A 140701-nucleotide genomic window follows, 5' to 3' on the forward strand; every position below is an offset into this window, starting at 1 on the left:
TCCCCTGCGGCGTGATGGAGGCTGGACCAGCCCATCACATCTGGGCCACGAGACGGCACGCCTGGCTTGGCGGCTTCGCTCTCCACCTTCCTCTCTGATTTTGTCGGGTTTCCTTATTCCTGCTCTTCTCCCCGACTTCCTCCGCTCGCCCTTCCATCTTCCTCCCCCCGCCAGCCCGGAGGGACCCTTGCAAACCCCTCTCCGTTTGCCCGTTCTCCATCTAATCAAGCATGAAAAGCGACTGGGACCTTTTCTTCAGCTCCTCCGACCACCTGCAAGCACAGGCGCCTACGGCTGGCAGCGCCTCCTCGCGCTCTGCTTTCTGCACGTCCTTTTACAGCAGTGGAGGCAGCGAGCTTCGCCTCCCGAAAGCTTGGGCTGTATCTACGTCAACTCGGGGAAGTCTATGAAGTGCCAACCTAGCCTGCCGTCTCTCATAGCCGTTCTTAGCTGGATGTTTCCTAACAGGGGTTGAGAAATTCTGCTTTTCAGGATCAGATTCGCAGCTCCCTCCACCCAAAGAAAGGCAGGCAGGCCCCTGCCCTGCCCTTTTCACTCCAGATGCCCTGGGAGTCTAATCCAAGCCACAACTCGCAGTCTGCTGGGTCCCACTCCCAACCCCTCCGGTTCCTCCCGAGCCTACAGGGAGATGACGCCCCTGCCTCGTCTTCCTCCCTTGCCCTCAATCCACTACCTCTGCACACCGAGACGTGCATCAAGCCTGGTCCAGAGCTGCCTTGGCTGGTTTGTTGTTTGTCAGAGCTGCCTGATTAACAGGCCAGGCGCTCTATAAGCAAATGTGGCTCCTTTCCAGCATGAGGCTTGTGGGCAAACTTCCCCTCCTGCCTGCGGTGTCGGCGTGCGTTTCGTCGCAGGAAAATAACCCACCATTGCTCTCCGCAAGCAAGGTGCAGGGTCCGGCTCAAGGGCCCAGGCCAGAGCTCCTTGCCAGCTTTGCATTCAGCTCTCGGTGCCAAAACCCAGCATCTTTGCTGTTTTCCCTGACATGCGTGTGCTCCTGACAGGATGGGGAGCAGGTGGGCAACGGTCCCATCCATCCTGGCTTTCCTCAGGGGCCTCCTCCACAAAAGATACCCAGATGGAGCGGGGGTGAAGGAGGCAAACCAGCCCTGATGGGGGCTTCCTGGCGCTGCCTGTCTGAGCCCAGCCTTCTGCATGCAGCTGCAAGACCCAGTGTGCCTCCTGCCCCATCCACGCCTGTGCCATCCCCGCTCCGACTCCGCACCCATGCCCTGGCCCCAGCTGCCAGGGCCCCACTCAGGGTGCCCCGAAACGCCACGTTTCTCCTTCCTTCCATTCCCCTGCGTGTTTCACCCCCTCTGCCCTGGATCCCAGCTGCCCCATGCTCCGGGGTGCAGTGCATCTGAATGCAGATGGGTGCCTGGCCCAGTCTCCAGGGATCCCAGGGGGATTGCAGCCCTTGGAGAAGGGGGATACAGTGTGTCTGAATGCAGATGGGTGCCTGGACCAGGCTCCAGGCATCCCAGGGGGTGGAAACCCTGGGAAAATGGGGTTACACAGTGGGTCCCCCGATGGCCCTGAATGCAAATCGGTGCCTGGCCCAGGCTCCAGGCATCCCCTTGGAGAGGGGACACAGCGGGTCTGAACACAGATGGGTGCCTGGACCAGGCTCCAGGCATCCCAGGGGGGTGGAAATGGAGGAGGAGGTTGCAGTGCATCTCCTGATAGTCCTGAATACAGATGGGCGCCCGGACCAAGCTCCAGGCATCCTAGGGGGTGGAAACCCTGGGAAAAGGGGGGCACACAGCAGGTCTCCCGATGGCCCTGAATGCAAATCGGTGCCCAGACCAGACTCCAGGCACCCGGGGGGTGGAAACCCTGGGAAAAGGGGGGCACACAGCGGGTTTCCCAATGGCCCTGATGCAAATGGGTGCCCGGACCAGACTCCGGGCATCCCGGGGGGGTGGCAGCCCTTGGAGACGGGGCACAGCGGGTCTGAATGCAGATGGGTGCCTGGCCCAGGCTCCGGGCATCCCGGGGGGGTGGAAACCCTTGGAGGAGGAGGATGCGGTGGGTCTCCCGATGGCCCTGAACGCCCATGGGTGCCTGGCCCAGCTGGGGGGTGCATCCCTTGGAGAAGGGGGTGCCCTCACCTGCAAGCCCTTGGAGAGCGGGCAGAAGAGCACCAGGTGCACCAGCCGGCGGAGCCTCCTCATGCTGCGGGCAGGGCCGGGCTGGGGGCCGGCGGGGCCGGGCAGGCTGCATGGGAGCGCGGCTCAAGCCCAGCCGAGCATCCTCCCCGCTGCAGCCGGGCTCTGCGGCTCCTGCCCGCCGCCTGCGAGAGCTGCAGTTAAAGGGGAGGCTGGCAGGAGGAGGGCGCTTTGTGACAGCCGATGGGAAAGCGGGGAGGATGGGGAGGGGGGCAGGATGCGCTGCAAAGCCACCCCTGATGCAGGCTGCAAAGGCACCCCAGGGCAGAGCAAGCCAGCCCGGCTCTCCGCCTCCCCTGTCCGAGCATCTCTTCGCTGGGGGGAGGTTTCGGATGCCCCCATAGGACGCGGCCCCTCTTTGTCGTTCCTTGTCCCTTTCTGTCGGAAAGGCTTTGGTACCCGGGTAGCAAACTCCTGGGCGAGGGGCGCAGAGCTGGAAGGCGGTGGGTTTCCTCCAACTTAAAACTCGTAGCTATAACGAGAAACTAGGAAACCACCGGGCAGCGGTGGCCTTGGGGTTGTTGGGCAAGGGAGGCATTTGGGTTTTGACGACCTATAAGCAAGTCGGATATTTTCCATTTCAAATTCGCCTTGAAACTGCAAGGGAAGTCTCTTCATGCAATCTCGATCCTACCAGTATTCGGTGTTGTTCTTTTTATCTGTATAAAGTGCGGGGCCCCGGGCGGTCGCCCGGTTTGCCCTCCCCTGAAGCCGCCTGCTGCATGGGGGAAGAGGGGCTGGGGGCCGCGGGGAGCCGGGCAGGAGGAAAGCGAGCCGGGTGGGTGCAACCCCCAGAGCCGGAAAATAGGAGAGAGGGGCCTTAAGGCCTGCAGCTTGGAGAGCTGAGAAGGGATCAGGTAGATAGAAGGAGCCATGGAGGCATAGTTTCATAAATATTAGGGGCAAGTGACTCGGTCAGCATGGCCTGGATAGAAATGCTGCGGTCGCGGCCAGGCGGTTGGGTTTAAACCGTGGGTGGAGGAGGAATTGAAGAGGGTGCAAGCGCGCCAATGCAGCCCCCCTGATCTGCCCCGACTGCAGCCTCTACCCCAATGGGCCTGTCCCATCAGACGATCCCAATGCATTCAGCATGCCGCGGGGTTTCAACACCGACTCATAACGAGCAATGAATCAGCACCCCCACAACTTCCAGGGACAGGGTTTTCATACCAGGGACCCGGAGAAGGTGCTCAGTTCTGCCAGGTCCCCTTGGTTTTATGCTCCCGGACACGGAGCGTCTCATCACATCATCCTTTCAGGCTCCAGGCGAAGGGAAAATGTCTCCTTATCTTGTGAATTTGGAAGGGCTGTGCCAGCAGCATCAGGGGTCCGCTCTACTACAGCAGGGTGCAGAGGCCTCAGGGAAGGCCACGGCCCCACGGCGTTAGGTGCTGAGCAGACGGGCAGAAAGTGGCTAACCTGGCACCAAAGCCTCCGCTGCGGAAACGGGCAAAGCAGAGCACGGAGGAAGGGAAGTTTGCAAAGGCACGTGTGAGGCCTGTATTCATTGCACAGGAAACCTTCGTTACCAACAGCGCTGCAGGTCGTTACTTCCCCGTGAGCCCTCTCCTCCCTTGTTCTTATGTCCTCTCCTTCGCAGGGCGGCTTTTTTTACTTTTGCACTTCACTCCAAGTGGGCTGGGAGCCCCTTCCTTTGTCTCCAAGGGGCTTCTCGCCCCGGTCAGTCTCCAGTTCCCAGGCACTAGCACAAAGCTGCTGCTGTTCCGGCTCCTAACGCTGTGACACCAGCTTAAATGCACATAGACAGACAGACAGACCGATATCTATCTATCTATCTAGCTATCTATCTCCCAGCACAGATGTATAATAATCAAATTCTATTGTTGGTATTATTACTATGTATATATTCCAAATAGCAACATGTATGTACCAAAAAGTACATATATCATATAGCTATGCATATGTGCTGGAATATAGATAGACAAACAGACATGCATATATATAAATATATATATATATGGAAGTCCTACCAGGGTTTACCTCTATGCATACCTCTGCATGTATGTATATGTTTGTACATAAAATACAAACACACACACACACATATATCTCTCAGCAAATGAAGCTCCCCCTTTCACTGGGCTTCTTTGATATTACCAACAACCCCGTGCCTGCTGCACGGGGGTAAACCCGGGCAGGACTTCCATTACATTTGCATATGGGGTTTTAAATGGCCAGCTAGCAATATAGCTTTAATAAAAGGCCTGGATTAACACCCAGCTACTGGGGCGGGGGCTCTAATTTACACTGCTCTCTACAGTGCATTGCATCTCTGGAGCTTGCTCGTCTTATTTTTAGTTGTAATTAGCCCTGTAGAAGGAGCCCCTCCCCTCCAATGCTTTGTTAAAGGGAGAATTTTCTTTATTTTTTTTTTTTATGGAAAACACTGAGGGGAGGAGGGGATGTTCAGAGGCACATTCAGCAACACCCAGGATCAGCAGGGAAAGCACAAAGCATCCCCGGGAACAGGAATTCCTCTGAACAAAACCCGGGATCAATAGAGAGGCCGTGCAGCCTGGCCTATGTCTCTGGAGTGCAGATGGTTGGAAGGATTTACCCGAAGTTGGCGTGGGGCCGGGAGCGGACTCCCTGGCAGGGCAGGGCAGGGCAGGGCAGTGATGTGAGGCAGCAGATCAGCTTGCTCCTTCACTGAAGCCGTGTTCTTCCTCCAGTGTGGGCCCAACCCCGATGTTTCCCAGGAAACCGGTCCTCCACCACTGCCTCCCCATCCCACAGTGCTGGGAATATCTTCATGCAGAGATTTCCCCACCCCTACTTTAGGACCGGACTTTGCCCAGGTCTTTAGATTCACAAGGGATCTCTAATTGAGTCTTACAGTGCCCCCCACCACTAGCTGAAGTGAGAGCAAAGGGTACTCAGCACCACTTGCAAGGCCCTGAGCACCTTGCAGGACTTGTCCTTGTTGTTGGGCCCAAGTCCTGAAGTCCTGGCTTGCACCTGGATGCTGGAAACCTCGAACATCCGTGGGGTTCAGCCCTGGGTTGTGAACTGAGTTGCACCTTGGTCCCGGGTTCAAACTCCACGCTGCACCATCTTTCAGGGGTGCTGGCATCCCGGTGACCTCCCTTCACAGTTATCAATCAGGAATCGGGCCCTGGGAGGGAAGATGGACCTGAGAGCGTTCTGTCAGTAAAAGTCCAGGGGAGACGAGGTGTGTGTGGACACGGGGCAGCTGCCCTGGCACAAAGGCAGGTAGCGCCAGCACCAGTCTGGCATTACAGGCAAGTGAAACCAAAGGGTGCAGCTTGTTCCTGTGGCTCGTGAGAAACCTCTGTCTGGGGTACGCACCCTCTGGGCTGTCCTCGTCTCTCCCCCGCCTGCCCACACGTGCTGTCCTTCTACCTGCCTGCTATTGCATTCTTCAACCGAACGCATCCGTCTCCCGCTCCCCCCGGCACAGGCTGGGGCTGTGAAGGCAGGAGTCAATCACATTACCTGGCAGTCATTCATCATTTCCCTTGCAATCTGAGGATCGTTATCGTCACGCTCGCCAGAGCCCTCACCATCTCTGGGAACCAGCAAGCAGCTTGTGTGCCATTACCCACGTTCTCTCGAGGTTTCTGTGTCGTGAACTGCAAGCACAACGTTCCTGCTCCTGTTTCCCCATCACCTCTGCCTTGACACCCCACAGCCAGAGTCCTTGTAATACCCTGGTGGTAATCTCTGCTTTGTAGTGATAGGGAACTCATTCAACTGCTTTGCAAAAGCCATCTTGGCTGTGCTTTGTAAGTGCTGGGCCCAGGTGAGCTAAGAAAACCCTTTCACAAAGCAAGCAAGGGGCACAGCCTTTCCATTCTAGCAACCTGTGTTTTGGAGGAGGGAGCTTGGCAGATACGTGACTCTTGATCTCTTGCTCTTGCACCTCATGCTCTCTATTAAGTCTTAGCAGTTTACTGCACAAGAAAGACTTTTAAAGCGTAGGGAAATCCCGCTCGTGCAAACAGACATGCAGTTGCAGCACACGGGGGCAAACATCGTGGCGTGTACATGAGCCCAGAAACTCTCCAGCTCCCCTGGCTGGAGAAGGGGGGTTGCATTTCAAAAGGCTGCTGGCTGGAAGAAATCAAATCCTCTTAAGGGGCCTGGTGACTCAAGGAGCAGGATGTGGATCACCACGTTTGGGAGGAGTCTGCCATCCCCACTGTGGCCATGGAATATGCATGGAATATCGGCCTGGCCAGAGCGTCTCATTAGGGATGAGCAGACCTTCTCCAGCAGCAATATGCCAAGTAATTAAGTGTTTAGTATTGATTGTTAAGACGCCTAAAGAGCAGTTATCATGGAATGATTAATTAATCCAATCAGGAGAGGAATAAAAATTCTGCAGGTGTGATTATCTCTTAGACCCAGCGAGCAAAGGGAGAGGAATATCTCTGGCTCTCTCTCCCTCCAGCTGCCATGCTGAGCACGTGCGGCATGGCGGGGGGGACGAGCCCGGTCACTGGATCAGGAGGGGCTGTTTTGCTCTCACTGCTCCCCTGAAATCTGTAGAAGCAGATGAGACCTTTGCACTGGGGCAAATGAGCTCAGGAGTGTAATGCAGGCTGTATGGATGCCCGTGCAATGGAAGTATATTTAATAAAGGTGTGGGACCCCACTATCACATCTGACGGGTCTGGCAGTTATAAGAAGTCATGCACCATAGAGAAGTACCAGTATCCAGAGAGCAGAATAATGCAATTGGGGTGACTGCGAAGGTATAAGCTGTGAGAGGGGCAGTACCTGCGCTGGCAGCTGACTCCTCACCCCCCTGATCCATGCCTGGCAAAGCCTCATAGTCACCCCAATTGCAGGTATGTCTAGCAACAGAGCGTCCCGGATCCTTCATGGGCAACAGGAACGGTGTGTCTCTATGTCCAGACATAAGCACCAGCCTATCTCCAGCAGGAGCCAGCACCACCTCCTCAGAGGAAGGTGATTGAAACCCATCGGGCAGCCGAGGAGAGACAGTGTCAGCTCCGGAGGTCTCATCCTAGCCCCAAGAGCTAGAGAGTGGGTCAGATCAGCAGCATGAGGTTGCGTTTCACTCCAGCTCGGGCAGATCCACACGCTCCACGGGGTCGCTCAGCCATTGCCAGCTGAAGCAGAGGCAGAAGGTCTGTGCTCTCCATCCATAGCCTGACCTGGGAGTTACTTGGTGCTCAGGCCTTGCCCCAGCTCCTCTGTACGAGGGAAGGTTTCACCACTAGTAAAAGTTTTCTCTGCAGTCCTGTGTTGGAAACCCATTTGCACATCTGCCAGCCTGAACTCACAAGGCTGGTGGAACAGATGCTTGCAGCTGACTAGGGCGGGACACTGAATTAGGTGCTTTAGAGAGAAGGAAACAAGCAATTTAGCAACAAAACATCAGCATCTTTGAGAGACCCAAAGCAGCTGCCATTGATCTTCACGGCAGGAATCTTCTGCTCAACCCCTTTGATTAACTTCTTTCAGTTTCCCTCTTGTAACTTAGACCAGGCAAGCCCCGACGATCTCTGATAAACCGGCTTCCTGGAGAACCGCTGCCCTGCGGTTGCTTTTGAGTCATTCAGTGGCTTTCACGGCACGTCCTGGGAAACCATTTCACGCCTCCTGGCCCAGGGTCCTGTCACGTACTCAGGCCACGTGCGACTCGGCGCACGTGTGCTCAAACACTTCTTACAAATTACCCAGATGGCACTCGAAATAAATGTGGGCCAATGGACACGTGTTTTAATCTGACCCAAGCAGGAGGAGGAGAGCAAAGAAAGCTTTGGATGAGTTATATGGGTTTGAAGAGCTGTTGAGATCAAGTGTACTCCCGTTCCATGTACAGAAGTTATTGAGTAGCAGTGCGAAGATATCTGTCTCTTTCTGACACGTACATGCCGATAGTTTAATAAATAGCCTTTATAAGAGTATAATAAATAGCTCTTGTTTATGAGCGATGCTTCTGCCTCCTCCATCATTTGACAAAACATGTCATATCCCTTTGATGCCAGGCCATTTCCCCCGACATGGACCTGGGTGAGTAGGAGGGGTGATAGCACATCCCGTCCATGGCTCAGGGAGCTCGGTATCCCCTCCCCAGCACTGCCCAGGACCACGTGTTTGCATGCCGAGAGCCTGGACCGGCTGTGCTCTCCATCCCTCTGCACTCACTACAGCCAACGATGACTGTGCTAGGGTCACTACAGCCCAACCCGATTGCCGGGGCTTTTCCTAGCAGCAGCTAGGCATGGCAAGAACCCATCCAGCTCCCCACGGCCTCTGCCTATCACCCGGCGTCATTCCCTATCATGACTGCAGGGAGTTTATTTGCCCAGAGACTCGATGGGAAAAGCCACGAGCCGCCCCCCACAGAAATCGGACGCCCCGAGGGAAGGGAGCCCGATGCAGAGCCACCAGCAACACAGGGGGACCGATTCTGCTCCGTGCTGCCCTGGCCTCTAGTTGGAGCCAGGTCCCTAATATCCGGGCTGACGGGTGTAAATGAGAGCAGGATGCAGGTCCAGCCTCTGCTGCAGTCCCCATGGAAACTGCTCAGCCAAACCGGAGAGCAACGCAGTGCCCTTTGGCCCTTTGCCCATGGCAATCTCACCGCTATGGAGCCACGCGGTACTCAGCCCCCATCCTGACCAGCCTGCAGTCCGTTCCAGGGAGCACTAGGGACCTGATCCTGCAAGGCACTGATTGCTCCCGGCCTGGCCTGCACACACTGAACGCTAATGGTGCTGGAGTTATGCAGATGCTCTCACGTGTGCACAAGGAGCGAGCTCACCACACAGTCCGGGCTTGACTGACCGGCTGGACAGAAGTGCCTGAACCCTACTAGGAGCTCCCTGGGCCCTCGGCTGTCTTCTCTTGGATGCTGCTCCACAAAAGGTGGAGCTGAGCCCCAGGAGCTCTGTGCTATGCAGATGGGTCCCCTGGTGCGGCTAACCAGCTGGCAAGGCCATGCCCAACTGCAGAGGATCTGGAGCGTTTCCCAGCTCAGTGCATCAAGCCATCCTTTCTGCAGGCTGGGAGATCCCCTTGAGTCTTCACAGCTCCTCAAACCAGCCACTTTCCTTCCCAGGACTGGATGCAGGGTTTGTACAGGAGCCAGCTGCTCCACTGCATGGTGATGGGATGGCACAGGGTACATCCCCAGGGTGGGGGGCATCTAGGCTGTGCCATGCCTGCCGTTTCATAGAGACCATGTGTGCTACTGCAGAGGAAAGAGGGACCTGGGTCTAATCCTTGCTCTGCTGAGTGACCAAGCTAATTGCTTCCTCTGCCTGGGCTTCCTTGTCCCGTCTCTGACCCGACTGCCTTTGCAAAGAAGGGGCAGGACCGCTCCAGATGTCCAGGCCCAGGCCTGCACGGGCAGAACAGGGCAGGTCCAGTGCAACAGAGGTCCCGGGCTGCAGTCAGCTCTGCTGATCGAGTGCCTGACCTGAGCGCAGGTTTAAAACGATGATCCCTAGGGCATTAGCAAGGCACGAGGCAGAGTCCTAACCTCTGCTGTCTCCCTAGCCCTGGAAAGCAAATTGCCTCTTGTTTCTGGTCAGGGCCTAGGCCAGGAAAGGGTCAGTCTGCAATAAGTAGGGCCAAGATATAAGGGCTTTGCCCTGTGGCCCCCAGAAGGCTTGATTTATTCCCATAAAGCAGGTCCTAGCCACATCCTAGCAGCTCCTGGCAAGGTGGGACAGCCCCCCACGATCCCTATCCCCAGCTCTGGGCTTCACTTTGGAGAGGACAGGCCTGAGCTTAGTGTTATTTTCTGTGCGTCCTTTCAGTGTTTGAGGCAGATCATCCGCACTTCCTGCATCTAATTCACAGCTGGCTGTGCCCGATGCCATCAGCTGTCTCTGACTGCTCAACAGGGCTGATGTTGCTGGGTGCAGCAGTTATAATTAGAAATGCTAATCGGCTCTCATTTTCATAGCGTGACAGTCCCTCCACCCCTGGTGCAACCCCCCCCACACACACCTGGCCTCCCCTCCCCGCCCCATGCAATCCCACTAGCTATTTTTGAGGCTGGGCTGAATTAGTGGGTGCCAAGAGGTTTGCAATTCAGGCTCTACTCGGTGCAAAACAGCAGCAGCAGCAGCCAAATGCCTCGGCTGTGTGGAGTCAGGGCAGCGAGGGCATCTCCAGCCCTCCCGCGCCCGGGCTCAGCCCAAGCAGGACACGCAAGCTGGGACCTGGTCATTTCAGAGCCAGGACCAAAGGGCTTGTCTGGGAGTGGAGGATCTTTCACTTCTCCCTCGCTCCTGAGGTCTTTTGCCCCTCACCTCCCTCCACTGAGACCCTGGTGCTGCTTGCTGCCCTCTTGCTGCTGCCCCACAAGGCTCGTGGAGGGGCCAGCAATGACTCCATTGAAAGGCAAGGATTCAGTGCTATTCAGCTGAATCCAGTGTCCCTGTCTCATCTGCCCATTCCTCTTCCACAATGAACACAAGATAAACCAGGGCTGCTTTGCTATGGATCAAACAGGATTAAACTCCTGCTGTTTAGCTTCACTGGCTGGACAGTGACACCCAGCAGATCCGTTCCTCCTTCTCTTTTAAACCAGTCCGGTTCCTCCTCCTGTGCGCGCACTGCCCCATGCTGATGGAAACGGGCCGCTCAACTCTCCCATTCCCTCCAACACCTGCCGTCCAGGTGAGCAAAGCTCCTGGGGAACTCACGTGAAACGGGGCAGAGAGCGTCTGCTAAAAACAGAGGACAGCAAAATCAGCAAACCTTTCCCTTCTGCATCCTCGCCCAGCAGGGCTTGCTCTTCTGTGGCACTCCTTTGCTTTCCTGTTTAAAGAGAGATCGAAAAGCCCGGAGCAGAATCTGCCATGGTTGGGAATGGCTTCAACAAGGTGTTTTGGTTGACCCAATAAACCCCTTAATTCAAGAAGTTTAGGGGCTGGAAGGGACCTTGTGAGATCATCGGGTCCAGCCCCCCTGCTCTGGGCAGGAAAGACTGCTGGGGTCAAATAACCCCAGCAAGGTGTACGTCCAGTCTCCTTTTGAACATCTCCAGGGAAGGTGCCTGCACCACCCCTAATATGTGCTGTTTTGCAGCTGGGCCACAGACCTGCTAGGGATGCAGGGGGACTTTAGCAAGTGCGTGAGATGTACAAAGAATGATGGAGCAGAAGGGAAATACCTTCTGCACCCCCTCTGCGCCCAAAAGCTTTGGCAGCTGGTTTGCAGGGGATGACGGGGTGCAGCGGTGCATGCAGCCTCGTGGGTACCGGCGCTCTCTCCCTGCCACCTCCGCTTCCATCACTTCTCTTTAAGCAAGAATCAGCCGTCAGGGACCACCCTGCCACTTGGCTTCTGCTTGGGTGATCCTCGCCAGGGCAGATCCCAAGCCCAACGTGGTGCAATGCAATGCCCAGCGTCCACCTGAGCTCCAGCAGCTCCCCGAGCAGACAGCCCATCAGTAAGCCAGAGGCTTGCCAGGACACAGAGCTCAAAGGGTCGGGCGCTGCCCAAACTGCCTGCCGAGCCAGGGCTCAGCTGCGGACGGCGGGGCAGAGGCTGGGGAGGACGGCAGCTGGGAACAGCCAGCCCGGCTAGAAAAGGAGAGCTGCTTTCATTAGGATTTCTGTCATGCACCAGCCACAGGCTCTTCCCGGCAGAGGCCAGAGGGAAGAAAAGAGGGAGGTTGCACAGAGGCGCCTGGCACAACCCGGGAATGAGAAAGCAGCTCCTTGAGCTGGTTCAGCCAGTTAATTAGTTATTAATCTTTCCTGTTTGCCCTGGGAGATGCCGGCTGCCTTTGCTTCCCCCCACCCCATCACCCCCTCTCCCAGCCCCTGCCTAGTGCTCACTCCCAACACAAAGAGGCCTAGGCCTGCTCCAGAGAGAGAGCGCGCCGGCCAAAGCTGTGTTTGTTCGCTGCGTGGGGTATTGACATCCGTTTCTCGCGGGGCTCCTGGCTCAGAAGTCGGGCTTGGGCAATGCCATCTCTGCCTTGGAAACAAGGGCCGTGGGACTGGGAGGCCACGTTTTGCTCAGAAAAATGTTGCACGCACAGATCTAAGCCTACAGAGCAGCTGCGTGTGCATGTGCACACACACACACACATACACTCGCAGAGTGCAACCCAAGACCTGCTCCGCAGTATGCATGCACACCGATATACTCCATGCCACACACACGCAGCGATGACATGCACAAAGCCAATGAGCAGAGACCCGGTGCCGTGCATACATACAACCATTGTGCATGCACACACGCAACTATAAGGAGCTCCTGTGCGTGCACAGACAAATGCAGGCACTTGCACACAGCTAGTGACCAGAGAGGTGCTTTACAGAGGCCCCAAAAGAGAATGGACACATTTTTGGAGGAAAGGGGCATTGGTAGCTATTGAACACAGGAGTTGGGGACCTGGCCTCTGAATCAGACCTTAAATGCTGGAGGCTGCAAGTGGGAGAGGAAGAGTGGGGGGAAAAACCCTGGACAGATGCTGCCCATGCTGCCTTTCATCATCAGTTCTCTGCCCCTGTGTGACACAGGATGCTGGGCTAGAAGGACCTAGGACTGACCCAGTACATGGCAATTCTTATGTAGGCACACGCAGAACTAGATGCTCACAGGCAGTATATAGATGCACACAGTCAACCATGACGGGTCTGTATGCAGAGTTGGATGCACAACTACAACCGATGTCCACAGCTATACACACACTTATACACACATGGCTACTGCCCACATGTGCCTACAAAGCTATACGTGCATCAGCCAGTCAGCCCGTTGCTCCTGGGTTGTCCCTTCCCTAGCACACGGGCGTAGATTTATTGGCATTTGTCCCATGTATATGATGCATTTGTGCACGACTGTGCACACTGACCCACGTGTCTTCCCCCGGTGATGGAGGAGCAGAGGCTGCTTGCAGCTCCATCGCTGGTCCCGGGAGCGAGATGGAAAGCACTGAGATGCCTTATGCCTGTGAAGCGCTGCTGTCTCCCTGGCAGTCAGAGAGGAGCCCTGAGCAATGACTTGCTCTGACAATAAAGTGATTTCTCCTGGACGGCACGAGGCAGCGCAATGAATAGCTTACAATATCATTACAATGAAGCTGCAGAGGCATGGAGGCAGGAAATGAAATCTGAGACTGAGCGCCAGTTCTCCGCGCGTCTGCACAACCCATGAAAGATCACCGCTCCGGGAAGGGCTGGTCTACTGGGAAAAAACACACGCGGCTCACGGGGTTGTGAATGCCCGTCTTCATCTCCCCAGTGCTTCTCCTCTATTGACTCGACGTGGCAGGCAGAGAGCTGCATTTGGAGGGCTGAGCATGCAGAAGGGACTGCTCATTGCATCTCGTTCTTTTCTTTCCAGATTGCCAAGGGCCTAGATCGATGGGTCTCGCTCCTCAGAGCCTCGTGATCACGATAACAATTCTCATTTGATGCCTACAGTTAACTGGCAATGCAAGGAAAGGTTGGCGGATAACATCCCCTTCCATGGGAGGCCTGGGAAGAGCTGTCAGCTCAGAGGAGGAAACGCCAAATGTGTCTCTTATCTGCCGTGGGTCTATGGTTTTTAGTCCCAATCCCCCAAGTCATGTGGCTTTCATCACGCTAACTGCTCCCGATGGCTCTTGGCAGGGAAGCAGGGAGAGATGATGATGAGTAGGACGTAAGAGAAGGGGAAGCTGCTTCTGTGCCTCATGTTTCTCATTCCCTCCGCCAAGAGCGGCTGCACTGAGTTGTCGGGGCTGCCTGGAAGCGACGTCCTGGCTCAGGAGGGTTGGTTTGCCAGGCGGTGCTGGGATGAGGCTAGAAACTGGCCCTGAAACACTGATGTGTGGTCTCATGGCTGTATGCACACATGTGAACACGTGTGCATGCACACATGCACTCAACCATCTGGGGCATGCAATCTCCCCCCCCCCACACACACACACACACAAGCCTGCACTGGTGCTTACAAATGCACAGCCACCCATGCACAAAGGGCACGAGCACGCACAGCCTGGGAAAGCTACCACCCCAGCCAGGCTCTGGCTTGCATTCTCCCTGCATCTCCCATGCCAGGCACAGCGGGGTAAGCCATCTCCTCCGTTGGTCCCGGCAGCTCTGCCGCAGCACAAGACTGCAGGGATCCACCGGAGACAGGCAGGCGACTGCGCCGTAGCAGTATGCTTCCCTCCCAGCTCAGAAACCTCTTGTCCTCTGAGCCCTGTCTTTCCCCTGCCCCGGGAGCCACTGCATCTGGCCAGGAGCACATGGGGTGGATATCAAAGCTCTTCAAAGGTGCCAATAGAGAAGCCAAAGCAGAGGAGAGGACCCTAATGGGTTGATTTTTTTTTTTAATTGCATAGAATTGAATGGACAGGATTGGGCTTTGCCATCCTGTGAGCAGCGGGGGCTCACATGCATGCAGCCGCCTCCATCACACAAGCGAGATCCTGTCATCTGCAGCTCTTTTGTGTTCCCTCCGGCTCTCTCCAGCTCCCTTTGATTCGGTGACAATCGCTGGTCTCAGCAGGACACCCTGCCACCTTAGGCATTAAAGAGATGCGTGACAGCAAGTCGTGCTGACGGTCTTGCAAGCGGCCCATCTGCACGAGGGATACGGGGCGGGGGGACGGAAGCTCCCAGCGCTCAGATAAAGGCCAGAGTTAATCACCCAGAGTGTTGGCAGGGCAGATTCTCCATTATTTTACTCCCACGACAAGGCAGGGTGGAATAAGAGGGGTTTCAAGCCAGCTCTGGGCTTTCCATACTCTGGAGCTATGTCAAGGCCCTGGTGTGACATAGAGCAGCCTCAGCATCTCCTGTCTGCAGTGCCTTCCCCTTCTTGGTGCCCCTGCTGCACGTTACATACATCACGCAATGAACAGGTGAAGCGTGCAATACATTTAGACTGGCCACACTTGCAAAGTAACGCTCACATCACACACACGACTAGGCAGCTATAAGAAGAGCCAACCAGCTACCAAGTTTGTGCTTGAAAATGTACGACACCTCTATAGCTGGTTTCTACCCAGCTTTCATTTGAACACGTGGCCAGGCCCTGAGTGTCGCACACCAGCTCAAGGCCATTCACGCCGTGTCCAAGGTCTTAGGAGGATGCTCACGTTTGGGTGACAAAGTCTGCAGGCATATGTTGAATATCGTGCCAGAGGGTTTATAACATGAAGGGTTGGTGGGAGCCACAGTCAGCAGGAGCCAGCGTGTGCGTTCACAGCTGGTCTCTGGCCCTGGGGAAAGCAACTGGCCGCCTCGTCTCACTCTTAGTCCCCTAATACTACAGTTTCCAGAGGAAGGGAAACAGAAGGGCATGTAGCCAGCAAGCGAATTGAAAGGGGTTTTGGTCGCAAAGCAGCCTGCATGTATTTGCTGGACTTCCCTTCCTCTCTCATTGAGACTCTTGGCTTGATGGCTCAGGAATCTCATTGTGGAAGGGCTGTGAGCACACTGAGCTCCTCACCTCTCCAAGTGCTTTACAAAGGAAGGTGATACTCATTAGCCCCATTTTACAGGTAGGAAAATAGAGGCACAAACAGGTGATGCAGCCTCTCCACTGCCAGGAATATGTAGCAACCATTCTCCAAAGAGCAGCATGAGCAGAGCCCCCGTTTCATGGATTCGGGGCCTTCGTGCGGTGGCACTGACGTCATGTTATTTGCTGGAGGCTTCCCGCTTTTCCTCTGACACAGCCACGGGCAAGCCCCAGCACAAGCGAGGCGAGTCCCAGCTGAGACTTGACCGGCGGGTAATCGGAGGATACCGTTCCTCGGGCACTGCGGAGCAAGGTGAGAGTTATTCTCCGCCACGGATGCACACGGTGGAACCGCATCTGAACGCCGGGAGGAGAGTTTGGATCTGGAGCCCGAGTCGGCAGCTGGCCAGCTAGCCCGAGGCAGGGGCAGAAAGTGCCTCGAGGTCCAAGCACAGCTGCCGGCGGATTGGGACACCTCCGGGGACGAGCACGGGTTAAAATCAGTTGTAACTAATTGAATTTCCCCAGCGCCACAGTTCAGGTTCCTCAATCCATAAGAGAAAGGTTCCAAGCTTTTAGAAACTAATGAGAGTTTGACCCCATCTCTGAAGACACACGGGAAGTTTTCCAATACTGTCGATCGGCTTAAAAGGCCCCTTACTGTTTACGTATCGCATCAAGTCGGCGATGCGTGTTAGTCCTGGTGAAAGACTCGAGGGCAGGCTTGGTTTCTCCCCTGAAAGAAGGAGACGGGTCCCAGCAAGATGCGGATGGAGCACCCCGCAGATGGCTGTCCAGGAGAGCTGACCTGGGAGCTCCTTCCTCTGCATTGCTCGCTAACGCCGCTCCATTGATTCTCTCAGGCAGGGAGCAGCTACACAATATTTTAGCTGGAGTCATTAATAGGAATCAATCAATGAGAAGCAAAATAGAGTGAGAGAGGCTGTTTGTTTGGCCCAAGGCATCTTCTCCACGTGTGTCGCGGCTGAGCGCATGTCCTGTGCTGCCTTGGCTTTGGCATCACAACAAGCCGGCGGCTAGGAAGCAGGGCATGAAGACATCCCATCCAACACAGCCCAGCCCCTAAAAGACAAGGAATGAAACAAGATTCAATTTTTAGGCTCATCAAACTTGATGCTAAAACACCCACTCGCTCAGCACTCACATCTGGAGCCAGTCTTTCTAAAGAGGTCCCGTCCCAGTCTGACTCAGAATGGGGCAGGTTTTGCCGAGCAGCCCCGCAGCTAATGGCTCCACCGAGACATTCAAGGGCAGGTTTTCATGGAGCTGTTTGAGAAGGCGGCCGTGCTTCGGTCCCCGAATGGGAGCTGTGACCTTGGGAGAACTGTGATCTCCTCTGCCCCTGTGTAAACCCAGGGTCGCTCCAGGGAAATAAGTGGAATAACTCCAGACTGAGACCAGTGCAAACGAGGTTGTATTTACCTGCGGGAGGGCTCCCGGGAGCCAGGCCTGATTTATCCCTTGATCCTTCTGATATGAAATTGCTTTTCTAAGGGAGAGGGAATGCCTTTGCAAGGGGAGCATGATGTGTGTGTGCAGTGCCAATGAGTTCAGGCTTGCTCCTGCCTCCCCTTCTCTCACCTGCAAAATCACCGGTGCCTCCTGGCTGCTGTCTCATTAGACCTAATCCACTTCAGTATCGGCCAGCTGGGGATTATGCCTAGCTCCCGCCTTTAATTCTGCAATCTTTGCTATAGAAGAGGATCTGTTTTTTGCAAAGGAACCTATCTTCACGGGGATCCCTACCAGGCGGAGAGGCCTGTGTGACCAGTGCTCTTCTCTCTAACCACCTGCTGAGCAGATTTTGTCCCTGGCTGCTCTCCCCCCCAGCCCAGCCTTAAGGACCACCAGGTGCTTTCTTCATCCAGCCCAGTGCCCTGCTCAAGGCAGGGTCATCCCTGCCCAAACCAGCCCAGACATGGGTCGGTCGAAGCTGCATCCGTAACCGTGCAGCGATGGAGCCGCCCCAGCCTCTCCGTAAGCCGTGCCAGCGCTGAACCACCTCTTGGTTGGAAACCTCTTCCTGAGACACAACCTCAGTCCCTTTTGCTGCAATGTTAATCCCATTCCTTTCTGTCCTGCCCCCAGAGAAGTTTGTCTCTATCTGTTTCATTGCAACCCTTTGGGATTTGGAGACCCAAATCCATCCTCCCTTCTGTCTTCTCTCCTCCTGACTAAATACTCCCAGGTCGTCTAGCCTTTCCTTCTACAGCTTTAAACTACTTTCCTGCCTCTCCTCTGGACTCTCTCCAATTTCCTCAAGCCGGGCTCCCCAAACTGTGCCCAAGTGCGGCCTCACCAGTGCTGAATGGAGTGGAAGAATGGCTTTCTTTACACAAGTCAGTGTTATTAATGCTATGTGCTTTTAATAGCACATACCTGTGCTATTAATACTCACGCTTATAAACACACACATACCGGCACCACAGCTTGTTCACTGCCTGCTGTCTTCTCCTTACCCTGAAGACAGTGAGGGTGGATCTGGGGAGGGAGGTCTAGACTGGACTTTCCTTAGATGGGCAGCTTGGCCTGCTCTGGAGGATTGCAGAAGATGCTCCTTTGAACCTTGCCTAGGTCAACAGTGAGCACGTCTACATGTTCATTAATGCACCTTAGATACCGTGCGTTTAGTTTAGTACTGGCTTAATAAAGTACTAATTAAAGGTGTAGCACCTAGAGTTACCGTACAGTAGCGCCGGCACACTCTTATTTAGTGATGCTTACTGCGCATTCGCCTAATAACACGGCGCAGTAGGCTGTTAGCGCGGTTTGGGCCTTGACATGCTATGGCACCGTGTAATGCGCAGTAAGCGTCTCATGTAGACGCTCCCAGGGAGTAAAAGCTGCTGCCGTTGAATTTCTCCACAGGGGTTTGCATGACATGAAGTCTTGCTCTCAGATCTGTCACCAGGTGCCTGGAGTATAAGGGATGTATATCAAGGAGCACTGCCTTTCGGCGCTCTTTTTGGCAGCCTTAGAAGCTAAACTGGGAGACAGAGTAAGTTAGTCCTTTGCCCCAAGATAACTCTCCTAGGCAAGCTGGCCATCCAAGGTCCATCGAGGCTCCAGGGCCAGGGATCCAGCACCTTTCTTTGGCATGGAAGAAATGAGAAATGGCTGATGTGATCTCATTTGCATTAGAAATAAGGAAAAACCAAATCCTGTTGCAAAAGGGAGAAAGCTTCCAGCACGGCTGCCTCGAGAGCCGGCTGTAGCTAGGCAGATTTCTGTTTCAGAGTCGGCTGGATCCAGCTCAGGGCTTTTATCAGTTTACTCAGAGGGTTATTCAGTGCCGCTGATGCAGTGTCTCTTAGAGGTTCAGCGCGTGGGGATTTCCAGTCTCAGGCTGTACGTAGGAGGCAAGCTCAGATTTTGGGAGGCCAGTTATTTTTCATGAAAAGATGAGATCAGACAGTCCCTGACCCAGGCACGCAGCAGGCTAAGCTGGGAAATGGCTTCAGAGAGTATTTAGATACCAAATCACAAGCATAACAGCTTGGCTAATGGCCGGCGGGGCCCTGATTCTGCAAACACCGACCCACGTGCTTCAGCCGATACAACTGGGCTTTCCACTGAACTTGATGGCACTCCTTGCTCAGCTGAAGGTAGCCTTGGTTCAGCACTGTTTGAGCACAAATCCTCACATATTGGGCTGGATTGAAGTAACGCAGTGGGATTAAGTATCTTGGCAGAGGGCTCTGGGGTAGAGATGAAACAGGCTCAGATGCACGGACGAAGCCGTCCATAGGACTGGAGCTTGCTAAGATGCATTTGCCAAATGTCTTAGGAGCTTCGAGAGCTGTGATTAGCAGGAATGTGCTAATTGTTCCTTCCGCAGGAACAGCTTGCCCTGGGCTAATTAGCTCTGCAAACAAATAGCCGTGTGTCCGGGATACTCTGCTGCCGCCACGAAAAGCAGGAGTGGGTGAGGAGAGGGCAGCTTGACGTGTGCCCTCCAGGTAGGACCGAATGCCGCCTGCAGGAAGGGGGATGCTGAGAGATGCAAGAGGAGGAGGAAACACGCCACGAACCCCAGGACAGCGCAGCCAGCCACAGATTTGATTGCACAGGCCTGCGTGTATTGATGGTGGGCTAGCAAACAGAGCAAGAGGCCAAGCCTGAATTCTCCCCCAGGCTCTGCCCCGACAACTCTGTGCCGCTCTGCACCTCAGTTTCCCCATCCGTCCCCTGAAGACGGTGCTTTCCTAGGCTCCTCTGTGCCACCTTTCATGAATCCATGCAACGCTGCCAGGATGAAAGGTGTTATAAAAATACACAGTGTTATAGCAGTTGGACAAGGGAAGAGCCTCCCATTTACAGACTGACCAGCTGCATCCAGTGCCAGTCACAGTCATTTCCCCTCGGGCAGCCAGTTCTCCTCCTCCTGTCTTGGGAAAACATCTGCCAGGTGGGTTGGAGCAGTTCGACCACCTGAAGCCTTTTTTTTTCCCAACCTGACTCTGACACCTAGCTGCGTCCGAGCAGGGGTGGATTCTCCGTATGCATCTTGGCCTCCGTCTGGAGGCCAGGCCCTTTCCAAGTGCATAGTCTGTTCTCAAGAGAGTAGGCTTGAGTTCCTGCAGAAAGCCCTGCTGTATTCAGGGTGCCAAAACTATTGCAATATATGTAAGCCAGTCCAAATTTTACCTTTGCCATCCTCCACCTTGCTGTTTCTGTCCTCAGCGCTCTCGGGCAGGTGTCGCCCTGGACGTAGCACAGTTTCAAAGTCTGGATGCACCATTTTTCTGGCAGTTAAGGAGAGACATGCATTTGATCCCGTTATACTAGCACGACCCTTCCTATGCACGCACTAGTGCTGGAAAAAAGGTGCCTCGCACCAATAAAACTATGTGGGAGGAAGCTATTCTAGGATAGCTCCATCCCTACTTGTGATGCGGTATGAATAAAACTACCCTTGTATTAATTGCATGCTACCAAAAGCAGGAGGAAGGCTGAGCTGTCAGGAGTTTCTGAGCTCTTCTCTGACAACGCTGGGGCAGAAACTCTGCCGGTCATGTCTTGCTCCTTTTATTTTTAAGGCCATGTAAATGGTTGCTATTTTCAACACCGTTCCCTTGGCAGGAGACTATGTGAGGCAGGTCACTGGGTTGGAGTCAACAAAGGCATGGCTGGAAGCCCACCTTCAGCACTGAAAAATTCCCCCAGTCTACATCGCTACATGCCCAGGCCCTGATCTATGCAATTTTAGCTTTTTTCATGCCATGGCAGGGAAGAAACCTTCCTTCGATGGCCATGCTCAAGAAACAAGGTACTTAAAAATCACAGCAATTACATGCAAAGCTATCTAGCTAGCTAGTTATTCCCATCCTAAGCTGCTCTGAAGTCAGTGGAGACGATTTGGGTGTCGGGGTCTCCCCCAAGGAAGCAGCATCTAGGATTTGGCAGCAGCACCCACACACCAAGGCCCACTGTGCAGACAGAATAGGAAGTCGGTCCTGTCTCTAGGACCAGTGTGGGGCTGGCGAGGTATAGGCATTGCCCAAATTGCAGGGGTCTGTGCATCTAACACAACTCAAAGGCACTTTGGAAAGACACTTAAATATTTACATTGCAATTTTAAAGCACACTGTACACTTTTGCTGAAAGCACATACATGTGCATATGTTTAGCTTAGCAATCTCAAACTTTTTAGTCCAGACCCGCCCCCCAGCCCCTTCAGAAAACAGTAGGTCTTAGCTTTCTCTCATTTTTTCAGTTTCTTCTCAGTTTTTGTGTTGCAAAGAACTCACAACGAGCACAACAGACAGGCCAGGATGTTTTTGCCGCTCTGGATTCCTGTTGGCAAATTCAGGGTCGATCTTGTGACTCGCGTGTAGGTGTTTGCACACTTATCAGTGCTAATATTGCACAGCATGCTGCATCACCCTTCAGAGGATCTCATATCATGCCCCCGCGGTTGAGACTCACAAGTTTAACTGAATTTCACCCAAGGGGAGAGGCAGGGAAAGGCCTGTCTCTACTCTGCACAGGGGCAGCTGTAGGACTCTGTTCCTCTTCGTTTCATCCCGGCTCAGCAGCAGTTGCAGTAACAGGGATTGTGAAGCAAACCCCACATGCTTGAGGATCATGGTTATAGGTTCGAGAGCAGTTATTAAACTGGAATTAATCCCTGAGCTGTCACACGCAGGCAACTATTGCACGCGCATCTTTGTGCAAGAACTCAGCACAGCAACTCCACTTACTGAGGCCCATGCTCCAGCTTCAAATTTGCCATCAGAAACAACCCCTTTTCTTTATTTAGAAGCTACAGACTACTATTAAGCTTCTTCCCTTGTGTTGCTCAGTCTAATCCATCAGCGGGCTTCAGGAGAAGGGAATGATAGTTAGAAGACACGCTAACATTTCATTATAAGTAAGCATGTGAAACACAATCATTGCTTGATACGGTATCTGCTGCTATCATTTTCTGTCAGTAACTCTTCCACCTTGGAATTTGAATTTTATTTGAATAATGGTTGTCAACCATTGCAAACAGAGCTCATTAACTAACCTGAGTCCCAAGGTGACAGATCGTTAGCAACTTTCTTATCACCACGTTGCCAAAACCGAACGTCACTATGACAGTGCAGAAGTGCTCCAGGTTGTCGCAGGTTGAACTGCACGGCGCGTACACATTTCTACAACCATTTGTGGTAGGGTGCAGAGTTCTTTATCAGGATAACCGGGAAGTCCAGTAAGTTGCAGACCAAAGGGATAATATAATACAGGATCTAGATCCTAATACAATAAGGCATCTTTGTGGCATGAGCAAAACTCGTGAGACCAGCTATGAGAGGTCATCGGATGGCGTAGATCTACAAACTAGAAGTAAGAGGAATAACAGCTATATTTGTCTCTCTGCCTCAGCATTAAAGCAGCTTAGTTATCAGGGCCTCTTTAGGAGAGATAGTAATAAGACGAACCAGCAGCCCCTTCTTTGATAAGTGCCATGTGGGAAAGGTCTGTTCTGTTGCTGAGTTCAGGGATGAATTTAGAGGCTGCTGCATCTGAAAAAGGAGGATTGAACTCAAACATCCACGTGGAGCCCACTTTCCCATTATCTGCTCTCAATTTACTAGCGACTTTTATGGCCCATGAGAACTGAGGGTGCTCAGCACCATACAGCATCAGGCCCTGACGCTGCAAATGTCTCTCACCAGCCCAGAGTGATTTGGGAATTTTACTGCTCTTTTCTGTGGCAAGCCAAAATGTTTCCATTAGTGTCCTCTGCAAAACCTATGGAAGCCAATGCAAAAGTCTGCAAAGCCTATGGAAGCCAATGCAAAACCTATGGAGACCAAACTCCCCTTGGTCCTACTGGACTTGCTTAGATGGAGCCCATAGTGTTTGCTGCTATGAAAACACCTGCTGACGATACAGGACCTGATTCTCATCTCTCTCATTTCTGTGCACAGCAGCAGTAACTCTACTGATGCCAAGAAAAGCACTGGGTCAAACCAGGGAAAGCAGAGTCCAGCTCGGGGGGTTGGCACACAGTTACCAGCACTGTGCCTGGTAACAAGTGTTTGCTTGTTAGGACTGTTTGCAAGGAAGGACTTCATTTCCTTTTTGGTCTGCTTGCACAGCTTAATAGATTGCAGTGTGCTGTTTATAGGCCATTGGGTGTGATCCCAACTCCCTGAAAACCCCTTTGGATAGTGCGGGCGCTCCACTTTTCAGACATCCCAGACTCCAGGACCAGACATCATATTGCAGAGGGATGGGGAAAAGATGTGAGGCAAACGGTCAGGTGATCTCTGAAAAATCGGGGCCTCGGGAGTTATGGTGCACAACATGTCCAAAGTGTATTACATCAGATACGTCCTGTTTGCTGTGAAGGTGTCCTCGTGCACGCTGCTGAGCTGCAGGGGTATCTCTCATCCGAGCTCCTAGAGGCTGGACACAGTCTCTGATGGTGCCTCAAAACCCAGCACAGTTTTAAATAAATGTATCTGAGTTGCTTGAGTAAGGAAGATAGGGAATAGAGCAAGAAGTGCTGGGCAGCCAACACTGCAGGTGACTGGCAGTCTCCTCTCATGCAACCATGGGGGGCTGGACTCGACGATCTCACGAGGTCCCTTCCACCCCCGTGTCAGTGTCAGTGTCAAAGTCAATGTCAGCCTCGATGTCTAATGTCTATGAAACCGTTCATCTCTTGGTCATGTTCTGACCAGTGAGTTGCAAAATAGTTTCCAAAGTGGGTTGTGATCCACTGAATCCTCTGCCTGGCCACATGGATCACTTCCTCCGTGCTGGCCGCTGTTAAATGTACGGTGACATTCAAGGTATCACCCCTGATGTCCGTTTCCAGGTTCCTCCAAAGATGAAAACGCCGCACGTGCTCTAAGCTACCAGGGCACGTGGAGCAGACTACTGTGGGGAGTCAGGGGGCACTTAGGGACCCTGAAGGTGTTGTACAGCAACAGCTCTGTATAGGGATGTGGGAGGCAACGAGGCTGGGGAGGGTGCAGTGCTCTGGTGAGGGAGGTCTGCATGTTGCCTCTAGATGGCATTATCGAACAGGATACGCTGGGAGCGAGAGCTTGGATGGAGAGACAACTCAGAGTGACTAAATATTGGGAAGGGTTCCTGCTTCTGAATGGCCTTTTCCCGTAGGGACAAGAAGCAGCCGATAGCTTGCAGCAAGCAGACTTGTGCATGCACGCCCGTGGGTAGGGCACTCCGCCGTGGAGACATCTCCTGTCTATTCGAGAGGAGCCCGCTCATCCGGAAGGCACCTGGGATGGGTTCAGAGGCTGTATCCAGGGAATATCCTCCCTTTTGCTCTTCCAATATGAGGTTGTAGTTGGGCGTGGACAAATTGCTGTGAAATGGGCACAGCGTCCAAGTGGATCACTGACACGTAGCAGCCACCTCCCAAGAGAGATACTTGGCCCTGCCTAGACCATGCTGCCATTGGTAAGAGAGCCAGAAAGTAACCAGTTAACAAGATCTTCACTGGGTCCAGTTGGTGGCTTGAGACTGGGCCAGTCCCTCTTGCTGGCTTTAGATGAGCCATTTATCTCGCCGCTCCAGGTCTCCACCTGTCAGCAAGGGAGGAAGGACTTCCCAGGTTAGGACTGCCCAGTGTATGTATCTATGGGTGACCCGGCACACTTGGGCCCCGGTGTCTGGTGCCCTCTTTATTGTCCCTTCATCCCCAGGTCCCGGTCATTGCCGTGGTGTAATCCTTGTTCTCCTCAATCGACGGCCAAAAGATTCACATCAGGTCTGGTGCTGCTGGCGTCTCTCCCCTACCGTTTAAATGCATTTGAATTGGTTGGAGGGGGTTGCCTTCTTCAACGCAGCCAGGTAAGTCCTCATGCGCGCACTGTTTCTCATCCTGTGGCTGAAGAACAGCTGATCTGAAGGAAGAAGGACATGGACCTGCTTTTTATCTCAACGTGACCCTCCTGCTCTAGTGTCTTTGCCAACCAGCTTGGTAAAAATGCAAGGCATCTGCAGCAGGGTTTGGCTATTTCAGGAGGGGCCTGCTTAGACATTTATAGCAAATTGCTGAACTACATCCACTGTAATTTTCATGTTAGATGTCACCCTAGCCACATCCTGTATTGCACAAGCCAAGTCCTCTCTCTTCTCCTCACCTTCCCTGCCACCATTGTAAAATCATATTAGATGAGGGTTGAAGGGACCTCAGGAGATCACCTAGTCCAACCCCTGCTCCAAGCAGGACCAGCCCCAACTACATCATCCCAGCCAGGGCTTTGTCAAGCTGGGCCTTAAAAACCTCCAAGGATGGAGACAAGTCCACAACCTCTCTAGGTAACCCATTTCAGTGCTTCACCACCCTCCCAGTGAGGAAGTTTTTGCTAATATGCATCCTTGGACGCCCAGGGGCTCCTGGGGATATATTAGGCAGCCTCGTGAAATTGGTTCAGGGAGCAGAGGACAGCATTTCTGCCTGTGAAGATCAGGCTGTGGAAATGGGCAGGCGGCGGGGCTCTCACTGCAAGGAGTTGCAATCTTTGAAGAAGGAAATGCAAGGCTCGGAAGGCAGATCCAGAAGGCCAGGGTTTAAATCACACTTTGACTCATGTGGAGGGTCTGCAAAAAATAATTGGGCTGCCCATCATGACGCCCTAATAGAATCGGGGATGCCCCTAGGTTATGATTTTCAAATCTTATAGGGGGGTCTCATCTCTTATGGGGTGGGTTAGCCCCACTGAGCCCCCCCATAATTCAAACCCTGCAGAAGACACATTTATATCATTGGACGTTGGCTGCCATGGGCAGGACATTGGCTGCTGTGGTTCCCCCATTTAATGTGTGGTAAGTTTGGGCGTTAACACAACACAGACCTAATGGTCATCATAGGTAGAGTTTCGATTATGGTCATCTGGGATGGTTTGGACAGGGCTGATCCGGCCTCAGGGGGCTGGACTAGATGTGACCTCTGGAGGTCCCTTCCAGCCCCACTTCTCTTTGTCTCTATAACCCTATAAGTGCCCATTATTTCCCAGCCCTACCCCCGCTCACTCCTATGTGATTTAGCATTGCAAGTGCTGTCTGTCACTATAAGGATAAAGGGTGATATAAAAACTATTATGGCAGGAGATAATGAATACAAATTCCTGCTGTATGCAGATAATGCACTCATATCTATCACAGCCAGAAAGATCAGTTCCTGCCCTCTTATCATAAATTAACCATTTTAGTGGTTTATCTGGTCATAAAATTAATTGGACTAAATCTGAGTTACCTGGACTAAATTATACCACGAAGAATATGGTTAGTAAATGGCAGTTTCAATGGCAATCAGAGCCCATAAGTCATTTGGGTATTAGGATTTCCAAGAATATTAAGGTTACCGTCTACCAACTCTTGGAGGAGAGTCTTGATATATTGCTGGATCTTAACAAACGGAGCAGTTTGATGATCCCCTTGCTGGGGGGAGGTGCTAATATTTTTAAAATAAATGCATTATTATTTATCGGAGTCAACGTAGCGTGCATTCATTCACCCGGCTTCCGGTCCGAGGGGTGGAGATGTTGGTAGCCGAGGTGGTTTTGCTTGGCTGCCAAGGACCCACGATCCGGTGCTCAAACACTAAGCCACAACTGGTAGTCACCAAATGAGGAAGGACTCCGAGGGGATAGGTAGGGACTCACAAGTGCTGTGGACAATTCAGCCACGTGCCAAGCCCTCAGTTAGTATGAGTCTGGAGACCAGCATTGTGTGAGGCCATCCATCTGAGGGGTGCATCTCAAAAGGCATCTGAACTGAAATCTCTTTTTTTGTAAGAAGAGCAGGCCAGTGGCTGCGTAATAGAGACAAGCCACCCAGGAGCAGTGGAGCTGTCCTAGCCCTCCAGCCTAGGCTCCAGCTCTGAAAGACCCTCACGTGCAGTGAAGGTGGGGGGCAGGTTACCTGACTTTGCTGAAGCGGATTATCATGTCTTGTGTTAATCTTGTTTTTGCCTACAGCAAAGGGGAAAGTGCCTCTGAGTGCAAGAAAGCAGCTGTCTGCGGTTCTGTTTCAGCTGCGTCCTGGAAATAGAGTATTAAATTAATCCTAGAAATCACAGAAAATGAGGAACCTCAGGAGGGCACATCTAGTCCAACCCCTGCTCAAAGCAGGACCAGCCCCAAGTACATCATCCCAGCCAAGGCTTGGTCTACCCAAGTCTTCAACACCTCCAAGGATGAAGAGTCCACCACCTCTCTAGGACCCTGTTCCAGTGCTTTACTACCCTCCTTGTGAAAAAGTTTTAGTGGTTGCTAATATCCAACCTCAACTTCCCTTGCTTCAACTTGAGCCCATTGCTCCTTGTCCTGTCATCTGCCCCCACTGAGGCCAGTCCAGCTCCATCCTCTTTGCAGCCCTCCTGCAGGGAGGTGAAGACTGCTATTCAATCCCCCTCGGTCTTCTCTTCAGCCTCTCCTAAGTCATGTGCCCCAGCCCCCAAACCATTTTTGTTGACCTCCACTGGGAGGGAATGCATATACGTTTTATAAAACCAATTAATAGCGTGTCTTTTTCTTCCGTGGGGTTGGAGCACCTCATCTCAGGCCACGCAGGAAGGGCTCTGGTGGCTAAATGAGGCAGAATAACCCCATGTCTTTGAACAGCCTGCTGTGTCCTGCAATGGTCTTGTTCATGGCTGAGCCATCCTGATTTCTGGCTGATCCAGCCCTACGGTATTCTGAAGTTTCACAACTCGCACGTTGCTGGCATGACACCTGCCTCAAGAATTCATGGCTGTGTGAATAAGCCAAGAGCAAAATGCCATAATTAGCCACCCTGTTATGCTCACAGTCCTCTAGATCCATGTGCTGACTCAGCTGGGTGTAGAGGGCAAAGAGACAGGATGCCAGAGGGGTTTTTCCTGCTGGGTTGAATGAATAACGCACAAGGAAGCAGGATGCTCTGTAGCTCTTAAACATTGGGAATATGACAGGTGCTTGCTTTCGGTACAGCCGGGGATGCCATGGGTTAAACATAATGCATTTATCCTCTTTCTCTAGGACAGGCCTAAGGAGGTCTGAGCAGAAAAGTCTCTCCTCTGCATTCAGAGGACAGTCAGCAACGGGGTGAAAACCACCTGGCAGTGGCAGCACACATCCGCATGTGCTTGTGCCCTCCTTTCGCCTCTAGCACAGCCGTTCTCAACCTTTTTAGACTCCACGTACCCTTTGCAAAACACCAGCTCTTACTTTTCGCTCGTTCTTTGACTACAGAAAAAAAAAGACAAAACAAGCAATTCTTCTGTTCAAACAGACCGCAGCAGGTCAGACTGTTCCCAGCACCAGGGATTGTGATTTGCAATCTCTGGGTTTATTGTGCGAGTCACGTGTAGGTGTTTGTACGCTGAGCGGCGTTCATATTGCATAGTGCCCTTAAAAGGCTCCTGCGGCTCTCCAGGTTGAGAATCACGGCTCTAAGAGAGTTGCATTGACTCCAGGGCTCCTCGCACTCACCTGGGATCCTCAGCTGGACACAGGTAGGACCTTGTGCTGAAAGGGGCTAGCACCCGAAATCCCCCTGGCAGGTGGTGGGGCCACATGCGGCAAGTGGAACAGGTCCGTGCACCTTGCTTTCCTCCTGTGCCCCGCCGTCCCCTGCAGCCAGGCAGGGGAGAGAGCAGAGGCCACTTGTCAACCCTCCCCATGCTGCTTTCTGCAGACACTTCAGGCCTCCTCTTCCTCCTCCTCTGTGTGCACCAAGGCTCAAGTGCCCCGTGATGTGGCTAGAAGCCAAAGGAAACCGCTAGCCTCCACCCCAGCAGGCTTCCTCCGGGCTCGGCCGTACACATGTGATGACTCTGAATCTCATGCTAAGATGGGGCCGACTCACAGAAGTTAAAATACAAAATACTGATGCTAACTGCATAGTGCAAGAGGATGCTAGTTCACAGCTAGGCCACCTAAGAAGAAATAATGAGGTATCCCTTCCAGCTTATCTTACTATATTCATGATGATTTCAAGCAGGCTTCTGGTTGTCTGGTATGTAACGGGGTGAAATGTCTATCCTTGATTAATTAGTATGGTAAATATTACCGTACTCTCCTTTCTTTTGCAATTAACTCATGCTGACGTGCAGGAAGAGCCATTCTCCATATGTGATAGGTGTCTCCTCCTGATTTACCTTGTTTTGCCTAGTGGTTCCCTCGATCCTCCAAGGACACTTGTGTTTTTCCTGGTTGTTAACCAGTTTCTTGATATGTTCCAAACTCAGTAGAAATGGATAACCTCTTGTCACCGAGGAAGGCAATTCATTCCAATTGGGACTTTCTGATAACCAGGAATCCTGGTTTTCTCTGATTTAAAAAAATCCCCAATTTCCAGTTAAAAAATAGTAATCTCAAATCCACATTTTTCCATATTAAAATGAAACATGCATATACATACACATACACATATTAGTGTTACATATGTGTATGTATATATGTGTGTGTGTGTTTATATATATAACTCATGCATATATATAGCAGTGTTTTGTTTTAACCATGGAAAAATGTGGATTTAAGGTTACTTTTCTTTAACCAAAAATTGGGGATTTTTTTTTTTTTTTAATTGGAGAAAACCAGAATCTCTGCTGATAACCAATAACGAGCAGTTTGATTAACAGGATTTTCCTATCAAGTACTGCTTGGGGCTCTCTTGATTTACACATTTACAAGACTGCTTTGAAGATGCTGGGCTAAGGGTATAAGAAAGCACTGAGACGGCTAACAGCACGTGCTTCAAGAGTGAGAAATCCCTCTGACACCAACTGCTGCTGCGCCCAGCTTCCTCGAGAAGTTGGGGAGAAACAGACCCCCTTTTCATTGCTGGTTTGGTGAGAAATCATCACCCTATAACTAATTACTGGACTTTGCTTTGGGCTTATTTGACTTTGAATACTTGGTATAAATAAAGCCTTTCTGTCACTCATCAAACGAGGTGTCGTGTCAATCCCGGAGACTAGTCTGAGGTTTTACTTGCTAGCAGTGTGTTCTTGCACCAGCTCCCAGGCACGAGGTACTGATGGGAGCTAACAGCACCAGCTGAACCAGGAACCGAGTGGGGCCTCCAAATGAGATGCTCTGGACCTGGGCTTTGGAGGGGCTCTTCACCCACAGCTCTCATTGACTGCCAAGGAGATTTGGGGTGCTAGTCTCTTTTCAGTACAGGCTCCTGCCTGTGTCCAGCTGAGTGCCCCAAATCAGCAGCCAGTCAGGACAGCATTGATCGTGGGCTTTGAGGCTAATTGCCATTATAAACCTATGCCTATGCAATCTCCTCCAAGCCCTTCTCTCATCATTTCTAGCATGTCAGGCACCAAGAAAACCCCTTGCTTCACACACAGCTTCATAATGCAGAAACCTGTGGGTAAATTGAAGGAGGATTTGCAGGCAATGCCCTGACATGCATGGGTAGCTGCTCTGTGGTTCCACGCTTGCATGGCACCTACAGGATTGAGCCCTGAGCCTTGATGAGGGCTCCTTTGTGCAAGGTGATGGTCAGTCATGCAGGCAGTGTCTTCAGGCTCAATCCTGCAATTGGCCACAGGCCCTGAATCCATGCAGAACACAACAGGGAGCTTGTGGATCCAGCTGCAGGCTTCGGGCCCCGGGGATACAAGATGCTATGCAAATGCAGAGCATGATAAGCTCCAAGTGGACTGAGGAAGAGCCTCTCTTATCCATAGCTCAGTAAAGATCGCACAACAGGAAGCTTCTGGACAATATCAGATGCTTGCAGGACAGCTTTACCTCTTAATTGCTGGTGGCCAGTCATATCCCCTCAAGCAGCCAGTTATCCTTTTGGAGTCTTGGAAAAATATTGACCAGGTGAATTTGGAGCAATGCAACCACCTCAGGCCTTCTTTTCACGGTCTGGCTTTGTCACCCAGTTGCTGCATTACCCACACTTAGCTTGGCCTTCGTAAGTCGGGCCCTTGGTGGCATGTCGCCATTTTAACAGAACAAGGAGCAATGGGCTTAAGTTGCAGCAGGGGAAGTTGAGGCTGGATATTAGGTAAAACTCTCTCACTAGGAAGGTGGTGAAGCACTGCAACAGGTTACACAGAGAGGTGGTGGACTATCCATCCTTGGAGGTTTTTAAGACCCAGGTAGACAAAGCCTTGGCTGCGGTGATGTAGTTGGGGATGGTCCTGCTTGGAGCAGGGGGTTGGACTAGATGCGACCTCCTGGGGTCCCTTCCCACCCTCCTTGTCTATGATTTCTGTGATTTCTAAAGCAGGAAGTTGTTGTCGCAAAAAGCCTTGCTGTATTCAGGGTGCCATAAACCGATGCAGCATGCGCCCATGGGTTCAAAATCCCACCGCCCCGCTTTGTCTCAGTAGGGATGACACACCACAGTACAATAACCCTGGAAAATACCTGCGTGCATAAACCGTCTGCTGCTGATTCTGCATTGTATTATCTGTGGTCGATACAGCATCCAAGGTGGGTAGGGTTTGGTCTGACACAACCACTGACCGTGTCCCAGTGAAGTTAAACGAAAGCCCAGTATGATGAGAGTCCCACTTCACAGAATCCATGTCCATGAGAATGAGGGGCTTGGCGGTGCCCAGCTGCAATTGCTGCTTCCTTTCAGCTAAAGCAAGCAGGGCAGGTGATAAGAATGAACCAGGCCCTTCATTCACCATCAAGCATAAAAACGCACCCATTTCTCAGCCACCACATTGTTGCTTTCCTCCCCCTCGTGCCCTCAGCACTCTCAGGCAGGTCTTCCCTGGACCCAGCACAGATCTAGTCTGGTTACACATCTTTTCTACCTCTGCCATGTAGGGTCGGGAGCTTTTATTGACGCTATTATATTAACCCAACCCATCCCATGGATGCATTTATACTGGGAAAGATGTGTCTCGTGCCAATAAAACTGTTTGCCTTCCTATGGAGAAGGACGTTATTCCAGCATAATGCCATCCCCTCTATGTGGCTAAGACTCCAGCTGTATTAGTTGTGTGCAGATCTGAACTCAGCAGCTGTCGGCTTTGGGAGCAAACGTAACCTTTGTAGTGCGGTACGTGGGCCACGGGAGAGGGCAGAGCGCCTGGCTGCTGAGCCGGAGGGTCCCTAAGGCACTTTGGATGGATAGAGGAAAGGAAAGCTTTCTGAAACCAACCTGCCTGGATCAGCTCTGGTGCGGGGAGAGTCCTGCGGTGGACCGACTGGTCTCGGGTTTTGTAGCTCCTGCCAGCAGCGGGAGGCAGGCTGAGCTGTCGGGAGTTTCTGAGCTCAGCGATGCTCGTCCGCGCTCTGACGCCGCCGAGGCAGAAGCACTGCTAGTCGCTTCCTGCTGCTTTTATTTTTAAGGCCACGTAACCAGCTGCTACTTTCAACACAGTGCCCTTGGCGGGAGGTGGCGCGAGGCAGGCCACGGGGTGGGAGCTGGCAGAGGCCCGGCAGCGAGTCAAGGGTAGATGCTCTGCGAGGCAGCGTGGAGCATAACGGGATCCTCTACATAGAAATAGCACAAGGCTGATAGCAGGGATGGGGGGAGGCAGTCCAGCCTTTCCCCTCTTTCTCAGCTCAGCTGTAGGTAGGATGCTTGACACAATACACCTTTGCCTCCACCATCCCAGAAGGGCTTTTCCACCCTCTCTTCCTAGGCTCATCCTCCCCTCTGCCTGCTTTGCTCACCTGCACGCAAGGTGTTTCCTCTCTCTCTTCTCGATGTGAGACCATTCATCAAGAAGAGCTTGCCGCTTGCTGCTTTCTCTCCTCCATGGGAGCTAATAAATCCAAGCTAAATAAATAGAAGTGAAGGGGAGAGTCGTGGTTTCACAATGAATCACGAGGCGAAATGGCAAAGCAGAGTCCTCCCAGAGCTGCCACCTCCACCCCCACGACCGGCCTGATTGAAGTCACAGGAAATTCCCCTGGCCTGCACCGCTCTTTACATGCCAAGGCCGTGTTTCTGTGTAACTGTCACTTCTCTCACACCGCAAGAATGAAGGAGCATTCATTTTCGATAGCCGTGCTCAAGGAAGGGGGAGAGAGAGACTGAACAATCACAGCAAATACAGTGCAAAGCTATCTAGCTAGCTAGTTATATTCATACTAAGCTGCACTGAATGGATGAAGACTGTGTGGGTACCAGGGACCCCTAAAAGGGAGCAGTATCCAGGATTTGGTAGTAGCGCCCATGCAGAATAGGGCCCAGCTGGATGTAGGCTTTGCCCGAATTACAGGGATCTGTGCATCTAGCACATCTCAAAGGCACTTTGGAATAAATCTAAGTCGTCCCATTGCAATTTTAAATATGCACAATACACCGAACCACCTAGAGAGTTCTGCTAAAAGCATGTAAGTGTGCATATATTTAGCTAAATCTCATTCAGACGAGGAGGGGCAGGAAAAGGTCTCTCCCTGCTCATTCGACCTCAGCACCACCTGCATTTCAGTGATTCTTAAATCTCCACTTACTGATGTGCAGGACCATGTCCCAGCTTTGAATTCAGCATCAGAAATTACTCCCTTCTCTGTGTTTATTAGCTACTGATGATGGTTAAGATCCACCCCCATGTTGCTCAAGCTAGGGAATAAATATTTAAAAGAGAATTATAAACAAGCATGTGAAAGACTCGCTGCTTGATACTATATTTGCTGCCATTATTTTCTGCCAGTGACTCTTTTGTCTTGGAATTTGAATTTTATTTGAATAATGGCAGTCCAGTCTTGCAAGCAGAGCCGAGAACCTAACGTGAGCTCCAGCGTGATAGATCAGTCGTGGCTTGCTTGCTTACCCCATTGCCAAAAAGCAAATGTCAGAGGAGAATGCAAAGGGCTATCACAGGTTAACATGAACAGCGGGGCTTTCCAGAGTCCCACAAACTTCATCCGTACAGTTCACATTTCCAATCAGAGGAACTGGAAAGCTTTATATGATGTAAACTGAAAGGCTTAATATAATATAGTATCTAGAGGCTAATACAGTAGTGTTTCTTGATAGCACTGGGGAGACTCAGGAGATCAGTTGTGAGATGATATTGGATGGTATAATACTATAGACCAGGAGTAAGAAGAATAACAGCTGCACTTGTCTCCCTTTTCCAGCATCGAAGCAGCTTAGTTCTCAGATCCCCTTTTCTGAGAAATGCCCACGTGGGAAAGGCCTGCTCCTCTCACTGAACTCAGGGTGCTCCTGACTCAACACAAGGCTGCTGCATCTGAAAAAGGAAGATTGAAGTAAAACGTCCACTTTCCCATTACCTGCTCTCAATCTCCTTGTGATTTTTTACTGCCAATGGTAGTGTTTGCTATTTTGAAAAGACCTGCTGAGGACTCAGGGCCTGATTCCACCCTCTCTGAACCTGGTGCAAAGCAGTAGTAATGCCACCAGTGCCAAAACAAGGTGCAGTGAAAGCAGAGTCCAGCTCAGGGGGGTGGCACACAGTAATCCTGACTACGATGCAAACTGGGAACCCCTTGGGATAGTGTGGGTGCTTCGGATATTCCAGACCTCCAGCAGCAGACATCGAATTGCAGAGAAATGGGAGAAACTGTCAGGTGGGCCCTGAAAATCAGCTCCCTGGGAGTTATTGGAGGCAGGATTTAAGGCGTGAAGAACTGCAGCGCTTTGGAAAGCATTTACAGGGACATATGCTGTACGGATTAGAGATGGGTCCACAGAGAGCGTGGGGCTCAGTGACAGAAAGCAGGTGTCCTTACTCCGGCCAATTCAACCGCCTGCGGCCAAAATCAACACAACTTTTGCCCTCCACGTTTCGGTTTTTATGCAAACAAGCTCTGATGGGGGAGCAGGAATGCCCTTGGAAATGAGGGGATAAGGAAACTTGGAGAGAAACTTTAAAAAGGGGAAAGTTAATCCAAGTCCAGCAAGGCGGAGCTTGGACACTTGAGGAAGAGCTTGGGTTTAGGCTTGGGCTTGGACTTGGATTCACTCTTGGTTTGAGCTTGGGTTTGGACTTGGATTTGATCTTGGATTTGGATTTGGGCTTGGATTTAGGTTTGGGTTTGATCTTGGATTGGGCTTGACGTCCCAAAGGTAGCTAACATCCTTCATAGCCACCAGTTTCCCAGGGACATCACACAGGTGCCGGGGCAGCCCGCATGGATTCAGATGCAGGATCTGGGCCCAAGAAACTAAATCATCTACCTATTTTTCCCTGCCTCTCTCACATCCACACAGGCACCGACTCCGCAAACTGATCCACATGGGCTGCGGGCTCAGCCTGGACATGAAGCCCTGTTTGCCAGGCAGCATTTAGGAGCCTGAATTGTTTTAATCTATTGCTTTTCCTCCTTTTAACACCCACCTCCACCCTGCCACGTGTATATTTGTGTCAGAGCGTGTGCTTTCTTCTCCCACAGCTTTTGCTCGCTTGTGTACTCCCACAGCAGCAAGTGGGCCCTGTTTCTCCTCCCCCCTTCACCAGGTTTTAGTAGTCCAGAAACATTGCTGCCTGTGAAGAAGCTCCTGATAGTATCAGCGTGGGATCACAACGGGGCTGGCAGAGATATTCAGAATACTTTCATGTGACTGTGGTGAGAGCCAGCCAATAATGCGTATCTCTGTGTAACGATAAGTAGGTCAGTAAGATGGGCAGAGGAGATTGCCCTCCACGATACATTTTCAACAGTGCTTGCTCATCTTCCAGTTGCTGTAGGCCTTGGCGCGTCTTTGGGTTGTCACGACACCCTCACGCCAGCTCCCTGCAGAGAAGAAGTGATCCAACGTGAAGTTTTGCCAGCTCTGATGTGGTCTCAACAAATGCTATAAACACGGCCTCCACTTTACAACATAAAAACGTAGCTCTCTGGTTGGAGACTGGAAAACTCCTGTGCCTCCTCCCTCCCAGTCTCTCGCTGGCAGCCTCCAGCATTTCGGGTCCAGCAGGGTCCGATTCAGGGGCCGAGCCCCTCGCTCCCAGGCTCCACAGCGACGGGTGCCCCTTTCCTCCAAGGACTGTGCAACAGCAGGGATGTGCCCAAGTCCAAACCCACGACAAGCTTCCACCGAAGACCAAACCCAAATCCAAGTCTGAATCCAAGATCAAACTTAAGCCCAAACCTAAACCCAAAACCAAGTCTAAATCCAAGCCCAAGATCAAACCCAAGCCTGAATCCAAGTCCAAGCCTAAACCCAAGCCCAAATCCAAATCCAAGCTGAGATCCAAGTTCAAATCCAAACTCAAACCTATGCCCAAGTCTAAATCCAAGCCCAAACTTGAATCTAAATCCAAACCCAAACTCAAGCCCAAATCCAAACCTAAACCCATGCCCAAATCCACGCCTAAACTCAAATCCAAATCCAAACCAAGCCCAAATCCAAGTCTAAAATCAAATCCAAATCCAAGCCTAAACTCAAATCCAAATCCAAGCCCAAATCTAAACCTAAACTCACATCTAAATCCAAGCCTGAACCCAAGCTGAAATCCAAAACCAAATTCAAACCCACGCCCAAATCTAACTCCAAGCCCAAACCTGAATGCAAACGCAACCCCAAATGCGAACCCAAGCCGAGGCGGGCACTCAGCCGCACCCGAATGCAGGTCGAAGCGGGAGTGCAGACTCGAACCGTGCTGCGGGGCGGGGCGGGGCCGGGGGCGGGGCGGGGCGGGGCGGGGCCGCGCCCTTAAGGCGGCGCGGCGCTGGAAGCAGCCCGGAGCGGGAGCGCTGCGCGGTGCGGTGCGGTGCTGCGCGGGGCTCGAGGCTCGCGGGCGCGGGGCATGGATCCGGGCGCGGCGCTGTGGGCGGCGGCGGCTCTGGTGCTGGCGATGGTGGTGGCGGCGGCGTTGCTGAGCCCGGCCGCCCGCTTCCAGGCCAAGGTGGCCGGCTACTGCGTGCTGTGCCTGGCCGTGTCCGCGCTCACCAGCGCCGTCTGCCTGCTCTGGAACCGCGGCCGCACCGTGCGCAACATGAGGCGAGTGCCCGAGGGCGGTGGCCGCGCAGCCACGGGCCGGGCTGGAGGGGCTTGGGGGAACGGGATCGCTGGTGCTAGGCAGACCCCTAGGCCAGTCCCATGGCAGGACTCCTCTCCTGGCTGTGCTGCTTTCCCCTGAGCAGCTGGACCCGCCGGGTGTGGGGCTTGTGCTAGAAAGCTGCTCCGGATTTGGGAGTCTCTGAAGCCCCGGGGTGAAGCTGGGGTGACAGCATCCTTGCATCGCACGCGCTGGCAGGACTGAGCCGATGGAGTTGGGAACTGAGTTGTTGAACGAGATGTTGAACGATGTGGGCAGACACGTCCTCGGGCTTGGATACATTCTTGTCTTGGAGGACAGGATTATCCGCTGCTCTGGAGCACAGGGGCACGGCTCCTGAACGGGACCTGAACGGGGTGCCAGCTGATTTCCAGTAGCAAATGATAACCCGACGAGGACGGGAGCGAGGGCCAAAGGTTGATACAGGCGACTGGGCGAGGTGGTCCCTCGGCCTGACCCAGTCCATAGCAGTTCTTTTATGTGTACACTGCAAATGGCTGTAGACACAGGTGTGCAACCACTGCCCTGTCTCCTGACTCTGGTGGGGGGTGGAAACCTGGTCACGCGCTGCTGGCTCCTCTCCATCCCAGCCATTTCACTGTAATCAGGAGACAGCTAGAAATACCCAAAATAGCTCTTGCAGTGCCAGCCCGTGTGACCGAGGAGCGTGGCAGGCACGAGGTGTTGTGCTTCTACAAACAGGCTGCATTGTTGTGAGCAGGGAGGTTTTCGTGCAACTCTGGTTCGAGTTGGGATCTGCAGGATCAATGCGCTTGGGGGAAACCCCGTTCTAGAAACGGGCCCCGGACCCAAAAATCTGTTGCTTAAATCGCTTTGAAGTGCAAGGGCTTGTGTGGGCTTGCTGGAGGTTGAGCGCAGTGCGACCGGTTGCTAGCTAGGAAGACGCATTGCTTGGGCTTTGCAAACGAGTAGGGGTCTGTGATTGCACCTGCTTGGGTAGCCTGGCCATTTCCATAGAGCATTTGCACTTAAACAAGTTTTGTTTTTTATGGGGGTTTTTAATCCCTCCATCTCCGTTACCCAGGGTAAAAAAATATATATGCTTAGTTTACATCTGATCCTTTGGGTTGCAAGCATGAGCATTTTGAGAAAAGAGTGGACTATCCTACCCGCAGCATGGGCGCGCTGACTGTTGCACCTCTGAAGGTGTGAAGTCATGGCAGGCGGCAGCGAACGTGACGCTTGTGTTTTTCCTCTTGCTGGCTGACTTGGTTTGGGGGGAGAAAAAACACTTTAAAAATCTGGTGGTGACACTCCTTGGAGGGGAGGGGAGGGGAGGGGAGAAAACGGAGAAGCTGTCGCATAGCTGGTCCTACTGCGGCCACGTGAGAGTCCCGGTTACTTCCAGGGCAGCTTCGAGCTAAGGGCTTTTGTAGCCGTTTGAGTTGCTCGGTAGTTTTAAGTGTTATTACAGCATCAAGGGTCTTGGCAGCGGCCTTGGGACTCGCTTGACTTGTAGCATAAGTGCACTGCAGGAATAAATGTTGACTCGGGTTTTGCCTGCAGGGGTGAGGGCAGCAGGGGGGAAAAAGCAGGCAGGAGAGAGTGGCTCGAGATAAGCCACTTCTCAAGCAAACACTTGAGTGCAGGGAAAAGGTCAAGAGGGGAAGGAAGAAGGAATTGGGCAAGCTTAAGAAGTTCCTTCTTGGGTTGAGGAGGCTTTTTGGGGAGTGTGGCTTGGACAGGACCCCGTGAGAGGTGTGTGAAGGTGCTGGCCCGGCAGGCTCCCATGGGAGAAGGTCTGCAGGTGCCCTAGGAGTGCACGGCCTGATCTTGAAGATTTATTCTGCTCTTCTTGCAGGTGGCGAGCTGCCGTGCTTGCCCTAGATGCGGCTTCATTTCAGTGGGGAGGGAGGCATGACCTTTCCCATCCCAAAGGCTCTAGAGTATGCCCTAGAAACCCAGGAGGAGCGAGGCCGGTACTTGGTATCACGTGGGCTGCAGGTGTGCACTACTTGCCTCTGAACTTAGTGAATCTGCCTCCTTTTATTTTACGTGCAACCCTTACCCATGCCTGAAGAGACTGGGCCTGGGATGCTGGTTCTTCCACGGCCTGATGTAGCACCAGCCTTTCTAGCAATCAATCCCTTGATGGAGGGCTTGTTGGGCAAGCCCTTGCATGCACCCATCGTAATCCTTTCACAACATCCTGCGCCTGGTTGTGTTGGCACCAGAACAACCCTGTGTAGTCATGCGATGGACGGCTGGCCCCTGCTTCCTCCTTGTGCAACTGGGTGCATAAGGGCAGGTTGCGAAGGAATATTAAAAAAAAACAAACAAAAAAAAAAACAGCCCCCAAATTCCTCGGGAGAGGATTTAAAGGGGCTTGAGGAACTACTGCAAGGCCTGGGGGAGTCTGCAGCCTTTCAAGGTGCTAGCAGGGTCCTTCAAGGCAGGTGAACGTGTTCTGGGTGCTGCTGCGTGTGCTCTTAGAAGCCAGCAGCCCAGTAGAAACTAATGATTTTGCCGCTGTCTTTTTCTCCAAATCTGGAGGAAAACCTAACTCTACTTTGTTTGACCGTGTGAGCTGTGTCCTAGTGTTGTTGAAGCAGTCCCTGTACTTCATCAGAGCCTGGCAATCCCCTTTTTTGGGCGGGGAAGGGTGAGGGGTAAAAGTTCCCTCGGACCTTTGATTCAGAATTCCTCCTTCTTTTCCCCTTGTATCCATTTTGGGTATTTGATGCGTTTTTAGTTTGTTTGAACACGGAGAGCTGAGCTAGACCGTTCAGTGGATCGTCCATGCCGGCTGTCAAGGGTCTCTGGTTGATAATCTGTTTCTTCAACCCTAGGGACAGTGGATGATAACCCCAAAAGTTTGTGGAGTTGCAGGTCAGAACAGTTGGATGTTGCAAGCTGGTCCCTGCAGCCTTTTTACCTTCGCAATGTCGTGCCTTGGTGGCAGGAAACCCCTCCGGGGCCTTCCGGGTGTGGAAAGCGAATGCTGCGCAAGAAGCTGGCTCTCCCTCCTCTTCCATGGGGGTTTTTATTTGAAATCTCTGCATGCAGCGACCTAGATGCAAGAAGGGGGACGAGGCTGGCGATGAGATGTGTGCAAGCTTGCATTGGATTTTAAATGCATCACACGAGGGGTTTGTGTAGGGGCATTAAATGGCCAAGACATTACTGAGTATCCCTAGCTAGGCAGGAGGCCTTGGCCTGCAGCACGCTAAGGGAAGCCGAAGCAGCAGGTAGGGAGTTCCCATACCTGCCTGGATGCATGATTGCCTTCAGGTGCAAAAGCTTGCAGTGGCTGCATGGGGAATGCATTCATCTATAGTAGTCAGCTTGCTGCTTCATAGTCTTTCCTCTTTCTTTTCCCTCCCTCTTCCCTTCCACCCACACCTATGCACAGGGTCTCTTAGTGGGGCATGTTCAGCCAGGAGCAGGCTGCTGCTATAGTTTGGGGCAGAGCTGTCCTTCCCCCATTCACAGAGCTGACTCCGCTCTCTGTGCTTGCGGTACTAGTGCATTTGGTGCTTCCAGGAGAGCTGGCCTGCCTGAAATGGGGACCAGCCTGGGACTGCCGTGGGCAGCAAGTGACTCATTCAGCTCTGCCTTTAAGCCTGGATCCATGCAGCGCTCGCTTGGGTGATGGAGACCAAGCACAGGTTCTTGGTTTCCCCCTGCCTCCGGGACCAACAAAGCTCCTTTTCTGTCTCCTCACCAGTGTTATGTTAGAAATAGTTGGGGTGAAACTATGAGCAGCAGGTCTTGCCAGGGCCTGACTTTCTATACCAGGGGAAACTTCTGTTTTTTGGGGGGGAGGTTTGCTTCCCTCCCCCTGGGCAGAACCTAAAACCTTTTTCAAAGAGGGAACCTCAAAGGATGCTTTCACTGCCCCCAAACCATTTCACTCGGGTTTGATCATTTCTCTTAAATTTTAGAATGGGGAGAGCTTGCGTCCTGAGTCTTGCGGGGGGGGGGGGAAAGTCTGGGTTGTGTTGAACCTCTCAAGTTTGCCTGAAGTCTCTCCTCTCCCGTGAGAGACGGGTTAAAGTGAACAAGCCTCTTCTGACCCTTGGCCCAAATTCCTGAACAGGTCTTGGGGTGGGGGGGAAAAGGATGCTCTGAGCCTTGAGCCCTTGGCCCAGGAAAGGCCCCCCTGACTCTGTCCTCTGGCCTTAGATGAGTGGATTGGATTCAGCCTGCGTTGCTGGAAGATGACAGTAGAAATGATGTCCCCTGGATAAGGAGAGCTGGCCTTGCCACCCCACCTGCAAAGTCTTGCCACCTGGCTGTGTAGTGACAAACCTGGCGTGATGGGAGAAAGGTCACTGTAGCGTCACGTCGGCTGCAAGCTTCAATGAGTCTCCACTGCTGGAAGCACGTAACGCTGGTGAAGTTGCGTGTCTTGCCCTCTTGAACCTTGAAAAGCCTGAAATACATCCTCAGCGGCTTATCACGCTTGGCCTCGTAGATCCTCCATTGCAGGCCTTGCACTTTAGTAACCCAGGTCTCTGATGTGAAAAGTGTAAGTAAAAAGCTGGGACTGGAAGTAGTGTGGTAGCAGGAAGCTGATGAGTGCCATTAACTTTGCCAGCCGTTCAGCTGGCATTTTAGGTACCAACTATTTCTAGTTTTGGAAGCTCTCATAGATATTAGGGCTGGAAGAGACCTTGCACAATTGTCGGGTCTAGCCCCCTGCCCAAAGAGCAGGAAGTCATCTGGGGTCAGATCACCCCAGCAAGGTGAGCATCTAGGTGTTTCTCGAGCATACCCAGAGTAGGTGCTTGCACCGCTTCTGTGGGGAGTCTATTCCAGGCTCTGGAAACTCAGATGGTAAAGAAGTTTTTCCTTCTGTCCTTTCTGCAACCATAAACCCCAGTCTAAGCACCATGGCTGTGCTGCTGTGGATGGACAGATGGATGGTAGCAGCTCTGGGAGCAACTCCTCAGACCTGTGCTGCAATAGCTTGACTGCTTGTCGCAACCCAGTGGGCACCCACAAAGCTGCCAGCCAGGTCCCGCTGCTGTTGCACAGGGCCCCGAGCTGCAGCAAGGGGGTCAGAGGACTAAGGCAGAGACTGAGAAAAAGATGCAGCTGTTGGAATAGACCCTTGTAGCTAGAGTTTGCTTCCTCGGGTTGTGCGCGAGTAGGAAGCAGGTTAAGAGTATGCCACAGGCTTCCCCGAGACGCAGCCATTGCCAGCTCCAAGGTTTGGTGCTTTGTTTGGCTAGATCTGTGTTTCTCAACCTTTATTTTTTTTTTTTTTAAATTCCAGGTGCCCCATCTTAAAAACTCATTCATGTATTGCAGAGGGGCTGGGCAGGCGCCAGCAAGGGAGTGCCTGAACCCACCCTTATTTGCTTTTCTCCTGGCACCGGGAGATACACCTGCCCTTATCGGCATTATCTCCTCTTGCTTCCTGGGACATCCTTCAAAGGCTCTCGTGGCACCCTGCTTGAGAGTCACTGGGCCAGACAACTAGCCCTTCCTTCTGCACTCCTGCCAACTCCTGCTTTCCGTTTCATGCTCTTCCCCAGTCCGTACTTCAGTCTCACTGGCTTCAGCTATGTGCCCTTGTCCCTGAGCAAAGCCGTGGGCTCTCAGCTGCTGAAACACAGTTTCGTTCACAGGGCAACTGAGTGTGCTATAATAAGCCTTTGATCCCAGTCTCTTCCCCCTGTAATTATGGGCAGGACGGTGCAGAGCCGCAAGGCTTTCGCCCCTCCCCATGAAAGTTGCAGCCCAGGAACATGAAAACAGCTCTTATCCTGCAGCCAACAGGAGCCCTGTTGAGCGTATGCGTGGGGGGCCGGGTAATGCAGGCTGTCTCTGGTCTCCACCAGCGGTAGCACAAGCCGAATGCCCCCTGCCAGGGGCAGGGAAAAGCCCAGCCATAATGTCCCCTCCCCTCTGCCCTGTTCTTGCAGCCTAGCGTCTCGTCTTACACCCGGGTCTCCAGCTGCTGTGACTCGAGGTTGTGCAATGCCGGTCCGGAAGCCGTGTTTCTTGCCCTTGAGAAATACACTGCTCCCACTGATGCCCTATGAGCAAGCGTCGCTAAAGCAGTGACCTCTTCTCTGCTTGGCAGAGCCTGGGAGGCAGGAGGCAGGTGTGGAGAGAGGGACAGGACAAGGGTCAGTGGTTGCTCACTGGCATAGGGCACACTGGTTCCTGCCCCCTCGTAGCACGCTGGCAGGGCCGTGCCCAGGAATAGACTATCGTGCTTCGAGCATCTGCTGCAGATTCCTGGCTATGAGAGCCATCATGAGCATGCCAGGTCTGCACTGCCCTGGTCACCCCCGAGTCCTCGTCACTAGCAGCAGGTTGGGAGGCATCTTGTCTCAGCCTCCTGTCGTGGAGATGCCAGCCCTGATGGCAGCCAGCTGGCACAGAGCAAGGCACGTCCTCTGACCCTTGCAAAGAAACTGCGGGGAATAGGCCGGAGGGCTGAATTGTAGCTTGAACTGGCACAGTGGAGTGGTACTTGTGTCCTGCAGCTAGAGTATCAAGTCCATGATAGTACCAGCCTGCTCCTGGCACTCTGATGACAAGACAGGCTCGGGTTGTCTCCTTCAAATCACTTGTGTCTGCTGTCTCAGGGCTCTCTAGACTTGCCTTAAGTCAACCTAGGCATTGTGGTAACGGTCTGGGAAGGAAAGCAGTCCTCTCCCGACTTATTGCTTGGATCTAGGAAGACTCGCTCTGTGCTTGGATGCTTCCTCTCAGCTGCTTTGGCCAAAACGAGCACCGTGTTTAAAGCGTTCAGATCTCACTTAGTTATACCCTGGTCTTGTCTGGAAAGCTCCAGACTTTGCCCCAAATCTTGGGAGGGCCGGGGGGGTGCTTGGGACTAGCAGAAAGTGGCACAGAAACTGGGGCAAAGGCATCTTTGGGCTCTGTGCTGCCTCCCCCGGACCTGTCCCGTGGCAGACCTGAACCGGGGAATGTGGAACTGGCCCACGCCTTTTCCATGGGTGGGGACACGGGCTGCTTCCTGCGTCCCACGCGGATCAGCTGGCCACGGATGCCGGCGTCTGTTTGGATCGAAAACAAACCTGAAAATCAGATCTGGCTTTTAATGAGGCTCTCCTCCGTTTTTCTCTTTCTCTCCAGGTGCACAGATTCTGGGTGAAGGTTCATAGCACCCGAGCAGCTGGGCTGGCTCCCAGCATCGTGGTGGCATGAGGAGCACCCGGTTGGTCTCGGGAGGGTGTGGGGAGCTCTTTCCACTGGCAAGTGTCAGGGTGTTGGTAAATGATTTTGGGCAGGGTGGATTGCTGGCCTGGTTGGAGTCGGAGCAGGATGCGATCCGAGCTCGGCTGGTGACTGCACCCCAGCGGAGGCCTAGCCTGCAGCGTGGCCATGCTGCCGTAACCTCCTTGGATGGGGAATGCCTAAACGTGCTTGCAATCTGTGTTTTGGCAGCTGTTCAGTGCAAAGCAGGGAGGCAAGCCTGTGTGAAAGGGCCGATGCACGCTGACCCTAGGGGCTCTGCACCCTTTGCTGGGCTGTGAAGCCTGGCCCGCACCCCAGCGTGGTAGCCGTGTGAAAGAAGAACATGTAATGCCTCCCTGGGAGAGCTGTGCTGGGATCCTCTAGAGCGTAGCCGCCCAGGGTTTGCAGGCCACCGTGTCCTCCAAGCAGACCAGTCTGCTCCGCGCTGCCTCCCGCTTCCCCCCTGCGCCCGCGGCCGGACGTTGCGTTTGCTTTCCAGCTTGCTGCCTGCCTTCTGGGCTCGCTGCCATGCCTTGTTTTAGCAGCTCAGCTTAACTGGCATCTCAGTCTGGAACGACTCTGGAAGAGCTCTTTTACATGCAGCTTAGCTGTGGAGACGGCAATAGCAGCTCCGACAGCTCGGGAGAGGCCCGTGCCGCGGCTGGGGAGAGGCTTTTTGGCAAGATGTGGGAGACCAGAGCTCTGCCGTGCGCGGTATTTTCCGTGACTAATGGCCTGACTCATTCTAACCCGCCCTCTCCCCCCTGCTTCGCTGATGCAAAGGTTACTGCAGCTCAAACCTGCTGCCTCGGTTCGGGGTTGTGCTGGGCAGGTGCCGAGCAGTCCCAATTGCCTGTCTCTAGCAGGTGGCTTTGCCCATTGGAGCTGGCAGCTAATAGGGATCCCCTTGGGTGTGAGAGGGAACAACCTGGCCAGCCTCCAGCCAAGCTAAGCAAACTTTTTAAAACAAAATTTTCTCTGTTGCCGGATGAGTGGAATTGAGCCTGGCCTTTTTCTGTGCAAAGCAGCCTGGCCCAGCAACGGGGGTCTGCACTGACTGACCCCGCAGGAGCCCCTGCTCTTCTGTGCAGACAAAGCTGTTCCCTCAAAGACCGGCGTGCAAGACTGGGGATTTGCTTCCTTGGCCACAAAGGCCCTCTGCTTCGAACTGTGGCTGCTCCCACCCTTCACACAGAGCTGCCTTTTGAAGGAGCACCTCTGCAAGCCGGTGGCTCCAGGATGCTCCCTGAGGCCCGGCTCCCTGACTTGCCGGTTGGAGGAGGCAGGTGGAAGTGGAGGCCAAACTGGTTCTGTAGCATCTCAGTCTCTCGGCTAATCTTCTCCCCTGAGGACAGGGGCGTTCCCGGCATGAGCTGAGACTAAGCCGGCAAGAGGATCAGGGGAGGAGATCCAGGAGATTGTGCGCGACTGATCGCTGTCCTCAGCATACCTTCTCTTGTTTGGTCTCGAAGCTGTAAAGGTTTCAAAATCAAAGGGAGGGGAAAGACTTCTGCCCTGTGGCTACATTACCAGCAAAATGGTACAAACACATGTGTGCAACTTATCTGTGTCCCTCCAACCATCTATGGAGGGGCCTTGTCCCTGGTCGCTGTAATGCCCATTGGGCTGAGAAACCAGAATTGGCCCTTACTTATGAGCTGAGACAGAGGCAGCCTCTTGGGGGCATGCTGAAGCAAATGGCAGCCGACAGACTGGGACAGGAGAGGGTCCATTACATGGCAAGGCAAGCAGGGTAGTATGTAATGCAGATCTGAGTTCAGAAAGGACATACCTAGACTATTCTGGGTGGGGTTGAGAGTGGTGTTGGGTCCATAGGCCCATGGCCTGGGCTCATAGCAGATGCTTGCCCTGTACATTCACACCCTGGTTCCTCGCTGCCTGCTGGGGTCTGACCACACTCTTCTCTCCAATGCAGAATCATCAAAACTGCTGTCAAGACCTTCAAATACCTTTATGGCCTGAGGTTTGAAGTGAAAGGGCTGGAGAACTTCAAGGTGGGCAGCCCCTGCGTCATCGTGTCAAACCACCAAAGCATCCTGGACATGATGGGTAAGCAGGTCAAGATGGGTCAGAGGCAGTGGTCTTTCTTGAAAGGCAACTGCTGGAGAAAGTCAAGCCAGATAGCAAAGTACCTGAAGCGGGTATTGGAGCCCACGTATGCCCCTTCCCCAGGGGTGGGCAGCAAGGGGATGCAGTAGCGAATCCATTGCGCTGCCTCGTAGTTATACCACTGCCCGTGCCATGCACACCTGGGTCCAGCCCAAGCAGGTGTGTCCCACTGGGTTACCAGAGTCTCTTTTGAAAGGCTTAAAGAAATCAGACTATTGGAAAAGCTAATCACCACTTTAAAACAAGGCAGCAGGTGGGCATGCTTGCGTGCTAGCACAGCCAGTTGGCGTAGCTCTGCAGGCTGGCACCGGAGTCAAGGAAGGAACGGGTAACTTGGAGGCACTGCTCAGTCCTCTTGAGCTGTGAGGGCTGATGCTTATGAGCAAAGGGAGTTGTCCCACAAGAAGCGATAGTAGAGTTGGGAGTCAAGCCCATGTCTCCTCTACTACACGTGTCTGCATGTGTGCAGTGTTAACCTCTCTAGGCTGCTGTCCCTGTTCAGGGGACGAGGCTCCCCTGTCTCTAGCTGTAGTAAGGACATCTGTCCGTTTGTGCAAGGCACTGACTGCAGTCCTGGTCTGCTTTGGATTTTTCCACTGAAACCCTTGGACTTGTTTCATAACTCTTGCCCTAGTGATTGCATTGGCATTAAAACTTTGCGTAACTAGAAATGCAGTGGGGCTGGCCTGTCCCCATTTCCTCCTCAGTGCAGCCTCGGTGAAAGCCTGAGCAGAGGAAGAGGCAGCAGACTCTTCCACCAAAGCCAGGAATGATTATCTGACTTGTGCAAACCAGTCTGGCTGGTTGATCTCATGGGCTGATGGTTGGTTTCTTTGCCCCTGGGCCTAGGCTTGATGGAAATCCTTCCAGATGGCTGTGTTCAGATTGCCAAGAAGGAGCTTTTGTACACGGGCAGCGTGGGACTAGTCATGTACCTGGGCGGTGTCATCTTCATCAACAGGAAGAGCACGAGCAATGCCAAGATGGTGATGGCGGATGTTGCCAAGACCATGCTGTCCGAGAACGTGAGTGCAGTACAAGTTACTGGCCATGTCTGCCAGCTCCTCTTCCCCAAACCTCTGAGTTTGCCGGATGCAAAAGAGATCAAAAGTTGCACACTCGAGAGAGCGGTGCAGGGGGGAAGTCAACATGAAGCATGAGGGAGGGAGACGAGATGGGGCCAACTGTGGTTGGTTATCTAGCTCTCGGATAGTGTGGACTTAGTCCTTTTATTGTCCGCGCTTGGTTAATTTGAATGCCGTAGGAAAATCCAGTTCCAAGAAATAAAGGCATCTAATCAGATCTCTGTCATGAGTGGACAGGTGAGCACTTACCTGATGTAAAGTGCACCAGGCTATGTGTAGCAGTGTCTGTTGTGCAGGTACTACGAATGGACAGGCACGTAGCTGTGCACAGCAGGCAGTTACTGTTGTGCATAGCCAGTCGTTGAGGTGAGCAGTTAATGGTGTGTTCATGTTCAGCAGCCAGCTAACTTGGAATGGGCAAAGAGAGATTAAACATACTAGGGTCATTTATGTAGTGGCATTTCATCCCTGATCCTTTCAGTGGTGGCTTGGGGTAAAAGTACTCCAGCTGAGGAGCTTGTGTCCGGTGTCTGCTACTGCTGTATAGTTGTACGTGTTGTCTGTCCAGACCTACAGTTCTTGAGATGCTCTCGGGTTATTGATACAGCAACATGTGAGGTGCTCAGCACGTGGAATTGATGGCCTGTCTTCATACAGGTGATGGTATGGATCTACCCAGAGGGCACGAGGAATGGGAACGGCGACCTGTTGCCATTCAAGAAGGGAGCCTTTCATCTTGCCATACAGGCACAGGTAACGATGGCCAGCTTCTCCCTCGGACTGCAGCGCCGAGCAGGCCTGGCTGTCCAAAGTGAGGTTTTGGTGACCAAATACTATCGGCAGAGGGCTGCTTTGTCCTGTTGGAAGTGTGCTGCATCTCGGTGATCCTGTTTTCTGTGAAGGCTTCTGTGCCCACGCTGCTGGACTGCAGTGGTATCTCTTGCCTGAGCTCCTGAGAGGCTGTGATCAGTCTCTGGCAATGGGGCCTGCAAAAGTGGGGATGCCCAAAGCTTCCACAGAAATGGATTTGGGGCACTTGGGTGGGCAGGCAGTGAGCTATGAGAATTACGCAGCTGCCTCTATACCCCTGTGAATCCCCAACTAGTGACCTTGCAACTAGTGACCCAACAGACCTTGCAGGGATGTGGGAGGCAACACAGCATACCAGGGAAGGAGGTCTGCATGTTGCCTCTAGATGGCATTGTCTAACCGGATACGTCGGGAGCGAGTGCTTGAACCGAGCGTCATCTTGGGGTGGCTAAATATCAAGAACGGTGTCTGCTTTTAAATGGCCTCTTCCCTTAAGGACAGGAAGGGGCGGGTGGTCTGCAGCAAGCAGACCTGTGCATGCACACATGAATAGACCAATTGCAGCATGTAGCCTATCCTTTAATGAGCTGATGGAGGCTGAATACCAGCTGACCAGTCAGGGGGCCATAACTGGTCCCAGTAGATGGAATTCCAGGGACGGGGATAAGAGGAACAGCTTAAGCAGTGGCCGGCTTTGCTCACGTTCCCAGCAAAGCAGTGACCAATAGATCTCTTCCATGTTGTGTCAGAGGTAAAAATAGCCACTTCTCTTCCATCTCTGTCAAGGGGAGATGAGTGCAAACAGTGATTCCTGGTCCTAAGGGTCTAAGCAGCAGCTGGGCTGCCCCCTTGCGTGTGCTTGCAGTCAGTTGTAACGCACATCAGGGTTTTTTGTCAGGACCAGGAAGTTGAGGAATAAGCATGTCTGGGGCAAACTGGAGGTTCAGACTTCCTTGGATAGGGGAAAAGACTAGCTTTGTGGTCCAGCTGGTGGCTTGAGACTGGGTCAGTTCCTTTTGTTGACTTCAGACAAAACGCTTTTACCTTGCTGCTCCAGTTCACCCATCAGAGAGGAAAGTAAAACTTCCCACATTAGGACTCCCCAGTGTACGTATCTATGGTTGACCTGATGCACTTGGGCCCTGGTGCTTCAGGATGTTGCTGCAATCTCCTCTGTGGTCCCTTCATCCCCAGGTCCCGGTCGTTCCCGTGGTGTACTCCTCCTTCTCCTCGTTCTACGACCGGAAGAAGAACCTGTTCACATCAGGTACGGTGCTGCCGGAGTCTCTTCCCCACCTCCTGAATGTACTTAACCTGGTTGGAGGGGGTTGACTTTCTAGCTGCACCCAGGTAAGTCCTCCTGGGTGCGCTAAGTTGCTCATCATGTGGCAGAAGACAAGTTGAGCTGAACACAGAAGTACGTGGGCTTGCTTTGATCTCAAAGGGTGTCCTTCCAGCATGCCCCTCCTGCTAGTGTCTTTCCAAACCAGCTTAAAGTGATGGTGATAGCTGGCACGTGCAAGCTTCACTGCACCTGCGGTGGACTTTGGCAGCCAGATACAGCCCTTCAGGGGCCACCTGAAATAGCCAGTCTCCCTCATTCAAACTGCAGCTGTCTGTTCCTGTTGAGCAGAGTGACACCTGGGCAAGATGAAATAAGGCTCAATACTAGAGACCCCAGGGTCCATGTACCACACTCTTGGGCTGCACCAAGCCAGGTGGAGGCACCTCTTTGCATATGAATGTCTCTGATGGCCAGGAACCATTGAGCTTGGTCACAGTGGTGGATCTTTTCTGGGAGAGTGTAGAGATACTGGGGCCCAAGGGAGATGCCTGGAGCAGTCAAAACCCCAGCAAGGGAGAAGGGAGTTCAGGGCTGAGGCTTGGTCTAGGTCACTTGGTTGCCCGGGCAGTAAAAGATGAGAAGGGGGAACAGAACTGCAGACTGCACCAGAAAACCCAGCAGGAGCTGTAATTATCAGACACAACTTGTGTTGCCACCTGCTTCCTTGATGCACAGATTGCAAGTCACTCTTTGGTCAGCCAAGAAGCTGCTGCAAGGGCAGAGGCATGCCCCTGGGCCTGCAAAGCAAAGCGCTTGAAGGACTTGCTCTGCCAGATGAACACACTGCTAGGTGAGGCTGGAGTTATTGGTTTCAAAGGAGCTAGCTCTCTACTCAGAACCTCCTGAGGGCCCTTGTAGCTGGGGGCAGAGACACCTGTTCTCTTATCCCTTGTACGTGGCTTGAGGACACAAGCCTGGTATGCAAGGTGGGGACTAGCACCTTTGGGCCAGTCGGGAGACTAGAGCATGTGGCTTGTTCATGATGGGTTTGCAGCAGCAATCCAGTCTGGCTGGCACTAGCTTCTCCTCTCTCCTGGATCTGTCATGCATGGCAAAAAGCCCCTGGAGGGGCTGTCTTTCTGGGCACCTCTGAGATGGGTCCTAGCTTAGGATATCGGGAGAAACCTCATTAGGAACGTGCAAAAACAGGAGGGAAGAGTGGAGTTTGAGGTCCATAGTGTCCAAGGCAAACCAGTGTCCTGCATCCTGGCTTGAAACCGTGTGGTGGAAGCAATGTTGCACCGAAAGCCACAGCAGAACGAGGGGTGGGGACCAGGAGCGCAGGGTTTGCCAGCGGCTGTGCAGGACAGTGTACTGCTGCAGGAAGCAGAAACAAAGATGTGCAAGTGCCTAGTTCGGTCTGCCTCGGCTTTATCTGCTCACACCTTCCGCCCTGTCAGGAAGACGCAGACATTTCCTGGTGTAAAAACCATCACAGCTGATGCTAAGGCAATGTCCTACATGGGGCAAAAACCTCACAGCTCAGGATTACTCATTAGCTGCTGCCTCAAGTGTTGCATAGTCATTTTGAGAAGGACAAAATGTCCTGCCCAAATTCAACAGGGGGGATTTCTTCTGCCTAATATCTGCCCCTCAGTCTGGGGGAGTGTCCTGTGCTGCTATGATCCTCTGTAGGCATTTGTCATGTGTATGATGTCTATGAATTGGGCCCCTGGCTTGGTGGGGAACAGGAAGAAATGGCAAGTAACCTTGAGCTAGCCCACAGCATGCAGCTTGAGGGTGGTGGGTGCCTTCTGAAACACAGTGCTCCTCGTGCACTCCCTTACTACAGAGACTGGAGCGAGCTATCCTCTGTGATACAGCCTTGCATCTTCAAAGGATGCTGGTAGCTGACGTGTGGAAGCGTTGCTGCACTCTGCCACGGGGTGCTGGAGGTGGGAATAGCCGATGCCCTGGAGGACATTTTCCACGTGCCCCAAAACTGATGGTCCTTTCCTCTTATTCCCAGGTAAAATCCGGGTCGAGGTTCTCGAGCCCATTGAGACCAAGGGTCTGACCCCAGAAGATGTCACCGAGCTTACCAACAGATGCTACTCCACCATGAGGGAGACCTTTTTCAGACTGTCGGGTTTAGTGAATGAACCGAATGGCTCTGCCCGGACCCATTTGCAGTAATTTTGTCGTATGTCAGGAACTGAGAGGACTCTTTCCATTGCCAGATATCCAAGGGGTTTTTCTTTCTGTGCAGCCAGCTTGGAGCCCATTCTGACTCCGCTGCGAGTAACGTAGGTTGGCAAACGGCGTGCCGGGCCGGCTCCGCAATTCTGCTGTGTATCGAATCTCTCTTGTGGGGTCCTTGATTCCTGTTGAAATGTCTCCTGCATTTTGAGTTTCTCCTACACCCAGCTCAAGCTAATGAGAGGCTCCGTGCCCAATGCAGCGACTTCACGACCACTAGTGGAGGCTTGGGTATTGCCTCTGGCCAGGTTGGTGTTTTGTAAGCCAGCCAGTCCAGGGGATATTGGAGTATGCACCTCCAAGAGCTCACCGCCCAGCTTGACATCCCCCCCCATTGCAACGGGCACGTACAGGATTAATGCAGCAGCCGTCCTCATGCTGCCAGTTTCTTGTACCCATGCTCTGGATCTTGGCACGAGATGGTGGCACTGATCCTAGGCAAGTCTCTTGCTCACAGTGGGCAGCTGTTTTTTTCTGAAGGTGCCTGCCCAGCACCAGGTCCTGGTGGTAGCTCCATTCTTTGCAGCATCTTACCAAATGCAAAAGGCACAAGTAGGGCAGGCTTGCACTGAAGAGCTGCTCTGGCGGGGAGGTGGAAAAGAACCTCGCCCCGCCGACCTGTACGGCTGTGCTAGCAAACCCCCGGTATGGACACGCAGGTCTCAAAGCTGTGTCTGTGAGATCACCAGATGTTTAGGAAGGCCATGTTAACATTTGGGAGTCCTGCTATCCTGTGCGGTGTTTCCACTAGAGGGCTGTCCCGGTACAGTATAGCAACATTAGCGCTCTTAGAGAAGCCTACGGCATCTGTAAAACCATTGGCGAGCTGTTCTTCTGTCCTGGTAGGAGGATGAATGACGAGAGCCAGTGACTTCCCACAGGACAGAAGTATGGATGATGCTCTTTGAGGCATGATTTAAGGAGGATACATGCAGTTCTTATTTCCCCCCCCCCCCCTCCCATCTACCCCAGAGCAGAACCGGGAAGCAAAGCAGAGGGTCTTGTACCTAAGATCTCCACTAACCATTCTGGCCTTCTTGCAGGGGAAGTTGACTTTTCTTTAAATGCAGAACTTGCCATAAGTGAAGCTGGACAAGGATGGGTGGAATTTGTGGCATTGGCTACCCTGATGTCTCTTCTAGAAATCGAGCTTCCACATCCAAGATGGACAAGTTTTGGTTTTTTAGGACTTTTTTTTTTTCGAGGGATGGGGTGGATGTGAAGAGGTCATGTCTAACACACATCTGGTATGTCTTGAGTGTGGATGAAGCCTCTCTGGTGTCTTGCCAGAATGCAGCTCCCCGTGGGTATGTCTCTTTTTTTTTGTAAATACAGGACCTGTTCTGCAGCAGTAAGGCCCAAGTACTAAAATAACAGGCTGATACACATCCGCAAGACCTTAGCGTGATGTCTCCACGCTCTGGAATTGCTGCTAGCATCTCTGACTCCTGTATGATCTCATTCCTGACCATGTGCCTTGCTCATGGCATAGTATCCCATTGGGTCTCATACTAGGGAGGTGCAGATTGCTCGGGACAGTCCCTTGGTATCAGTTGTGTTGTAGGTTGACATTTTTGTTGTGTTTAATTGGGTGTGTCCTAAAATACCTGTTGCTTATTGACCTTAAGGGCTATGCAATGTTGATCTAACCCCTTGAATTGCAGCGTTGACCAAAGCACAAGGCTTGTTCCAGCTTGTCTGAGAACATTTAGCCTTGCTACCACTAGCCGAGGTGGTTGTAAAAGCAATAATGTAAACTGGTGTGGGACGTGCACACTGAACAGGCCAAACGGGTTGCATGGAGGATAGCCTTTTGCTGCCACTTTCTGGGCATAAAAGAAATAAAAATCCCAGGGATTTGATGGACTCGGAAGCCTTAAATGCAGATCTGTGAGTGTTGCCTCTGCCTTGTAAAGATGGAGTCAAGGTGCACCTAACCTCCTGTCCAAGGGGCAGAGGTGGAGACGGAGATCTGGGCAGCTGAGGTGGTTCTGCTTGGCTGCCAAGGATGCACAGTCCAGGGCTCAAAGACCTAACCCCAACTGGAAGTAACCAAACAAGAGGACCCTCAGTTAAATTTTGAGTTTACAAACCAACACAGAGGTGCCCATCTGAGGCCATCCATCTGTGGGGTGCATCTGGAAGGGGATCTGAATTGAAATCAAACCAGCACTTTCTTTTTGTGTGTGTAAGAAGAGCAGACAAGTGGCTGCATGATGGAGGCAAACCACCCTGGAGCTGTCCTAGGCTCCCGTCGAGGAAAAGCTGGGGGGTGGGCGTCTGACTTTGCTGAAGAGGACGATCTTGCAAGTGTTGCTCTTGTATTTGCCTATGGAGAACGGAAAAGTGCCTCTGTGCAGTAAGGGAGTTGCCTGCTGCTCTGTACTGAAAATAATGTATTGGAGGAATGCATCTACTTTTTATAAAAGCAATTATTTCAATCACGCCTCCTGTCTTCGTGGGGCTGGAGCACCTTATGTTGGGCTCATGCGGGAAGGGCAATGGTGGCTAAATGAGGCAGAATAAGCCCATGTCTCTACCGTGCTGAGGAACCGGCTGTGTGTCCTGCAGGGCTTTTGCTCGTGGCTGAGCAATCCCGATTTTTGTGGCTCGTCCCAGCCTAGTGGTATTCTGAAGTTGCGTTGCAGGCAACTCGCATGTTTTTTGGCATGACACCTGCCTGGATGTCATGACTGTATGCAGACCACCCTAATTAGTCTCTGTTACACTGACGGTCCTCAGCTGGATGAGGAAAGGTGGCACTCGAGCATGGCTGTGTTTTGTGACTCCAGGGCTCCTAGCACGGGGCGGGCTCGTGCGGCAAGAGGAGAGGTCCTATTCACCCCATTCTCCTCCTGCACCCTGCTATCCCCTGCAGCCAGGCAGGGAGAGGACACAGGCCACTGCAAATCCTCTCAAGGTGTACTAGGGATACACTTCTGCAGTCACAGAGGGTGGGCACTTTAGGCCTCGTGCCTTGGTGCATACACACACAGGGAGACGGTCACGGGCAAAGTGCCCCATGCTGGGGCAAGAAGCCAAAGGAAATTGCTAGCCTCTACCCCAGCAGGCTTCCTCTGGGCTCAGCCGTACGTGTGCTTTTTCTGCATCTGCAGCCCTGGTGAGGTAGCTCACATCACTATTTCCATTCACAGGAGCCAACAGCACTGGCTGAAACAAGACCTGGGCAGGGGCCTTGTCTATCTGAGCACCTGCCCCAACCTTCGGGCATCTGCTCCAGCTGCTAAGGTCACTCTGAATTGCACCAAAAGACAAGTCCAGCCAGTGATGATTATTTTTTTTTTTCCTTACAGTATATGACTTTATTTTTTTTAATAAAAACCCTTCTCCCTATTGTATGGTGGGCAAATACCTTACAGTTTCCATCTTCCATTGCTGCGTCGGTGGGAAAGTACTGTACCATGTGCCGTGTTTTCTAGCCAGTGCGGCTACCTCACTCACGATAGCGTGGGGAGAGATAGGCGTGCGCTATCCAGGCTTTCCCCCTGAGCTGTCTGGTAATGCCTCTATTCATACAGCATTACAATACAGCCATTGTGCCGGCTTTTCATTCTGGGCAGGGATGGAGGCACCTGTGTGAAGGGGGCGGTTACCTTCAGTAAACAAGCCAACTTGCCAAGTCTCCCTGTGTAATGCGGTATGAAGCCAGTTCTCAAGACGCAGAAGGATTATGTTGTACCTACCCTCTTCCCAACCCTTGGAGCACCTGAAGAGGGGAAACATGTTGGCTCATGAACCGGGCACCTGGAATGGCGGGATGGAGGTTAAACGTGTTCAGTGTCAGACTTGCAGAAAGGGATGGGGGTTGTTTTTTTTCCTTTCCCCCTCCAAAGTGCCTACAGTAGAAAGAAATGAAATGCTTCAAAGCCTTTCAAGAGCAGCATCTCTTCAGGTGACAAGCAGATGATGGCAGCTAATGTATTGCCCTCGCTGGACAGAAGAGAAGCTTGTTGCAGAGAGGAAAGCCAAGGAGAGAGAGCTCCCATCACCTGGGGCATCAGAAACTGGAGAGATGCAACTTTCCCCTATTCCTGGTACTCCTTGCATGGCTGGGGTTTCTTAACCGCCGTTTTCCCTGCCCTCTTCTAACATTGCACTTGGCTGTCCTGCCAGCAGCCGGCTTTGGTCGAGGGCCTCAAAGCACTTTGGAGGGCAAAGGGAATTACCGAAGTTGTCAGTCGATATGAAAAGGCTGGATCTAGACTCCCATGCACTATGCCTTAGTCTAATCGCGAAGTGAGGTAAGTAAGACGGAGGGAGCTGTGCTCCCTCCGTCGAGCGGCATGGCATGAGAGGCTCTAGCAATACAAAGCATGAAAGAAGCAGCTGGAAGCAGGTTGCGGTTAGCACGGCTCATGCAATCACGTAGCTACCTCGCCATGAATACGTGTATCCTGAGACTTCATCTAGGACTAACTACAAGCAAAAAAAATAAGCACCATGGAGTTTTGCTTGCAGCATTTCTCTTGTATAAGGATGGACTGAGCCAGTCCGTGCAGGAAAGGGGTCACTACGAGTGTGGGGGGGAAGGCATGATCTTTGGGAGGAGACTTGGCTAACTCGGACGTAGCTGCCCCGGGGCCAGCAGGCTGAGGAAGAGGAAGCAGGCACAGCCACATCGAGAACAAATTCTTATCCTGTCATCCCATGTTGTCCTGCAGGCACCGTGGCTTCTTCAGCTGTGGTCTGGCTTCGGCCAGGGCAGGTTGACCCAGTTGCTCTGCCGCTGCTTTCGGGACGTGGTGGGTACGTGCTAAAGTTCATTTTTGCATGAACCTGAAAATGGATAAATCCAGAACTGGCATTAGGAGGGGATCTGGCTGTTTGAAAGCAGCCTGACATACGCTCGTATGACTGGGGCACCCAGAGCACGAGGAATAAAAGGCAGGAGTCCTGGCTCCCACGCCACCCCCTTGTCGCTGCTCCCTGCCAACTCTCCTGGAGCAGTTTATGCTGCTCCTACCCATTGTCTGGCAGCGGTAACTTCATCCTGGGCTAGCTTATGCACAAAAGGAAATAAGACGCCACGTCCTTGCTTTTTAAGCACATGCATATGGGTCTAATTCAGCGTCTCTCAACCTTTGGCACCTTACATCCCACCAACCATTTTGTCAAAAAACCCTGGTCCCACCATGATAAAAACAAAACCCCGCTTTTCCAAGAAGTGTATTTTGAAGTTTACATGCATTTTAGTATTAGATGAATCATTAAGGGAGGTTTTTAAGGACATGAAAAATTAAAAAGGGCAATAATTTTGTCGAGAATAAGTTTTATTGCTATAATTGTAAAGTCCCGCTGGTTGAGAAATGGGTCTAACTGACCGTGCTTCTGCTGTGGCTGCAGCAGCGTAGCGAAGCTAGCATCATCGCTGTGTGCCAACAAGGTCAGCACCGCCCGTTCACCGATGCTAATGCGATAGCTCGGGGATGGTGCAAACCGGCTGTGTGAACCAGACCCTACCCTGTGGGACACGTCCGCGGTCTGCTTTCTGCAAACAAGGGCAGACCTCGACTCTGCTGGGGCAAGAGCCAGGGGTAGGTAGCAATAGGAAGGCAGTCGGTGACCCTCTCTGTTCCTACATGCTCCGGCTTGCGGGCAGGTGATGATACCCAGTGAGCGAGTGTGATTCAAAGCCACGATAGTGATCCCGTTTGGGCCTCATTGCAATGGCCCAGCTGAGTCTAGCTGCCCTAGAGCGACTGGGATTATTTTTTTGCCCCCCTCTCTTTCAAGAGACCTGACATCTGTCCAAAACTGCCGCTCTTGTCCTCACTCTCTCCATTTTTCAGTGTGTCACCAAACCTTTGCCCCTTGCATAGCAAGCCAGGTCACCGCGAGCCGCCGAGCTGACAGAGTGCTTTCTATCTCGCTCGGTCCTGCCGGCGGGTCGTGGATTCCTCTGAGGTCTACGTAATAGCCAAGCAGCTAGGCACTGAAAGCAGCCATTGCCGGGCTGCGAGGGTTGGAGATTCCTCCGAGGTCTATGTCATAGCCAGCCGGTTCGGAGCCGAAAGCGGCCGGGGCCAGCCTGAACAGCGCTCGCTTTTCATGGTCGTGAAGGCGAGTCGGGAGGAGCGGCTTTGTGGCGGTGGCAGCGCTTCGGAGGGGGGCGTCTGCACACAAGCCAAATGGAAAATGCAAACGCTGTGCAGCCGTGAGCCATCGCTCGTCTTGCTAACGAGACGCAACGCGGTTCGACAGCGACGAGCGCGGGCGGGAGGTGCTCGAGCCCAAATCAAAGCGACAGGACATCAGAGGCAAAAGCCTGGTTTGGACTAATCGTTTTGGAGTCCTTTACTCACAAGGCAGCCCACAGCTTAAAGCTAAAACTCCACCCATTGTTACCCAGCCCCTCAAAGGGATTCAATTTAGCTGCAGATGGATAATCAGTCTCTCTTTTAGTGCTGTTTTGCCTCCCAGCTCCAACAAGAGAGTCTCCTTGTTACAGCAAGGCACACTAACCCTAGCAGCTACTCGCCCAAGCCTGCCCTGGGGCGCAGGGGGTACGTGGTTGCCTACACAGTCCGAACCGCACTCACCAAGCAAAACAGCCTGGGAAAATCCTAAAATCAAAAAAAAAAAAAAAAAAGGAAGGCCTATGGGGTTGTGAAAGCTCTGCTTTCTGTCTCCGTGCCCTGCTCAGGGTGGTGTTGGGCCTCATCGTTAGCTCTGCCCTAATGCAGAGAGCTGGGTTTAATCTACTTTCCATTTGTCAGCACTTGCCTTTGGAAAGGGAAAGTGTGCCAGAGTGGCGTGGCCCGAGCATGCAGAGACTCTGGAGCTGTAACTTGGAAATGCTCCACGCTACCTGGTGCTCTTGCTCCCACACCGGTGCCGTGCTGCTGATAAAGCTGTGTGTTTAAAACAACAGGCCCAAACGCATGCTGGGGTCTGTTCTGCTATGACATTTCCTCCAGCACGTGGGCTCTGGCTTCGGATGCATTTGAAGCTGTCCTTGGGAGCCCATCTCCTAGAAAAACAGCCCCCACAGTGGGCCATCGAGTGCCTCTCCCACTTCCTTGCTCCCGTCTTGGCTCTGTGACTCTTGCTGCAGACCCGGTCAGCCACGAGGGCAAGACGGAGAGCTTTCAACTGGGACTTGGCTTGAAAATGCAAGAGGCAAGGGCAGTCGCAGGGGAGGAGGGAGTTTTGGCTGTGGATCCTCTTCCCAGGATGGCGAAGCATGAGACAGACATTAGCTATAATAACAGAAATAACCCCGGGAGCACAGCCTGGCCCGTGCACTCCCTGGGGACAGGCTTCCCAGAAGCAAGCTCCCTGTGCTGGACGTCCCCCTGGCCACGTGGACAACTGCGACAGTCACAGGGCCAAGATGACACAGCGCAGAAGGGACCTTGATCGTTCCCCTTCAAAGAGAAGGGCGAACTCTGGATGTTCAGCTGCAACATTCAGGTCCTGTCCATCCATCACGTTTGACATTAGCTCCCCATTAGCTAACTGGATAAAGTGGCCTTACGAAAGGCACCAGACCCCACAGCCACTGGACTGCAGGAGAAAAAGCATTCCCAGGGGCACAGACAACCACGTGTCTATCCAGCTGTGCTTATGACTTTCTCAGACACGAAGCAGCCCAGAGGAGAAGAGCAAGGGCCTGGAAGAGGCAGGCTGGGCAGATCTAGATGCTGTAGTCTGATCTGCAAAGCGGCTCTTTGGTACCTAAGGATCTGGGTTGTGGTCCCTTGTAGGGTAGACTATTCACAACCCCATTGCGAATGCCTATGCGAGACAATGCAGTAGCAAAAGGGAGCTTGATAACGAAGGGTAGTTCTGCTCTTTAGCTTGTAAGTGTCCCATGCAAAATTCGCGACTACCTGACCAGGACTGAGCACTTGTCTCGAAGAAGCCCGTGTGCCCTCCGCTGCCCTCCACTGCCACATCTTGAGGTGGTCTGGGTCAGTCCTTGCTGCCCACAGATGCTTTTTGGAAGATTACAAGGCAGATTAGACTGTGCCCCCACACAAACAGAATCCTTTGTTACGTCAAAGCCGATGGTTTGGAGCTAAAAGTTGATGTCTATGCCACTGATCTGCATTTCCTCAGTTAAATCTGCCTTTCTGCTCTGCTCCACCCTTGCAGAGCAGAAATTACCCGCTCATTGTGCCTTAAATGGCCATTTTGAAAGAGTAATAAAGCCCCCACACAGCAATCAGCAGGTCACTGACCCTCCGCCACGCAGGCGTGATGGAAGGGCTAATGGGAGCAGCGTGCAGCGAGCTAGCGGAGCCGGCAGTGCTGTTTGCAGTGACCCGGCCTGTCTTTCCTACCCCGCTTTCCCATGCTGCACAAAACCCTGCAGGGTCACTGATAGCACCTCGTCCTGCCCTACTCGGGGATGCAACTGGAGCTTAAAAACAGCCTAGGAAGGCACATGCCCGTTCCTAGAGCAAAAGGGCTAGAGTACAGCAGTTAGCAATAGCCTGCAACGATAACCCCTTGCCACGCTGGTTAGGGAAAGCCTCGCCTTGACACTCTTCTTGCCACTCACATGTCTCGAGGCGCTCCTCCAGGAAAGAGATCTGCTCGCTCAGGGAGTCTATCCTGTCCAGCTGCCGCAGGGAGTGGGACAGGACGGTGATGGGGTCCGGGCTGACGTCATCCAGCCCAGCTGGCACGAAGTGATGGAAGGGAGCCAACACTGACTGCAGTTTCTTTAGAGAGAGGAAAGGAGCTGCTCAGTTTTTGTCCTTCTTCGTTGCACGCAGACCACCCACGGAGAGCCAGCGTGCAGCCCACCCAGCCCCTCCGTCCTCCTGAGGCCAGCAGGCTCGCAGAGGGGGATGTGTGTGGGCACCTCGCTGGGCTTTTGATGTGGGGGAGCTGGCCCTTTGCTCTCCACCACCCATGTGCTGTCAGCTCCAGGCGCAAGGCGAGAGCGAGGACATTAAGCAGAGACATCAAAAAACAGAGAAGGGAGCAGCCCTGAGATCCACATGTGGACTCCGGCTTAATTTGGACTTGCAGGGGCGGCTGGGTCAGGCTGGCCAGGGGATGCTAATGGGGCAACTGCATCCCTGCCCTGCCTCAGCCGTGCTCACCTGCTCCAGCACGTCCATCCTGCTCCTCAAGGCTTTCATTTCTTCCTTCACTTCACCGGAGGCACCTCCTGTAAGGAAGCAGTGCAAAGCAAAGCGCCAGTCAGGGAGAAAATAAAGCAATCCCTTGTGCACTCGAATCAGCCTGTGATGATCATACTTAGCATAGGACAGGCACTGAGGAAGGGTTAACACGGAGGCCTGGTTGCATGGGGGAGAATGGGAGGCCTGTTCTCTGCCGTGGGGGCTGCCAAGCCCTGACGCGTTGGCTGAGGAAAGGAATGTGCCAAAGGGCAGCAGGCACCTCGCCAGCCCCGGGCCTGACAAGGCGGCACAATGGCAGCATCCCACCTGCAGCCATGCATTGCTGTCCTCCCCCCTCCATAAAGAACAAGCATCTCCAAGCAGCTAAAAGGCGGATGCAGCAGTCACTCAATGAAGGGAAAGCCCTGTTCTGTTGAGGAGCACCCGGCCACGGCTCTTCGCTGCCATTCACTGTCCCTCGCTGCTGGGCACGCTCATTAACCCGCCCTCGCTTTGGCAGCCTGCTGCCGTAGGCATCTGCGGTGTGGGTTTCCTGGGCCAGGGGTTGGGATGTCTGCTTTCAGACACTTGCCGAGGCGTGGTAGACACGGCTCTCTTCTGCGTGTCGGGCACTGCCGACGCCGGCCACCGAGGTCCAGAGTGGATTCGGGCATGGCTGGCAGCTCTAACCCTAACCCTAACAGCTGGACCTGAGCACATGGCAGGCCAGCCCCTAACTGGTGTCAATCAGCTGTCAGTGCCCATAAAGCTATCCCAGCACATCTTCACGCCCGACCCAGACGGGCCAAGCAGCAGTGCCCAGTCTTTGCCATGCTCCTATAGCAAGAGGCATCTTAACTATGCTGACATCTGGCCAAGAAACCAGCTCTCTGGCGCTGGCCTGCAGCAGCCACTTACCAATACAAGCAGCCTTTTGTCTTTGGGTGCGGACTAGTTCATGTAGAAAACTATAGGCAGTGGTGAAGGCCAAGTGCACTGATATAGCAGTGTGGAGGGGGGATGGAAATTGCCATTGCTCTCAGTGGAAAAAAGATGAATGTTTAGCGCTATCATAATGGCTGCTAATTTGGCCCCGGCATACCTCACTGGTTTCCACGCAAGGTTAATTAATTAAAAGAGGCCGTCAGCCCAAGATGCAGCAAGCTTGCTTTTCCTACGAGCTGCTCAGATGCCAGAGAGCTGTCCCCTGGCAGGGGCTGTGGGACGTGTGGGCTTGCTGGGGAATGATTCATGTCTTGGCCTTGGCAGGGTTTTACAACGGTGCAGCTTGGGGCGCGCACTCGGGCAGCGCCTGTGCGGGAGCAGACGACTCCGGCGTTGCCTGCCAAGGTATGCCGAGCAGCAGGCTGTCCCTTATGCAGGGACAGCTCAGGGCATGAAGTCCTTGTGCTGGTGCACTCATTTTGCCTCAGCAAAGCCCAGTCCCTCCAACCACCCACCGGCTGCTGCCTGGGGCTGGGGCTGTGTCCTGACATCCCTTAGCCTGGTAGCAAGCCAACGAGAGGAAACTCCAGCTGGTACAACTTAGCACCACGTAGCATCACTGCCTTCAATGGGGCTGTACTGTCTGATAGCCAAAACCAACCCAGCATGAACACCGGCCACTCAAGGCTGCGCAGTGCTTGGTCAGGATGCTGGCACTCTTTGAAAGGGCGTTGTGTTGTTCTCTGATGGGGCTTCGTCCTGTTCAGCCCTCTGCCCAATGGACACTGTGGGAAACCCTGACATCCCACCCACCGCACGGCTACTGCGGGGCACTGCAGGAACGTGCAGCTGCAGGGATGCAGAGCAGCAGGAAAGACCTCTCACGGATGGCCCCTTCACCTTCCTGCACCTCCAGAGACAGAAAAGCGTGAGGAGGAGCACACTCACACATGCACACATGCATGCACGTGCACACACGCATACACATGTGTGCCCCTTCTGCTCGTGCCGCTTCTGTGTCCGTCGCCGGTGCTGGCCGCAGCGCATTATTACTCACGGTACGAGTTTGAAGTGTCACAGCGCGTACCAAAAGTAATAATGGGCCGTCACCAGCATCGCCTGCCGCGCCTCGTGCCTCCAGCTTCGGCCTGCAGGGAGCGTGGAGAGAGAAGTCATTCTGGGTGGTGAAGAGAGAAGTCATTCTGGGTGTCAGGTCTGTGGCCTGGCAAGGCAACGGCTGCTTCAGCTCCTGCGATGTCCACCAGCTGGAGCATGGGCCCGGTAGGCAGCTGAGGCACGCAAAGAGGCGGCATCTTCACTGTATCGCTGGGGAACCTGAGACAGGCTGCATTGTGGCCCAAAGCACGATTTGCAAGTAAAGCCCAGGAATCCCAGTTTCTCGATCCCCTCTCTCATTCCTACAGGACGCACTGCCTCTCATGCACTCTGGTTTAACATTCAACCAAATCTGGCTGTATGCACATTACCGGATCGGTTGAGGGCTGGAGGTGCAGACACCTCTGTCCTTGAAGCTGGCTGCAGAGCCCGGCATGATTTCCCATCTGCAGAGAGCTGATGCCCCTCGTGACAGGCGCAGCGGTAACTCCCAGGCGTGTTCACGCAGCGCTGGCCGCAGCCGTGACCCTGGCCGGAGCACTCGTCCATGTCTGCAGGCAGAGGTGGGAGTTCAGAGAGGTCAGGGGGGTTTATACCAGCAGGACCCTTCATGAGACATGCATTTACAGAGCACTGCAGATCTGTGCCCTTTTAGCTCACAAGCCCCTGGCATGCACCATCGCCCGTGGGAGGGTTATGGACAGGTCCCCACCGAAAGCCTAGAGCTGCGGTATGCGGTCAGCAGCCCCTTCTGTGACTGCTCACCCCAGGTCACAGTTTGGGGAGACCATCCGTGATGACACTATGCAGCACAGGCTGCCCTGAGCTATGAAACCAGAGATCCATGGCATTAGTCCACACCCAGCAGCTCACAAGCACTCTCCTTCAGTGCAGCCAACTTCTGCTCCCCTCCAGCCCACTGGAGGATCCAAACTTCACAGCCATAGCAAACCGTTGCATTACTCCACTTTCACTCCGCTGACCCTACCCCAGGTGAAACCGGATTAACAACAGGGGTGAATCAGGTCCAGAGGCATCACACAAGGGCAGAAGCACAGACTCCAAGCAAACAAAAGTCCAGATCTGGACCCGAGCTCTGGACGGGGCACTCGCTCTCGGCCTGCTGTAGCAAGCTGTTCAGGTCACTAGCTCTGATCCCGGATTTGTGTTCAGGGTTTTGGTTCCTCCTCGATGAGGCTCTATCAGCCTTTGGAGTGTGTATAAAACCCAGTAACCCCTCCTGGCACGGGGGAGTTATTAAAGCTGTTCCCACAAAGGCAAATGACTAACTGCTTCCCACGCCCGAGAGAAGCTGCTTTAGGCAATGGGAAAATCAGCTCAAAGCTCTGTGCTGGGACCAAGGCTGACATTGAAGCTCACAGCAAGGCCTGCCTAACCCCGAGCCTTTCAGCTACATGCACACAGACATGGGACTGCTAACACCAGTCCCACTGACAGCAGTTTTTATAGCCTGCTGCCTGCTCATGCTGATGTAAATCAGGAGCAAGCAGGGATGTCAACTGGTGTGAAAGGAGCATACATCCCTGTGCAAGCATAAATATGAGGATATAAATACCCTCATATTCAGGTATGAAGCTGGGGCCAGACTGGCAGCTGGTGTAAATGGGTTCACCTGGAGCTGTGTTGATTCATACCGGCAGAGGAGGGCATTAGGTCTACGTGCATGGATGGTTACTGCCAAGCACCTGCTATGAAACCCCTGCTTTCTGCACGCTGCCATCCTCAGCCCCTACTCAGAGAAGGAAACCGAGAGGCTTGTAGCTGCTACCTGACTGGCAGGCTCTTCCCGTCCACCCCGGAGGGCAGGTGCATCTGTCCGGAAAGGAGCATCTCCCGCCATTCTGGCACAGCGCCCTACAAACAGCTGTGAAATGAGAATATAGGGTTACAAGATCACTTGGGGGCTGCCTGGGTATCCCGCCGCATGGACAGACACAGAGCCACTCTGCATACCCGGCAGGTGGGGAAAGCTCCCATGTGTGCGTAATAAAAGAGCCCAATGTCCCTAGGCAGCCGTAGGCTTTTGGACCATGTTGTTGGCACCCAAAAATGTGGGCCAAGTCCTAATAGGTGCAAATGACCACTAATGGTAGCCTAGCCCATGAATGCAAACCCATCCCTGGAGCTGAACTGTTCTCATATAGCAGATAACCGAACAAAGAGCAATGGGCTCAAGTTGCAGCCAGGAAAGTTGAGGTTGGATGTTAGGAAAACCTTTCTGAGTAGAAAGGTGATGAAGCACTGGGACAGGCTATCTAGAGAGGTGGTGGCATATCCAACCTTGGAGGTTTTTAAGACCCGGGTAGACAAGGCCTTGGCTGGGATGATGTAGTTGGGGCTGGTCCTGCTTGGAGCAGGAGGTTGGACTAGATGTGACCTCCTGAGCTCCCTTCAACCCTTATTGTCTATGATCCTATGCTGGTTTCCAGCACAGCATGAACACACGTGACCCTCACAGACAGCTCTCATCCAGATGTGGAACATGTGGCAAGACAGACGAGAGCCCCAGGATGTGCCACACAGGTCAGGATGTTTTGCAATGAGTGTGAATCCCTGCCACCCTCAGTGAGCAGCAGGCTGCCGTTGCCCAGAAGTAAGAGGCTCACAGGCCGGTGACCGAGCTGGCCAGAGATCCTCTGGCAAACCAGCAACAGGACTCAGCCTCCTAGCAGCTCGATGTTCATACAGCTTTCTAGCAAGTCCTGAGCCTCAAGGGAAGCAACAGATTTAGGCTGGTAGGTTTAACAGCACCGAGGCAGTGTCTAGGAGGCTTCTGCACTGAGACGTGCCAAGGGAAATCAACAGTCTCTCATTTGTAGCTCAGCCCATCCTGGCTTTTTGTTTTTGTGCTCGAAAGCTTGCAAAGAACCATTTTCCCTGCTATTTTGTTGGTCTAATAAAAGAGATCACATCTACCCAAAGAGCCTGGTCTGCCGATGTCCTTAGACCAACACGGCTACAACCAACACCCTGTCCTGCTCACTTGTGCAGCACTGGGAAGAGGAAGGTGACTTTGCATTCAGCTGGAGAGGCAGGGGAGGAGGGGGCTTTCACTATCACCAGCTCTCACTCGGTGCCAGGCCTGGCTGCAGCCTGCCTGGGTGTGCTGGAGAGGGGCGCCTGGTGTGTTTTGCATTCGTTTTGTGCCGCACACTGCCATTTCCTCCTCAAAGCAGAGCGCTGCCATTGCTGCTGATTTATGTGGAAGGGATTCATTAGTTTTGTTTACCCTCGGGTACGATGCACAAGGCAGGCATGCTGAACAGCATGGCGAGGCTATAACCAAACCGCTAATTGAAATGGATTCGCTCTTGCAAAAAAGAAAAAGGAAGTGCCTCGGTACAGACAAAATCACACCAGCTTCCAAAAGAGCTCTTGTCGATAAGGGTACGGACAGAGCAGCCTCTGCAGACATGTGCCAGGCCTGATCCTGGGTGCTGCTGAGCTCCTTAAAGAGGATATCAGTGCCCACATGGCAGCAGATGCTGAGAGCAGAAGACATCCAACCTCTCGTGCGGTCACCCCTGAGCTGCAGAGGATGCGTACATCATGGAGAAATGCACCTGTAGAGCAGAGCAGCCCCTGTCTTCATTGCAGTGTGCACCCCTGAGGCTTGGCCTAGCCCAGCTGGGGAGCTCCCCCGAAGAGCGATGCAGGGGACCTGAGCCTCCCTGCAGCGCCTGTTCCACCCGCTCCACCATGCATTTACCTGTGTTGCAACTGGCTGCATGGCTGCTTGCCCTTCTCCAGCCTGGACAGCACGTGTACATGGGCTGGGAGTACTTCTTGAATGCCTGGCGGTGGGCAACCTTGTATATGGTTCTGCAAGGTAAGTCAGGGAAAGCGTTAGCAGTGGGCGCTGCACGTGGGGCAGGAACCCGACCCCCTGGATGAGCCCGCTACACACTCCTCTCTAATTCACACAGGGGCAAAGCAAAGCTCAGACCTAAGATCCAGGTACATCTGTCATAGACTCATACACAATGAGGGTGTGAAGGGACCTCAGAAGGTCACATCCAGTCCAACCCCCTGCTCCGAGCAGGACCAGCCCCAACTACAGCATCCCAGCCAACGCTTTGTCTAGCTGGGTCTTAAAAACCTCTGAGGATGGAGAGTGCACCACCTCTCTGGGTAGCCTGTTCCAGTGCTTTACTACACTTCTCCTGAGAGAGCTTTTCCTAATATCCAACCTCAACTTCCCTTGCTGCAGCTTGAGCCCATTGCTCCTTGTCCTGTCATCTGCCCCCACTGAGAACAGCTCAGCTCCATCCTTGTTGAGAGGAGATTTAATAGCAGCCTTCAACTCCCTGCAGGGTGGTTGCAGTCCTCTCTTCTCCAGACTAAATAAGCTCAGTTCCCTCAACCTGTCATCACAAGTCCTCTCCCCCAGCCCTTAAACCACTTTTATTGCCCTCCGCTGGACTCTCTCCAATTTGTCCACATCCTTTCTGTAGTTGGGGTCCACAAACAGATGTGGCCTCATCAGTACTGAATAGAGGGAAATTATCACTTCCCTTGACCTGCTGTCTTGGCCTTCCTCCTTGCTTCATCCTCTGTGCAGCCCTGTAAAACCCAGGGCACAATCCCTTTGCTAGGTCCCCACAGGCCAGGAGGAGCCGTGGCGCTGGGTGAACGCAGCTCGCAGGCGGGGTGTTCTGGTAGCGTCCCACCCGTGGCACTGTCTGCCTCACCTGTACGTGCTGCACACGCGGTGTCCCTGGCAGGTGGTGAGGTAGGGCTGGTAGACCGGCTGGACATGGGACTCCAGGTATGAAACCGTCTGGCTCTGCGTCACCGTGGAGCACACCCTGCGGCTGACACACAAGACGGCAGGTCACACACCGCTGGCAAACAGGAGTCCTAAAGCAAGGAGGGCTGGGCGATGCAATGCAGGCCAGGCAGCACAACTGGATCAACCACAGTCTGCTCTAGATGCAGTTCATCTGGCTTCTTACACCCTCTTACACTATGGCTGGGTTTGGTCTATAGGGACCTAATGCTCAAGAGGTGTAAATGGGCATGATGCCTGTGACTTCCCAGCAGGGATACCCACTTACAGCAGCTGGGGACCCAGCTACAATGGAGTGAGCATGAGCTCTGAAGAGCTAGCCCTGAATCCGTGACCTCCGTGGGGCCGTTTAAGGGAACATTTGCAGAGGCACCTTCAGCCCCCCACTCACTGGAGCAGTTGTTCAAGCCTATAAGGGCTTCCAAAACTTCACCCAAATCAAGCAAAGGCATGCCAGCTGCACAGCCGACCTCCCCTGCCCTCCTCTCCCCCTACACGCATGCTGCAGCCAGCTTTGAGCACTTATTCTCAAGATGTCCCCATTCACATCTGCCCTTCCTCCTCCACTCAGTGCCACAAAGCAGTTTTCATTCCAGCATCCTGCCTACAGAGCCCCCAAAGCAAAGAAATCCTTGGTTTGTGCTCGTTCCCATATCGGGGACAAGCATGCACAGACAACAGGTAGCGGAGAAGACAGTCCCATGCCGTAAAATAGAGGAGCTTGGTTACCAAGCTAAAGACAGGAGCCCGAACCCATCGGCTGGGGGGAGAGGGGGTTGTCTTCATGAGAGTCAGAACAGCCAAGTGTGCCCCCAAGACCGAGGTGGGCACGCAAAACACCATTTGCTTTGCAGGCAGTCTTTAGCACGCTTGCCATCTGAGACTGCTGCATCGCTGGAAACGGCATTTAAGTGATGCTGAAAAATCAATACCCAGGGCCAGATTCTGATCAGCGGCAAAAAATCCCTTCCGTTGATGTTGCACCGAGGAAATGAAGTTCCTGTACAAAAACGCTGCAGCTAAAGAGTATTTGATTTAAAATTAGGGCCGGGGTGTCGGGGGGGGTGTTGCATTTTGTCACAGCAAAAGGCTCAGTTCACCTGGATGTGGCCTAGCCTAGAAATCTTAACTCTCTATTCATCTCAGCTTCCCAGCCAAAACAGCACACTGGAAATTAGCACTGGCATCAGGTGTTTTCCATTAACTCCAGAAGATTTATTTTACCCTGCTGGGTTATTGGTATGGAAAACACTGTTTTAAAGAGCTGCAGTTTTCTTTGCTGAAGTTCTTCTGAAGCTGTGTTTACACACTGTGCGTGCACGTGCGTCTGTGCATAATTCACCTCGAGGACTTCGTTACTAAAATGCAAAAGATTACATAGCGTAGCAAGGGCTGCATATCTTTCACCTTGCAACCAAACTAGAGGCAGATCAGAGCCGCAACGCTGGGGCCCGAATACAACCGTTCCTCAACTTGATGGGCAACTGGAGTTGAATTTTTAGGCTAGTCAAATCCAGACCTCCTGGCACGACAAGGGCTGGGAAGTTTGGCAGCAGAGGTGGGCTTTACACATCTCTCCCCAGAGAGAGCTGAGAGGTGGCTGCACACCTTCAGAAAGCTCAAATCTGAACGTCTTCGTTCTTCGGCATCTTTGGATGGAGGCGGTTGCTTCCAACACATCCAAGAAGAAAACTAGTATCAGCAGCTCCCCTTGATCGAACTGCGGGGCTTGGGGCTCGGGACAAAGAAGAATTAGGGCCAGGAAGCTCCATCATACACAAGGAGACAGGAGGATTCCCCCTGCTCTGATGAATGAGGCTACTCTTGGTGGGCATGTGTGCACGTGTGCTTATGTGAAAGAAGTGATAAGAAGTCATTATCAGCTCTCGCCTTTTAGCTTTTGGACCCCCAAGATAAAGGACAAAGAAACCCCTCTTTGTACCCCCTGCGCGAAACGCAGCAACCCGAGCTGTGCGTCTGCTTCACTGGCACAGCAAACAGGCAGCAAAAAAGGTTGCCAAGACCTGCAAGGGGGCAAGAAGGATCTGCCAGACGTCCCTGCCTCTCTGCCAGCACCTTGCAAGTCGCTCCACCGACTCGCTGAACTTGGCCTCTTGCGTCTCCTTGAGACTATCGCCTTGCAAAGACAGGCGCTCCTGCCTGGGCCTGACGAGAAAGCACGAGACGGGCCAGCCCTCCGCAGTACAGACAAAGAGGAGGCTTACCCTGACCGGGCCAAATGCTCCGTGCTGGTCACACCGAGGATTAAGACAAATCCTGTGAGGAGGCAGCTGATTCTCTGCATTTCCTGTCCTCTGCTGAGTCCTTTTGTCCTGCTGTGTGCTACCGCGGGGCCTGAACCAGTGTCACTCGTCGACGGGACGCACGGGCTCCTACTGCATGTCTCTCCTCCGTGGGGGACCCTGCAACCAAATGAGCAATGCCATTAACACGCAGCCTCCTGTCGGGAAGGGCGATGAAATCCCCGGGGGCTATAAAAAGCTGAATCCAGGGCCTGAGATGCGCTGCAGCATTTGCAGTAAATGGCGGGACTTTCCCTGCAAGGTAGGGGGAGCGGACCACAGGAGCTAAATTGGCTGAAAGAGTAATCCCATGGGAAGGCGGTGGATGGGGGCAACTGAGTGGGCTTCCTTGCCCAGCTAAAGCACTACGATTCCCTTTTCCTGCACAGGGCATGTGCGCGCCCCGCCGGGAAGCGTACCCCACCCGTTCACTTCCACTCCGTGCAAACCAATACTCGTGCCAAGCAGAGCTTAGGAGCGGCCCTGGGCACCTTGCCCAGCGAGCTGGAGTGAGCGGAGGCTGGCGTTTTGTGATGGCACTCAAGCCAAGGTTTCCGAGTAGGGACTCTCTCTCACCACAGCCGCCCACCCCGGATGGATCGGCAGCCCCAGCTCCGGCTGCAGCATGAACGCTGAAGAAAATTCAGTGGCCAACTCTGCCGGGTTTTAAAATGAACAGACATCGGCAATGCTGCGAAGCAGCCCACGCGGCGTGGCGCTCGGAGCAGCTCCCCAGCAAACCAGCATGCACGGCTCGTTCTCGTGAAACCCACCCAGCCCACGGCTCACGGCTGAGCCCACAGATACAACCCAGCGTATGCAAGGACTTGGCTACAAACCACCCGTGTGCATTCACCCCACAGCGCCCAAAGAGATGCTGGGGTTGGGACTGCAGGGTTAAAACAGCAAAGTATACGGGAAAACGAATGACAAGGATCATTACTATTTTTCCAATTCACATGAAACACCCATGGGCAAATCTTCGTCTGCTCCAAATCAGCAGCGCCCCCGTGATATAGGGGGAAGCCGTGCTGATTCAGAGCAGCTGCAAATTTGGCCACACAAAGCTAAGATTGTTATTTTTTTTTTTTAACTGAAGCCAAGTTTAATTGCTTGTCAAGACAAAATGCAATCTGCATTGTTATGAAAGACATCGCTAATGCCAGACAGGCATTGCAGGCTGACACAGGGGCCTATAAATCCCGAATCTACAGGGCATCGTGAAGCTGACTGCTTCTTACCCAGTGAAATACAGAAATCAGAGGGCCTTCTCTCATCAACACAAGGGTCCTCTCCATACAGAAGTGCTTCAGAGAGCAGCACAATCTTTCTGCTAAGTCAATACTAACCACATTGGGAATAAAGAGGCATCGATCCTCCTAGAAGACAAATACACAAGGCCAAGTTCTGGCAGGTCAATAACAATATTGAATTTAAACAAACTGTTGACCTCCAGGTGATGGAAGGAAAAGGGGAGAAGAAACCCCCATGCAAATACAAGGCAATTAAAAGTCAGCCTTTCTGGTCAGACCCATGGCAACCGGGGGCTTTTATGGGGAAGTACATCAACTTAATAAGAAACATCCCCACCGAACCCGGAGCATTTATGCGCTGATGTATCTAAAAGCTTAAAAAAAGCAAGGAAATCCCAGCTGGGAATGGAGGAGGAATGCTGCAGGCTGGTGCTATGCCAGCCCTTGAGATGAATTTCTAGCTCTCCCCAGCTTCCGTCAGTGCCGATCAGCATGTAGCGCTTTGCATCATATATCGCATGGCACTTTTCAGAGGTCACTCTCATCGGCCCCATTATAAGCCTGGGGAAACTGAGGCATGGAACAGGGAGGTGACTTGCCCAAGGTCGGCCAGCAGGCCAGTGGCAGAGCTGAGAAGTGAACCTGGAGTGCAATGCATCATGACCCCAAGCCAAGGCAGCTAAGGGTCTGGTGCAGAGCTGAGAAGGGGGGAGTTTGTTAGGGCCTGGTCCTGCTCCTCTCACCTTGGGCTCTATGTGTGCAGAAGTACTGCAGAGCAGCAAGGAGCGTGCGGGAGAGAGGGCTGAGGGTTTGACTTGAGGCTTTGATCCAAAAACGCAGGCTCTTGGGGCAGGTTGGTAGCTCTGCTACAACAAATGAAGGAACTTGGATGAACAGGGCGAGAGGATGGGACGGGGGCACAAGGACACCGTCCATCCAAATCCCAGCTCAGCATCACCCCTGGCTACTCGGTTCACAAATCAGAAGGGACCACTAGGCTCCTCTGGGCCTGCCGCACCTGGTCCTTCGTGCAGCAGAGGGAAGGAGCAAGGCTACCCGGTGCTCACAGCGGTACACGACCAAACACAGCAAGCCAACACTTGGGTTAATGCGCAAAGATTAATGTCTTCCTGCTGCCGTGTTTACCTGCGGCATTGACAGCTCCGCATGTTTCTGCATAATAATGCAGAATTACCATCCCTCCGTCTTCCCACCGTTACAAATTCAAGGAACTATAATCGCTGCAATCAAAGCCTGGCTCAGCAGCCGTGTCTCCCCATCTCACGGGCACACTCCTGTGAGACACTCCTGGCGATAAGCAGACCCCAGGCTTTTGCCCGGCGGGGCACTAATAAGCAGGTTGCATCTCACAGCCTGAGTTCGGAGTCTCCAAGGAAAAGCACCTCAGTCAGACACCTCCAGCCTTGAGCCGGCATGAATCAATCACCAGTTTCAATGGGACTCAAGCCACATGGCCAGCTCCACCAGAGAGTAGATGACAAATCCTTCCTGCTCCTGTGAGGATACATGGGAAACCATCAGGCCGTTCTGCTTTGCACCAGACCAGGCTCCCTGCCCCATCCCTGTCTGTAGGAGGTCTAGGCTGAGGACTTAAACATGGTACAGATGCTTTTGCTAAACACCCCGCACCGCAGTTAATTTCTTCCCCATGTAATCATTTGTTCTGTCCTCAGGAACCAGAAACCAAGCTAAAAAAGAACGATTTCATTTTCCTTGACTTCAGCAACTAAAAAATATCAGGGGTCTTAAGCCATCAGAAGTCATCCACCGGGTCTTGTTCAACAGCATCCAGGTGCAGGCCATGATGGATGCTCTACTGATGCCTAATGCCCTTAGGAAACGAGGAGCTCTGGAAGCTGCAGGTTTGCAAACCTGATTGCCAAAGGGCGATTGAGCATTGCCGCTTCTCTGCTCCTTTTCTAAACACGGCTTTCCTGCTTCACCTCGAAGGAGAACCGTGGCCTGATAAATGGGGAGTACGCCTTTGCGGGGTCTTTCGAATCCCAACAAGGCCTCAGGGTTTAGACCGCAAGGCAGGCTGGTCTATCAAGACCACGCGACTGGATGTACATTGGTGCTCCTGTAATGCTAGGAAGTGTCAAAGCTTTGCAACTTGACCGCTTTGGTAGCTACCATCCAGCGGTCGCATCTGACTTGTGTCCCGTCACGTATCCAGCCGCTTCTGCGCTCAGTGCCGGCTAAACCGCTGGAGGAGACAGCAGGGAAACATTATTGTATGTCATGTATGAACTACTCCTGTTTTCCAGACCTGTCAATGAAACCCACGCCCCCGTCACCCATAGGGTCTGCGAGTCGGGCTCTACTTTATAAGCCGTACTGGAGGATTCGGTTTAGCAGCTGCCGTGAACACAAGGTCACAATCCTGATCCACTCAGACTGAATCTAAAGGAAGCTGGGGACGTTCCCGAGGGCTGCATGCTGATGCTGAACTGCTCTCGGCCTTCTGGCCGTCATGCCGCATAGTATCCAGGGGATATGGAGTCCCAACCCGCCTGGACTTCAGCGACTGGCAGGGATCCCCCTGTACACTTCACCCGCCAGATAATCCTGCAGGCCGTCGGGGACGGGATCAGGCTGCTGGTGCTCTGCAGAACCATCCCCCCTGCTCGAGGGCCAGGGCCCAGCACTAGGGACCAACCCTTTGGGGAGGTGCGCAACAAATCAGCCCCACGCCCGCCCCCAGTGCCAGTGGGATCCCCTTCTCACACGCATCTGCTGCTCTGCCTTCTGCTCCGACTGCGCTCCCTCCCCCATCTGCTGCTCCACTTTCCGCTCCTGACTTAGCACTCCCCCATCTGCTGCTCTGCTTTCAGCTCCCATCTGCCGCTCTGCTTTCAGCTCCCAACTCAGCGCTCCCTCCCCCATCTGCCGCTCTGCTTTCAGCTCCCAGCTCAGCGCTCTCCCCATCTGCCGCTCTGCTTTCAGCTCCCAGCTCAGCGCTCTCCCCATCTGCCGCTCTGCTTTCAGCTCCCAACTCAGCGCTCTCCCCATCTGCCGCTCTGCTTTCAGCTCCCAACTCAGCGCTCTCCCCATCTGCCGCTCTGCTTTCAGCTCCCAACTCAGCGCTCCCCCCATCTGCTGCTCTGCTTTCCACTCCCACCTCAGTACTCCCCCCATCTGCTGCTCTGCTTTCAGCTCCCAGCTCAGCGCTCTCCCCATCTGCCGCTCTGCTTTCAGCTCCCAACTCAGTGCTCCCCCCATCTGCCGCTCTGCTTTCCACTCCCACCTCAGCACTCCCCCCATCTGCCACACTGCTTTCAGCTCCCAACTCAGCGCTCTCCCCATCTGCCGCTCTGCTTTCCACTCCCACCTCAGTACTCCCCCCATCTGCTGCTCTGCTTTCAGCTCCCAACTCAGCGCTCCCTCCCCAATCCGTTTTCAGCACCCTGCCCCATCTGCTGCTCCACTTTCCGCTCCCAATTGAGTGCTCCCTCCCCCATCCGCTGCTCCCTTTGCCATTCCCCACTCATTGTTCACTGCCCCGTCTGCTGCTCCGCTTTCCGCTCCCTCCTCAATCCACTTTCAGCACCCTCCCCCCCATCCGCTGCTCCGCTTTCCTCTCCCCCCGCAGGAGGGTGTCGGCACGGCTCCCGCAGCCCGGGCCCGCACACGTCCCCGCGAGGGGGCGGCCGGGCCGGTGCTGGGTGCTGGGTGCTCGGCGCTGCACCCCCCCCCCCACTTACCGCGGCGCTGCGGCAGCGGATGCGGCGGCTCCGCGCGCGGGTGCGGGTGCGGGTGCGGGTGCGGGCGGCTCCGGCGCCGGCCCTGCCCCTGCCCCGCGGGAGGGAGCTGTCCCGGCGGCTGGGGGCCCCCGGCCGGCAGCACGCACCGCCCCGCCGGGCACACCCCTCCGGGGCGGGGAGCGCCCATCGCCCGGCAGCGCCCGCCGCCAGCCCGGGCCCCGCGGAGCGGGCAGCGGCCGGGAAGCCTGCTCCGGGCTGGTTTGGGGTCTGAGAAAAGGGACCGCATCTCTCCCCCTGGGATTCACAGCCCTGGCCCAGCTGCCGGGAGCCAGAGGAGGGTCCCCACCAGCCGCGGGGGATCCAGGTGTGCAGCCGCGTCCCGCGAGCGAGCTGCCTCCAGCCGCGCGTGCCAACCTGGCACTTGCTTTTTGCCCTGATCTTTTCCCAAGGAATCAGAACAAAGCCAGGCTCTTGTTTCTCCTGGGAATTACCGCCGGGCCTCGCGTCCTGCCCAGGCACAGAGCTGCCCCCGGAGAGAGCGGCTTGGCATGTGCGTGAAGGGCACGGGGGACCGCGTGTTATCCAGCGTCCAGCTTGGGGGTGGGTTTGTTAAATGCAGCCGTTTAAGGGAAATCTGTGCCCGGTGGGTAGTGGTGGCACAGAAGAAATCGCCGGTGCTTCCCTAGTGACTCTCAACCGTTATCCGCCCAGAGCTACTCTGCAAGCTGCTCTGTTGCAAACCAGTCAGCTCCCATTGCCCTCTGCTGGGAAGATCGTTACCCACCGGGTGCCGCGTCGGTGGGTAGGTCCAGCAGCGGAGGAGCCGGCTCGTTAGTCCCACCGTTATATCCGTTTGGCCCTGGCACGCAGCACAATGCCAGCGGGAGGGTGGAGGAGAATCCGCTCCATGGGCTGGCAGTCCGCAGGGCCCTGCCTCTCCAGGACCAGACAACAATGACCAGAAACGTCCAAAGAAAAGGTTATTGTCTCCCATGGAAAATGGGGCTTCCATTTGCATTCCACAAGCATGAAGTGGGAATTATTTCGTGACCGGGTCTCAGTCCCGCCAGCCCCTTAGGAAACGTTCAACACGTTTAATCTCATAAACTCCAAATACAGCCCGTTCCCAGAGCCTCAAAGGGCCGGTAATGATCTTATTGTGCAGCGTGCTATTGTTTCTCAGCTGGGCAGGGGCTGTGAATACAGCCTGATACAGAACTAGCTTCCAAATACCGTTTGTAACCCACGGCCAAGCCAAATTGTTGTCTCTTTGCCCATCACAAAGACCCAGGATCCCGGGACACTCACCTGATCTGGTGGAATCAGTCATTTGTTGCAAGCAGGGGACGCTTCCTTTAAGTGGCACCTGGATTTCTTACTGTTGGAACAAATAAAGCCGTGGTTATGCGCTGCTGCACTCCTCCAGCAGGAGTGATTTCATTCAGCTCCTCAGTCGTTTTGGCCCAGTTCTGGATTTTAGTACTTTGGGTTGGAGAGAGAGGCAGGATCGGGCCCATCTCTGGCAATGAGCACAAAATCCCGATAGCTGTTGGTGGGGAAAGGATGACGAGGAGTGAATGGAGCCCTTGGAGGGCACTACGCTGTTTCCTGGTGGGCTTTGTGAGAGTGTACCACAGGCACGATCCTCCTCTCCCTCCCCAGGGAACATGGGAATAGCTCCACTGAAGTCAGCAGAGCCAAACCATAGGTAAGGCTGGCATTTTCAGAGCGGCCTTAGGAAATTTGGTGCCTGGTTCCTGCTGAATTTCAGCAGCTTTTGGACAACAAATTCCTTGGGGCTCTTTGAGGAATCCCAGCCTGGCACTATCCGTATGACTCCTCCCTAGGCAGCGTGGGACCCCATTTCTAGAGCATCTCTAGTCCCCAAGCCACATGTCCTTCTCATATGCATCTCATGCATGTCATAAACTTCATGGACAAACCCTGCTGTTCAGTGCAAGTGCTGGGGCTGCAAATGCTTTGGGTGAAATAAAGGCCGGGGTGGGTATGGGCTGCATCCAAAACCCCAGGAGAGGTTAGGATCGAAGTTAGGCTCCCCGTGCTCCCGTCACCATGCTAGCCCCCCCTTCATCATACAGCCCATATAATGAGGGCAAAACATTGGACTGACAAACTTTTGGGCCCTATCCGATTGACTTCTGCATCCTTCAGGCCTGAAGGCAATGGATGCTTGGCTCTCGCTTTACCAGACTCATCCTTTAGTTGTGCGACCACAGTGTAAAAATCTGGCTGAAATTCCTATGTGGAAACTAGGGTAGATTCATCCAGACCTAATGGCATGGAGGGCACTCAGCTTTTGGCATCACACCTAATAACAATACGACAGTAACAAATGCACCCCAGTTTACAGTTTAAGTTCCCCCTAGTATCTACCTGATTGCTTAATTCTTCCTCATGGGCACTGCAAGCTATTTCTAGCATGGCAATAATGTGGACTGCTACAATACTTGCTTTTCAGCTTCTTTTGCTGGGTCAAATCCTTATTTAGATACAAGCCTTCTCCTGAGAGTCAACTGCTTAAGGATCCATCAACAAATGCTCATTTAATCCTGCATCAGGGTGAAACTCTTCAAGACCCAGGACACGAAATATTTATGCTATCTGGGCCAGAGGGTGAAACTGGGTACAACGCCCCACATTTCAGCTGGGTTATGCAGCTAACACCTCCTGTCCTTGGCCACCTTAGCTTGACACCTAGCACTAGCTTGTAGCCTAGTTTGAGAGGCCATCTTACGATAGGGTTTCTGGAAAGACTTTTCTGAGCTCTTGACTATAAGTCTGAGCTTGATACCAACCCTGAACTGATATTCATTACGGCTTGTCCCCATGCACACCTTCCAACCTGGAAGATGGACTTTTCATATTAATGTCTGCCTCCCAGCCAAGTAGAACATACTTCTGCATAATCCCTTCTTATTTTTGCCCTGTTTCAATCTACCTGCCAATGCGTCAGCCTTGTAATGGGGGTGCTACTTCTCCCACGAGCTAAACTGCAGCTGATTAGATGCTCCCTGTGCTTAATGCCATCAGGACTACAATGAAAAGCTAGGGTTAAATTTTAAAGGCGCGAGTCTACAGCCCCAGCCACAGTGCACATGCCCTGTGTCTTGCACTGCAGAATCTTACAGCCGGCTCCGCACACAGCCTATGCCCCCCAGCTCCCGTGGGCAGAAAACAACCCCCAGATCCCACGAACGAGGCCTAAAGGTGTGATCACACGGGCCCGTTGCCCAACCAGTTCCCCCATGACATTGGAGGGATTGTGGGGTATGCAGCAAAGGCTGCCGTGGGGCCCTGATGGAGGGTTTGGCTCTTGATCTGCAGAAGGGGGAGGCTCTGGATGAAAACCGGTGGCTTAGTTTGTGAACAATGAGAGGAGACACAATGGGGGAGTCCACACCCAGGCCCTGATTCTGCCAACTCAGGAAGGTGCTGAAGCCCCGGTGCGGGGAAAGACGTGCACTTGAGCACGTTCTTACACACATTCCTGGACTGAGGCTGAGATGCTGCAATAAGAAGCAAAGGGGAGAGAGACAAATAGGAGGAGACACACATCCTAAAGGCAGCACCCATCACCCATTTGTAGGATTTTCCCCGACTAGCAAGGCTGACCCATTAGTTGCTGCGTCCTGCGTCCTCTTGGATCCCAGCAGGCGTTTTGCATGCAGCTCCAGCAGCAAATGCTCTAAGGTACCAGCGATGCTGAGAGATGCTTTTAAAAAACGATCAGGCCTGGTGTTTTGTTTAAGGGAAGCTCTGCCAGCCGGCATGCTGGAAAGACTTTTAAAAAGGGCCTTTTAAACTTTACAATGCAGGACATTTCCAAGCAAGCCCTATGCCACAGAGCTTTCCAAGAAGAAAGACCTCCCACCACCCTATTATGCTCCATCCCATCCCCAGTGGTATCTGATTACCGTGGTCCAAACCCTGGTTTCGCTGCTCTGCAAAACTGCTCGGATGACCGGTGGTGCCTGAGTGCACGTGTGATGAACACACCGCGCAGCCAGCAGAATTGGTCTCCTGGCCCAAAACTGGTCCCCGGGGTAAAACAAATGCATGAACAATGCCAATGCCTACTGCAATTGAGCCAGGTTTCTGTTACATTTGTGATTGCATTTAAAGGACACTGCAATGGTTACAGTGTCAAAATCACAGCTAATATAAAGGGTAGGTCTGATTTTTCCCCTCACCCATGAGTGACTCTGGAGTAAGTCCATTGATTTCAACAGTGTAAAACTGGAGTTAGTCAGCAAAAAAATTAACTCCAGCTTACATTACTCCTCAGAGGAAACACGCACTGCCCTCAGCTCACAGTAAGGATCAATGAGAGTTGAGTGCATGGATCAAACTGGTCCCTAAATCAGCCCTCTACCGACCGACAACTACTTCCAGAAGAGACCACTTTAAATACTATTAATGGGGAGAGATCTGCCCTCTGCTAGCCGGCGGCTACTTCCAGGAGAGACCGCTTTAAAACACATCATTTCATCCTTATGACCCTCCAATGCCAAAAGGCAGTTCCTAGTTGAGATTTGCTTGCACAGAAGCAAGTGTTAAATGGACCACAGTGGAGATTTGTCTCTGCACTTGCCCTCCGAGAAGCAGACAAGCTAGGAATAAAAGATTTTATCCTATGGCCAACAGGCATGTAGGAGGAGATGGGGGCAGAGACAACCCAGTGCAATGGTGCATTATCCTACTTGTTTCCTTTGCCTTCAGCTTCTGAGCCCCTGCTCCTTTTCTGTGCCACATGGCTATCTTCTGCTGCAGCCCCGCCAACAGCTGCCCCCCCTTACCTGGGACTTCCACTCATTTGGCTTAGACAATTTGCTGCAGTTTGTAAATCTGCTGCCCCTGAGCAAGCCTTTCAGTGGAGAATACATTGAAAGCAGCAGGGATATTGGGTTTACCGTGTTGGTCTAAAAGCATAGGCAGACAAAGCTCTGGGGGTAGAGGCGATACCTTTTATTAGACCAACTAAATAGTAGCAAAAAAGGAGCAAGCTTCTGACATTTCATTTCTCTTCACTATCAGTTGGGAAACTGAGCCGAGTTGAGTGTTAAGGTGCTAAATCGGACCCCAAGGTAAGCTTGCAGGTCACAGGGAATGCAAGAGCTAAACAGGATTGCATCATTGACACAATCCGTCTTGTCTTACCCCACTTTCTCTCGTATGGACAGTAGATCTGGGTTTAGTGATGCGGCTCTGAGTCCAGCTGCAATTTGTGTCTCTGATCCGTACCACTTCCCTTGGGCTGACAAAGACAATGTCAGGAGCTTGCCCATCAGCAGTTAGATTACTCTTATCACCTGCATTTCCTCATTGTTTGTTCTTTGCTTAGAGAAATAGCGCGACTAGCACCGCTGCACCCCACTGAGAAAGATGTGTACTTGAGTTTCACTCGGGGGGGGAAAAACACCGAAGCAGAGAGTAGTCACTAATACCTGTATTATATTTCCATAGCTTCTGTTTCCCAAGCCACCCACAAAGCACCCTGCAGATAAAGGACAATTGCCTGTCCTCAAAGCACAGACGTTGCCCCATCCCACATTGCATTGTCAATACCTAGCTATGGGTGCAGTGAAATGCAGCCTCCTCTGGGGTGGAACGAGACCGCTCTATAGCAGCATTCAGCATCTCTGCAGGGTGGATGCAGATTGCCCCACAACACAAATGGACTTCTTGCCTGCTACAGTCACGGAAACATCAGCAAATCAAGGCACAATAAATAACCAGAACATGTCCTAGCTGTTTGAGAGACCTGAAACATTCCCTCTCCCTGGGGATCTCTCAGCTCCGTCTTTCGCCTATCTGCTATTGAGTAGGATACTCGAAAACACCAGGCTCTGATCTGAAATCCAAAAGCCTCGTCTCAGAGCTGTTTGCATCACAGCCACACCAGGCGAAAGAAAGTGCAGTGCATATTTGCATTGTGCATACATGAATTAAGAAGGTGCTAGCATAGCATTAATGGTGTGATGAAGAGCACTAATACCACGGCATAAAGATGAGCTAGAAGACAAAGAGAGCGAGAGCAAAGATCACAGAAACAAAGGAGATCTCCCTGCCTGGTTGCTGCTACTCTGAAGGTGTGTGCATACACGTGTGTGTGTGTGATCCTCTCCACACTTTCCAGTGCCATCAACCTATGCATGTCAAGTAGATTAAAAAACCCTTCCAGTACACAGCCACGGCTCCTCTTTACTGCTCAAGTGCTGGCAAGCTGAAGGTACAAAGCCAGCACTAAGGGGCGAATCGTGCCCTGTAGCATCCTGACACCTCTGAGATTCCTCCTGACTTACTCCAGGATTGCTGAGCGCAGAGTGCATGAACGCACTGCGCTTCTTTGGAAAGAAAACCGCAATCTGCTGTCATAGCCTGTTGGTCCTAGGCATAATGTGTTAGTTTACTGTATCAAGGGTCTTAGTTTCTTCTCTTGTCTTTGCTTAGTCAAGGCCCCTTTGAATCCCTGGGATTCGGCATTGCAAAGGACTGAATAAAGGCATCACAAGCTGGCTTGGCATGAATGGCTCTAACCCAGCTGGGCACTGGTTAACATCTCCTTAAACCCAACCGCTGGCTTCCCAAGCCCCTGGCCAGCTCCCTCCAGCCCACGGCCATTATTCCCACAATGGTTATGGCTCATACGGTACCTGCAGCACCTTGCTCTCTTCCATGCACCCCTTCACAGCAGCCATGGAAAATGCACCGCTTTCTCCGGCTCCAAACAACTCTCCACAACCTCGGCCGCCACCTCCTCTGGTGCTGCTTCATGGCCCAGGCCTCTTGTCCCCGGTAGGCAGCCGCGGCTCTGCAGTGGTGCCTCCCCGGCACGGCTGGTCACTGGCTGTGCACGCAGGCAGGAGGTCCCGTTAGAGGTGGAAGGGTGGCTTTTTATGCCTTTTTTCCTGTATAAATCAGGATTGGGATGGACAATCCCAGACAGGACTTCCTGTGTGTGTTGCTCACTGATAACGAGCTCTGTTAGCAGAACAAACACTGCAACCGGCTTGCAGCGGCCCCGAGAGGGGGAGAGGGGCTGTGAATGAGACAGCACCGGTAGCCCCCCCAAGGCTGCCCACCCACCGCGGCATGGCATGAAACAGTGTCCTCATGGAAACCTGTGCACCGGGTGCCACTGCCGATGTACCCACACGTACCCCGGCTGTCAGGCCTAGCAGCCCTCCTGGACTGCCTCCAGCATCCCGAAAGCAGCCAGGCCATACCAGTCCCCAAGTCGCGTGGCATTTGGGGGATGCAGACGGACGGACCAGAGAGAGGGGAATGGGGCTGCCAAAGCTGCCCACTGTTGTGGCCTCCTCAGGGGTCACAAGGCGGAGGGACAAGGGGAAGCTTTCCAGGGCCAGTCACATGCTGTAGTTTTTAGCAATAAGCCTGTTTACCTTGGCCTCCCTTCCAGCTCTATATTAAGCACGCTTTTACAGACCTGACGCCCCGTCCGCACAGCAAAAAACAAGGGCGCTTGTGATGTGGTGTCAGAGGCAGTGAGCAGAAAATTGGGCAGCCCCTTGCACGCGAAGCAGACCCAGCCCTCCCTTGGCCCCCAACCTCAACACGCAGCCCTGGTGCTGTCTGCCCAGATTTCGGACAAACGTGGCTATTTCTGGAGGTGTTAAACACTAGGAATGCAGCATGCTTTTCTCTTGGACTGCATGCGGCATGCTTTTCTCTTGGGTTTTAATTTGCTAAAGATATTTAAAGCGCAGGCTTTCCAGTGGTCTTGGGCTTAAGGAAACCCACCCCGGCTCCAAGGCCAGGTGAGCCAGTAGAGAACGGGCCTTTCATGTCAGCTCCATCTGCTCCAGCTCATCACATGGCAGCAACGACCAAAACCCCTTCACCTCTGGTAGCCTAACCAAAATGAGCCATGGTCAAGTTCCCATCCGTGCAAAACCCCCGCCTGGTAGCTTCATTATTATTGCTAGTAGTGATGGGCTCTAGAAGCAGCATAGGATCCCCATCCTCAATGGTGAAGATACATCCCCATCCTCAAATGTGAAGCTTGGGGCTCTGATACTGCCGACCTTGTGTCTGGATTGGCATTGCTATCTGTGCAGCTCCACTTCATGATCATCAGTGGGTCTTTTTTTATCTTCCTAGCATCCTCTGGGTGATAAGGATGCCTTCGCCTCATTTTGGAGCTGGGGAATTGAGTGACTAGTTCTATATCATACCAAAATAGGACTCCAATTCTCATCATCCAAATGCCAGGCCAGTGCCCTGCCCACCAGACAGTCCTTCCCACCCTAGTTTTGGAGGACGGCAACCTGGCACGTTGCATCGGCACTAAATCCACTGAGCAATAAAAGAAGAAAATGTGGGAACCTTTAGTATTTGAGTGAGTTGGACAAGTTGGAGATGGCATTTCCCCTGCCCTGCCACCACTGATGTCTTCACCAGTATTTCATGGTAAACCTTTGCGGAGGTATCCAGAGGAGGAAATGAATTCACAATTTCAATCCAAATTTCAAGTGAGCAAAGGCACGATCGGCCTTGTAACACCTGTGAAGCTGTTGCTCCTCTTCCCAGTCCCTCTGAAAGCAAATACTCTGAAAACACAGCCCCTGTCTCCATGGATGCCATGCTGCTGTTAAGAGCAAGGCCTTACTGATACCTGCACCCCGAGTCAGTAAAACACTAAGCATTTGCTTAAAAAGATCCCTGCTTGACCCATCCCTTCATCAGGTGAGCAGATCCACAAAAACAGAAGCAATTTAGAAGCTGAAAGTGTAGGGTTTTAAGGTCCCGATATAGCAAAATGCTTTAGCATAATTACATCCCTGTTTAGCAAAGCAGTCCAGCACAATCTCAACCTCAACTTCTATGGGACGCGAATGTGGCCCTGACTCAGGGACGTGCTCCCTTGCGAATTTGTTTTCCTGGATAGGAGTCTTTCCATTGCTGAAGTCCCCCCGCTCCCCAATATCATTGTGATTGGATTTCTTTTTAGAAATAGTTGGTTTCAAGTTGTGCATAGGTTACCATCGCCTCCATTATTGCAGGACTCATGTATTTGTCGCCCGTCACTGTGATATCCCATTAAAGTTTCATGGTTGTACAGTGCATTGCACATAGTGACTTCCACTGCTTCCTGTGGCTTTCCAGTCCCTCACCAATATGACTCCACAGTGAGTACGGGTCCCACAGTGCCTGCTTTGCCCTCTGCTCTGATGAGCCCCCTTTACGGCAGCCAGGGTGCGTACGTGGGGGAGCACACTGCACTGAATAGACCAGGTAATGCAGTCCCTTGGGGTGTGTGCATGAATACAGCGCTGTGTGCAGTGCTGTGCTGAGCTGTGGGTGCCCACTGCCTGGGGGACGCTGCTGGGCATATGCTTTAAACTCAGAAAGGGGCTGCATAGCACAAGAGGACTGAGCCACCCCCTTGGCCCAGAGGCTTAGGGCCTGGGGGAAGTTTTGACATCCTTCCCTATAGCATGCAGAGTCATGGGCTCAGTCCTGAGGGGTGCTGGGTGCCCACAGCAGCACTGACTTAGCTCATCTCAAAAAGCCGCAACCCCCAGGACTCTGGAAAGGTCTAATCCAGATGCAAACCGATCATCTCCACCGACCGCCCCCAGCCCTAATCCCTCCTCTCCCACGTGCTTTGCCTATTTGTAGGAATAAATCTCACTCCATTGTTGAGGACCGATGAGCCACCCATGCAACAGCACCAGATCTCATTGAGGCCGATGGAGACTTCTTCATCGGACTTCCTCCTTTGAGCCTGCCAGAGTGAAACCTGCCATGCGTGGAAAACATTTCCTGTTTACCGCCGTATAGCTTTGCTATTAGCCAGCGTGGCCAAGCATGGTCACAAGGGGCCACGGCGCTGGGATATAATGGGAAATAATGACGCTCCATCTCGGAGACATTCGGTATCCTCTTGCGAAGGTCAGGCCTTCGGGAAACGGCAGCGCGCCCAGTTCTGCTGTCGTGCGCGTGTCTGTCTGTGGGTGCACTTGCTGCATGCTCGAGGGTTTGCGTGAAGCCCCGTGCCATGTGGTTGGCAACCAGGGGCTGATTTTCAAAGGTAGTCCTCCACCTAATGATTCAGAAGGGTTTCCAAAAGAGCCTGAGTATGACGCTTCAGTTGCACTAATTTCAACACGAGCTCGCTGCCCAACTTACCTGGAGACTTTTAAAATGCTGAAAACCTCTATTGTGCATGTGCTGGTGTATGTATTGCATTAAATCTAGCAACCCCTCTGTCAGTGCATGTTGGGGGGCAGTGCTGCTTGCAAGTGCATACCCCTCAGTTTGGAAGGGAGACATGCCGCATACACAAGAAGGGGTAGCACGGGGGCCAGTAACTGAGATGATGCCCTGCACTCCCGTCAGGGTGCTCTAGGGAAATGATGAATGTGGAAGAAAGGGAAGGGAAATGAATCAAACCAGCTGAGTTTCCCAGCACCTGAGAAAGGCAAACTGCAAATGCTGTGGCCAGACTGCGCTATTCAGCTGCCCTGAGCAGAGGGGCGGAGGTTGGAGAGGGTCTGTGCAGCCCTCTGCTTCCCTTAGGGGTGGTCAGCCTGGTTGTTCGTGCACCCAACACAGGATGGTGATGGGGGAAGGCCAGTCCCAGGGCTCCACCTTCTCCTCTTGGAGCAATGGGCCCCCAAAAGCACCTGGCAGAGCAATGCTAATGATGTCCTGTGCACCCCTGAGCCTCGGGCGACACTCTCCAAAGTCTAGCATGGCACTTGGTTGCAGATCGGCTGTATCAGCTCAGTGGTTAGATATTAGTGATGGGCTCTAGAGAAAAACCTGCCAGAGGGCAGGGCTATGGAAATACAGGGACAAAGGGCAGGGTAGATTTGTACCTTATAGACTAACCAAAGTAGGAGTGTGTGTGTGTATGTGTATGTGTGTGTAGCTATATATCTCAGTATACAGCATAGCTCACAAAACCTTGTGCATGTGTGTGTATATCTATAGATATAGATATAGAAATAGATATAGCTATATATACACAAACTCCTCTTTGGTTAGTCTGTAAGGTACAAATGTACCATGCCTTTTGTCCACCTGTTCCCATAACCCTGAACTGTGTTGTTTTAAATTGGTGGTGCGCGATCTGTCAGAGTTTGGGAACCGCTGCTCTAGACCCCATCACTAATACCTATGATAGATAGATAGATAGATAGATAGATAGATAGATAGATAGATAGATAGATAGATAGATAGATAGATAGATAGATAGATAGATAGATAGTTGTAGTACAAGCTTTCATGAGCTGAAGCTCATTTCATCATATGCTGCAAAAGGGCATGCAGACAGACAGATAAATGGAGGGGATGTATCAGGATACAAAAACACTCATTCAAAGTGGGTGACTTTCCTCCTCTGGTTGTGCTCAGTGCCACTCTGCACTTATGAACATTTTGAGCTGATGGCTCTTGGTGCATTGGAGAAACACTAGTAGCTAAATCCTATTATCAACCCACTGCAGGAAATGTTTGCTCTTAGGTGTGTACTGCCCCTCCTTCCCCAACAAATGCCAGTCTCCTCTGTCCCAGAGAAGCTAAATTCTGCCTGTTCAACTCTTACTGTCCTTAGTAGCCTTTGTCTGAGAATCAGTTGGTCACCAGCCTGACTCTGCTGAGATAGTCCATTTGCTCATGATTTAATCAGAAAGCTGAATGTATTTCAGGGAGAACATTATTCCATACCAGGGTGCCACATCTTAATTACTGACCATCATGTAATAAAAATCCCATGCAGAGAGCAACCAAAAGCCGACGGCCGTAGCATCGTTCCCCTCCATGCAGCTTCACTCCACCAGGTTTCCCTCCTGCCACACGTTTCATACAGCCTGGCCTTGCTCTGCTTCTAGGAAATAGCATGCGGCCTGCATTTGCGTGGGGCGCTGGTCTTGGTTAGCGGAAATCAGCTGCTGCTTTGCACTCAGAAGAGCTATGCCAATTTGTTCCAGCAAAAGTTCTGGCTCACAGTTCATTAGCATTTAGGGTTTAGAGAAAGCCTGTCTAATAACTTAAACAGAAGCTAAGGAGTTGTCTAAACCCTTTGCAAGAAGATCAGATGCCATGAGAGTGCTGTGAGTTTGGGAATGTTTGCTAACAATCAGATTAAGAGCATGGGACTCCAGTCTCCTTGGCTCTATTTCCACTGATTTATAGTGTAATATTTGGACAGCCACTTAATCCCTCTTGCTTCTGTTTTCCCATGTGGGTGCAACAAAACCTATGGTCCATTCACAAGGATGGACCAACTAAAAGTGCTTTTAGATTATTGCATGACAGATGCTGGAGAAATATGATTTTATTCTCCGTGATTTGAAACTCAGCTGACTGTACTTCCCTTATTCAAAAAAACCCAGCCAGGTGCTTACCCAAAAGGCCCGAACACCAGTATGGGGCTGTGATGCTGGCTGGAAATAGTATTTTAAATCTGACACTCTTGGGAGGGAGGGGGAAGCTGTTCATTGCTTTTCTTCCATGATCCTTGGTGTGCTGTTCCCATCCTTTAACGCCCCATTGTTTGCACTAGCAGCAGATGGTGCTTCTGCCCCGCGTAGCAGGTGTGTTTCACCTATGGGGACCTGGAAGGAATACAGCCCACCAGGCTGGTCCCATGTGCGGTGTTCCTCCCATCAAATTCATACCATGTCCAAAAATGTGGAGCCGGTGCATTTTACAGCCACACTCGACTTCTGCAATACTTCCAGTGCCCTAGGCACATGGCTTACCCTTCACCCTTTGGGCAATCAGCCATCCCTTTCTTTTGTCCTCTCTGCTTTCGCACAGAGGATGCATCAGGCGTGCACCTGTGAGCCAAGATTAGCCCCACGTCTGGCATCCGCATGTACAGTGTTCATTCCTTTGGGCATGCAGAAGGGTGCTGGATGCAAGGGATTGCACATCTAATCCCCGACAGAGCCCTGAAAAGTCTCAACAATCCCAGGACCACTCCTCTTCACCAAAGCAATGGGACAAAGGGGGGGAAAAATCCTTCCCAGATTTTACAGCAAGTCCAGCACGTGTCAGGAAAGAACTGGAGGAGTTCACACAGGGCTGTGTGAATACCCAGGCAGGGCAGACACGATTAATAAAGCTCAGGATTTGTATTCCTCATTATTGATTCATGCTGCTTTAAAGCGCTCTGCACTGAACTTGGCAAACAACAGAACTGGATGAAAAATGAGGCTTCCACCCCACCATCCTTAGGGAAAATCTTTAACACAAACAAGAAAAGGTTTTGTCAGTATTTTTCATCAAACAGTTTGGGGTTTCCATAGAAAATCTGAAAAGTATTTAAAAAAAAAAACCTGGGAAAAGCAGGTTTGGGTGTTTTGACAGAAACCTCCAAGCATTCCCTTAAAGTCGATATTTCCCACAGATGTTTTGGTTTGGATGAAAAAGCCGTTTTCTTGATGGCAAAACATATTTCCAATGAAGCATTTCAACCGTCTGTAAATACAAACACTGCACTGCTTGTCTTGGTGGAGAGCCATACCGTGAGCTCAGATGCCAGGGCAATAAAGGGTGGAGAAGTACCTAACACAGACAGGTGGGCGAGATCAGACAAGACTAATTACATCTTCTCCATCCAGGCCACAGATTTGGACTGCTTCCATTTCTCAGGTACCTCCCTCTGGACAGCAAATAATAGGGAGACCCACAATTAAAATAGCTACTTGGGTTATTATGCTGCACGAGACTGGAATCGTTTGCTGGTGGCGATGGTGTCCGGCGGCTGATTTGGTTTGGTTTTTTTAACGTAGTCCATTGAAAGAGCTGCTCCCTAACAAACTTTTTGAAAAATCCCAACTCTGGGAGGTCTGTTCACATTGCATATTTCCCATATGGTTTTAGCTTTCCTGATGCTTGCGGACTGATTCCTATTTCAAGGGCCTGGACAGATGACTCATCTGTACCAGAATAAACAAGAAGCAAGCACAGGGTGGAAGCTCCTGAAATGGTGCAGTTTAGCAGTGTAGTCCAGTGTAGTGCTACCCTGTGGGGGGGGAAAAACCAGCAAGGTACGCTGGCATAGATGTCATGTGTCCTCAGTTAACCCAGAATAGCCACAGCTTGGATAATGCTTGGATAATGCAAGCAAGCTGTGACATAGGATCATAGACAATGAGGGTTGAAGGGAGCTCAGGAGGTCACATCTAGTCCAACCCCCTGCTCCAAGCAGGACCAGCCCCAACTCCATCATCCCAACCAAGTCTAGCAAGGTCTTCAAAACCTCCAAGGATGGAGACTCCACAGCCTCTCTGTCCCAGTGCTTCACCACCCTGCTAGTGAGAAAGTTTTTCCTAATATCCAACTTGAACTTCCCTTGCTGCAACTTGAGCCCATTGCTCCTTGTCCTGTCATCTGCCCCCACTGAGCACAGTCCAGCCCCATCCTCTTAGCAGCCTTCAGCTCCCTGCATGGGGGTTGCAATCAAATCCTCCCTCAGTCTTTTCTTCTGCAGACTGAATAATCAGCCTGTCATCACCAGTCCTGTCCCCCAGCCCCCGAACCACTTTTGTTGCCCTCCGCTGGACTCTCTCCAATGTGTCCACATCCTTTCTGGAGTGGGGGACCCACAACTGGACACAGGACTCCAGATGTGGCTTCACTAGTGCTGAAGAGAGAGAGATAATCACTTCCCTCCATCTGCTGGCAACACACCAGTGCAGCCCAGTATGCCAGTAGCCTTCTTGGCAACAAGGGCACACTGCCAGCTCATATTTCCCAGGCATTAGTAGCACCCAGATTGACAGCCACCCCAGAGTAAGGGGCTATCTGTTTGCTTCAGATCCCAGTGTAGTTCACATTGGTCTACAAACCCAAACTACAGCAGCATTAACATGTGATGTGTCCAGGCCCCAGCTCTGCAAAGATATGAATGGGAAAGATTAGTGCGGTCCAACACAAAGATCTGCCTTTATATACCAGACAACAGACAGAAGGACGACTGTGTCTGCTTTTCAAACTGCTGGGTGGGGAGATCAGAGCCTCCCGGGAGATCCTCAGCTCTTTCCCCTACAATGGATTTCAAGCTTGGCGCTTCTTGGGGCAGGGATCATCTTCCCTGTCTATCTGTCCCGCTGTTCTGCCAGAATATAAAGAAAAACTCGACTTATTAATGTCCTGATCCAGCTTCACTGAGCCTGATTCAGAGGGGGAGGCTTTCTGTGTGGATCAGACCATGTCTTACAGCTCCTTGCTATTTAACACCACAGGCTAATTATTATCGATTCGCAGGTTGTTTAACCATGACATGCCAATGTCTTGGCTGAGCTCTGACGGTAATTAGGGTTTTTTGACTGCATAGTCCAAGGGCTGAATTGTGCTCAGAGGCAAAGGATCCTGCTGATATGAGTATGCAAGTCCTTGTTCGAGCCCAGATGCCTTTCATAACCTCACGACATACAACCCCTCTTCAGGGCCAGCCTCTGCTGTGGTCACTGCTTGAGGCATGCTCTGAGAGCCACGTGTGTACATATGCTGGCTCAGACACTGATGCATTGAAGTGCAAGCCAAAGTCATGCCTGACTTGCTGCCAAAAAAGTGAGCCCAGAAGAAGCCCGGCCTGGGCTGTTACAACAGGTTACTGGGGAGTCCTGAGCACCCGGTCCACAGGGAGCTGTTTGTTCCTTTGCCCCATTCACAGACCACGAACATTTAGTTTCAAGAAGAGCCTGAATGCAGCCTCCCCGCGGACGCTCCCCAAAGGGAACGGGGCGGCAGGGTGCAGACCGCAGTCGCATGACCGGCTCCGTGAGCTCTGCAGCTGAATCCTTCTTGACTTGAGAGTCAAAGGGAAACCTGGTGAGAAAGGCAGGGAAGGAGGCTCAAGATCCTTGCTAATGACCATCTGTCCCATAAGCTGAGTAATTGGGCCAAACCCCTCTGCTCTTCGGTGGGGAACGTGTAGCATGGGACTTGCTAGGAACCCACCAAGAAAAGGGGGCAGAGTCCGAATCCGTGGCTGAGATTTCTGCTAGGGGATTTGCATTCCCAGTTCCCATTAGCACTACCAGGAAACTCATGCCCAAATTATTCTGGCAGCTCGGAAAATACCAGCCTTTGTTCCAGTTTTCCAGTAAAGTGTCCCCTAAGCTTTTTGGAAGAGGGGGAAAACTGTTAGGCTTGCAAGCAACTCAAAGGCCTGGATGATTCAGCTGATATGCACGTTGTGAAAAGCTCTGAAGGCGGGGACCGTTCCACTGGCATTGCCAAGGCATATTTTGGGGTAGTTAGTCCCTGCGGCTGTTTATATTGCGATAACGTCTACGATGGGAAGGAGGAACTCTGTGAAAGCAATCTCACTGCCTCTCTTTTGCCAAGCCAACTGGGTAAGGGTTTCCTGATGGGGTTTCTTTATCTTCTCTTGAGAATAAATGTCTCAGGCTCGGCTAGCTGCAGAGACCTGTACCCTTATGTCACACATAAAGATGCTCCCTGGTTCGAACAAGGTGCGACTGGCTGACAAAACATGCCGAGCTGGTCGGCAAAATAAATGCAATAGGAAAAAATGGAGAGAGAAGGGGTCTAATCTCATTTGTGATCTCAGAATGTGATTAGACCCAGATGTTTCTCCTGTTGCTACAGGGTAGGCACTACACCAAAGCTTCAGCAACTTGTCAGACCGGGCTTTGATGGCCTAAATCGTTTCTCATCTTCAGCTGAAAGTTATAGGAAGAAGGTCTCCCAGGGACTGAACAAGCATTGAATTATTTGTCCCAAACTGGCTTATGCAGTATTTGATAGTACTGTATATTAAGTATTTGCCAATGCTTGTACAGTATTTGCTAGCTTAGATTATTTGCTAACTTAGATTGATTTAAAGAGTGGGTTGTGTTCACGATGCAGCTGCTCGGTTGAACGTTAAAAGCTGATCTCAAGCTCTGAACCCAAGCGTCGTGAGCTCAAGCACTCCTGTCGACTTCAGTGGGCTCGGAGCAAAGTCTGCGGCAAGGTTATTTTCCGTGGAAACATGCTTAAATCAAGTCATTCATTTCACCCAGGTCCTTGCAGCTGTGATTCATTTCCACCAGAACAACAGTTGCACAAAAGTTAACATCGCCTTCCCAATTTTGCAGTTTTTAAACAAGTATTCCTCCATGGCTGGATCTTTTCTTCCTGCCATTTTTCTTCTGGTTTGTATTAGTGTAAGGTATGTCAGACTATGGTGACAGATTGTTACCTAATGGCTCGTGTCCGTTACACGTGGTCTTGAATTACCTTCATAATCATCTGTTTTCTCCCCCCGTTCGCCAACAAAGTGTCATTCCTAAATCAGCGCTCTTCTTTCAGCAAACAAATAAAATGTGCCTCGGTAAGATCTCCAGCAAATGACACCAACTGATCAAAGGACTGAACCAAGAAAAACCCAGACATTTCCTGAAGTTTGTGGATTCATCAGAAAAAAACCTTCCCCCCTCCTTCCAGACATAATCATCTGCTTCCATGGGGCTTGGAAACTTTAAGAAAGAAATCCAAGTTTAAAATGTGTAAAGAAAGAAAGAAAATCTATAGGCAGCCATTGAGAAATATTGCATCAATCCAGTCTCTCACACACCAACACCACCCGACACATGCACAAAGGAAAAGCAAAGATAGGACATATGATGAATAATTTTACAGTGTCTATTAGGGAGCAGGGAATACAATTCATCCCTGCCCAGAAGGTCCAGCAGAAGTCCTGTGCGTTGCACATCTCCCATTTCAGCTGTATAACGAGTAATCCGCATGCATCAATTAAATCTCATTTACTCAGTTGACTAGTCCCTACAGCTGAAGTAGGACTGAGTAGTGCGTTTGTACCGGCCCTCTGTATGGCCTTGGATTTTGCACCAAGTGAAGGACCCATACGGAGATGTATTTCCCCCTTGGTTGCAAAACAAAGTCTAGTGAACGAATGGCACAAAACAGGAACCTGGAGGCTGTTCCCATGTGGTACCCCCGTCAGACTCGTCCAGCTGTTAAACTATTTGCAGCCCTAAACATCGGACACCCCTCCCAGGTCCAAAAGCCAGCATAACCTACAGATGTATAAATGATATGAAGTGCTGCATTTTCTTCCTTTAGAGAAATGGAGTAAAGACCACCGAAATATGAAGGCTGGCATTTGATATATTGATGTGAAGTCAATGAGAAAGGCCCAGTGCTAGACTGCCTATTACTAATGAACAGAATAGAGGTGGGTGAATACTGGATTATCTGGTTCAGTGGCCAAACTGAAAAATCAAGGCGGGGTAAAGCAATCAATTCAATGCCAGCTGAAAAAGAAGTTTTTCACATTTTTCACTTAAGTAAAAAGCAAGGACATTTTATTTCTAGTGCAATCTGAATTTGTTTTTTTTTAACCTGAAACAAAATATTTTGTTCTCCTGATAGGGTTTTTACCCTTTTTATAATTTTGTACGAGTGAGGTCAATTTTGTTCATTAAAAAATGCCGTTTTGAAATGAAAAACTGAATACTTCACTTAGAAACTTTAAACATGAAAAACCTGGGCACTCTGAAATGAAACATTGCATTAAAAAAAACCCAAAAAACACTTTTTTTGAAATGTTTTCACTGTTTGAAATTCCCTTCCTCCTCTTTGGGCAAATTTACTAGTCATTAAAAAGTGTCCAGATTAGAATAAGATACATTTAATTATTAAGAGTTGCCTTTATTCACAAATAATTTTTTTTTTTAATTTAAAATAGCCACTAAGGTCAGAGTCTGATAGCAGTTGTGAGGATGTCAATCCGGAATAATTTAAATCCAGAATAAATTAAATCCACAATAACTCGATGTAAATCCAGAATAACTTCCCTTCCAGAGCAACAATATAAATTGAATACAGAATATACTTTTGGGACTTTAAAAGTCTAATTGGGGAATGATAGGTTGCACACCACCTTTAAGAACCTATTCAAGTACACTAAGGATAGTATCTTTCGTACAGACTTGTTGTAGCTACCGTAAAAACAGCTTTCTTTATTTTCTGCTGACTTTACTGAACGTGCATCGATGGAACAGAGAAGTGGAGCTCAGCCCTCGCAGCCAGCCGCTTGAATGCAGAAGTCAGAGCTTAGGGAAGAACAAAAGGAAAAAGAAAAGAGAACTGTTGATATGTGATATGTTCCCTCTTTAAGATCTGGTGTTTAGCAAGATGGGTCCTGCCATTTATTTTGTTTAATCACTTATCTCGAGCAAAGGAAGAGGAAATTCCCAATATTAACTAGGTCCCAAGGATTATTTTTGGTATCTAAAACTTCCTGATGAAAGGTTTTTCTGCTTGCTTTGGGGCTTTATTGCATATTTTACTGCAAGCTTCATAAACACCCATTATGCTCAGATTGCTGGGCTGTGTGCAGCTCAATTGGAAAGGGCGGGTATGTATTTCTTTTTTCTTTTGTTTCATGAATGCCCCTGGTAAAGTGCACAGATACACTGAATTAGCAGCCAGTTATTTTCTTGTATCCTTAAATAAAGGATTCTGGTTCACACAGTCCGAAATCTCTGTTTCCTCTCGGGCAGGAAACAGGAAGTGAATGCAAGAGGGAGATTTGGAGTTTGCTTGCGAGAACAATTAAACTCTCATCCAGAGGGGAAAGGGATCTGCGTCAAGAGGAATTCACCTTTTTTTTATAGAGGGGAAGAGAAAATGACCTTTAGTTAAAAAGCCTGGAAGAATAAAAGGTCTGAGCACTCAGCGCTGTCTGCACAAATATAGTCATAAACGGCCTTTTCCTGACCACAGATTCCAGCAGCCGCCTGCAATATTGTTTGACTGGTTCATACTGGCCGGAGTGGCTGGAAGCTCAGTGCGGTGCTCAGCACCCCCACTAGTTATCCCAGGTGGAGGGCGTCACGCTCGTCCAACAGTCATTCCACTTGAGCAGGGACAGTCCCTTGTTTTTTTGCAAAATATTTGCCTGGTTTTTTCACTCCTTCCCTCCGCAAAGCTCTCCCAGTTCAATGCATTTCACAAGTGTTTCAAGCATTTTCCTTAAACACCTCCCAAATATCTCTCAGTGTATTCCAGTGCGTCCAGCCAGGACACCGGTGCAACCTGTCACCGGGCCAGGAGCGAGCGTTGTTAACGACCGATCCGGGCGCTTCTAGCGTCGATTGTGAAAGTCAGGTTGAATTCCAGGAGTCAAGGATTGCATCCAAGGCCCCTGACCCACCACTCAGCCATTGCACGGAGCCATTGAATCAAGACCTTATTGTGCCGTATTATTTATTTGCTCTGGGTGCCTAGGAGGGCCTGAGAGCCCCTCCTTGTTATAAGGGTGCTGTGCAAACACTGAACCAAAGAAGGGTGCAGTTTTCCTAGAGCCTGCAATCAAAGGACCTAGAAACAGGGTCTTTTTAAGAGGCATATCTATTCTAAGACAGGGCTTTACTCGCACCCAGCGCTCAGGCCAGGTTCCCTCTGTAGATCAACCCAGTGGGGGCTCTGATTCGGGGGTAGTTATGGACCACATGTCCAGCGGCAGTCGGTCATCCGAATGCCTTGGAAGATCTTGGCTTGATCCTGCCAAGTGCCAAATGACTTGAATTCTCACTGAAGTCCTTGATACTCTGCATCTTGTAGCCCTGGCCTCTGCAAAACAACTTTGGGCTTTAGCTCGGGGTCGTTAAAAATGAGGATACCCCCAAATGCACTTCCCTAGAGCCGTTCAGCTCATGCTTTCACTGTGCTGATGAGAGCTGAAGAAGCATTGACATCAGATAGAGAGTCGGGGGCAGGAACTGCAATACGGGAGTCCTTGCTCTAAGTGGGCAGAACCCCATCGATGTCAATGGGACGATGGTTAACCTCGCGCCCGCTAAGAACTGGGTTAAGTGCCACAAAACGAGGTGTCAGGGTTCAGCTCGTGTTTGGATGCCCCAGCCAGAGCACGCTTTCCCTGCGAGTGCATATGGGGCGGCTGATGGAGAGCCTCGGGGATGCGGCTGTGATTATTCTTCCCACAGATTTAAACAAGCCATTTTCCTCCCGTCCAAGCAAAATATTTGTTCAGATCGTGAAGCCACGGCTGGGCAATGTCAGCACGGCGTGTCAGAGACATGTCACAGAAATGAATGAGGCCAAGCAAGCCAAATCCCTCCCCGGGGATGCACTGCTCCGATCTGTGCAGACACACCCAGAAGGACAGGTTTGGCCCAAGAGTTAAAACATATTCGTTTGTGCTCCCTCCGTGTGAAATGTCTATGTGAACAAGCTTCACTCAGGCCAGCTGCTGCAGGGATTTCAGGGTGAGCACAGTATTGGGGGTCCTGCCATGTGCGCAGTTCATGTGGACATACCTGAATTGCCCACACACTACCTAGCCCAGGTAGCATGGAGCAAAGTGTAGCAGGGCCTGAGTACGGACCCAGGCTCCACAAGGCTGGGGCCGTGCTGCTAGCCATCCCCGAGCTAGCTGCAGTCCCAGCAGTGACTGGAGTGCCAACATGTCCCAGGCTTTTGCAGAATGAAAGACCCGAAGTCCAGCCTGGTCCCCAGTGGGTTTACTAACCTCCAAACTTGAGCTCTTCTCACCTGTGCTGGATGCACCCAGCCAGCACAGCATTCATCCCAAATCCTGCTTTCATGGACCTCCGTTGGATTCTCTTCCTTGTCCTTTAAAGCCATGGACAGGTTAATACCTTGCTTCCTGAGGAGGTATCTGTGCACCCCATCGTGATGGCTGAATTCCCCCGAGGAGGCTTAGGCTGGGGAAAGCCAGGTTCAGCCTGGCAGAGAGGACCAGGATTGCTTCGTGCTCAGCCGTGTGGCTGTGGCTATGGATTTCACCGCCAAGGTGGGACCGAGCCTGAGGTTTGCTAGCTTGGGCAATATAGTAATATTTATAGTAGTGTGAGAGATATATAAAACATATATATGAAACTTTAAAAACTCATATATTTCTAAAGTTTTAATATTAAATATATTTAATATTTATATATTTAGTGTGAGATATTAAATATCTACAATGCAGGAACAATCCTGGTGATGGATCCTAGGAAGCACGTGTCCTCGGTTTGATTCTTCCTAAGTGACAGCTCCCTCCCCATCACGTAGAGCAGCTCCTGGCACTTCTTGGTCCACGTCACTGGTGCCCAGACACGCTAGTGAGGAAGGCCTTTGAGACACACGTTAGAAAAACCAAAGAGGTGCACATCAATGAAATCAACTCTTGATACCAAACCCACAAGTCCCTGCATAAATCTCAGCAGACATCCCTTTTCTTTCCCAGACTTCCATTTCCATGCAGCTGGAGTCACTTCCCATCCAATATCCGGAAGGGTGTAACCATAGATCATAAAGTGCTATAGTGAAGCATATACTAGTGAATGGAGTGGGTCTCATCACTGTCAGGATCGTGTCATCACAGACTTAGGGCAGACACAGGTGCAGCTGGAAATAGTCCCTATTGCTAATGACTCCCGTGGCGTCAGGAAACGGTGTCACGCTGCCGCGTCGCTCAAACAGCTCATCTGCAGTTTCAGTCCCAAATGGTAGCAGCAGGCCGCTCATCGTGGGCATTATGGCGTGCATCCTTTCTGTTGTTACCAGATTCACCCAAGGCCAAATGCATGCAGATGGGCAAGCTATGGAAACAAGACAGCATTGCACTCAAGTTCAAGGGTGATCTTCAGGCTCCATTTAAGTCAATGACAAAACTCCCGACTGCCTTCAGAGAAGCCTGTTTTTCATTCTGCCTACAATGCTTCCAGGCTGAGTCTGGTATGATGAATTATGTGCTCACTTCACGACGAGCTGGACAGTAATATCCAGGGCAGGAGTTAGCAAAGGTGACCCAAGTGAGTAAGAACTGGCAGGATGAAACCCAACAGTGTTTTGCTTGCAATCGGAGCCACTTGCCATTAACAGGGTAGCTCACAACTCATTAACCAGCGGGAGTGACAGTGCTTAAACTTTTCCCTAGTCCTGGAGAATGTAGCCTATAGTAACAACTGTGTCTCCAGGTGACTGAGGTGCAAAAACACTGCCAGCCATGCAGAGAACATGTAAATATAGCACTGGAGGAATGTGCCCTGCAGAAGGGAGGAGGAGAATGGACAGGGAAAGTCACTGGAGGACAACGGAGCTGCCTCCAGAGAGAGAGGTGCAAAAAGGCAGGGAGAAGAGCTGGCCTGAGAAATCACCGCAGTCCCTGGGGTGAAAACCGGTCAAGGGCTTTTTGAGATAAGGCTTCACACAATGTGCACCACTCATAAAAATAGCCCACTTGCATTGACTTCCAGCACAGGGGGTATTTAAGGTATGTAGCCTAACAAGTTAGAAGCTGGCTGCTTTACGGGGAGAAAGCACACGTGATGCAGAAAAGGTCTGTGCAGTGAAGCAAGGGCTGCCGTGGGGAAGTCCGAGCATCGGCCTGGGGGGAGCCAGGAAGACTGGGCTCCATCCCAGCATTGCCTCGCACTCACTGTATTTCTCTTGGGTGCAATATTTAAACTTTTGCCATACCTTGAGTCTCCCACTGGAAAGTGAGGAGGACGCCTGCTTTGCTGGAGACTTGGGAGGCTATGAGTCTTGAAGGGCCTGGAGTGGCTCAGAAGGAAGGTGCTATAGAAGAAGCACCTTGTGATGAGGCTGCACCATGTGCTGGTGGGGAGATATTGCAAAAAGCCAACCAGTGGGTGGATTAGGCAGGGCATAATGGGGAGAGCAGATGACCCTTCAGCACTGAGGTCCTGCTCCATTTATACTCAGTCCTATCCAGGGACCGAGTCATGAGCAAAGGTGAGCATGCAAGACCCCCAAGCAAGGGAAGGGAAAGACGTCAGGCTTCAGAGCTCAGTCTGTGCCTGGAAATGCCCACGTGGATTTAAACGCTTGAATGGTACAAAAAGGGGTCCAGCTAGAAGCAGGCCCCACTTGCAGCGTGCTCCGTGGAGCTTTCTCCTGCTGTAGGGACCGCCATGCCCAGCTGACCGCGGTGGAGTCGGTGCAACCCAGCAGGTTTGCTGGAACGCTGATGCCATTATTAATGGGTGGGATTAAAATAACCCGTTAGCGCCTTTATTCATAACAAGTTCAATATGGCTCAACAAATCAGACGCTTCTGGAGAGCTGATCTCTCACTGGCTGCGGGGCACAACGGAGCAAATGAGGACTCGAAAGGTCTCTCAGTTAAGGTCACAGCCAGAGCGATAACATCTGCATCAGGAGGCTGAGAGAATAGAAACCAGGTCATTGGACCAGAGCATGGTCACATGCCTCCTGCTTTGGGAAGAAACCGTTCAGCTTCGACGTGGCGCTTCTTTTCCGTAAAGGCATCAGTTTTGCCTCCAACGGTGCAAGCAGGAGATGGCGAGCGTGTGATAAACCTCTGTGCACATGCACACCCCCTCCGAATCCAAACGCCTACCACCCACTAGCTCCAAACCCCAGCCACCAAACAACCTTAGGACTGGTTATGAAGGATCAAAGCCACTCGCACTAGGACTGAGCTGAGACACAGTAGAAACAATGGCATACACATTTCTTCCCCTTTTTTTTTTTTTTTTGCTTTTATTCAGTGTACTTATTTTTTCCCCCTGTTCTCAGACCCGACACTGTTAAGCAACAAACCCTGGGGTTAATGCCATGAAAAGCCTACTTTTGAAAGGAAATATGTTATTGCACTGCGCGGAGAGCCATCTTGAGCCAACGTCTGATGTCTTTGCCGCAGGCTTTCTGAGCACCATTCAGCAGGGAGGTTTCTTTGCATGGAGATGAGTGGACCATTGTACCCCAGGGATGCTCAGCCGGGGGATAACGGCGCGTTCGCTTTGCGCAGAAGCAGGCAACCTCTGTTTCCCGACGGGGGCTGTCGAGTGCTCACAGAAAGACCGGTCTCGTTGGGGGCTATTTTCAAAAAGAAGCAAGAATCCCTGCAAGATAAGAAAATGGATCTGAGCAGAATCGGGGAGGGGGGGACCTCGTACGAGAGGACAAAAGCAAAAAAAAAAAAAAAAGGAAATCTCTTTATTTGTGACAAGGTTTCCAGGCCAGGCAGCCCAACCGGACATCCTGCTTCAGTTCTCCTTCCGCTCTCTAATTAGCGCTGTGCTCAGGACACGGGCGGTAATGTCGGCTCAGCATTTCCATTGCACAGGCCTGTTTTTGAGGTAGCTGAAGGAGTTGGCCCTAGAAAATGTATTGTCGCCAGGATGTTGCTGAGCCCACAGCTGTCCCTCTCCTCTCTGTTGCAGAGCGGCACTGTGGACATTTTCATCGTGCAAAACAGAGAGCGGTCGTCCCATGGGCTTGGTGCTCGTATCCCGTGCTAACAAAGAGAGAGGAGCCTGGATATCCCCCCGCCCCTGAACTTAGTGGAGGCCTGGATTCAGCTTACACCCCTGAGTGCCGCTCAAACACTTTCATTTCTCACCTGATGGATGTGTGGCGCATTCAGCCTATAAGGATGCCTTCAAATTTGGGCTTCGCCAGCCTCCAAAGGGAGCAGAGGGTCTGGCGAACTCAATGTTCGCGTGAACAAGTGGAGGGGGTCTGAGCGGTAACAAGACCTAGTAGAGGCATTTCCAGCTCCCCACCCCGCTAGTGAAAACTCAGATCCCAACTCCGTGCGATTCTCAGCCCTTGAAAGCTATTACAGCCCAGCTACACCGCGCCCTCAACATTTTTCCCAATGCAAAAGCAACATCATCGGTGGCTTTTATATACAAGTGTCATAACCGCTGTTCTTTTCCTTCTCTGAGACAGCTCTGGACTTGGCGGGCTGTTTTCTAAGCAGGCTTCAAGGCTTGTGCCTTTCTGATTCCCACACATGTTGGAAAAGCAGCAACAAATGGTGCGTTGTAAAAATGCAGTTAACGATAACAAAGAAACGATACCAGAGGGGCCGTAAAACACGGCAGAGAGGCCAGAAATCGCATGCAAGCAGGGTGGGAGCAACGGTGCTGGCAAAAGAGTGGCTACTGAGTGGCTTGTAATATGGCCTGTTACAAATACCTCGGTGCACTCACTGGGCCGTGGGAAAGGGGATTTGTCATAACGTCCAGCCTGGCAGCGAACCCAATCCAAACCAAATTTAGCCTCGTGACTTTAATCTAACAAAACCCCCACCCCAGCATAGGTTTCAGGCAGGTCCTGTTGAGAGGCGGTGGAGTCCGGTCTGGGCATGCAACTGCAGACAGGGGACGTCCAGGGCTAATCCTGGCTCTCACACCGGCATCCCCCGCTCTCAGAAGTGAAACCCCAGCTTGAAAGGCCCCCGGGAGAACTGGCAAATAAGGCGAGTTCGGCCGATGGTTTTGGAGCTGATTTGCACCCCACATGTGCCCGGTATTATTGCATGGGGGTGGAAAAGCTGTGGCTCTGATTTAGGATCTCTTTCTGGATCTCTCATTCCTACAGGACGAGAAGCAAAAGTTCCCCCTGAGACCCTGCAGCCGTGACCCAAAGGGCAAACAGGCAAAGAGGTCACACAAGGCAGCTCAAGAAAGTTCAGGGCTTTGGGTCCTCGACACCAAGCCACCTGGCACGGTGGCCTTTGCATGCGGCGTCACTGATAAACCAGCAATCAGAGCAGTCAGCGACTGGCCCCAAGGCTGGACAGCCAGGGACCAGCAGAGGCTTTGCTTTGATGAACCAAGGCCCTGAACTTTCTTGAGGGCCTGCCAAGGGGGTTGTGTCTCTCCTTTGGCTCGCACCGTTCCTACTATCACACGCAGCGTGTGAAGGCGAACGGCTAGCCAGAGAGCCTTCATTTATAAAACCCAGTTGAAGCTCTCAAGTGCCGAGCCTCCGGCCCCTGCAAACTCTGGCTGACTTCAGCTCCCCCTCCCTCCGAAGGCGCTTTCCCGTATATGCTGACTTTGGTTTACATTAGGCCTCTCTGGGATTTCCAGAACCCTTTGCTGGGCACTAATATTTTGAGAAGTGTTTGGGAGGCCCATGCCATTACCGACGGTCACGGTGGGACTTCAACAAGCTGTCAAATTGGAGAGTTTCTTGCCCTGGGCCCTCCAGAACAGCCCCTGGGGAAATGGCTACGGATGAGACCTCGCTGCAACAAAATGCCAGGAAAGCAAAGAGCTTCTCCTTGGTCGGTGAACTGGCCGGAGCACGGTTTATTTGTGTCTCCCAAGCTCTGACAACTAGTACTGGGGCAAGCAAAGGCAAACCTGATTATTATTGCCATCGCCAGATAAAGAGCTCTGATGAGTGCAAGAAAGGCAGCTCCTCCCAGGAACCTCATCTCTGCCACAGTCCTTGGTCTCCATGCTGGTCCTGCTACTGCGGGGACCAGTTTGGCGGTGGGTGGGGATGTGCAGACCCTTTCCTTGGTTTGAGACCTATGAACCAATGGCCCAGCAGCCCTGTAGTGCATTAAACAGCCTCCCAACACTTGCAACCCTGTCGCGTGAGACCTTGCAAAGCCCAGGGAGAGGCAGCGCTTGCTCAAGACTGCATCACGTGCTGGAGCCTTGTCCTTAGACAGTTCCCTTTTAACTCACAGCAGCTCATTCAAAGCTCCCATGGAGTCATTAAACAACCTGCAGCCCGGTCATAGAGCTAGCACCCATCTCTCAGGAGCCCCACGCATGGACATCACCAGTGCCACCACTTCCCCGAAGCTTCTGGGCATACTGGGAATACTCAGCATTAGAAACGCAGCCTCGCTGCCACTTGGTTGTCCAGCACATCTGTCTCTGTCCAAGGCAGGGCCGTCATAAGATGCCCCAGGCAGCCAAGCTTGGGGCATCCATTCCCCCCTGCCTCCCCCCGCAGCCTAGTAAAACCACAGTTGTAAGGTTAAGTCAAGGCAGGAAGGGACTGGGCGGAGATGAGTGTTTCCTGCCTCTCTGGAGCGAAACAGTAAAGAGCCCTCCGTCAACAGTCCCACGAGTGCAATGGCAAGATAACTTCAGATACGGCAGGCATCACTTCCGCCCTTTGTCCCTGGCTTGTTTCAGAGCTTCCTGACCCGGAGCGATCCATCGCGGCAGGAATGTTGTTTCCCCCGGCCTGCCAGCCGTTCACGAAGCACCCGGCTGCCGCATTGTCCTCTGCTTTCTTTCACTCAGCGTGGGTGTACGCGTGGAAGAGCCTTTTCCTTGCCACGCGCTACCAGCATTGCCTAGCTCCTGGGGACTCTGCTCAGGGAGGGAGAAATGGAGGCAAAGGGGGAGGCTGGGATGTTACAGGAGAAACCTGGATGCTCTCGGCAGCCTTTTCCTTGCAGGGAATTTCCAGGGGATTGGATCAGCGACACAGGTGAAGTCTGATGGCTGATGGTGGCCAGGGGGAATGACCCTCTTTGAGAAACAAGGGGGATATTCGGCATTGCGGTAGCCAGAATTGGCTTTGCAGCTCAGACGTAGCATAATAAGCTGCTTCGGGGGGCGATCCCAGTGCAGGCTGGACCGAAGTGACCAGCAAAGTCCCAATACAGTGACTTAGTGAGGAGGAAATCAGGGTGATGCCCCCACAGACAAGCCCCTGGACCCACAGGATAGGGGCAGCTCTGGGTGTCAACAGTGCCAGACTCCTGAGCGTGCCCTCTGGGAAGAGCTGGATGGACAACCGGACATCACTTCCATTCAATGAGCCCTTTCTGCCACCTGTGTCAGGGGATTTTGGTGGGTGAAGTCCTGCCCAGAAGCAACGGAGCTGGAGGCAGTAAACCTTTCATGCGCCGACCATTAGCTATCATCGGGTGCTTCTGGGTCCTGCTACAGGCTTTAAGGGCATGCCACAAGGCACAGGGCCCCCAAGCAGCATGATTGCAGAATGGGTGTGCCCGCGAGTCGGGAGATATCCCCCCCGGTTCCCAGAACTCGCTCCCCGCAGACCGAGCGGTGCCATGTGCGGCGAGGAACGGTCTCCTGCCTCCTGGTGAGAGGGCTGACGTTCAGTATTTGTGGTTAACGGGCAATGCCCTAATTCGTTATGTACTCAGCTCCCACTTCTTTCCAGGAAAGGAGTAAGCCAAGGTCGCCCTTTTCTAGGTGACAGATTTAATGTGATCTGCTCAGCCTGCCCTCTCCTAGAATGGCTGGACAGTCAATTAAGAGAACTATTAAGCCAGTCTCTAAGGGTTGTCGCAAACCCAACTGATCCTTGGGCGAGGAACAGATGTTGCATTTGTCCCTGGATAAATTGTGCCTGGATTTGTCCTGGGACAAAAATATCCCAAGATTGGCGTGTACACGTGCCTCTTTGAATCAGGGTTTAGTGACGACTGCATGCACCGCTGCTTTTCTGCCATTGATTCAATGCTGCAGTCCTGGGACAACTGTTCAGGTGCACGGCCCAGTATCCTAGGATAAACTGGTACTACCTTTTATCCGGGAAACCTTTTGTAGGACGTATCCCGAGACAACGGACGTGGGCGTCTGCATGCTTGCACTTTGTCCCAGGACAAAATGGTTTATCCCAGGATAAATGGGACATCTGCTTGCAGCCTTGGAAAGCTTCTTTCAACTCCTGTCTGGTCTGGGTCCATATGCCCATGGTAGGTAAGGCCATGTGGGTCAAAGGACAAGGCATTTAGAGAGAAGATTTGGGAAACAGAGGTCTTTGGGATACATTGTTCTCTGTGCCTCAGTTTCCCCCCACCCCCACGAAGTAGAGACGGTGATACCTGGGGCTTTGTGAAGGGGTTGGAGATCAGCACCTGTGGAGGTCTCAAGAAGCATCTGATTATTTTTAGCATCGCTACGGGTCAGGCCTGGCTCTGGTCTCACACAAACCAGCATAAGGCCGTGTGACAGCCGATGATTTCAGGGCACGGGCAGTATTTCTCCCAGCCCGCAAGGACTCCCCTCCTCTGAAAGGAGACAGCATTTCCACCTCCTCGATTAGCTTTTTCCAGGCTCCTTTCCCAACCAGGCTGCTGGGTGTTGGGCAGCCCATTTTACTGGCCCTGCTGTGAGCTATTTTAGACCCAGCTTACCAGAAGACCATCTCCCTTATTTAAAAAAAAATGAACTAAATGCATGCTGCTTCCTCTAGAGATGGGAGATAACAGCTAACAGTTCACGCCTTGGTGCATGGCCGGGCTCTGCAAGTCAGACACCTTTCCCATCAGCGGTAGCAATCGCTGTGGGGGAGCCCCTTGCTCCAGTTGCAAGACCTTTCTGAGTTACTGGAGCTGGTAGGATAAGGGGTGACGGGTGACGGGTGAGTCCTGGATCTAATGGCAAAAGCAGAGGGCTTCTTTCTGTACAGGGTGGAGAACAGGGCGCCCTTTCTCCCAGCCTCAGTCTGCCTTGCTGGCACGGCTCAGCCCTCTGGGAGCCAGGGGCTGTCCCGTACACCCAGCCCGTGCAGGGCTGAACATGGTGGGGTTGGAGGGAGCTTCCAGGCACCACCTCGTATGGGAGCAGGGAGCAGGCTGGGTCTTCGGGGTGGTGCACAACAGCAATTTATACCTGGCCACCATCACCCAAGCATGCTCAGGCCTGCAAACCTCTGAGTTTAGGAGCCAAAATACAGCAGAGTGAGGAAGAGCTGGGCCACTTCCTCCTGACGGGGGAGTCAGCTGCTGCCTTTTGCACTCAAAGCATCCCGGAGAGATGAAGGGTCTGATCCTGCCAGCTGCAGGGCCAAACGCGCCGGCCCCTTGAAGCTGTGGTCTGTAGGAAAGGACGGCACGGATAGCTGACCAGAGAAGTGTGGAGCGCAATGAGGCCATCGGCGCCTCCCTTCCCTTGTCGGGCAAAGCGCCTAAATATTCTAGACCTGTCTTTTCATCACAGGATCCTTCCTTCCCATCCTATCTCGTTTCCAGTATGCAATTATGGTTTACAAAGCCCTTGCAGAGGTAGTCGTGGTGGACAGCTTGCCCTGCGAATGAAGTGTAATGCCTGCCAGTACTTCGGACGGATGTGTGCATGTGTGCACGTGCACGTGTGTGTGCACACACATTCTTTCCACTCCCTAAGGCTTTTTCTTCTGACATGGACCTGGTGCCCTATGCCGCTGCTGGCCCCTCTCTCTCACCTCCAGGAAACTCCAGGTGATGTCGCCCAGCCCCTTTATCCCATTCAAAGTGCGTATCCTAAAGAGAGCGCCAAGAGACGGTGCAGACTGATGCTGACCTCCGCGCACCAGAGGCCACCCATTGACCCATCACTGCTTGCCACTTTTCCACTATAAAAGTTTTCCACACATGTGTTTACAATTTAGCCGTAAATATTTGCTCCCCGACAGAGTTTTCCCCCATAAAAGCTCAGCCTGGGAGTCATTTTGTTTCAACAGTTGTCTCGCTGGATGTTTACATTTAATCCATCTCAAAGTTAAAAATAGGCTAGTGCGGAAACCATCCTAGCTGCTGCTGCTGCTGCTGCTACTGCTACTACTACTACTGCCAGTGCTACGTTGTGTTGCCCTATGATCCAGTTTGGTGGAGAAGAAAAATGATACATGAGACATGATATGATATGATATGATATTGAAATAAGGCTGAAGGGACCTCAAGAGATCGTCTAGTCCATATAAAAGTTTGTCAAGAATGACAGAAATGCCAAGGCTAAATGTTGTGTTTTAGCTCATGCCATCCTTGAGGCCTGACCTGCTAAAGTCCCACCCGTTCACAGGGGGTGGATTGTGCCCCTTCCCTTGGGGGCTAGGCTGAGGCTTGTGCCAGATTTCACTAATGATCAGCTTCAACTTTGCATTTCCTGGGTATTGTCCTTTTTTTTTTCCAGGCTTCTAGGTCCAAAGCTGAGCCCTGGTCTCTAGGCTTCACTGCTGGGGACCCCTTCTCCTGAGATCCCATCCACCCCTCATTTTTATAAGATTTTAAGATTCAGTTCAAGCAGGTCACATCTAGTCCAACCCCCTGCTCCAAGCAGAACTAGTCTGAGCTAGATCATCCCAGGACTCCAGATGTGGCCTCACCAGTGCCGAATAAAGGGGACTAATCACTTCCCTCGATCTGCTGGCAGCACGGATCCGGTTGTGTTATGGATTAGCTTCATTGGTTTCCCTTGCTGGGGACCTGGCCTGGCATGTGCGTGGATTATGGACCATGGAAACATCATGTGGCTAAGTGAAAGCTTCCTCGCCAGCATGTGGTGCTGCCTTTATTACATTTGACCTCTTCGGTTCCCAGGTGGGAAACTCCATCTGGCATCCGTGGATGCTCTGCAGTGCAGAAGGGAATAGTTTTGCACAAGGAAAAGCATGGTCCCTGGCCCAGTTTGTGTGCCCCGTTGCACTTGAACCTGAACAGCATGACACTTGGTGCTCTCAGGCCTGAGTCAGCTAGATTTGGTTTCCATAGGATTAGACTTGCTCCGGATCATAGAGCACCGTGCACACATTCTTCTCCCATTTCAGCTCATGGGAATTTGCAAATTCCCACCATGAAATCCCACCCAAGTGACTAAGTCCTGCCTGTTTTTTCACTGCACCGGGGAGACTGCAATGGCTTCAATGCAACCTGTGAACTAGAGGGAGTTGGCTGTATATGCGGTAGCCACAACTTTCCTTCTCATTGTGGTGCAGAGAAAGGGCCAAATCCAGGGTGCTAGGGAACAGGGACCTTTGCAAACAACAGAGGCACTGCAAAGACACAACCTTTGCAATGGTTTTAGGAAAGAAGAAGGAGTTTAGGCTGCGGAGAGTGCATCAGCTGTTCCTAGAGTGGTAAATATGAGCTTAATCACTAGAGCTTTAGCCTTAAACCCAAAGGAGGTTGCAAAGGTTAAAGATCACTCTAGCAGTAATGCTTATAGCAGAGTGGCTTATAGCGGTACCATTAAACCCAAGCATAATTGTTACGGCTGTCTGCGCCCTTAGCCATGCGCTTCTATGGGATGGTTTGGATGAGGAGCATCCTGGCTTGAGCAGCAGGGTGGACTAGATATGCCCTCTGGAAGGCCCTTCCAGCCCAGCTTTTCTATGATTCAATGAACTAGCTTCACCCATTAGCCCAGTGACTTCATGGAGTACAAGGGTGCATAGCTCTCACCAGCTCTCACATCTCAGAGACAGGCCTTGTAAAAAGCAGGTCTCTGGCTCCCAGCGGCTGAGTCCTCGCGCCCCTGCCAGTGGCAGCAGAAGGCTACCAGAGGGCTGGGGCCGGCCAGCAAGAGAGGAAAAGGATATCACGCGTCCCCGAGCGGTGGCTGTTTGGAAGCGGCCTGGAAAGGAAGCATTATCCAATCTCCCAGAGCAGACTTTTCCGGCTGGCACGCCCCGCAGCACAGTGTTGCGGCCTCGTTAATAAATCACTCGGCCCTCCAGCCTGCGGCTGGCCTTGGGGAGGAAAGAGGAACCCGTGTGCTTGTGGGGGAGAGCACGCGCGGGTGCATGCACAGGGGCTGGAAGCATGCATGCATGGCAGCATGGGTGCAAAACCCCGTGCCTGGAAAGGGGCTCGCAGTGCTTTGTGGAGAGCGGGCCGTGCCTCTGCCCGCACAACGCACCAATAGACCCGTCTGTGCAGCTGGGATCTGCAAATAACAACTGCCCTTCCCTTATCGACCCTCTTGCCGCAGCAATTCCCTGCCTCATTCAAGTGATACACAGCAAACTTCCTCATAGCAGTGTCCTCCCAATAGATTAGCAGAGGCCAGGTGGGACGCCGGGGTCCAACCCTCCTCTTCTTCATCCTCCTCCTCTCCATTGGAGTGGAGGGAACCAAAAGCGCCGAGGAGAGAAACCTTCCAGGCTGCCCATGCCAGGGCTGTCAGTGTTTCCATCCGCCTCCCTTAGCAGGAGGCATCTAGCCTGGCTGAGAAGGAGACACGGCAGCCGGGGAGTCCCCGTCCCGAGAGCAGCACGCTGGCCATGAGGTCGTCACGCTCTGGCTGCGCTGTGGGACGTCACCTCCAGCCTCCTTCCTCCCCAGACCTTGCCTGCGCTGCTCCCTTTAGCCTCTCCGTGGCACACACAATGGTACCAAGGTATTTCTGGGCATGACAAAGAGAAGCCTTCCCCTAAGCAGCGATGGCAGCTTGTCCTACCAAACCTGACGTGGCCCCTCCAGCCATTACAGCTGGATTAGTTGTGCCGTGCGTGCCGGAGGAGAATGGATAGAAACCGTGAAAAGGCAACGTGGCCACACTTTTGTTGGAAATGAGATTTAGCTCCCGAAGGGCATAAGGTTTTCATCAATTCTGTATACGTTTCACGTCTTCGCCTTGCAGGGAAGTTTCCATCCAGGAGCAATGGTCCCAGACCCCCAACCCAGGTGCAGGTGGGATGGAAAATATCAGGAGGTGGAAGATGCAAGACAAAGCTTGCAACCCTTTAAAAATCCCTCAAAAATGCCTCTCTCCTTTGCTGCGTCTGCTCATCTGCTGATAAACAGCTGCCGCGTTACACCCCAGAGGTGACCGCATTTTGTCAGCAAGTGAAGTAAGAGCTTTCTCCCTATCCTTTCGGAGAAGTTCATCGTGCTTATAAACTATAAAGCCCTTGGAGAGCTTCAAATGAAAGGTGTGATAGAGGTGGTTCTTCAGCGCTCAGCCCTGAACCTGGCTCTCTGTCCCCATCCAGCTACGCACACAGGCCAGCTCTTTTCTCCAGTGGTTGCTTTCCCCCTGCTCAGCTGTCTTTAACACACAGTTTGCAAAGAGTCTTGATTCTTTGCAGGACTTCATTTCCACCCGAAATGCCACAACCGTCCAAAGATCACTGTTTCTTTGGGGAAACAAATATGGCTTATAAAAGGGCCCCTTGCCAGTGACGCAGATGGCTGGGCTGCGCCAGAAGGTAAAGAATGATTTTCCTTTTTCCGGGGGTGTAGGCTGCACTTTTTTGCCTCCAGCTAGGCCTGCTACAAAACGAACTGTTCATGAGCTAGGCTGATGGAAGTGAAGCAGCCTTGAAACCCCCAGCCCTGGCACACCAGCTGTGGAACTATGTGTCTTTACCTCCTCTCAGCTCCGGCACTCTGTGCATTCATATTCACCAGTATTTCTCTCTGCATTCCCTGCTCCTCCATCCAGAGCTAGTTATGTACTATCAGAGCAAATCTGCCCCCCCCGTAGCGATCCGTACAGGATGTGGAGGCAAGGCAGTGCTATTATTCCCATTTTACAGATGGGGAACTGAGGCACAAAAGGCCAAGTCAAGGTGAAATCAATAGGCATTGGATTTATTCAGGTATCAAACCTCAACTCATTTATCCTGGGTGTGGTTCATAGAGGGTGGCCTGTGCAGAAGCCCATACTGGACATGGGTGTCCACTGGTCAAGGGCAGTGCTCTGACCCCTGGCTGTTCCCAGATGCAGCTGCCCTGCCAGTACAGCTGTGGGGGGACTGGGAGGGAAGTGGTGGCAAATCAGGCCCTGGAAGTGCAAAATCCGGTCCCGTCCTTTCAAGCAGCAACACCACAGCCCCGTGCAGCCAATGCAGGAAGAAATCCTGGAGCAAAGGCTGCTCGGGAGCTCTTTCTCTGCTATATAAAAACTGGTTTAACGGCATAGCGGGAGCACACACGGATGTCCACGTGCAGATAAGGCAGGCTAATCCTCCAGGCCTGGGCCACGTTCAACCATCAGCCAAAACTTGCCGGCAGGATGGATAAGCCTGGGAGATGCCAGCAGCCCACCTCTACAGCCCTGTTGGACCCGCACCTAAAGCCCCGGAAGATTTGCTCGGCGAGATAGCTCCCGGCAAGTGGCAAGCAGCTGTGTCCATCGACAAACGCTAACTCACATCCCCGATACAGAGCAGGGAATAACAGCCAGGGGCCAACGGGAGACAAGAAACCGTCCGTGTCCTGCCCAGGCACCGTATGCTACCAGTTTGCTGAGTCTAGACAGCTCTTTCCACCATGTTCATCGTGGTCCCATCTTTGCTACCTCCAGCATGCAGGTTGCTTCACAAGCTCTTGTGAATGTGCTGGGCAAAGCCAGCCGCAGCGAAGCTCCCCCAGCGCTCAGGCCAGCTCACGGCCCATGCCCATGTGGCAGCAAGGTGTTTTGCACAGCGAGCGCACTAGGCACTATTTTGCACTGCGAGTGCACTAGGCAACTGATGGGAAGGGTAACAGTCGGGACTGGCACAAACATTGGATTTGTGGAGGGGTGCAAGGAACTCGGCCTTTGGCAGGAGGCTGAATTCGGGTGCTGGGTTTGCTCCACTGGATGCATTTGGGGCCCCACCCAGGTGAATGACGCTGTACCAAGGCACCTGCATGGGAGCTGGATCCTGGCAGAAGGGGTGCTGAGGAGGCAACCCAGCCCTGGCTGCTGCCCTGCACTGATGCCTACCATGGCCCATGCACAGCCCTACCCAGCGTCCGGCCCCGGGCTCCCAGGTTTGCGTGATGCAACGGCCCACCCCTGCGCGATCAAACCCATCAAGTGAGCTTTGAAAGAAAGCGCGTTCCTGCAGTCGACTCAGCTTCCTGTTTTCCCGTTAGCGTGGAGCATGCAGAACCAAAGCCCTTGACCCCCCGAGAGACAATGGTGGAGAGGATGTGATGGAAACACCCCCTCACACCCCCACACAAAGGCATTCCTCGGTGGGGCTAGGTGGCAGCAGCGCCGACCAGAGCCTGCCGCTCTGTTTGTTTGTACATCTGCGCAGACACAATAGCCCCGCGATGCCTTAAGACGAGGTGCAGCTGCCAGCTTCCTTTGAAGAAAGGATATGAACAACCCAGAGGGGCAAGGCAGAGAAGCAGAACAAAGGAGAGGGAGAAAAAAGGAAAAGCAAAGCTGCTGCTTTGATTTCAGTTGCATTTGTTTCCCAGAAAGGCAACAGCTTGCACAGCAAACTGCGCCCCGACTCCTATCTGCTCCCCCAGAGCCACCCCTCGGCTTTGCTTCTTCATGCAGACCTTGACCCAAAGCCTTTTGAGACTCAGTGGAAGTCTCCTACTGGTTTCTAGGGGCTTTGGATCAGGCCAGTATTTCTTACACTCTCTGTGCTGCAATGGCAGAGTGCAAGTTCCTCTGAACAAGGTCCTTAGCCATGAAGAGGGTGACACTTTTTGCAGCTGGGTATTTTTTTAGCAAAGATAAACTCCAAGCCAGGATAGCAGCCCCCCGCCCCACTAACATGCCCCTCTCCCCTGCATCACACAAAAAGCCACCCAACCTCCTGGCCAGTGGCAATGACAATGTCCAACCAGCCAAGCAAAAACCAACGCCCTAGGCCCTTGAGTGTGGGTAAGCCTGTGTTTGCAATAGCAACCTCACATCACTTGACTCAAATGGGGGTGCCGGCAGTATTGCAGAGAAGCTGAGTGTACCAAGGCCAAGGTCAAACAGGGTTGATGAGAGATGGAGATGTTGGTGCCCAGAAAAAATAGCAGCTGCTGCAGAACACAATCGGCTCCCAAGTTTGCTAACTTCCCTGCCTGATATCCTAGGTCTGCTCCTGGGATTTTGTTCAGAAGGAAAGAAATCCAGTGACGGTCACAGGTCAGCTCTTCCATTGGAGTAAACCCCCCAAGAGCTGCAGAGCTGGGAATCCAGCCCTCAGTTTCCTATTATAAAAGTCAAGGCTGGTCAATGGGGACAAAAAGTAAAAACCCACTGGATTTGCAGGGAGGTTGGAAGGAGGGAGGAAGAACCCATCTACCCACGTGTGCTCTCGTGGTTCGGGTCTCACAACCCAGCACTCTCCGTGCTTGCCAGGATTTCAGCCCTGTGTGGCACTGTTGGGATGAGCCCCTGTCCTCATCTCAGCCTGCAGTGGCCAGGGTGGGTACCCCACCACAGACCCCTTTTGCAGACAAAGTAGACACCCTACAAGCCACGTTCATCCCTGTGCATCTCATCGCATGGCTCATGCTGCTAGGAAGGTGGCGCTGGATGGGGTGTCTTGACCCCTGCCCAGGGAGTCCCACAGTCACCACTTCAGACCCTCCCGCATAACGACAGATGTGTGCCCCTGGATCCAAGAACATCTGTCAGCCTGGTGCAGGGGAAAGCGGCACCTCGCTTCCACCCTGGTAGGGAAGTGGTTGGTTAATAGATGCTCAGAAGAGCCCAAGAAAAAGACCGTGCAACAGAAGGCAGCAAAATCCCCGCACAGTCACGGTCAGAGGGAAATTCCTGTGTGACCCCATACTGGGCAATCAAGCCAGACCCCCCCTGGGTTTTCTGAGCATCGGCAGGACCATCAGCAGCCCCCAGTCAAAGAAACACTGCGCTGTCGTCTCAGCGCACGAGGGTTTGCATTTGAAGCGTAACTGGAGAAATCCCCATGACAGACCAGCTTTTCTCTCCTTGGCCCCAGCATCAGGGAAAGGATACTCAGGGCCTTACCCCATCGTGGGACCTCTGCTCCAAGGTGGAAGGATCCCCGCCGCTGCAGACACACGCTGCGCTGTTGTGTCTTTTCCATGGCCAGCCGGCCGGCAGGCATCCCAGCCCTAACACACGGTGCAGACTGGCTGGGGGCACCTGTTTTTGCCCCACGGCGCTTGTTGGCACCTGGCCTCTTCTTCCCCACTGCCATTCAGCAAGACCCTGATGGCTTTGCCAGTCCTGGCTGCAACCCCTCCCTGCATTATCTTCCCCTGGGCTGGTGCTTCGAGCTCTGTAAACAGCGGGGAGTAACAGAGGCAAATCATTTTCAGATGTGCTTGGGGGGAATGTCTTTCATCGAGCCGTTTGTCATGCTAGCTGGGAGGGTAGCTGCTGCCGGGGCCCTCTCAAGCCTATCTGCCAGGAGCGGTCGCTAACCTGGCCGTGTGCTTGCAAACTACCCAACAGGAGCCCTTAGCCCCTTTTAATAATCCACCTACAAGGCATGGCTTTGTCAACCGGTCCTCGACCTCAGAGGCCTCAAACAGGGTGGTCTAATCCTGTCCAGATCCTGCACATCTTCCGCTGAGCCTGCCCCACCGAAGCACATCAGCAGACGTGCCGTGGGTCAGCCCTGTTTCAGAGCTTGTGCCCATGTCAGCGGGACCAGAACCTGGTCCTTGGCCCATCCAGAGCAGCTCGGAGAGAGCTCCTCATCTACATTACCAGGAGCGAGAGACTGCGACATCCGCTCTCGCCCAGCCAGCTCACCCCGCGTAGCACGTTTTCAGCTGATTTCTGTCCAGAAGAAATATCCCTGCTCATAAATATCCCCTGTCTGCTCAGGAGCTGGAGAGTGCAACGCTGGCAGAGCCCCAGCGCAGCGGAAGCCGCTTGCAGCCACCCAACAGAGTTGAAAAATACACCCCAAACCTTTCTGCGGTGGAAGTTTGCCAGCAGCGTTCATCGAGGCTGCATGCGTCTAGAGATGGGCCTCCGGTTAAAGACCCCTGAGCTCCCTCCTGGAGCCCAGACATCCTCCTCTTGCAAACTCCATCAGGATCAGCAGCAAAAATATTCTGGCTTGGGTACCACAGCACGCTTTTGTTCAGAAACTTCTGACCGGCGCTTCTCAACGCCCTTTCTTGTGATCAAGGGGACTGCGTGGAGATAGGTCAGCATTGCTGCCTCAAGGTGCTGTGGTCCTCAAATGCAGCCGTGCCAAGGGATCCAGTTACAGCAAGTTTACCCCCCGAACGGGTTAGAAATCCAAGGCTGCAACTTGATTGCGTGACCCTGTTTCCCGACAGCCAGGCCTCACTGAAAGGCAACGTGACATGCATTGCAATTGCAGCCCAGCGACTCTATCTTGGCCGTGTAGAGGCCCCCAGGCATGGATCTTCCCAAACTTTCAGCACCGGTTGAGACCCCAGAAGGATAGGTCACATGCTCACAGTGCTGGGGACGGGGGCTTAGCCCCTGCCAGCCTGAGATGTCTGAACCCTTGCTGAGCTCCTAGGCAGACGAGGTCCTTTGGGTGAATCTGATATCTTTTATTAGACCAACTTAAACAGTTGGGAAAAAAAATTTAGCAAGCTTTTGGGTTCAAAAACCCTAAGTCAGGCTGAGGAAGTCTCTGCAGTTGGTGTGTGCTCTTCCTGGCATCAAGCCCCATTGATGAGTCCTAACCCGGGTTGATGTGCCACCATTGCACAAGGTGTCTGTGGTCAAACCCAGGTCTTCAGACTCAAGAGACCCCTGCTCTATCCATCAAAGGAAGCATTTTCTGGAGGGGGAAAAGAACCCCTGCCTCCCTTCCAGGCTGGAAAGCAAAGACTTTGCAAGGAACTGTTAAAAGAGACACGGAGCATTTTGGATGGGGCGGGAAGATGGCTCATATGTTGTGCAGAGTTTTACTTCCTCTGCCATAATGAATTGCTGGTGGAGGGCGGGGGGTGTTGCTTAGATCAGCCCCTCTGATTGCATGGCCCTGTCCCCACATGCCTTTAGCTTTATTCCAAACAGGTGAGACAAGACAGAGCCGAAAAGAGATGAGGCACTCAGTGGGGAGAAGGGGAAGTGGCATCATCCCAAAGACACGAGGTGCTTTGCAGCCGGTGAAGGCTGGGTCTGCAATTCATTCTGCTCCCCCTAAGCAACGGGCAGACGAAGCGGTTGTACCGCATGGGCCTGGGGTGGGTTTCCCGCGGGTCAGGCTGAGCCAATGCAGGTGCTCGGTCTGCCCCGTCCCGTGCTGGCATCAGTGGGACGAACCCGCTGTCACTCCTCCAGGTCGAACGGCACAGAGGGCTATCTCCGTTTATACCTGCAGGCAACATAGGTGAGCTGATGAACACCCTTCAAGCAGGGTCTGGAGACTGCAGGCCCGAACCCCTGCACCTCCTGCAGCTTGCCTGGCAGGAATCACAAGGCTGGAAGGCCAAAGCCGGACAATTTTTTGCCCCCAGGAGGAGCTGCTGGGGGCTTAAGGACAGGAACAGCTCTACTGGGCTGGCTTTGACCGCCTTCCCCATCCTCTCAATATAGTTGCCCTTTCCGGGTGAACCGGAGTGATGTTTCAAGGCATAAAAACGTCGGACTTTGCCTTATGGGCAACCAACTCCAGGACTATCCCGGCACGGGGAAGGGAAGCCAAACGTGAGCTACAGCTCCCTCTGCTGCCCCCGTGCCCGTCTCGCCGGTGCCGATTTCCAGCCCGCGCAAGCGGTACGATGCACCGGGGCGTCCTCTCCAGCCTCAGCCCAGCCCGCCAACCCGTCTCGGTTTGTCACCCTGTCCAGATTAGAAAGCAGGGCTGCCTCCAGAGGTCTGACAGGCTAATGGATGAAGCCGCCTTAGCAGGGCCTTAAGATAGCATTTCCAAGAGAAGCGCTTACAGCAAGCACCGCGGCCTGAGATAAACGCCGCGGCCAGCTTTCTCACGCAGCCAGGGGAAAGAAACAATCCCAGCCCCAGAGCCAACACATAGTGCACAATCTGAAGTGCACCTACTGTAGAGAAATGCACAAACCTAGACCCCATGGTTCAGAGATGATACCTTTTATTAGACCAACTGAGAAATTGCAGAAAAATACATATTTTTGCAAGCTTTCGGGCTCACACACCCTTCATCAGGCTCAGGGAAAGTTAAAGATGGTAGAGAGCAATCTAGTCGGCAGGCACTTGCGTACATCCTAAAAACTGAGAAAGACCCTCCCATCTCACTGCATTTATAAATGCCTTATGAAGGGTTAATAAGTGATTGCCATGGCGTACAAGAACGCCTCAGACCTCAGCCGGGCAAAGGATACCTGGAGGCAGTGCCGCACGTAGACGCTACCTGTTGCTAGATGCTGCGACAGCTGATTGACCATTCACACTTCACAACCTATTTATAAGGCTATGCAAGCATGACTGAATCTCCTTTGGAGGACGGGGGTCTGCCATCCCCGTAGACAATAATGATTCAAATGCCTTGTGTACAAGGGTCCTGTGCCACCCACCCTGGCTATTGCCTTAGTGTTTATTGGCAATGATATACGCTTTCTGCTCCAAAAGTCCTCTTCTTTCAGCATGTCCAAGGGCAGGGTGAGCTTAAAACCTGTTCTGGGATCTTCCTAGGAGCAGCCTCCCCAGTTGACCCAGCTATAAATGGGTCCCAGGTCACTTGGGCTGGGACGTGAAGTTGGTTGGATGGGACATGGGCCACGTCCCACTTCTGGCTATAGACACGCTCGTGATCCAAACACACCAGCATGTCGTGGCTCAGGAGAGACCCAGGACTTGTTGGCTCATTGGGGTACCATCGGGCCAGCATTGTACCCAGCTGGAGCTTAGGCCAAGCCGGCAGAACAGCACCGGGGCGCGTGTGGCAGCTGCTCTCCTGGCTGCCCCTGATATGCTGCAGCCTCAATAAGAAAGGCAGATTTGGGGGCTGCCAGCTGGGAATAGGACCCGAGGAAATGACACCTACCCACTCTCTCGAGGGTTTCGAGTGGCAGCAACAGTATCTGCAGTTTCCAAACATAGGAGCAAGGAGAATGAAGGGGCCTGGGAAAAGACTTTCCCTTAATTATGGGAGCCTTTTCTTTGACCTTTGCCCCCAAGAAAAATAAACGACATCCCCTCATTTTACTATCCAAACAGCTCAGGGATGGGGCTGATCTCAGGACAATTGGAAGCGCAGCTCCAAGGGCTGGGGAGTTTCCATCTGGGGAAAAGAAAGGGGCAGCGCTGATCTGATGCAAAGCGGTGAGGAGAGACAGCTGGAGCAAAGAGAGGGGGAGAGCAGACAGGCAGGCTCCTGGGGTCTGCCTCCCATCGCCAGGTCTCCAGCTGGCGTAAATCAGCATATCCTCACTGAGAGCAGAGGTGCTACGTCAGGGGACATCAGCCATGGATCTGGGACAGACACGATGTTCAGACAGGACCAGCAGTGGGAGAGGAGCTCTGGTTGGGGTGGCAGGTCATAGGACAGCAAGAGAAGAGACGGGCTTGTACCCCCAGCTTGGCCGGCTGGGCAACTTGGGAGAAGTCATTTCTCACAACACCAAGCCTCCATTTTCCAGCTAGTAAAGAGGGGATAACCATCCTGACCCTGAGTCTCAGCAACCCTGAAAGCTCCCCAGTCTCCTTGCATTTCCTGAGCGGCCAAGGGCCGGAGAGTCATTGGGACCTATCACCTGCAGAAGCAGAGTCCAAAACCAGAGGGCTTTCTGCATTTGTACAGCGCCGTGCACAGCACAGCCTGACCCCGCTGGGGCCTTGCACTGCTCACCACCTCCCACCCCGTTCACAGGAGCTCTCCAGCCACTGTCACATGAGCTTCCGCTTTCTAGGCACAAGTGCATTTATTTATTTTTATGCCGTTTCTAAGGAGACGGTTACCAGAGCAATATGCAAATCGATCGCCGCCTGTTAATTAGGGGATTTCTCCAGTTCCTGGCTGCACTGAAATGCAGACTCCAATTCAGAGGGGAATAAGGCAAAGCCCATGAGCCGGTGTGAAAGTGAAGCAGGGCCTCCATAGGATCCGCACCAAGTCCTCAAGTGGGGTCGAGTCTGGACTGTCCCAAGAGGGATGGAGACAGGGCTTGAACTCATGGCTCAAGGGCATCCAGGAAGGCTGGGGTGGGAGCAGACCCGGACATAGGCATGGGTGAACTGGGTGGCTTCCTGGGGCCCGGACAACAAGGGGGGGCCCGAAAATGAAAAAAAAATTTACAATTGCAAAAAAAAAGTTGTAATATTGCGCATATATGGGGCTGGCGATGTTATCAGTTGAGAGTGAACTATTTAAAGACATTGATGCCACAGATGTGCTAAAGACTTCTACAACAAAAAAAACCCCATATTATCTCTAGCAAAGTGGGGCCCGATATTAAAAGTTTCCCCGGGGCTGCCAGGAGTCTAGGGACGACACTGGGTGGGAGCAACATGGGAGCCCATGGGCGTTTGTACACGCCACGGCATTTGATCCTCGTTAATTAGCCACACCTTAAAAATTCATGTCTCTGGCCAGCAAATTGCCCATGGAGCCTTCCCTGCCTCCCTTTATCATGCCGGGGGCTGCTGTCTGTGCCAGGGAGCCCTGCGAACCCTCTGTGCCCAGAGGAGAGGAGAGAGGGGAAGATGCAGGAGGAGGGAGATGTGAATGGAAAGAGGTTGACTTTTAACCCCCTGCCACGGTTCACTTTCCCTGCTAAGGGCTGACCTCTCACTCGGGGCCTCGGGGGACCCTCCTCCACTACAAAGTCATCCATCTTATTTCTGCAGCATCTGCCTTCAAGGAGAGGCCCCGTCTTCTGAGCCCCAGGACTCCCTGTGCAATGACTGCACCTATCCGCTCGTGGGGCGCACAGCCGGGAGATGGAGGGGGGTTAGACAGCCTCTCGCTGAACTGCAGAAAACCCTGGAGCCCGGTGCTTTCCCTACCTATAGTTCCTTTTTACATATCAGTATGGACCCCAATGAGATCAGGTCCCCACGGTGCACGGACACAGCCCCCACCTGCAGAGCCTGCAGCACAGAGAGACAAAGCAGGGGGGTTACCTCCACGGTGCACATGGGAAACTGAGGCACAGAGCAATGACCAAGGTCATGCCAGAAAGTCTGTGGCAGCACCTGGAGCTAAGTCCAGATGACTGATGTCCCCAGTCTAGTACCAGACCCCCCACAGGTCCTTGAAGCAACCAGGCCCTTCAGCAGGAGAGATGGAGAAACATTTCTTTTGGTAAAAAATTGCTTCAGAAATGCAAGTTTGAGGGGCACTGGGGTCCAGTTCGGCAGAATTGGTACAGAAATGTCTCGTTTTGACACAGGGCTTTTCTGGCTTGGTTTATTCTGAAATGGACCTGAGAGATCTTCCTAAAGAGCATTGTGTGCGGGATCCGTGGACCCGTGGCAGCTGGACCGGCCTCCCTTTTCCCTCATTGACTTTGGCCGCGGGGCTCGCAGAGTGCCAGGTCTAGGTGGATGCTCGCCGGGGAGGCGACCACAGTAGCTGCCCATTTCAGTGTCCCTAAGTCTCCCCCAGGAGCTGAGAGAGAAGCAGGCCAGAACCGACGTGACAAGTGCAAACCTTCCTGTGCGGGGCCCTGGGAACATCTGGGTCTCAGCCCGGCGCTGGTGCTTGTCCTGGCCGCAGACCCCGGAGATCGGGGCCCTGGTCACTGCCCAGCCTGAACTGCTGTATAGTGTCTCTCCGCACCATAAAAGAGCTGCTGCCTTCCAGCCACCCCCTTCCACAGACAGTTTGTGAATCCCCGGGGCCCTTCGGCATGGAAGTGACTGTATAAATACTCACTGCGGGATCCTTAGTGTCTCTATTGCCTTGCCCCAGTCGGTCGCTGCTTTAGAGGACTCGCAGCGTTTCCCACCGTGGATTGCATTACCGTACATGACCTGTGCCCCCCTAATTCAACCCAGGCCTCCAGTTGACAGGAGCCTGCGATAAGGAAAGGCTACATGAAAGCGCTTGCTTATCAGCAGCTGAGGTCTTCCCTGGACATGCTTCTAGCAACCCAGCCCCGGCCCCCTGCTATCTGGTGCTGGGCCTTAATGGCTTCATTTCCCAACCACTCACCCTCCCCGTGGTGCACGCTCCCCAATTTGCCCAGGCTCACTGTTGGCCCGGCTCCGTGTGCAGCCCATCTCCCTAATTTCCATTCTCAGGGCTTCTTCCCGTCCCTGGGCCTCCCTGCTTGGGCAGAGTCCTTCAGTGAATAGCTGGGTGCTCTTTCCTGGCAGCATGCAGGGATACCTATGGTGTGTGCCTCTTTGCTGCCCCTTGCAGAGGCAGATCAGACACCATCCAGCACAGGAGACAGGAACAAAGGTACTTTTAGCCTGTGGGCAGCTGCAGGGACTGAAATAATCCCTTGGTGTGGTTTATGGTGCCCTATGCCAGCCTCTCCCCTGGCTTCATTCAATCCAGTATCCACCCCCCCTCTCCCAGTCCCATGCCATGTGCTAGAGGCATGGCACCTATGTGTCCCCTTCACTCCTGGAGTATGCCCAGCTTGTCATACTCATAGAAATGAGGGTTGGAAGGGACCTCAGGAGGTCACATCTAGTCTAACTCCCTGCTCAAAGCAGGACCACATCAAACTAGATCACCCCAGCCAAAGCTTTGGGTACCCGGGTCTTAAAAACCTCCAAGGATGGAGATGCCACCACCTCTCTGGGTAGCCTATTCCAGTGCTTTACTACCCTCCTCGTGGGAAAGTTTTTCCTAAAATCCAACCTCAACTTCCCTTGCTGAAACTTGAGCCCATTGCTCCTTATCATCTAGGTCAGGGCTTAGGAGGGGGCCGTGCAAAGCTGCTTATGGCAGTGTGGGGGGATGCCAGCCCAGCTCACGACAGGGCAGCAGCCGCTCCTGTGACCCAGTCTGCCCCTTGTGAGGCAGAGGCTCCCACTCCCCAGTCCTGTTGCACTCCCGGACTCGTTCCAGACTCGCTCTGCAGCCAGTGTTTGCAGCTCACGTTAGAAGAGAGGATCCTCCTGCCCTTGAATCAGTAGTTAGTGATCTAGAGTGGCAGATGCCTGGGACTAGGAGCTGGCTGTCCCATGGAAGGGCAGCATGTTGCATTGGCCTGGGCAGTCTGACCTGGGACAAGCCTGCTCTGCTGGGTCCCTCCAGGGGAGCCTGCTCTGCTGAGGACCCCAGTTCTGCTGCCCTTATGAGGGCTGCCGCAGGGGTGAAGCACACACTGAGAAGAGAGGCACAGAAATCACCTCGAAACCCCACAAGGCTGCAGCCCAGCCACGGCCAGCACCACACTACACCCAAGGCCTCTTGCCTTTTCCTCCCAGCATTTCCCAGATGAGAAGGCTGAAGCCAGCGCTGGCTGATGGGCTCAGCTGGGATACGGCATTCACAGCATAGGGACCTGTGCTTGCCCCAGGGCCCTGAGGACACATGTGCACCAGAGGAACATGCCCGGGGGTGGCCTGGCACACCTGTACCCCAAAGGGGGAGTGGAGCTTCCCCTAGCAGCACTGGGCATGTGCCAATAAGCCTGATCTAGACAGATGGCATTGGTGCATGCCAGGGCTGCTGTGGGCGACATCCCCACACACGTCACTACATTGTACATGGGTCCTAAATGCCATGTCCGGATTGCAAATGAGTGAGTTGCCCTACGTCCCCACTGCCCACCTGCCTTGGTCTGTCTCTGCAGCCAAGCCCTTGTTCTGGGGCTGTATTCATTCTCTCTCCCCGCTTCAGACCTCTCCCAGGTCAATTAGGCACAATCAGGTTCCCACCCGCTCCGTGACACTGATGGGCTGGAGGTGATGCTGCAGAGAGATGGCAGCTGCCAGGCTTCCTTTGCAGGCAGATTGGTTGCAATAGATGCAGAGAGCAGCGGAGAGCAATTCACCCAAGGTTCGAGTGCAGAGTCCCAGGGCATGACTGGTACGGCTAAAGGGATACAAGGAACAGGGGCAGATCTCTCCCTCTGCCAGTGTGCCCATGGCATTTTCTCTCCAGCGTGCGAGCCGGATGGCTGGGGAATGAGAAGCTGGTTGCATTTCTCCAGAGCCAGCCACGCAGCTGATGCGAAAGCCCAGATCCAGCAAGGTCTGAGATGCTCCTTCCACTTTGCACCTGTTGTTTCATTAAGCATTGGGCCAAGGCTGCTGTTCTGCTCCAATTCGTTTTTCCATCCTGAACACGGCCGATTTTGGGATGGGATTTAACGCTGACCCCAGCGATGGCTGAATCATGGTTACCCAAAAGCAAGGCCTGTGCCTGGACGTGGGGTGTTACACTAGCCATGGGGAAGACGGCACGTCCCAGGGTGCTGCCAGAGCCTCCATAGCAAGGAGGCCATTTGGAAGAAAGACCCAGTTTCTCCCACCAGGTTGCAATGGGAGCCAGGGCAAGAGTGGGCTCCCACTGAAGGGGAGAGCTGGGTATCCCCTGGTCTCTGGGAATTGCTTCCCCTCTGGCTCTGCCCCTGATGTGATAAGTCCCTCAGGCCTTATCGTTGCCACCCGCATGCTGTCAGCAGCTTCCTTCCTCTCCTTATCCGGTCGCCTTAATGGGCAGAGCTGGTCCTCTCCGTCTGCATTGCACAGCATCAGGCTGGCCGTGCAGCCAGCGTTCATGGCAGCGTAGCACCCGTCACACTTCCTCCGGAGCAGGGTGAGCCGTGGATCTGAGCTGGAGACAAGGTCAAGGCAGCCCTTCCAGGCTTCTCCAAGTCTGTGGGACCTGCCAGGGATCCAGCCCCAATCCGGCTGGATGGAGCAGCAATAGGGCACAGGTGTGAGCTCTGCTCCCTGCCCTTCTCTGCCAGCGCCCTCCCTCCTGGCTATGCTAGGTAAAGTATGGTGGCTTGAAGCTCCTGTGCCCTCCTGGGTTTCTGCAGCCCTGCTCAGCCCCTGCGGAGAATGGGAAAGTCACCTTGCACAGTGGGTTTGTCCCTGTCCCTAATGCCGCTACCCTCCGTGTGCATGCCTCTCACTGCAGAGCTGCAATAGGGACCCCAGCAGGGAAGACATGTGAACAGGTGATTAAAAGGGAGATTGTTGGGGCCCAGGAGAGGTCTGGCTCATAAGCCACAGGTCTTCCCTCTCTCCTGTCCCGAAAGGACCCAAGCGGCTACTGAGAGACCAGCCCTGGAGTGTGCCACAGGCCAGAAGAGGTGGGACGTGATCCCCTGCCATTAGCCTTGACACAGGCCCCTTGGCCAGACTCAGCTCCAGGCAACCTCAGCAGTAAATCCAGAGCAACCCCATTACACGCCAACCGTGTTCGAGCTGAGATGCAGCGGAGATCAGCCTCGGCACACCTTCTGCAGGTGACGATCAGACCAGCAACCCCCATCGATGAGCAATGAGGGCTTTGATTTGGCAGGGAAAGCCCTATTTGAGGGCTGATCTCTCTCCTCTTTTCCAGTGTGATCGAGGAATGCAGGAAAATGCCCTTTCCAGAGGGTCCCTGGACACATTCGTGTCATGCACAAATGTGCAAACAAGAGGCCTCCCTGCCCATGACTAATTGGGACATGCCATGCGGGCCTTGGGATGGGGTATCGGCTACATCGCAGCACTCCTACTTAAACACCCCGGGAAGGGCCCAGGGGGATTGACAAAGAAAACACCAGCAGCTGCCTGAAAGGAGTCTGGGGCCATCCTCAAATGCCGGCTTGTTGGAAAGCAATTTGAGGAGCCCGGAGGAATCCGCGGGGCACCCGGGGGTCTCTGCAGGGGAGGGATGGAGCGATTGCACGTTCCTGGACTCAGGTGCCCACCCGACTGGTACACGTCGGGGAAGGACTTTGTCAGCCCCGGGGAGAGGAAATCTTAGCTGGACCCCACTGCTCCCACCGTGCTGAACTGGAGCCAAGTAAGAGGACGCTATGTGATAGCTCAGAGCTACCAGACTGGAACGGCTGGCCCCGTCGCCTGCTCCGTCCCCCACAATAGCAAGACGCGAGCTCTTCAGACAAAGCCCAGCACAACAGATGGAGAAGAGGAGATCGAGTGCAGCTTGCTTGGAGCTCTGTCTTCCCAGGATGTTGGGAGGGTTTCCTCCTCTTAAAAACCTTCGGGGTTGCTCTCACAAGCTAAGCAGTTTGGGGTCTGGTTGTGCACCCCGGACTCAGGGAGACAGCTGAGGGACCCCCTGCAGTTCAGTTGAGCGGGCAGGCCGAAAACCAGAGACCAGATTTGTCCGAGGATGCATTTCATCTGCTAGGTTACGGATGAGTTCAGACCACTGCTCATCGCTAAACTCCTTCCCTCCGCATCGGAGACAAAGAGGACGCGGGTTCGGGGCTGAGCCCTGAGCGTGGGGCATCAGGTTCATTTTGCTGCTCTGCTACGACTTTGTGTGTGCCCCTGAGCATGTCCCTTAGGACCAGATCCAAAATATGTGGAACTGAAGCATCAGCATCCCAGAGAGCAGTGCACGGACAGCCTGCCTTGGAGGCTAGAAGGGAGCCTGGGAGGCTTTGAGCTTTTGATAGTAAGGATGCTTAGGCAGCTCACGTTCTGCTGCTGGACATGCCCAGATGTGCTGCCCAGTTGTCCCCGGGCTGCATCTCCGTGCCCACCTCATCTCGCTGGGCAAGAGCTGAGCATCTCAGTACCAATCTCACTCCTAAAGCTATGGGGTTTCTCCCACGCAGCATCCCAGCCCCTACTTCCCCAGAAGGGCCCGATCCAGCAGGAGCCTTCTGAGTCATTCTGGAGATTCATCGGGACTGTTTCTTCTCCTCACTTTGTGCTGCAATGATTGACCTCAATGCACCGGCTCTGAGAGCAAGGTGAACCCAGTGACTCAGGAGCTACCCTGGAGTGTCTGAGATCCACCCAGTACCTTGCTCTGTCAGCGACTTCCCGCATGAAATTGGACCTAGTGTTTTTGTGCCTCCATGCTCCATCTGTAAAATGGGGATGATACCCTTTCCCTACCTCACCAGGGTGCAATGAGGCCGCTGGATGCCAGGGGAGCTATATGCTATAGATCCTCAGCACCTGAAGCTCCCCTTGACTTCAGTGGGAGTTACTGATCCCTGCTCCTCCAACAATAATGGCACGTCCCTAGTGAATGGCACGCTTTTATGTTCCCCTTACCCGAGGAAAAATGCTGCAGCGTTTGGTTTGAAAAATGCACTCTGGAATTAATTTTTAAAGAGTCCTATTCGGACTACATTTTGGAAAATCTTTTAAAAGTACATCTATGGAAAAAAGCATAAACCTTGGCGCCTCGGTCCTCAACTGATAGGAATATGGGACCGCAAGAGCGATCCTGGAAAACGCTGTATGAAGTTCTTTCTCTGACTAGACATTTGGCTAGAAAAAGAGAGTTGGGGAAAGGACTGAAGCGACTGGTGGGCTCGAGCTAAATCTGGGGAGTAGGCCAACAATTTTTTGAACTATCAAAACTTTCCACCGAGACATTTTGTGAATGAAACATTCCAGCTTGGGGAGGCAGGAGCTGTTTGAACCACCAGTTTTACATGATGCTCTGCATTTGGAAAAGGCCTTTTTTGTTCTTGAAAGGTTCCCTGTGACTTCAAACCTAATAAATAAATAAATAAATCACGGGGTTTCCAGTCTAACGATGTGCTTCAGATTCAGTGGAAGTGAGTTCTTTCCTTCTGTTTCACCAAAAAGGCTCAGACTTGTTCAACCTAATTGGTTTTTTTCTCCCGATATTTTGGGGTTCAGCAACGACACTGGGAAGCCCACGTTTCTCCCAGATCTGTTCCTGAGCCCAGCTCCTTGCTCTTGCAGACAACCGCAGCCTGGCATCCACTTCAGAAATGTGGAGATCAGTGCTTCACCGCAGCAGCTGGGGATATCGCCCTGGGACTAACCAATGTCTCTTTTAATTGTGTTTGATCTTGAAATCAGGCTAGGAGCAGTCCTTGGAAAAACCTGCACAAAGTTTGCCTCCTTGGTTGTGGCCTGAGGATGCCAAGAGAGGTGATTTAGTCTTTCAGGCTTGGATATGTGCTCCTGGTTACATGAGCCATGTGCCAGCGCTGGTCCTTGGATTACATTAGGTTTGCATAGCAGCTGCAAAATTTGATTTTGATTTGGTGTGTGCCAGCCTGGGGGGTGGGGGGCCTCTCTGATGCACTGCAAATATAAGCCATCTATTTATATTTATATAAACAGATTCTTTATATGCAGCGATATAAACTGATGTATTTTATATATGTGATATAAAATATATTTTGATACCATATGTATTATTTATATGCAGTGATATAAATAGATATCAGGAGCCCAGTGTACAAATCCTGCCTCCCACTGCTACGCTCCAACCATGACCCACCTTCCCTGCTTGCCCCAGTGTCCCGGGGCTGGGAGGGGGCATGCTTTGCCTCTGAAGAGCCTGCATAGCACCCAGCAGCGGGCAGACTCAGTGGATAACCTCCATGTTACTGACTTCCACAGAGATACCACTAGCATGAACCTGTTGGGCTCCTTATGCGCGTCTACATGAGATGCTAACTGTGCAGTAACCTAATATCACGACACAGTAGCATGCCGGACAAAACCCGTGCTAATATGCTACTGCGCAGTAGTATTCGGCTACCGTGCAGTTAGCATCATTATAAATCCGAGTGCCGGCACCACTGTGCAATAACGCAAGTCAGTGCGCATTGATTTAATACGTGGTTAACCAAGTAGTACACTTAATGCGCAGTAACTACGGTGCATTAATGAATGTGCAGACATGCCCTCATCTAAAGCCTCCTACCTGCCCTTCCTGGCAATTGGAACGGCGCCTTGTACCCCCGAGCCTCCCCTGGGCTTCCCCGCGCTCCGCAATGCTGGGTCAAGATGCTGAGAGCGGCCGTCTCAGCTCGCCCAGGTGCATGCACCTCTCCAGCTCTCCTGTCACCTTGCTTCCCTCTAGCGTGCAGACCGCACTTCTACCCCGAGTCTGGGAATGTCTGGCCGCTCTCCCACATTGCTGGGGCTTCCTCCTCTGCCATGCAGGCAGCGGCTACGTGCACCAGGCCCTGGCCCCAGCGCTGCAAGTGCCTCTGCAGCTTGTTGCAGAAAAGGTTACCCAAGGGGATTTTGCTGCCTGCATTGCATCGATTTGCATGGGGCCACAACCCAGAGCTGCTCTGTGGGACGTCTGTCATCCAGCCATGCCTGGCAGCCCCTGGCCAACGTTCAACTAGAGCAATGGTGATTGCTTCTCAGCCTTTGGGCTAGACTAGGGGCATCTGAACCCTAAGACCTTTGCGCCTGGAGCTGGCACGTTGGACGTCTGCCTGGATTTGGGGAGGATTTGGAGCCCCAGACCGATGGGTCTGGGAGGAAGGGTGCTTGCCCAGTGGCAAAGCCACACCGACTTGATGGCTGACATTTGAATTTTGGAACTTGACTCTTGGGCTTTGCCCAATTGAATTAGGAACTGATTTGGCCTTGAAGAAGATTTAGAAAAAAATCCCCGAGTGAGAGCAATACTCAAGGCTCCTCATTCAAAGGCACGAGGCAACTTGAGGAGATGGATTAAGACGCACTCCTTCATGAATCGGGTGTAAGGGAGACCCTGTAACATGCTCCTCTGTTATTCCTATAAGCAGCTGTGTAGTCCCAGCACAGACAGGGCCTTTTAACCGTGCTCTGAGCTGGGTTAGACCAAGCCACACATAAAATGCTGCCCAGGGACGGGTCTGCACCAGCGCTGCTACCACGATGAAACCTGCACTGGGGGAGAAACAGGAGGAAATCTGAGCTGAGTGTAGGCAGCGGAGCGGCTGGACACCGTCTGGCAGCCCGCTAGATGGCATTGCAGCTTCAAAAACAGCTGCTGCTCCCGGAGAAGGAAGGGAAAGTGGCTACAGACTCACCTGACCGCTATTGCATCTATAGCAAGGATGCTCGGGGAGCTGACGGAGCAGTCTTTCCAAGCCAGGGACAAGACCTCTGCTGACCCATAAGCATCTCTTATAGTTCACATACCATTTTAACCCCAGGGGATGCTCGGTTTTATTGGAAGCATCAGCTAGCGAGTCACGCAAAGGATGGGGAGTCAGGATTTCTGCAGGCTGGTCCTGTCTTGTGTGGGAAAGCTCATCAGGGCTTGTGCTTCCCCGTCTGGACAGCAGCTGGGTTGGCCGGTGTCTTCCAAGCCAGAGGACTTCAAGGCTTTTGGCACCATACAGTTCAAGTGCCGTGGGCATGCAGCCATCTCCGGGTGGGACCAGCACGGGGAAGCCTAGGAGCTTGCTGCACAGCATGGGAGGAAGGGCTGGGCACCTGTTGGGGCTTGAGCACCGATTCCCAAAGAGGTCCGTGGCCAACCCTCCCTGATCTCCTCTCCATGGGGCACCGTGAGCAGCTCTCAGCCTACATACAGCCTTCTGCTTCAGGCCATTTGCCCACTACTGAGACACTGGGCTCTAGGGGAACTATCAGGCTAGTCCATAATGGCCTGGCTGGACGCTGAGGGGGTCCCAGCCACCGAGACGGGTGGAGGTGACTGTGGCTCACGTTGGCTCCTGAAGCAGGTGTGTGAAGCTGCCCAAGAAACAGCCCCGGTTGCAGCACAGACCCCAGGACAGCTGAGGTGGGGGAGACAGGGACTTAAAAGTGACCCAGCCACCTGACCCCACTTTCCACCCGGCTGGGAAACACCAGCACCGAGCTCCCACGTGGCTCACAGCTCCGCTGAACCGAGGCCGAGAGGGAGCCGGCGGGGCATGAGGCTGCATGGCCAAGGAACGAAGATGGCAGGTCCGTGACCCAGGGCCAGCGGCTGCTGCAAGCCGCTTTGGCCTTTTCCAGTCCCTCCTCCCCGTCTCTCGTTCACCCAGACAATGCTCGGGCCAAACAAAGCCAAAGGGAGTCGGAGGCCGAGGGGATCTCCCCAGCCCTATTGCACCACGCGGAAACAAAGAGCTAATTGTTCGGCTGGCTGGGGGCTTTATCAGGCTGCAATTGTTGAGAGAGAGAAAGGAAGGGGGGAAGGGTAGGACAGCACCCAGGCAAGTCCGGCTGCTTCCTTCTCTGGACAAGGAAAGTGACTTTAGGTCAGAGAAACAGATCCGGGAGGAGAAAAGGGATGGAGAAGGTGCTAGGGGCTGTACGCACACGTGAGCCTGAGCAGGGTAGGGATGAAAAAGACCAGTCGGTGGGGAAAAAGATGGGAAAGCGGCACAGTCAAGGTCACCCAACATGGCCCAGGTCCCCCAGTTACCCGTTATTTGATGAGCTTCCAGCCCATACTGCCGGTGTCTCAGTTTCCCCCATCAACAGCTGACCGCCACATGGCAATTGTCACCATCCCCGGCGCTCATGGGTCCCTTCGTCAGCAGCTCGGCTCCCAAGAAGCAGGGCCAAGGACTGAAAGAGCCCCAGAGACTGAAGAATCAAGGGTCCCTTCCAGCCCTAATGTCTATGAAAGCTATGAAAGTCTTCAGGAGTAGGAGGCAAGGAGCCGAAACCTTGTGCTGGGGGAGCTGGTTTGCAATCAGCCACATGCAAGGTCCGGATGCTGAGTTACTCTGCACTTTCCAAGGGGTAACTTCACCCTGGATGGGAGTGATTTAATCCAGAGTACGACTGCTCATCGTGTGTCTGCGCATCTCCACTCTGTGCTAAAGTCCATTTATTGCCCAGTCCCCCTGTGTCCTGGGGTCCCACACACGCCTCGTGCAGCCACTGCTAAATGCCCACAGCCCTTCGTGGCACAGGGAAATCCCGGCAGCGTTCCCAAAAGGAAGGGCCCTGTCCTGGCAGCGAGTGGGCAGGAGGTGGGTGGTGCTCACCTTGGGAGGGATTTGTTTGTGGAAGAGCACAGTCCAGCGGCTCCAGCCCAGAAGGCACTTGTCCACCCACGTAGCGCTTCGCCCCACGCCCCGCAAAGGATGTCCGGGGGCGTCACTGCACGTAGGGAACAACGGCGGGGTGTTCACGCTGCGACCATCCTACACCAGTAAATAAGGGGAGATGAGGTGTATTATTTCCGGGGACCGAGGATGCTTTTGCTTTGTTGTTGGCTGTATTTCTGTATTGCTGAGGACTCTCTTGAAAGGCAAGACATGAGGTCAGCGGGCCATTTTGTTTTCAGGTGGGCTGTGGCATGGTCCTACGCTGTGCTCCCTCTGGGAGACCCGACCTTTGTTCTTCCTTGTTCCCCTTGGTCAGAAAGTGTGTGCACGCGCATATGTGTGTGTGAGAACAGTATATAAAACTAGCCCCCCCGCCTCTCTGTTGAGTTGTATATCCAGAAGACTGGAGGGCAGATGACAGGACAAGGAGCAATGGGCTCAACTTGCAGCAAGGGAAGTTTAGGTTAGATACTAGGAAAAATGTTCTCACTAGGAGGGTGGTGAAGCACTGGGACAGGTTACCCAGAGAGAGGGTGGCATATCCATCCTTGGAGGTTTTTAAGACCTGGCTGGACAAAGCTTTGGCTGGGATGATGTAGTTGGGGTGGTCCTGCTTGGAGCAGGGGGTTGGACTAGATGTGACTTCCTGAGGTCCCTTCCAGCCCTCATTGTCTATGATCCTATGAAGACCCTTTCTACAGCCCGTCAACATGACAGACCTGTGCTGGGGGGAGGATTCGGACCCAAGATGTAGCAGAGCCATGAATAAAACCTGCAGTCCACATGGGCCCTGCCCCAAGGAGCTCATGGTCTAAGCAGGCTGAAGATCTAGTCACCCCATTTTACAGGCAGGCGCCGAGTGAAATGACTCCCAGCCTCCCTAGCCAAGTCAGGGACTGAAGGTAGGTCTTTTGCAGGTCAAAGCCTTACCTAAAACACAGGCCTGTGGCTAGGCTGGCTAATGCATCCCTTTTTCTATAAGCAACAGGACACAAGGGTGTGATGTAGCTGGCTTGACATCCAGCTGCCTTGGGCTCCCTAGCCTGAATGGGGGGCTGCCTTTAGCACGACCCCAGAACAAGGCTCTAACACACACCTCCCGTGCCACAGCAAGGCATCCTAGCCCCTGCCCTTTCAAGCCAAAGCACCTTTCAGTCGCCCAGACACTGCACGTACCTCTTTCCTCCCTTAAGCCCAAGCCAGTCCCAGACCGGGGGGCTATTAGCTGGCGAAGCTCTGTTGCTTTAAACTGCAGCCCAAATGTGTAAAACTACCCTGCCGGAGTCAACCGGGCTGTGAGTAATGAGCGTGGTTATCAAGGGAAGGGGTGGATTAATGTGGGAAAGGCATTGATGAAGGCGGAGGAGGGCAGATGCTTTGCTGCAGTCCCCGATCGATACAGACCTTGGAGGATGAGTGCGAGCTTCAAAGGGATGCATCCGTGAACAACTGAAGGCTGCTGGCTCCCGGGTGGCCTCCCCGCCTGGAGCGGTGAGTGAAGCATGGCATGGTGCACCTTGCCCACTTGAGCAATTAGCCCGGCCTTGGGTCTTCGCAAGGAGCCGCTGTCCACTCTCGGGGCTGGGGATCTGGAGGACTTCCCTGCTGCGGCTGCTGTACACCCCCCACTCCCCCCAACCCAGCCAGTGCAGTGCTCTCGCTCTTATCTACTAGCTCTTTGTCCATCTCAAAGCACTTTGCAGGACCGTCGTGTCCATTCCACAGACAGGGAAACTGAGGCATGGTGTGCTGGACTGCCTTGCCCATGGTCAGTGGCAGAGCCCAGCCTCCTATGCCACACTCCAGAGCTCTCCCTGCTAGGCCATGCTGCCTCTCCTCTCCACCTCTCGGTGCAGCAAGGACATCCCAGAGTGCTTTGCTGGTGCTGCCCCCCCCCAGCTGAGCGGACTAGCCATGCACGCTCACATTGCAGGGATACTGCCCCAAGGTGCAGCTGGGTCAGGCAGGGGCTTCACCAGCTGGACACAGACACTTCAGCAGCAGTGGATGCTAGACCAGAAGGGATCTGATGCCTGGGGCTCCCAGAGGAACCAGGGAGGAAAGCTCTGAGCTGTGCCTCAGTTTCCCCAAAGGTGTCCGTGCCCCTCACCCCTTTCTGGAGAGCCAAGTGGAGCATGGAGGATTCAAGGGGGGGAAGGCAGATTGGAGCATGCTCTTCCCCTGGCTCCCACCCCGGCCTGCCCGGCCGCTCAGGAATGCACACTGAATTCCTTGCCGGCTTAGTGCATGTTCCTGGCATGTTTGCTCTCCGATCGCTGGGAGCAACTGCGCTTTTCCCACACTTTGCAGAACGGCCTGGGATCACGCCCCATCCTTCCCCCCGCAAGGGTTGCATGCAAGCGCACACTCAGGCTGAGGGGGCCAGGCACGGTGGGCACCACGTGGTTCTCCCCACCCCCGGGGTCATCTCCCCTCCACCCATATCCACCAACACCGGGAGCCTCGGAGTCCGCAAGGGCTGAATTCAGTCCTGATCATTCTGCATGGAGCAGGGGCGCTGGGCTGGTCACTTCTGTACCTGCTTGAAGCTGGCTTCCCTTTGCTGGTTCTTGTGCTTTAGCCCAAGGGTGCCATGCTCCTGCTCCATCTCAGAGCCTGGCAAGATGCTCAGGCATCCCTAGCACTGCTGAACAAGCAAAGGGCACAACCTCCACAGTTCCCTAGGGTGCTATGAACCTCTCGTGGCCTTTAGATGGATGTGTGCATCCAAACTTTGGGATGCCTCAGGGCAATGTGAGCTTCTCAACTATTCATGGACTGGTTCGCACAACACCCTGCAAAGCAAGGAAGCACTGTCACCCCACTTTGGAAATGGGGGCTTAGCACAGAAGCAAAGGCACTGGTTGTCAAAGAAAGGGGGGATCAATGTTGAAATACCTTTGGGGATCCAGAGATAAGTGACTTGTCCAGGAATTGACCCCCCATTCTTGCACTTCTGCAGCTGGATGCCACCTTCCCACCCACACCCACACTTCCCTGGGGCCAGGAATGCCTGGGATCTCCAGGTCATGTAATCACAAGACTCGGGGCCCTTTGCAGATGTGAATATGCTCACCTGTTATTTGCTAACAATTCACCCACAAGTACTTGGCAAACAGGGGAATGCAATCATAGAGCATGACCCAGCACAGGCCCTTGAGTGTAGGTTTGCTTCTGTTTGGATTGTTTTATGGCAAAGTTTTTTCAATCACTCTGCTTATTTGAGCTGCATTAAAACCAACAGAAGAAATCAGCATCTCGTGGGCGCCTGCCAGGTTCCCGGTCTCTATCTCTCCCTTTCTCATAGGAAACCCCCATAAAAATGATGAGAACAGAACACCCACAGCATCGCCTTCTGTTCTCCTCCTATCGCAAACCAAACACGGGGGAAGGGGAATGTAAACAGTTTCTTTAGCCCGACCAAATTGCCAGATGTCAAATTAACACACTCAGTTAAGCCCTGGCCTTAATTACCTTGTTTGAAGTTCTAAAGCAAGCTCCCATACAGCCCAGCTCTCTCGTAGGACTATATGGAGTGACTCAATCGCCTAATCACCCTTGCCCGGCTGAATGGGCTGGTAGTTTCCCTCCTGGGACGAGTGGGTGGGCAGCACGCTGGTAGGAACTGGTCTGATCTTTGTGAGCAAGCTGAGCTCCATCCTGGCGGTTATCAAATGGCACGGCTGCATCCGAGTCAGAGGGGTCTGGCTAGCTAGCACCAGCCCCTTGGGTGGCTTTCATTGCCCGTGACACTGTAGAAACCGTGTTCGCCATGCCAGCAATACCGGCCACGGGGGCACGAGAGGGAATGAAATGCCTGGGTCTGGCTCCGCTGGGGTGTACGGGATAAGATAACACAAACAAGTAGCCCTGTGCCAGGCCGGCTGCACTCAGCGCTGTTCACACTCCCCCGCGAGCGGCTGGAGCCCTGACCTGTGCTAGGAGCAGCCACGCCAGGCCCTGCTGACAATCCTTATCAAGTTTTCTCAGTAGCAGAACTGCCTCATGTGTAAGACAATGAAGGTCAGGGGGACACAGGGAGGGTTGAGTTTTTGCCATCAAAACAGCCCTTTTTATACTTTTTTTCCCTTCCTGTCTGTCAAATCCCAGGCCTAGATACACTGGAAAACCAGGGAGAAAAGGTTTGGAAGTCTTTAGGGACTCAGAGATGGACCCCACTCAGTTTTCGGTGACAGCATTATGAGCAGCCAAGAAATCCAGCCGTTTCCAAAATCCTGAACGTTTCCGTTGTATTTGGTGATGGGCAAACAGGTGCCCGTGTGAGATCGTGCCACGGGCGCGTGCAAGCTGGATGGGTCGCCGTGTGTTTACTGCAATGAGCTTTATTGCGTGTCGATCCCGCTGTCCTCCGCAGGTGAAAATCAGAAGTGTTCATCATAAACCCTTGCCTGCTAAAAGTTCGTGGAGATTGCTCTCTAGGTCAAGGACCAGGAACTCTTGGTTTTTGGAGCCAGATAAAGCTAGGAGACCTAGGAATGAACTTTTTTTTTGCAGTGCAAACACAGACATTTTCTGCCACAAACACGGTTTGTGATGGGGTTTGGATGCTGCCAAATTTCTGAGTACAACAGAGAACAGAAAAAGTCTGTCAACGCCGAACACTTCCTTTTGACAGATTCCAACCGAGGCAGATGGGTGTTTCTTTTGCAATGATGCTAAACCATCCTTGCATTGTTTTTAAAAAAGGAAAAGCATAGCATTGATTCAAATCAAAGCAAAAGGTTTTATTTGACCCTAACCCTTTTTTTAAAAACTTTTTGGTGTCCAAAAATATTTTTTAAATTGTTTCCAGGCCCTCTCATAAGGAGATTGTAGATTTTTTCAGCAGAGCCAAAAAAAAAAAAAAGAAAAGAAAAAAAGAAAACCCCTGACAAATCCCCTGTCTGTCCAGGTCTAGATCCAGCTTCTATTCCTTCTGCCCAGCTGCCAGAGTGACAGGTTCCCATAGATCTTGCAGCCTCTGTAAGCACACGTTTTGCAGGAGACGTAGGAGCATCTCTGTCCTCAGCGACTCAGCCAAGTGCGTGCTCAATATAGAACCCATCCCTTTGGACTACAGGGACAGGAAACTCTTCTCCATTTTCCACATGGGGAAATAACAGACAGAGACAAATGCATCCCCAGTGAAACGCCTTTGATTTAAATGGATGCTGCTCAGGGAGGTGAAGTGACTTGCCCAAGGCCTTGCAGGAAGCCAGTAGCAGAGCCAGCCAGGACAAGAACGCTGATTCCCTGCTCCACCCTGCCTGCTCTGCATGAAAAGGGGAGATACCAGGGGCCAGCCCTGCCACCAGCCCTGCCACCTGCCCCCCAGGGCAGAAAGAGTGAAGAACACCTGGGTGCTACCTGTCCTTGATTTGTCACGATGCCCCCAGTTCACACACATGCTTGCTGACACCTGCTATGAGACCTGCCTCTCTTCTCTGGCTCGGCCTCACCTTGTTGCCCCCTCCACTGTGGTTGTCCTCCCCACCCCCCCGCTACCTAGCTCGGCTCCATCACACCAGAGCCTCCGTGGGGGCATTCGGCTAGCCGCCCTGAGCAGCCCCGTCCAGCTGTGGTGGCTGGCTAGCTCTGCAAATAGCCGCCGTGGCACCGGATAAGGCTCTGCTGAACTTTGCTTCCTTTATTGATAACAGAGTGTTCTTGGCCGGAGCCCAGGAGCAGATTCCCGCGGAAAGCAGGCTCTTTCCCGCCCCCCGGCCTTGCTGGCCATTCCCCGTGGCTGTAGTCTGCATCCTCCTCCTCCGCCGCTCCACGGCCTTTACCAATGGGGCAGGGACAGCACTGCCCTTCCCCTCCCCGCTGTGCTCAAGCAGCTTTTGCAAAGCCCTGGGCCTGGAGAAGGCTCCTGGGTACCATGGCAGGGTGCCCCTCTCATGTGCCAACGATGGGGAACACTTCCCATCCCTCTCCATCTCCCAGCTCGCGGGAGCAGTGGCAGGTCCGGGCTGGAAAGCACCCGTGTGGTGCGCCATGTAAATCAGAGCAGCCCCAAGGCTGCTTTCACTGCGTTGGGGCTTTGTGCTCCACGATGGGCAGAAATCAACTGTTGGCTTACAATCCCTTTTGCCTCTCCCCACCCAGCAGCAAAGGGAGTGGTGCGTCCCTAGCTTTTACTGCTTCCTTGCTTGCATCTGCGTTCAGCGCTCTAATCCGGGGCGTGTGGCAGGGGAGACTCTCCCAATCTGGGGACCGGGGGTAGCAGAGAAGAAGAGCGGCCCCGTCCACTCAATGCCACCTAAATGCACTGCCGTCCCCTGAGCACCTCACTGCTCCTTACAGTGGGGACGTGTGTGTACGCACGGCCAGGCCTGAAGTCCCCTGTCCTCTGTGATCTTGGGAGCTGACGTTCAGGGAACGGGGGGGCGTGGGAGTCTGCAGCTCCAGGTCTGCATGATTTCCACCCAAAAGGCAGACCTTGGAAGCTGCCAGACCCTTTGTATCCAGCCCCTGCCTTTCCCCCTCCTGCAGAGCACCTGCTGCCAGGGGAGCAGGCTTGCTGGGGCCAGGGGAAAGGTGAGCAGAATTTATTTGTCTTTGAAGGGATTGGCTGAGTCCAAGCTGGGGGAGCTCTGCCCCAGAGGAGGGAGGAGCGGGGGCTTGCCAGGATGGGGGCTGCAAAGGGAAACCCTCCTGTTTGCATTTAAACGGATTGGCTCATCTCAGGGCGAGGGGAGACCGTGCCGCTGGAAAGGGGCAGGCAACGGAGTCGGCTTCTTTTTCAAATCCATTGGCTAATGAGAAGCAGGCAGGCGGGGCAGAGGGAATGGCCTAATTGTTAATTGCTTTAATTAGTCAGGCATGCTCTGAGCTGGATCCGGCCTTGGCACCCGGCGCTCTGCTTTCATCCGCCGAGGCAATGAGCTTCGTCCTTCCCCAGCAAGGGGAAAGCTCACACCTCTGTAGCAAGCCCCCAACTGCTCTGCCAGCCCCCCAGGCATTTTGGGGTGACCCTTATGCAGGCTCAGAGAGATTGTAGTGTTTGGGGGCTGTTTGCTCAGCCCTTCAGGGCCATCATTGAAGCCTCCGGTATTTTTAGCCTCCTCTGCCCACAGCGGAGATGAGCAGGGCTGGAAGGACTTTCCTGGGCTTTACGTGACGGGGCAAGGTGGTGTGTCATGTGTGTGGGATCGGGCCCCGGGCGTCACTCAGCCCATGTTGCAATGCAGGGAGCAGTTGTGGCCTTGTCTCTACTTGCCGTGTTTCCCGCTCCGGGGCTCGATGGGGGAGATAAAAACTGCCTTTGTGGGACGGCAGGGCAAGTCCTGACACCGCTTCCCAGCGCCTGTTGCCAACTTCGGAGCGTGAGAAAATACCAGGCCATGCACAAAGGATCAACAGCGCACAGATGCGTGGAAATGACTGATACTTTAATGGTGATGCTGTTGGGCGCCTTTCCCGTCGTCTCTGGGTTTCGGCATTCAGGCTCGCGGACGTGTTGCAGAGAGCTCAACCTGCCCATGCACGGGGACAGGCTCGGGTCCAGGCTAAACTGGGGTTTATTGTGCCCATTTCACTGCATGCTCGTGCCCATGGGCGACTGGTGCCTCCCGAGTCTGGGTGGGCACTAGATCACGGATGGGGAGCAGGGGGTCCGCCAGCCACCGATCACCAAGCCAGCGACAAAACCGAAGTGCATTTCCAGTTTCGCGGCTGGCACTTCCAGGGGGTGCATGGCTGATCTCAGAGGGTGCACATGCACCCCCATGCACCCCTTACACATTGCCAATGCTCATGCCAACTGCCTCCTTGCACACACAGGTCCTGCCCTCGTACAAATCCCCGAGGACAGTCACTGAAGCGAGGGCCTCACTTGGCATGAGCTTTCCCGCCCTGTTACACCAGTTTCCCCTGGGCCCACTGCCTGGTTTGGTCAAACCCCAGACTTAACTTCACAACTTAGGCCCCAGGCCTACATTTCCAAAAGGGACCCAGCAATTGTGAGTGCCCAACTGGAGGTGCTTCAAAGGAGCTCGTTGTTCTGGGGTGGAGGATGCTCGGGCAGTACCAAAAATCAAAGCACCCAAGTTCCCTCCTCACTTAGTGGTCAAGAAGCCCCAAGAGACCACAGGGCCTCAGGACCAAGGTATGTTTTGGGGAGATTTCCATGCCTCTGCCCAAGGCACATCCACTGCAGGGATCACAAACACCAGACAGCTTTCCAGAGCGGCTGTCGAGCAAAGGCGGAGCAGAAACGTGCTCGGTACATTTGGGGGAGATGAGCATTGCTGGTAGAAGCAGCCCCTTGTTCGGGCACCACTGTATTCGGTGACTCCCAGTGCCCGGAGCGGGTGGTCAGTGCCCATTCCCAGTGCTGGCTCTTCAGGAACCTCAATTTAAGGGCTTTCTCCACCATATGGTTTAGGGAAAAGATCAGATTCAGCAGGCTAGGCTTTCCTGGGCCCCTGGCAGGGTAAGGCTCTGCGCCGTCCTGGCCGCAGGACCACTAATTGCACCTTTCACCAGGCCTCAGTTCCCACTGGGTGCACCTTGGATGCACAGTAACCAAAAATTAGTGCGCAGTACAGACGCATGCCCGTGCTGCACAGGAAATATGGCGACTTACACCGACTTGAGCGAAAATTTGATACCTGCATCATGCGGGCATCAAATTTACACCCAATTAGTTACTGCACAGTAAGGCACATGTAGACAACTTACTGCACAGTAACACTATTTGGACTGACTTGAGACTAACTTTAGTTCCCAAGCCAGTCCACACAGAGCGTTAAAGCACTTTAACACCTGCACGTGTAGACGCCAGCCTATTCCCGTTTACAGTAATTTACTGTGCAGTAAATCTAAGCTGGCATACATGCACACGTAGACATGCCCAGTGGAAAGGAGGTTACAACAAGATGAGGCAGTGCTGGAGAAGAAACAAAAAGAGAATAATCCTGAGCTACTATCATGCTGCTGGGATATGCCCGGACATATGCCATTTGACTTTGTGGAGGGTGAAAAATGCCACAACTTAATTATGGCATCTCCTCCTTCATCTCTGCCAGAGGCTCCGGGGCTGGGACAGTCCTGAGCAAAGCTGTGCCTGTCCCAGCTGCGTGTTCCCCGTGGAAAGGGCGAAGCAGCTCTCCCATTTCTCTGGGGAACAGCAAGGATGCCTGCTGGAAAACTTTTTGCACTGCTTATCACAAGTGTGTGGAGACCAGGGGAATCCAGCCTGATTTTACTATCCTAAATGCCCTCTGATACCCTCCAACTCCACCGAGCTCTTATGGCCTATCCCGGTGGTTTCCCATCACTCCCGCAGCCCTCGCAGTCACTCCTTTCAGGCTCCTGCTTGCCACCCAGGTGCTCTGTGGTGCTCCAGCCAGCTCATGCATGCTGCAGATGCCTGTCCAGGAGCTAATCGCGCCGTACAAGAGAGATCTGATAAGCAGGAGCCCTGGGCCACACTTGCATGGAGCAGCCCAAAGGACGACAGCTGTAAAGACTAACGTTCATTGTCTGCCCTCTGAATGCTTCCCAGCTCAGCAGCCTCTGATCAGATCTGCGGCTGGATGCTATCAGTTGGCTATTGCTCTCTCCGCCCGTTCGCTGACGTTAGGCAGTTATTCAAACTCTGTTTTGCCCCCGGTAGTTAAAAAGTTAGCGTCTGAGGGATGTCGTTGCTGCCCGGTGGACGATGTCCCTTCTCCAGAATTACACACAACCCTAACATTGTGAAAATAGGCTTTTCCCGGTACCTGTAAACTTGGACCATGCACAGAGGGGTGTGAGCTAGAAACAGCCCACTTAAAGCTGAGCTGCATGGCAAAGGAGGGCCCCCAGAAATGCTTTTAGAGTGGCCATGGCCCCTCTGACCACCCCTGGCATTGGCTGTGGCTCATTGAGCAGCATGGGGATGGGTGCTGTGGCCATGGGGGAGGCCGCCCAGGCCTTCTGCATCAGCAGTGTCCAGGCAGACAGCAGCTGGTCCTTCCCTGCTCCCAGTCACTTAGTTTGTAGTGTCCCAGGCATACCCAGGGACCAGGGACAAGAGCAGCCCATGCCCGCAGGGCTTGCAGAAACCGTGCATGCGGCGCCAAGCCCTGGAGGCATATGAATCTGGGGCATGTGTGGTTTCGCTCAAGAGTCATGCCTCTGGGCGCTCCACCTGTCTGCACCGAGTCTCCTCTCTGCACTCGCACAGGAGATGCCGTCCCTGGGGTATGGGATTTCCATCCTCAGCACTTCCAGCGAAGGGAAGCAGGTTATGCCCGGGCATGTCCCGCTCTAGTGTTCAGCATCCCGCTGGGCACACCCTTGTTCTGGGACAGAGATGCTGCAAAGACAGTGCAAGGGGCTGTTTTTCCTGGGTGCTGAGCTCCCGCCATTCTCAGAGAGTCAGGGGAACTGAGGGTGCTCAGCCCTTCTGAAAGCACTGAGAAACGCGCTTTCCCACCTCTCTCACATCCTCTTCGTGCCAGCTGCCCCCATCTTTCAGGCCAGGTTGGTGGGTGGGGGCCTGCAGGACAAGGGAGCATCATCTGGACTTTGCATGCCAAGGCAAGGCATAATGTCCTTTGCATTGCAGTGGTACAAGGGGTTTCTACATTGCACGAAGCTGACCGAAACCGCGGCGAATCCGGCCAGCAATCTGGA

The 140701-nt window shown here is 52.9% G+C and overlaps 3 protein-coding genes and 1 long non-coding RNA gene across 10 annotated transcripts in view; 1 reads left to right on the forward strand and 3 right to left on the reverse strand.

Annotated features, from left to right (window-relative positions):
• The window catches only part of DIPK1B (divergent protein kinase domain 1B), a 22238-nt gene extending 19949 nt beyond the window's left edge, over positions 1–2289 (reverse strand). Inside the window, exon 1 of the mRNA XM_014603821.3 lies at positions 2136–2289. Coding sequence (XP_014459307.1) covers positions 2136–2198 — 63 coding nt within the window. The 5' untranslated portion in view covers positions 2199–2289. The remainder of the gene's footprint in view (positions 1–2135) is intronic.
• Positions 2290–12473: 10184 nt separating this feature from the next.
• On the reverse strand, positions 12474–36669 carry LOC106738031 (uncharacterized). Of its 3 annotated transcripts, XR_009455943.1 has the most exons (4): positions 36572–36669; positions 32765–34293; positions 32247–32581; positions 31330–31715 (listed from the first exon to the last, which is right to left on the reverse strand). It is a non-coding gene; the product is annotated as an uncharacterized LOC106738031 (long non-coding RNA). The 3 variants fall into 3 exon arrangements; XR_009455944.1 differs by lacking the exon at positions 31330–31715 and adding an exon at positions 12474–16715 and having other exon boundaries at positions 32765–36669; XR_009455942.1 differs by having other exon boundaries at positions 32765–36669.
• A 90-nt stretch (positions 36670–36759) lies between these two features.
• AGPAT2 (1-acylglycerol-3-phosphate O-acyltransferase 2) lies at positions 36760–54260 on the forward strand. The gene is made up of 6 exons (XM_014603706.3): positions 36760–37010; positions 46187–46320; positions 47230–47405; positions 48123–48218; positions 49470–49542; positions 51590–54260. The coding sequence occupies exons 1-6, from the start codon at positions 36817–36819 to the stop codon at positions 51754–51756; spliced, it is 840 nt and encodes a 279-aa protein (XP_014459192.2). The 5' UTR covers positions 36760–36816; the 3' UTR covers positions 51757–54260.
• Positions 54261–55111: 851 nt separating this feature from the next.
• EGFL7 (EGF like domain multiple 7) lies at positions 55112–81971 on the reverse strand. 5 transcript variants are annotated; one of them, XR_002086470.2, is made up of 10 exons: positions 72491–73896; positions 70014–70211; positions 67691–67813; positions 66709–66821; positions 64768–64863; positions 63350–63529; positions 60897–60964; positions 60347–60509; positions 55524–56616; positions 55112–55412 (listed from the first exon to the last, which is right to left on the reverse strand). XR_002086470.2 is itself a non-coding variant. In XM_014603770.3 (10 exons), the coding sequence occupies exons 3-10, from the start codon at positions 70091–70093 to the stop codon at positions 56594–56596; spliced, it is 846 nt and encodes a 281-aa protein (XP_014459256.1). In that variant the 5' UTR covers positions 70094–70211; positions 76378–76447; positions 81744–81971; the 3' UTR covers positions 55112–56593. The 5 variants fall into 5 exon arrangements, 4 of the variants coding, with proteins under 4 accessions (XP_014459256.1, XP_059571657.1, XP_059571656.1 ...); XM_014603770.3 differs by lacking the exon at positions 72491–73896 and adding exons at positions 76378–76447; positions 81744–81971 and having other exon boundaries at positions 55112–56616; XM_059715674.1 differs by lacking the exon at positions 72491–73896 and adding an exon at positions 75854–75874 and having other exon boundaries at positions 55112–56616.
• Positions 81972–140701: the final 58730 nt, after the last annotated feature.

This window comes from Alligator mississippiensis, chromosome 12 (genome assembly GCF_030867095.1).
Source record: "Alligator mississippiensis isolate rAllMis1 chromosome 12, rAllMis1, whole genome shotgun sequence".
NCBI lineage: Eukaryota > Metazoa > Chordata > Crocodylia > Alligatoridae > Alligator > Alligator mississippiensis.

Bases quoted from the DNA above. Each gene is read 5' to 3' on its own strand.
- AGPAT2 (XM_014603706.3), top strand. From the start codon at position 36,817: ATGGATCCGGGCGCGGCGCTGTGGGCGGCGGCGGCTCTGGTGCTGGCG. The intron at 37,011-46,186 runs GCGAGTGCCCGA...TCTCCAATGCAG, and splicing joins CGCACCGTGCGCAACATGAG to AATCATCAAAACTGCTGTCA. The intron at 47,406-48,122 runs GTGAGTGCAGTA...GTCTTCATACAG, and splicing joins AGACCATGCTGTCCGAGAAC to GTGATGGTATGGATCTACCC.
- EGFL7 (XM_019475681.2), bottom strand. From the start codon at position 72,513: ATGCGGAGCTGTCAATGCCGCAG. The intron at 63,530-64,767 runs GTAGCAGCTACA...CTCTGCCTGCAG, and splicing joins GGGAAGAGCCTGCCAGTCAG to ACATGGACGAGTGCTCCGGC. The intron at 60,965-63,349 runs GTAATGTGCATA...GCTTCCTTACAG, and splicing joins TCCAGCCCTCAACCGATCCG to GAGGTGCCTCCGGTGAAGTG.